General features: G+C 42.0%; 6 protein-coding genes across 10 annotated transcripts; 4 read left to right on the forward strand and 2 right to left on the reverse strand.

Annotated features, from left to right (window-relative positions):
- The first annotated feature begins 10,839 nt into the window (after positions 1-10,839).
- Positions 10,840-42,184, forward strand: gas2l3 (growth arrest-specific 2 like 3). Of its 2 annotated transcripts, none has more exons than XM_085769036.1 (9): positions 10,840-10,973; positions 26,390-26,442; positions 33,517-33,703; positions 34,621-34,739; positions 35,111-35,252; positions 36,778-36,841; positions 36,922-37,063; positions 39,210-39,314; positions 39,709-42,184. In XM_085769036.1, exons 2-9 carry the CDS (start codon positions 26,419-26,421, stop codon positions 41,068-41,070), a joined length of 2,145 nt encoding a protein of 714 aa, XP_085625162.1. In that variant the 5' UTR covers positions 10,840-10,973; positions 26,390-26,418; the 3' UTR covers positions 41,071-42,184. The 2 variants fall into 2 exon arrangements, with proteins under 2 accessions (XP_085625162.1, XP_085625161.1); XM_085769035.1 differs by lacking the exon at positions 10,840-10,973 and adding an exon at positions 24,064-24,261.
- Positions 42,185-50,418: 8,234 nt separating this feature from the next.
- Positions 50,419-72,595, reverse strand: tm7sf3 (transmembrane 7 superfamily member 3). The gene is made up of 12 exons (XM_085768925.1): positions 72,324-72,595; positions 68,228-68,382; positions 64,708-64,858; positions 64,372-64,492; positions 61,461-61,632; positions 54,462-54,639; positions 54,276-54,362; positions 52,469-52,549; positions 52,221-52,373; positions 52,026-52,126; positions 51,055-51,217; positions 50,419-50,950 (listed from the first exon to the last, which is right to left on the reverse strand). The coding sequence occupies exons 1-12, from the start codon at positions 72,403-72,405 to the stop codon at positions 50,697-50,699; spliced, it is 1,698 nt and encodes a 565-aa protein (XP_085625051.1). The 5' UTR covers positions 72,406-72,595; the 3' UTR covers positions 50,419-50,696.
- A 1,268-nt stretch (positions 72,596-73,863) lies between these two features.
- Positions 73,864-78,450, reverse strand: fgfr1op2 (FGFR1 oncogene partner 2). Its single transcript, XM_085769818.1, has 6 exons — positions 78,192-78,450; positions 77,186-77,322; positions 76,834-76,951; positions 75,790-75,932; positions 75,499-75,612; positions 73,864-74,368 (listed from the first exon to the last, which is right to left on the reverse strand). The coding sequence occupies exons 1-6, from the start codon at positions 78,214-78,216 to the stop codon at positions 74,231-74,233; spliced, it is 675 nt and encodes a 224-aa protein (XP_085625944.1). The 5' UTR covers positions 78,217-78,450; the 3' UTR covers positions 73,864-74,230.
- med21 (mediator complex subunit 21) lies at positions 78,399-83,195 on the forward strand. Its single transcript, XM_085769819.1, has 4 exons — positions 78,399-78,592; positions 78,913-79,027; positions 79,594-79,694; positions 82,501-83,195. Exons 1-4 carry the CDS (start codon positions 78,551-78,553, stop codon positions 82,678-82,680), a joined length of 438 nt encoding a protein of 145 aa, XP_085625945.1. The 5' UTR covers positions 78,399-78,550; the 3' UTR covers positions 82,681-83,195.
- Positions 83,196-85,107: 1,912 nt separating this feature from the next.
- On the forward strand, positions 85,108-100,303 carry LOC146962823 (serine/threonine-protein kinase 38-like). The gene is made up of 14 exons (XM_085769268.1): positions 85,108-85,384; positions 93,205-93,344; positions 94,511-94,562; positions 94,672-94,794; positions 95,460-95,543; positions 95,645-95,768; positions 96,075-96,229; positions 96,373-96,475; positions 96,879-96,940; positions 97,170-97,287; positions 97,459-97,582; positions 97,687-97,782; positions 99,849-99,940; positions 100,162-100,303. The coding sequence occupies exons 2-14, from the start codon at positions 93,211-93,213 to the stop codon at positions 100,284-100,286; spliced, it is 1,392 nt and encodes a 463-aa protein (XP_085625394.1). The 5' UTR covers positions 85,108-85,384; positions 93,205-93,210; the 3' UTR covers positions 100,287-100,303.
- A 12,189-nt stretch (positions 100,304-112,492) lies between these two features.
- On the forward strand, positions 112,493-138,272 carry LOC146962824 (basic helix-loop-helix ARNT-like protein 2). Of its 4 annotated transcripts, none has more exons than XM_085769086.1 (17): positions 112,493-112,738; positions 121,506-121,611; positions 121,732-121,770; positions 122,612-122,653; positions 122,738-122,895; positions 122,998-123,080; positions 123,177-123,269; positions 125,449-125,566; positions 125,657-125,806; positions 128,542-128,776; positions 129,279-129,385; positions 130,317-130,467; positions 130,646-130,704; positions 130,801-130,912; positions 132,081-132,174; positions 132,802-132,913; positions 134,297-138,272. In XM_085769086.1, exons 1-17 carry the CDS (start codon positions 112,534-112,536, stop codon positions 134,452-134,454), a joined length of 2,022 nt encoding a protein of 673 aa, XP_085625212.1. In that variant the 5' UTR covers positions 112,493-112,533; the 3' UTR covers positions 134,455-138,272. The 4 variants fall into 4 exon arrangements, with proteins under 4 accessions (XP_085625212.1, XP_085625215.1, XP_085625214.1 ...); XM_085769089.1 differs by having other exon boundaries at positions 132,081-132,168; XM_085769088.1 differs by having other exon boundaries at positions 130,649-130,704.
- The last annotated feature ends 3,231 nt before the right edge of the window (positions 138,273-141,503 follow it).

Raw genomic sequence — 141,503 nt, forward strand, 5'->3', positions numbered from 1 at the left:
GCCATGCAGTTTACTGATATGACAAGATTTTTTTTTTAAATCCAAGATCAATAGTTATATGACTTCAATTAATTATTGTTTAGCAGTAGGTTATGTCTTAACACTAATGTACCACAGGGTGCATCACTCTATCAAGTACTAAATTTGTCATTCTTGCATATTTCTGGAATTTATTTCTCCCATTAATGGTCATACACTATGTATATTTAATGTGATTTACAACTATTTTTATATATCTGTGTCTCTTTATTACTCCCATTCGAGTGCAACTATAATTTAATAAATTACCTATTGGTGTGTTTGATTTGGTTTTATTTACATATAATGTCACTTGTAGAGTGATTGTAGTTTTTTTTTTCTTTGTGGAATTTCAAAAATGCAACATGATTTCATTTCAATGCATAATTTCACACAGTTGCAACTTTGTATTTGTTTATGTTGCTAGTTGTCATATTGTCACCACTGTGTTGAATGATTTTTTGTCACAGAGCGGTTTGTTTGTGGAGACTTGCTGCGTCTATCCTCCCCTGACCACTTCAAAACCACTTTTATCTCAGTGGATGGTTGAAAATTACTCCTGATCCCTTTTCCCTCTAACTGCCAAGCGGATATCTTCTTGATGGGGTTACATTCAACCATTACACGTACCCCTTTGCTCAATGAAAAACCTGTCACAAAATGGCGGAGACGTACGTTAGCAGACCCCATTTTGAGGAATTGACACTAGACAGCGGGAAAGTGCGTGTCCTTGCTCGTGGTTTTTCAAAAATAGTGTTGTTTGTGCAAACAGACTGCAGCACAGTGGAGCTCACCTCTCGCCTGTTTGGACTCCCCACCCGTCAACCCAATTCTGGGCTAACGAGTCGAGTCGTGCGCTAGCTAGCTTATTAGCGTAGCTAACGTTAGCTAACTTATTTTAGCCTAAATTAACACGAGCCTGTTCGATGCAGTTAGTTAATCCAATTACCCGACGGCATATCACGTTAACGGGAAACTTATCTTGTGTTTTTTGTCGTTATCTACATTATCAGTCGGTCCATATCAAACAAGTAAATGGACCTGGGTTCATGAGTTTGGGCGCTAGCTGTATCGGCGACATACATTAGCGTGTCAGATTTCAATCCCTTATTAACGCGGCTAATATGGCTAACTAGGTTACCTCTGGATACCAGCAGCTCATCCAGAAGCTCCCCGATTAAACAAAATGTATCGGTTGTCATCGTTTAACTGTACACTGCATTACACACGCAGTTAATAACCGCAGGAGACCAAACTAATTTAGACAGCTTTACTCAGTTATGAGGAACTGGCGTTGTAGCTAACGGGCTAGTTAGCCTCCCTATGAGCATGGCTTCGCTCTGTTTTCCCCAGACATCTGAGTTATTCAGTATCAATAGTCCACATTATTGATAATTATACGAATTATAGCTTGTCGAAACCAATTACTTGCGGTCATCGCCTTGTTTAGTACAGGATAAAAAGAGATGTGCTGCTCTGAGAAACGGAGAGTCCAACGTTATCATTGTCAGAAGAATAAAGCTCAATTTTATAAATGATTTATATGTAGCCTCTCAGTTTGTTTTTAGTGAAAGTTGTAGATTCTTACTAACAGTTGAGCTATATTATTGTGGATAAACCACCTCTGACATTTACTATTCACACTTTATTATAGGTAGAGTGTATTTATTTAGAGGTAGAGCTACATTTTAGATTGATTAAAATAGTAGAATAATAAAAGGTTCAACATTTAATAGGCAGTCGAGAAAAATACAGCATCATGCATGCCTTTCCGGTTAAGTGGCCTCCTTATGCTTTGTAAGGACATTTCCTATAGCATAACAACAGGCATTTGGATGGTATCACATTGTTTATGCAATATTTCAGTTTTGCATCAAAAATGTAGTTTAGTGGACTATGATAGCTACATTTTGATAATTTGATAAGTATAGGCTACTACAATAATATGCATGCAAAAGCATGCAAAAAGTCATGAGGTCTCCAGCAATGAGTTGAATAGTATTATATCATTTAATGAGTCACTACACGTGGAATTGACTGCGCGATTGCCTGGAGTGCCCTGAAATCAATCATTTTAATATGTATGAAATTGTAAATGAAAAGGTGAATCAGCTGACCTTCAGTGGATTATCATAACTAGTAGCCTACCAACATACCAAATAGGCATCCACATTGATTTTAGAGACAGACATTTAGGCTATGCATTTATCCATAAGAGATGAAATGCATCATGACCTGTCTATTAGCCTATTTTATGAATCAAGGCCATAAAGATACATGTGAGGTTGAAATCTATAAGTAAAAAGCAGGATGCATTTCTTTATCCTCTGTGTCTTTGCTGCCTCTCAGATAAACTGCATTTAAAGAGTGGTGAATGGGGTGCAGGGGCTGTGAACATGCATATAAACACTACATGGTCAGTTATGCCATCACATAGGGGTCCTCATCTGATGTGACAGCAAGGCCTCTGGTGGCATATGGCGTAAATGAGGCCAGTGAGCCCAAGCTGCCTCCAAGCACCCAGACAAAAGATCCCAGTGGGACACTAACTGCATGTAACGTCCTTACACCTCCCTGCAGCTTCCTCGCTGGAGGTTTGACTTCCCTCAAGTAACAGGGGTTGTGTGTTATTTGGTGGAAAATGGCTCCACCCTGTGGCAGTCGGGTGTCAGGTCTAAATGATGGGATGGAGTCACCTCATTTCATTAGGAACATATTGTACTTAGAGGATCAGTTGAGAGATTTTCAACTGTATTCAGTCACAGTTGGACTAAGATCCATGTTAGAGATTAGGGGAGGGAGCAGTGGGTGGTGGAGAGTGATCCTAATACAGCCGGAAGTTATGCAGTACAGTCACACTCAGCACTGTGCTTCCAAAAGGGTTTTAACCTTCTTGGTATTTTACAGTCAGCATAGTATTAATTGTGCCAAGAGGGTCACAGATTATGTAGTAGGCCTACCACATATGGTGAATTAAATGCATTTTGCACTATTTAATGTTAACATTAGACACATATGACCATTAACCAATGATAATGCAACAGCGTTTACAGCCTTAGCTTTTTGTATTTTACACTTAGAATCCACTCAATAAGAAAAAAAAATTACGAATCAGTTGAAACACACACTAATTCAAAGCTTAAAAAATGAGTAGCTATAGCCACCAGTGATTCTGAATATTTTTTTATTTCATCACATGAAAAGACAAAGATAAAACATGCAAGAAACATAAAATGGGGTGGATTCCATAAACATCTTCAATGAATATAAAAGGTTTCAACATATTGCATAGAAAGCATAAATGAGAACAATGCGTTAAATCCCATTTAAAAGAAGAGAGAAGGGAAGACTTGCAGAGGTAACTCAAGACTGCGGTGAAAAGACAGTTTCTTTTAAAACACTTAGTTGTGTCTTTTTTTCCTGATATCTAGTGGTGTGTTCCACAGCTCTGGACTGTAGTTGACAATGGCTGCATTTGCATGTTTTGGTCAGGTAAATGCTCTGTTATGTTGTAGGTCAGATTTACCTAAAGGATCATGTATTAACTCAAGAGGCAGACACAGAGCCTTTAATAGTCTGTGAAATGTTTACCAGGTTTGCTGTTAGGTCACTGAAATGAATCATGAAGTGGTTTAAAAACTTGTTGGTCTTCCACAGCCTTTTAGCTGTTCATCCAGCTAATATTACCAGTCTGGTGTCAGTGTGACTGAGAGGCTCCTGTCTGTCAGGATGAACCATCCAAGTTAAACAGATTGAGGGATTTCCACATAAACATAATAATAATAGTAAAAAACACCACTCTAACACATAATGTAGGCTACATTTTAGGGCGAACATATGGGAGTTCTTCAAGGATTTAGATTTGATGACACGAGTGACTGATTTCTGCTGACACTGCTGGTATTTTATATATCTGTAAAAAGGTGGAGTCTTCTTTTTTTCTTTCTTTTTTGTCAATGCATAGGCCTATACAATTATACAGCGAGTGTAAAAGGTCATAACTCCATGGTGTTAAAACTTTAAACAGATGAGTATGGGGAAATTGATTTAGAATTTTAAAAAACAAACAAAAAAACATTCACATTAATGGTGTGTATTTATTGTATGTAATTTTGTTTCATTTGCTATTTTGAGGCTTAATATTGGTGTATGCTAACAGTGTTAGAGACCCACATCCACTTCACATAAAATGTATTTGTAATGTCTTATGTTTGCAGATGCATATGAATGTGTGTGAATGTTTGGTGTAGGTTGGAGGGGCCGTTTGGCGCACAGTCTGCCCCAGGGCAACTGTGGCCACAGGCATAGATTACCACCACCAGTGTGAATGTGGTGAATGAATAATGGTTTGTGTCTATCTACTGTATCTATCTATCTATCTATCTATCTATCTATCTATCTATCTATCTATCTATCTATCTATCTATCTATCTATCTATCTATCTATATCTATCTATCTATCTATCTATCTATCTATCTATCTATCTATCTATCTATATCTATCTATCTATCTATCTATCTATCTATCTATCTATCTATCTATCTATCTATCTATCTATCTATCGCTATCAGAATTAAGGCACAAAAAAAACAACAATTTAAAAACAAAATAGTGATGAACCGCGTCTATGAGTCACATCTGGAAACACCTGTTGTGTCAATTTGTAGATAATGTGTTGACAAATTGATGAGGATTTTTTCTGAATGAGCAGAATCTTGTCAGCCTTGGGAACATAATGATTACAGCGGCCTGTCCTGGCTCTGCTGTGGTGATGGTGCTCTGTAATCTGATATCCTTTGGGGAAACTGTAGTCTTCCCATTTATTGTCAAGGAGGTCGTGGTCCTATTCAGAGGACAACTCCCAATCTGGATCATTAGCCACTTTGACATCTGCATCTGAATGTGTCTCTGTCTCTGTTTCAGCATCCAGTGCTGTCAAAAAGGAGCCAGAGTGTTTCAGGTGCACCACTCCATCACTGGGTGGCACTTGTGTGTAAAGAATGGGTGCTAGTCTGGAGTAGGGCTGTGAATTCCCCATTCACGCTATAGAAAGTACTGTGTTATTAGCCTACTTTTTATTACAGTAACGCTTAGTTGTTGTACTGTGATAAAGGCCACTGCATCCTGCTGATGTGAGGATGTTTCTTTCAGATGTTCAGTTTATTTGCACAGGAGACACAATAAAATCTTACACAGTAAAAAGTAATGTTAATTGTCAAATAAAAAAAATGTTTTGCTTGTGATGGGTGGATTTTAACTTACGCAAATGTTAGAAGCATATTTACTGAGATGAATGAGAAGTGTTCATCTCAGTGATTTCTAAAGGTATAACAGTTTCATCCAGCAGGGGTCTAACCAGGCACACTTGACTAATGGAATTCAGCATTCGTTAATGTTTGTGATTACAGTAATTCTACAATATGTCAGGAGCAGCCATGAAAAAGACTGACCATATTCACTCAACCCAACCTGCAAGAAAAGAGGGCCACCTAGTCGTCAGAGACAAATGCATCATGAAAATAAAAGAAGCCACAGAGCCGAGACAGCATAGTTTGATGAACATGTAACCTCTGCAAAGACAGAGCAGGTTCCTCCTGATCCCTGCAGGAGAAAAACAGGCTTTTAGACTTTATAGTGAAGAAAATTAAACTACATTGAAAAGACGACAGCCATTAATGATGGGCTGCAGCTGACAGGAGTTGTCCTTGTGTGGTGTTTCTGTCTCATCAAAAACATCTAGCAACATCAGAACTTTCAGAAACAAGAACCAGAGTCATAATCACAACATGGATGCTGTTTTCAATCACAAATTCATAGTTAATAGTTCTGTGTTCTGTCATGACGTGACCAAGGATGACACATGTTATGATAGGCTCCTGACCATGCAGTGATAATACTTTGGAAATAGGTGATGCTAAATGTCTAAATCCATCCATCCAATCCCAGCTAACACAGGGGCACCCTGGACAGGTCACCAGAATATAGAGACGAACAACATCATTCACGCACTACTGGCAATTTAGAGTGGCCAATCAACACTCTGCATGTCTTTGGTCTGTGGAAGAAGCTGGAGAACCTGAGAGAGCCCACACAGACAGGAGGAGAACATGCAAACTCCACCCCCAATAAAGGCCCCTGGCCCGCAGGGGATTGAACCCCAAACCTTCTTGGTGGGAGCTCGATGGAGAGTGCTAGCATTTTTTTTACTCATCCTGTTTTGTGTATTCCTCCATTTTAAATGAAGAAATGTATGTCTGTATTATCAGTTATCAGTATTGTCTCCTGTACAACTCGTGTGTGTACTGCCTCTATATGCTGTTGTCCATGTGTTCACCTGTGTCGTCCTATGTTCCAAGCTCCTCCTGTATTTTATTGTGATCTGTATTTGTGAATTTTATGTTGGGACTACAGATGGAAATTAGCTGCTGAAGCTAAATCTGGTACAACCATCTTTTCGTTGCTCTATACAATTGATCAATGGTACTGCACACTGTCCTGTATTAAACTAAATAAAATAAACTAAACTAAGCACCTACACCACCGTGCAGCCAGGTAAATGTCTAAATTCTAAATAAATAAAGATGTACATAAACTTCACCTGCTATTCAATGAATGTGTAATTCAAATTTTTGGTTTTCTGTTCACAGTTGTAACATTTTTACTTTTAAACTCTGTTAGATAAGAACCCTGACCTTATAGCCTACAGTATGTGTTCTCTACAAGCGAAAATCATGGTAAACCTGCAATCACTGCAGCGAAGGGAACTAACTTCTTGTTTACCTCTGGAGAAAATATCTTAGACTCTTAAGGACAGAGAGGAGGTATTCCAATTATAAATGAATTTTCCTTTAGGGAATAATAAAGTAATTCCTATCATATTCATATTTTCAGAAAATATGGCGTCGATTCATCAGTTATACTGTATGAAGGGCAATGATCAGTTGCGCCTGATGGACGGGCCTGGAAGTTTCTTCTTCCCCTGGTCTCTGGACTGTATGATGATATTTTTGTTTCATTTTGTTGGTACTGTTATGGACCAAGTGTGTATTGTATGGAAATGATTTGGCCCTGATGCTGTATGTTTTTACATATTTGTGTTATTTTGAGCACTTTTTTGTTGTTATCCATTCTTGTATGTCTTTTTATTTTATTAAAAATGTAATAATATTATTTAAAAAAAGAACCCAAAACCTGTCACTTCTACTCCACTCCTTCAACATTAGCTACAGTTTTCGTCCTTTTGCATGCACACTTATCTCTAACCTGCTTTGTAGCATCAGAGTCAGCTGCTCAGTGGAGCTCATGTTGTTGAGTTTCACTACAACAGAGTTTATCATCAGCTGACTGCTCCTGCTGACAAAACCTTACAAGGTCTAACGAGTTAATGAAGTTGTGAGACTTTAAACTTTCAAATCTTTTGCACATGACATTTCGTTTTTTTAAGCTCACAACGTAAGAAGAGAAACAAAACATTAACATTTGAAGAAAGGCTCCTTTTAGTGTCTGTTTGCCGCAAGGGGGTTGTTTTTTCTTCTTCTTTTCACTAATCAGCAAAATCTGTAATTAGTCTTAAAACTCCCAAACCTTTGAACACAATCAAACCTTAATAGAAGACACAGTGAGTTTCATTTTATTCCAGTGTTGCCTGACCTTATCTGCACAGTGCAGAGACTGAAAAGACTGAGGGACAATGGAAGGAAGATGAATCCCTGCAAAGCTGCTCTAGTAAATTCTGTCCATTTAATTGGAGATATATTTGAATTTAGAACAACTTCCAAAGCCCTTTTCTACATGGGAAAACTGTTCTTTCTACCATTGCACTAAATATCAAACACTGTACTGTATTTAATGTATTTATGGTATTTAATTTATTGGTTTTTATTGTTGTTGTTCTTTTAAAAAAAAAAATTGATTTCATGTGCCCACGTGTCCCTTAATGTTTGCTTTACTGATTGTTGTCCGTGGGAAGCTGCAAATGAATTGTCCATGTGGGATGGATAAAAATGAAAATAAACGAGCCTGAACCTGAACATGAAATAATCAATTTATTGTTCAAATTCAAAAACGTCTTTGTGCAGACAAATAGAAAACAAAGAAAGAGAGACAATAGCTCTTGGAATCAAAAGAAGTGACATTTAGCAAATATTAATATCATTAAATCACAATGTGATGTACTATGAAAATTATCAACTGGATATATCTGGAAGGAGAGTTAGAAAAATTGAATGTCACCCCAGTTATAGTTTTTTGCTGACATCAATCTGAGCTAAAATGAAATAATCTCTCTCAGTAGCTTACTGGTTGTTTGTAACAATTCATAACATCTTTTTGTTGCACTGTCTGCCCCATTTAATGAGCTGTTCAGACAGTGTCATGGGGTCTGGCAGCTGCTTGGGGCAACTCAAACTGTTTTCATGTGTTGTCAATATTCAATCTGTTATTTTGTTTCTTACAAAATCAGTTCTATTTATCCACCGTGTTACTGATTAGCAGCTCATTAGGTCAGTGAGGACGTGACTGCTGTACCCTGTATTTGGCTCACAGGGCAAATGTTTATTATGCATTCCAACACAGTCTAATCCGACATATAAAAAAAAAAAACTAAAATATGTTGCATTTATCAGTCAACTGTCATCTCCTGTGTGCGCTTTCTTGTGTTTTCTAGTCAACAACAGAACAATATCCAGTTTCAGGGTCAGCTGGCAGGGAGGCCAGGTCGGCAGCTGGAGGACTGGCTGTTTCCTCTAGTATTTATAAGGAAACAAGGTTGCAGCCACGGATGCCATGGTTTCACTCCACAATGACAAGGGTGTGGTTGAAACTCAACACAAACCTGACCCCCCCACCACCTCCTTTATGAGGTAAAGCTGCCCTGAAAAGCCCCTGAGGAAAGCTGTGTAGAGTGTGGAGGGACTCATCCTCCTGTTTGGTGACCATGAAGTAGGCCACTGTTGTTTTTGCGCATTTGATGGGTCAGTGATGTTTGTGGGGGTCATCTGTGGCAGACATTTTCACTATCCACTGCATAATTGCTGTCATGATATCCACCAGTAATTACCTGAGACCTGAAAAGGATAATAATATGCTTTAACAACCAATGCTGCACCTTTCCTCTGAGTATGTGTTGCACATGCACATTAAACCTGTTCTTTTGTTGACATTGGCTCTACTTTCTCTGTGTCTGGTTCTACTGCATTGTGCACAAATAATAACAATCAATGTTTTTCATTGAGTTATGTTTCTTTTCTTTTGTTATTAAAATGCCACATGTAGCCTAGTACTAGAGTGGTTTTATGCCTTGTTTCTGCTAAATGTTTGTATTGTTGTGTATATTTGCTATTGTCTTTTAACCTATCTTTTCTCCCTCACAGCCCCCCCCCCCCCATCAAGAAGCTTATGCCTCTTGTCAGGCCATCATTGTAAATAAGAACATGTTCTTAATTGATTTCGCCTGGTTAAATAAAGGTTAAAAAAAAAAAAAAGTAACTCTTCCTTTTACCATAATCTCAGCTTTCACATTTGATAAGCATGACACAATATTTGTTATATTCATTCAATTCAGAGCTCCCTCTTAGAGCGAACATTATCTGGAGCATATAAAAACCAAATGTGTTCAACCATGGTTTACAGCTGAGGCCTCTGTGTCATTTTGTGAGGTGAATTTCTGTATACATAAAAAAAGAAGAAAAAAAAGTAAGATGTTTATTGAACTGTTCACTGAGTGCTCACATCTACATTCATCTACTTAATTGCAACTTTTAGATAGTTCTAATTTTGGCACATCTACTTTCACTTGATATTTTTTCTCCACCATGTCATGTTCCTGCAGAAAAAAAAAAATTTCTTTATTTTTCAAATTAAGATTTCATATCCAAAACAGGTGGAAGTGGAAACACATGATGACTTGTTCAAGGTCAAACTCTCCAATGAAAATACTTTGAAGTTATTCTTTCAACAACAGTAGAGTTGCACTTGAAAAGATGTGCAGCAAAAATGCACTGTCATTTGAGAACACAGAATAACACAGGCAGTAAAACACATTCCTCTGCACTGAGTAGGTTTTGGTAGCATTTTCAAAGCATTACTTTTTTTTTTTTTTTTTACCTGTAATGGAGGCTAATTACTAATTTCATGCTTCCACCACAACTGGATAATGGATGTACAGAGGACACAATACTAGGCCACTACTATTACTACTACTACAACTAATTATAATGAGAGAAATGTATTTGACCTTTCATGCACAAAGTGTGGGTCAAAGTGCTTTACACTTGAAGCAATAAGACAGATACATAGAAACAAATGTAGTAGAACCAGTTGTGAAGATAGAATTTGATAAAGGTTTAAGGGACAAAGAACAATGTTGAAAGCTGGTCAACTAAAAGCCTCCTGGGAAAAGTATGGTCTAAGCTCTTTATCCAACACTTTATCAAAACGTCTGTGTTTAATATACACGGCAGGTCATTGTACTGTCCCCATGCATAGTTCATAAAAGCAGCTTCCCTGCTTTGTTTGTGGAGACTTGAGCTTAAAATGACTTTAAAATCTCTTCTCAGAGAGCAAAAGAAGCAACAATATCACATATACAATGCAAGGAAGCAGAACGTATGAACAAACAGAATCGGCAATGACTTCAACAACACTACAATAGCTTTACGGCTTTATTTAGCCACGTGTATCTTGTTACTGTGAATGGATTTTCATCATTCAGTAAAATGACACTCAGGTGAGGCTGTGACTCCGCCCCCCGCAGGACGGAGCGCTCTGATTGGCCGGTTCGAACAGCGCTGCCCACAAACACACAGCAGCGGAGAACATGAGTAAGAGAGTCCTCTCCTGTCCCAACTGAAGAACCAGGCTGAAAATTTCCTCAAGGAAAAAAGAAAAGAAAACCCCAGTGTGGACCAGCACAAAGTGTTTCTGTGTGAAGACCCTCAGCCTTCCTGCGCCTCTGGTGAGTTGGAAGCTTTTATCACAGCGCTGCTCACTCTTTATCTCAGCAGGGGAAATGGACGGGGGAAAGTTTGTCCGAAACTTTTTTAGCTTTGCTCCGTTTCTCCCCAAAACACATGAGGGGGCCGCGTGGACGCTGCTCCACGGGAACTCCGTGAAGGAACCGTTAATTCTGCATAACCGAGGTCCCGACTGTTAACGTAACGTCACGAGTCATTGTAAACGCAGCGAGCTGTCCAGACAAGCACAGAAAGACCGATATCTGTAGCCTATGTGAAGGTCCGTCTGATGTTTAGTTTAGTTTTTTTTTTTTTTTTGCTGCGTACGTTAGTGTAAAGCCTTTCATCTTTACCGCCGTGCACGTTCCCTGTATTCATGTCTACTGTCGGAGACTCACTTTCCCTCTCACACGAGCCACAGCCCAGTTTACATTAAAGGTGCAGTTTAAAGCCGTTTTCCATCCCTGAAAGCTCCCACTGTTACATAACGACAGGTTAGGCTAATTGACTTTGACAGGTCTGTGCGTGTTTCGTGTCGAGTGTGAAACAACATTTAGCCCTGAGTGACAGGTGGGAATCAACAGGTGAGAGGATGAGGAGTTAGATGCTGATGCTGCTGCTGATGGTGTCTGGGTGATATGTTGTTTTTAGATGACTGGGAATGGGATTGGTTGGCACAGGCACACACACATCAAGTGACATATTTCCTGCACCAACTGTGTCAGGACAACCAGGAGGGATGCATTCATGTGAAGTCTTGTACATAGGACGTTCCTGGTTTCCTGCAGAAGGAAAAGAGATGAAGTAAAGCAGGTGCTTCCTGTTAACAACACACCACAGTGTAGATGCTGCTGGGGAGATTGTTTTGATGTTTCATTGTTATCGCCCTCACAACAACATCTGTGAGATTCAGCCTAATGATCGGGGATAATGTTTACCTACTTTCATTCATCTATCTGTGTAAATAGTGACTCAGTGGTCTTCCACTTGCGATTTCTTGTTGTGTTTGATGTCACCATTCCTGTGCTGTAACTATAACTCAGAATAAGCAAGGACATGAATGGGAGCAGGGATGTCATTATTAACCCTCACACTGAAGTGTCTAATCAGAGTCATATCAGGTCATTTAACATCTCGTGTGTGTGTCAGTATTCAGGTTATCATGCTGCCATGTGTACATTTTAAATGACCTGAATGCAGTTTGAAAGTGTGCCAAAATACACTGTCTTTGCTGATTTTCTTATTTATTCAAAATAACATCCTGTTGTCAGCCTGGACTTTATTCTCAGGAAGACATAGGCTAACAACTCTATTTCTGACATTTGATTCTTTTCATTGATCAGTCCATGCAGTCGATGCAGCTCAGAACCAACAGATAAGTAAATATGAGAATTGAAAGTTGCACTAATCAATATTTACACATGAGCAGTTCTGACTCCACATCACCTGAAAAGTGATGAGTTGTCATCATGACCTCATAAGGTGATTGTGTTGTGTGTGTCTGGGATAGAATTAGCTTTGGATAATGTGGACTAGATTTTTTAATTATAATTAACTTCTGGTTATTTTTTGACAGATAATGTGACTAAAACTGAACTAAAATCTAACGTGACTTCCAAAATAGTTCTAGTTCAGTTTTGATGTGTTCTTCAGATCCAGACTAGCCACCAAAGCTACAGTGAAAGACACCAGTTCTATGTCAATATGGCATCAGGTCTGTTCCCTGTACTGATGGGACCCTTTTGCATAACAAAAACAGGAGACGCTATCGTACACACAAAGCAGCCAGTGTGTTCCCCACCTTTTTGTACTGTTTCCAGCTTGTTGTGCTGCCCCCAAGTGGACAAAAAACAGTATTCATCCCCAATCTGTGGGCCTTAAAGGTATTTCTATCTGGTCACAAATCATTGATACAATTAGGGATGTCACGATTACTTGTTTTCACAATTAATCGTGGTATTAAACGCCACAATCAATTAATCGTAAAGATTCCTAAATACCGTCACTTTCCAAAAAAGATTATGTTGGAAACACGGAGGCAGATGTATTTAATAAATAAAGGTAATTGTAACTGTGCGTTCACACCAAAAGCTTCCAAAGTGTCAAAAACGCTCGAGGGTGGGCTTCAGACAAGACAGCTCCCAAAACGGCAAATATTTTCAGCCGCTTTGGTCGCTCGTCACGTGACTGACGTCAAAGTTCGATCGTGCTGGTCATTGGGGAGCCAAAATACAAAAAAAAAGGCAGCCGAAGGACATCTCGCCGCCGAACCGCGTCATAGCTAATTCCCTTAAAGTTAACCATGGCTCAACTTCTCGTCTGTTGACGCTTTGGTCGCTCAGTGTCGCTGGGCTCTCATTGAAAATGAATTGACTTCCGGCGTTTTGACGCTTTGGAAGCTTTTGGTGTGAACGCACAGTTAGCATGTCTTTTGTGGTAAAAAGCAAACAATTAAAATAAACTTAAACATTTGATATAGGCTAGATGACAATTAATGATTTTAATATTTAAAACACTTCCCCTGGAGGATTAATAATTGGTTATTAATAATAGACACTTAAATACTTAGTGTAAATAATTATGTAATTATATTTTGACTGTATTTGATTTTACACATTCATATGTTGTGAAATTAATTAATGCATAATAATCGTAATACCGTGATTATTTCTCTGACAATAATCGTACAAAGAAAATCTATAATTGTGACATCCCTGATTTAAATTAATAAGCAGCGTTAAGTGATAACGTTTATGTAGTTGCAGCTGGGCCACGTCATCAAATAGCCTACTTGTTGTCACAGGGTAATGGTGTGGTAGAATTGAACATCATGACTAAAATAAGTAGCTGGTTAGCAGCAGGGAGAATTAAAAGGAAAGAGTTGAGAGGCAGATGGTGAATCAACAAGTGACTGTTAAGGAAGTTTTCCTCAGCGTCAGAGCGTAGAACACAACCTGAAGGTTCGTCAGCCTCCGTCTCCATGACGCTGACAGGATGTCACCGTGTGTTTCTGACAAACACTGTCACCGCTCAGCTCTTAATGAAGTGCACACACGAGTGGCAACTATCTTCATAACCACCATCTGCTTGATCTTTGGCATCAGGCCGCACATTCTGGGCCTGGAAAGAAGTTACGGGACACACACACACACACACACACACACACACACACACACACACACACACACCAGATGAGACAAAGAGGGCTTAATGAGTTAAAAATGCTCATGGGGACATATGGGCTGCAGCGCTGCGTGTGTGGACACAAAGGCGATGATAATGAAATCTTGGATTACCCCTCATTTATTTAGGGTACAGCTTACAGGAGGGGAGGGAGGGTCGGGGGTAAGTGTGTGTGTGTGTGTGTGTGTATGTGAGAGGGGCTGTTATTTTGTAGGTGGATGCATGTGTTATTCAGACATGGTGGTTTAGTTGTTGTTTTTTTCAGACTCTGTACAATAGAAAATTGATGACAAGCTTTTCCATATCCATTGATATTTTGTCTTCAGTTTTAAATTCTTCCCCTCCTTCTCCATCTTTCCTTCATAGTTGATTGATCAAGTTATTTCCAATCAGTGGCTCCCTTGATGGTTTTCATGGTGTAACGGGCTCAGGTCAGGCTGCTGCACTCACTGAACCAGCTGAACTCAACTTATCTCAGTCATGTGGACTGTTGTGTCAGTGTCTACAGACCAGTTCACGTCACTGCTTTTTATGAATAAAGGTCGACATACTCTGAGGACACAGTACAAGCTTTAGGTTAATTCTTCAGAATGATGAGAATGGTGATTAAAAAAAAACAGAATACATTGTGCACAAACATTATTGAAATGTTGTAGAGCAAACATCTCAATTGAGGCAGATTTTATTTCCCATTAGTCGTTCTAATGATGAACACATTCCCACTGTCCCGTCCTGCTCTCCTTTGTTTCCATATTAGTGTCACTTAGTGGAAACACACTCTGCTCTCTGAGGATCTAAGTAGCCCACGTTTCTCCCACCAGGTCTTAGCACTGCTGAGGCTGATTAAGGTGAAAGGTACCCCCCTCCCACCCACCCCACCCATCGCACACATTTACCAGCCAGGGTTATTATGTGACAGGGAAACATGACTAATTAGGCTGAGCTGGATGACCCCCCGACCTTCTCCCAGCCCCTCACCCTCTGTGAGGAGCTGGGGAGGGCCAGAGTGGCTGTTTGGGCTACACAGGCTTATCTGAGCTGACCTGTACAGAGCTGCATGTTCACAGGCTGTGGATGAAAAGCTTGATTGTTTGATTATTATTGTATTTATATATTTGAATTGATATTGGTTTCTAAACTAAGGCATGTGATGTGGCTGAATCCTGAGAGATGCCATGTTTGAAATCAAAAGGTTTCTGCAGCTGTGGTGTCCTCTTGGTTTCTGCCGTTAGTTTTCCCTTCATTAACTTAACGAAGCACATGATGTGAGGCTGCTTTGTTCATTATGGGCTGTCCATCAGTTATAAGTTGTTTTAAATAACAGCAGAGGAAACATCAACGGTCAAGTTCAGGTATTTAAAAACGGCCTGCCTGTGCTGCGCCTGAACCAGTGATGTCATTGCAGTCAGTTGGCGTGTGTGTGTGTGTGTGTGTGTGTGTGTGAGGTCAGCAGAAACAGCTCTGCGGGCATCCTGCCAGGCCTGCTGCAGCTTAGAGGATGCCTGTGTGCTGGTCACCGCCGACTGACTCAGCTGAGCGAGTGCTGACATCATGCAGAGACATCAAACAGGAGGAAGACGACTGAAGAAGGGGAATATGAGTCTAAAGTGGCGGCTCAGGCTCGGTGGTTGAGACTGGTGCCATGATGGATCATTATTAGAGAGGAGGGTTTCAGTTTGGCTGCAGCTCCATGTCGAGGCACTCTGGGTCAAAGTCAGTGGTCTGAGGAGGAGAAATGTCTCAATGTGGGTCACTGGGATGGAGAAGGCTCCACTTTTTTCAAACACAACGGTTCATGTGATGAGTCACATGACTACATCCCACAGCCCCTTAATCCATATCTTTGTGAAATGGCTAAATTTGGAGGTGAGGGAGAAGGAGTGAGAGTGTGATGAGAATGACTTTGACAAGTCTGTTCATTGAGGCTCATGTGACACAGCAGTGTGAGAAACCCTCACGTCTTCAATCCTATTTCTTTAACATCTATTGAGGTTTCATTCACACAATGTTTTAGTTTTGATTTACTGCTGGTGTCCTCAGTTGTCTGAGGTTTTGGGCCCTAAAACTGACTGTTACCGTAGTGACTTCCGCCTCCTTCCTCCCATCACGCTCTCCCCACACACTGTAAACAAACATGTCTGCGTTTGCTGAGGCCAGCCAGGATTTTGTTGCTAAAAAGACCAAAGTCCACTAGACAGTTACTGACTCAGTTTAGGTCTTTTTCCATTACAGCTGAGTTCTTCGGGCGGGGGTGGGGTTGTCATATTGCTGCGGCTACGGCGGCCGTGTCGCCTCGCTCTCTTTTTTCGATCCTCACTCGTCTGCACCTCGGTCACGGAGCACAGCGTGGTTTTCCACACAGCAGTCATTTAACTCAGGTGACTGGAAGTTGTTTTCATTAGGCTACAGGATAGTACCAGAGACGTTCTAATATGAGATAGTACCACCTTTTGAGTAGCTTTTCGTCATAGCGACAACAAGCAAAACACAGACAACGTCATCTTCAATGCAACACACCAACGAAGGAAACATCTGCACCTCCTCCTTGATGGACCACAGCCTGGTTATTTGGGCCTTACACTTTCTGAGATGAACTGAACTGACTGCTGTGAATGATACTGTAGCTCGTCATGGGTTTGAGCCGTGGAGGGCATTCTGTGCAGTGATGATTCTCTCCAATCCGACCAATCAGCGGTCTGCATTGTTTTCACGTCACTTTTTGGAAACGCAGCAATAGACACCCACGGTCACTTGATTGGGTTTTATTGGTCAGGACAACCAGCGGTTACTGCAATATGACCAATGAAAGACAAGTGTTACCTGAGCCCACTCTTGCAACTGTTGAGCAGATGAATGGGCTCTATGCACAGCTCCACTTACTTCCTGAACTTAAGGCTGTTCCTTTATTTCCTGTCTTACATTATTGGACAAACTGATTAATCCAGGTGTGTCTGGCCATTGTGACTACTCAGACACACCTGGATTAATCAGTTTGTCCAATAATGTAACACAGGAAATAAAGGAGCTGCCTTACGTTCAGGAAGTAAGTGGAGCTGTGCATAGAGCCCATTCTGCAGTTTAGGTAGCTGGAGACAGTAGAACAAGAAGCACTGTTATAAGCTGAAGACCCAGGTGGAGGACATGTACCAGACCAGAGACATGTAGACAGGGAGGCAGAAAGACAGGAGGTGGGGCTTCTGGTCAATTGTTCTAATTAAAACATGTGCATATAGCATCTCATCAACCAGCACCGTGCAAACAAATACACTAAGAAAAACTGTCATTTGTTGTGAATGGAAGAGAGCATTGTGGGTAAAGAAGAGTACTGGCAAGCAGCTTCTGTAAGACTTTGGCAATATAATCAGAGCAGAGACAGGTGTGTGACTGGTCTGCTTTATGCTTAACGAGTTACCCTAGTGTTCCATCTTCATTTTAATTTAGTTTGGTGTAGTTTGGTCTCACGGTTCAGTGTGTTGGCATAGTGATGCTCCACTTTCACAGACCTGGAACCAGCTTGCATTAGTTGTTGTGGTTGTAAAGGTTATGGACAGAGCCTGAATCTGAGTCGGCAGCAGTGAGGGGGTTTTAAGATGCTGGAGGCGACCTGGTGGCGCGGTGTGAGCGGCGGATTAGCATCAACAAATCAAAATGGGATTGGCAGGTGGCTCCCACTCATTCAAGCCTTTAAGATGGGCTTTAGTCACACTGTCACACCTCTGAGGGAAGAACCCTACAACAAGGATGAAGCCAAGAAATGTTTAATCCTGCCTGAAACGGCCTTTTACTACGGAAAACCATGGCGATCTTGTACAAGACCACATGACTGACTGCTTTAAAGAGTAAAGTTGTGTTGAAGACGTGGGGTTCGCAGACTGTTTACTTTTTTATTCTCTGCCACTGAATGATTTCCCCTCTCGGCACAGTGCAGCCGGGCCCCATCTGTAATGAAAAGGGGGAGGCCAGGCTCCAAATGAAACGCTCCTCCGACAGGGTAATTAAGTCCAGACACAAAGGGCTCAGCAGGAAGAAGTTTAATAGAGGAGGGGTTAGTATTCCCAGGGGGGAGGCCGGGTCCAGCAGAACCCTTTTGGACTGGAAGTGCGCAGGAGGTTCACTGGCCCTGTGAGCAGGCCCACAGCCTCTTCACACAGCAGATATCACTCATCTGTTTAACGTCTGCTGCTCATTTTATCACATTAAACACCTAAAAATAGAACCTTGTTCTTGTTCACGTTGAAAACTTTATTGAGATTTGTCCAGCAGAGTCATGAGTGAGACATACTAGTTCTTCATTTTCTTTCTTTTACCTTTATTTATTCAGGGAAGGCCAATTGAGAGCAAGCTCTCTTTTCCAATGAATGATGCCCTGATTACAAACAATTCATCAATACAATGCAATGAATATACAAGGTGTAAACATAAGCAAGCAAGGCATAGCATCATAACAACACCCTCTGTCCTTAGACCCTCACATCGACTGAGGAAAAACAGGAGAAACCTAAGGAGCAACAGAGGAGGGATCCCTCACCCAGGACATAGATACATACAAGAAAACAGTTTGCAACATGGAATATGAGAAAGCAGTAATACAAAAACAACAATTTCAAAAAGTAGGCTACATGTCATGTACACTCAGAATGCATGGAATCCATAAGCTTGAAGTCATTAAAGGGAATCAAGGCATCCAGCCGGAGTTGTGACAAAAGATTATTCCGTTTGAATGGTGCAAAATACTCAAAGGCAATTTTTCCTCAATCTCACTCGTAACATTTGGGATATTAAGAGCCAAGAGATTATGAACATGAGTGAAGTAACTGAATAACTTAGTAAGTAAGTAAAGTAAGTAAGTTAGGTATGTGCTGTAATCCTGGAAAATGCATGGAAAATTGAAATAAGAGTGAAATGTCCCAGAAAAATATTTCACCATTCTCTATTTTCTGGCAAAGTTATGCTCAGGGGTCATGCTGATGTTCAAATGGTTGACTAGTTTATGGATGACAGTATTTTGAAGAGGCTAATACTGGTTTTGTTTAGGGATACACCGATCCAATATTAAGATCAGATATCAGCCCAGATATTAAAGTAATGTTAAAGTCAAGCCTGATGCCTTCACTGTCTACCACATGGCAAGGTACAGTTTATTAATTCAGTGGTATTGGGTTGGAATCGGGTATCAATATGCTATGCCCAGGTTGGTATCGGTGATTGGGACTGAAAAAGCCGGATCGGTGCATCTCTAGTTCTGTTGAGCAATGCTGTGAATGCACCTGAAGTCACATGACGTTCTGCAGTGGCTGAAACTGTTCAAAGTAATCTGTGCTTGCTAACTCAACTTTCTTTTAGCTTTAAAGTTTATTGTGATTTGTCAGACAGCTGTTTTTGTTATTGTATTGTGCTCTGTTGGATAGGAGGTGACAAAAAAACAGGATCATGGCAAGTTTTTCGACATTTAATCCTTTCACAGTCTGTACAGGAGATAGTTGTGTTAAGTGAGAGAGAGGTTCACATTTGTTCAGAGCTGGAACTACTCAGTAAAAGCTTTCAGGACAAATTGGATAAAAGCAGAGAACTATGCGTAGTTGTTGTTTTTCCCTCCAAAAGCACATGTCATCTTACATGTGCTGCAGCTGTGCTATTTTCAGGGAATTAAATAAACAATGAATCAAATGATACACGGACAGAGGCCTCGGAAGCTTTAAATGACTAACTTAGATTTTTTTTTCACTGATGTTGACTGTGTTTATTCCCCCAGCACATACAGTGCCATATAGTGGAAAATCAAAAGGACATTACATCCTGAACCTTCTACTTTTAACTCATTACATAATGCGTTCTCATTTCTCGTTTGCACTCATGCACGAGTGCCTGCATGCGTCTGCCGGAGCGCCGCGGGCTACATGCGTGCACCACGTGCGCTTGTGTTGTGATGACGGCGTATTGTGGAGGTGGATGTGCTCTGCTGTCTGGAATAGCCCTGATCCTCTTAAATGATTAGTGGTTGCCACTAGAGAGAGAGAGAGGGAGGGAGGGTGAGGGAGAGAGAGAAGACCTGTATGGGGAACATGCGGACAGATGTCTCACCCCCACTACACACAAACAGCATCTATGTTAAGTCCATCCAGGCTAAGGGAAGTTGGGACTAGATCCCTTTCCTTTAATAGAGTTGAAGTCTATTATAGGTCCCATTTGTACTGGCACAAAGGCAGTTCCACTAATTTATACAGCACCTCTTCCTGGCAGGAAGTGGATTGTGTGTTGAGCACTATAAAGAGAGAAAGGAGGCCTTAATGAGCTAAACAAGTATTCAGTTTGTTTATATAAAGCTACCCTTTAAATTAGGTTAGTAGATGTGTTTCTAAAGATAAATCTTTGTGGGTGCACTTGGACAAATTAACAGTCATCATCTGCCCACATGTGGAATAAAATAATGAGTGAGCAAACACAGTCACTATCAGTTAAAATAAAATACACATTATACCTGTTGCGCATGGAGGACTTTGAAAAAACTCAAGTCTGACGCCTGGGATCCACTGGTGGTCGTTGTGTCCACCAAGATGCGTATCCCTGTTGATTTCCCGTGGAACACATCAAACTGTTGCTGATGCCCCCGCAAAGCATTTTGGGTAGGCAGCGCGGCTGTTTGAGCTGCCGTTGGGCGTCGAAAAGTTGAGTCCATTTTGCTAGTCTCTCCTCCTCGTACTGTCCACACATTCAGTTTACCATCATAACAAAAAGCAGCAGGACAAGATGCTGAACTATGATGTAACTCATAGCAGCTACTAATATACTAATACCCATCACTACATCAATGGGGAAAATGGGTCAAATGTCATTGTCTATCAGCACAACCCCAGTTGTATAGTGAGCAGAATTCAATGAGCACAAAGGAACCACAATGCTGAATCTCGGTATTAGCTGGACCATGAAGGATCCACCTGTTAGAGACTTTGTCCTCCAGGAAAAGAAGGAAATGCAGGCTCTGATGGATACAGTCTCCGAGTTGGGACAGAGCTACTGTATCTTACAGTACTGTGCAAAAGCTTTAGGCAGGTGGAGAAAATGCTGTAAACCAAGAATCATTTCAAATAACAAAATGTAGTGAATGAACAGAGGAGAAATCAAAATCAAATCAATATTTGGTCTGACCACCCTTTGCCTTTTAAACAACATCAGTTCTTCTAGGTACATTTTCACCCAGGTTTTGATGGAACTGGTCTGATAGGCTGCTTCAGACATCTTGGAGAGTAACCACAGATCGTGTGTGGATGGAGGCCTCGGCCTTCTCAGATCCGGCCTGTCTCCATAATCCCAGACAGACTCCATGACGCTGAATATAGTTCTTAGTGACATTGGCTGTATGTATTGCTGAGAAACATTATGGCCAATCATACGCCTCCCTGATGGTATTGCATGATGGATAAGCATTCTTACGTAACAGCATTTGCCAAAAGCTTTTGTAGTTCAAAAGTCTCAGATGTTACAGTAGTTTCAGACTTTAAGGTTCTGTAACAGGATTTTACAGGGTTGTTATTTGCAAAACTAGATTCCTACATCATGAGATTATTACCTTGTCTGATCTTGGTGGAAGTTTACTGGAAGATAAACTCTTCCTTATATGTCACGGTGATTTAAAGTTATTAACTCAGCACAACAGTTGTCAGGATTTGCCCACTATTTGTCTTGTTTCTCTTTAAATCTGCCCTGCCAGATACTGCATACATGCAGCACTGTGGTGCTTAAAAACTGGAAACGGTGCCTGAGAAGTGGTTGGGTCTGTTCAGCCTGGAATCAGCAGATCTCCTGAGGGGATTAAACCCAAAACAAAGCTTGTGTGTCACTCACAACAAGAAATACAGGTTTGTCAGGCCAAACGTGACCAGGGTCTTTTATGCACCAGCTTTCTCTGCCTCATTTACTCATTTAATCCTGATGTGGCTTTGGGAATAGGGGCTCAGATGTGCACCTGGACAAAAGCTGCAGTTTGAATAATCTGAATGAGGGATTCTCTTTGGAAGTTGTGAACTCCCACGCTGCTCTGTGAACGAGACGGTCTCACAAATGCCAGAAATAACATTGAATATGAAGTACAGTGTGTTCGCTCATGATCAGCGTTGTAAATTAATCCACAAAGAGGCTCAGCTGCGTATTTGGCCACAAAGAAAATCTAAGAACATGATCTCAGACTGGATGGAAATCCTGTTTACTGCCAGTGGCAGGGAGGTGATGGAGGAACAGGCGTGGTGCAGCTGGATGGCACAAGAGTGATGGCATTGTTGAAGTTTTTTATTATTTAATTTTTTTGACCGGTTGGGAATTTGCGTGGTGCTCAGTGTCACAGTGTCGAGCCATGCTCTACAAAACCCGTTTTGTCTTGGCCTCCCCGCTCTTGGCTTGGATTCTCTGGCCTGACATTTGACTGTGTGTGGGAGCCTTTGGTCTCTGCGGGGAGTCGTACTCTCAGGCTCGGCTCAGGGCCCCCAGATGCACACAACTGGAGTCCGGGGCCAGAGATTTGCCCTTTGTCCTGTGTTGCAGAGAGCCGACCCCTCCCTGCGCCTGAACGCCTGCGCGCTGAAAAGAAGCCAAGGCGCTGGGGATTGTTCCTCTCCTAAATGTCGTCTTTCTGTTTGTTACTGCTCATTCAGCTCCACAGCCTCCAGGACATTTCCATCCAACACTTTGAAAGACTCCACTGACCCGGGGATTTTCTCTCAGGCCTGGTCCAGATGCCAGAGATCAAGCTTGTAAATGCTGGTGTTTAACATTTCTCAATCAAAGAAAGAGCCATTATCTCTCTCTTTCTTCACATCTTACCGTATTTTTCCTAATCATGAATCATTTGAATCATTTCAGGCATAAAAAGTCACTTGAACTTGGCTGTGGTTTGGTCCAGTGTTTGACGGTAGAGCTGCAACAAATAAAAGATTAATCGAACTATTCGATTATTAAATTAATCGTCAACTATTTTGATAATCTAATCAAAGGTTTGAGTAGTTTTTTCAGAAGAAAAGTCAAAATTCTCTTATTTCAGCTTCTTAAATGTGAATATTTCTGGTTTCTTTGTTCCTTTATGACAGTAAACTGAGTATGTCTTTGGTTTGTGAACAAAACAAGACATTTGAGGACGTCATCTTGTGGTTTGGGAAACACTGAATTAACGTTTTTCAACATTTTATTGACCAACTAATCGATTAATTGTTTAAAATATCGACAGATAAATCGATAATGAAAATAAAGGTGAGTTGCAGCCCTAGTTGAAGGTAATCCTTGATGGAGGAATTTGCTGGCACTGTGATTGGATGGAGGCTGGAGATCTGCTGGCCTTGTTTGATTGACTGAGGCATCTCAGTGGAGCAGGGCTGGTTGAAACAGCTGTGGAGAGCCAACATCTGGCCATCTGGTTGGACAGTGTGATGTCATGTGTTGTGTGTGTGTTTGTCACCTGGACTTCAGCTCTTTGCACATGGACGTCAGGGTCAAGTCCTGTTCTCCTGCCTCCTACACGAAACTCTCTTCCTCTGGGAGCTCCAGGGAGACCAGGCTCTGGTGTGGGAGGCTGGGAGGTGGGGGATGAAGGGGAAGTGGAGGTACCCCCCCCCCCCCCCCTCCACTTACACACAAACACACCACCTACTTCATCTCCTCTGTCCCATCTCATTCCATTTCACTGCATCCTGGTTGGGGAGTTCCTGGTTTGGAGATGAGAAGGGTGTGTGTGTGTGTGTGTGTGTGTGGCAAGCTAACAAAACAATGGAGGCTTTGTGAGAGGGTCCCGCCGTGACAGGATTGTTTGGTGAGGAGAGGGAGCGGGGGGGGTTGGAGCTTAGCGAAGCGTAGCCACTTCATTAGTCAGGGCTCTCCTCTTGCACCTCCTCCTCCTCCCTCCCATCCATCCTCCTTCCCTCCCTCCCCCCCTCCCTCCCCTGTCATTCTCTGGCTGCCTTTCCCTCCTCCCCGCTCACTCGTGAACACACACAGTCAGGAGCTGCTCTGGCTGTACAGTGCGGAGGCAGAGCGTGGCGTGGACTTTACCGTTGGATGAGGATGTGCGTTTGAGGCTGACCGGAGTTGTTTCTTCACTCTGTACCTCTCTGTTCTGCTTCTGAGGTGAGTCGTCCTGTGGTGTCACCCCTCCCCTCCCCTCCCATCCCGTCCTGTCCCGTCCCGTCCTTGGGTTGCTGGACCCTTCTCTCCTCTGGGCTGCGGACTTGTCAGATGACTGGACAGAGCGCCGTGATGTGGTTTTCAGTGTCAGTGTTTATGGAGGCGATGTCTGGATTAGTTTTATCACTGAGCATGATGACATCAGTGGAAATCACCAGAACATAGAAATACTGCAGTGAACAAGTTTTTGGCAGAGAACTCCAGGTTATGTGATGTAGTGTTTGTGTGTCCGAAGAGGACGGGGTAGGATGGAGAGGGGGTGGGGGGTGGGATGGGGGGGGCAGGACGCCTCAGCTGTGTTGAGCAAATGATCAGTGTTTCTAGGATCTCGGTGGCTGTGATTGCTTTCCCCAGCTCCCTTTGTGAAACACACACCCTGGGGACAGTGCAGCGTTGGAGTAATCCTTCACTTCCTGTGTGGGGAGCAGGGAGCGGGGAGCTCCCAGAACATCCCATCACTTCCTGATCCACTGAACCTCAGTGTGTCCAGTAACAACAACAGCCTTGCTGTGTTTTTTTTTTTTTTTAGTTTGAACCCAGAGGGCCTTTCTCAGCATCCTGCAGCCCATATCCTGTTTAACAGTCACTGTTATGTTCCTCTCACTGTTTCACCATGGTGTTCAACTTAATGAGCAGAACACGAGTGTTAATGTGAATTTATGTCCTGTAAACGTGATGACACACTCATGACACAGTTGTTCCTGACTAGAGCCACAGTGTCTGAGCCTGTGTTGTGGAGGCCGTGACAGTACGGAGAAGGAGTAGAGTGATTTTAAATAGAAAAGCCAGTGTCTGAAATTAGTCTAAAAGACTGAATGGACCTGATGAGATAATCAGGGAGTGTTCTGAATGAAGCTTAATGTCACCGCGTGGAGCCACTTAAGCTCCCAGGTCATTGACAGGGTTTTCTCAGGAGTCAGGAAGCGTCGGTGTGAAGGACCAGGTAGTTGTATGTATTTGAGCTGTAACTTAACGAGGACTAGGCAGGTCACAGGAAGAGTCATGAAGCTTCTCATTCTTTCATATTTTGTGCACTTTTTTCAAAGGCATTAAAATGGCAATTTTAACAAATGCAATGATGATTTAATTCAGCAATAAATTCTTGAGATTTAAGAAAGGATCAGAGGACATCCTCAAACACTCATTAAATAAACCATTTATAAATACATTTATACACTGATTAGTTAAAGCTCTGGTTGGTTGGAGAACTAGCCAGTGGGTTTTACCAACTGAAGACCCAGTGTCACAGATCGGCTCCAAGGAGAAGCTAAATAATTCATGTAATTGATTAGCTGCTAGGGAAAGAAGACGCAACTGGGAAAAAAAAACAGGACAAAAGAAACCAGACATTTTCATTGGTTAATTTTACAATTGCTTAAATTTTATTGATCCAGTTCACTGATCAATAAAGGATTTTAACTGCAGCTGAATTACAGTAATTATGTGTGGCTTGTGTTACTAACATGAATTCACTTTCATTACAGTTGAGTTTTCAATCATCTATCATCACTGAGTTATATTTCCTATAATGGTCCAGCCCGGTCTGGCCCCCAGCATCTCTGATTGGTCACAAGCCACTATACAGTCCACATTATGAAACCCGCAGGGGGGATGCAGGTTATTAAGTAGCAAGACTTAAACTTTACCTGACCTACAAAACGAAGAAAACTGATTGGATAACAACAAATGGGTGGGTGTCGCACTCGGAGGATATTGTGTTTTATAAATGATGATGTTGTCTGCCATCTCCAAGGTGACCACCAGACTCCAGGTCCCAGCTGTCATTTCTTCTCCTGTTTCCTCCCCTGTTTCCTCCCTGCTTCACCTCATTATACCAAGTGCCTTCCAAAAGACCCATAAGCCAACCACAAAGTGAATTAGCTTCTTTTTTTTCCCCCAAATTTTTTTTGATGTACTGATTTAAACCTGCCCAAACAACCTGGTGCATAATCAGATAGCATGTACATCTTGATAAGTAGGTTTTCAGAAAGACTGGACTTCCTGGTTCAGCCTCTGTTTGAGCTGCAACCCTGGTTCTAATGTCTCCCATCTCTGTGTCGTGTCTCCTCAGAATGAAGAAGTGAGTCTGTCATCGCTGTCATGGCTGTCCAGACCGGCATCCAGGTAAGACCATCACCATCTAGACTGAGACCTGCTCTGATTGGTGACAGGGAGCTCTACCCCTTCAGCCCGTCGTTGCAGGAGTTGGTATCTCATGTTGTTAAATGATGTTTCTGATCCATCTGCCTCACTTGTTAAAATCACATTTTGGGTTTATAACATGTGCACAGAGGCCTGATCCTGGTTTGAGTCCTCAGTGTACCGTCCTCTTTATCTCCAGTCGGCACCATTCTCAGTGCAAACACAGTAAGAGACCCAATGGATTTGTCTCTATGAAACAAAGAGCTGCAGAGACATCTGTCTCCCCGTCAACAGCTGTGGCAGCCCCACCTGTGTTACAGCATGCCATCTTGTTGTTTTGCATGTCTGACGTTCCAGCGCTCAGACCCTGAGGAGTTCCTCCACACATTTTTTAGGGGGAGCGGGTGGAATGCACCGCTCTTTTTTTCCCCTCCTCGTCCCCTCCCAGCAACAAAGTGTCGGCCATCCCAAAATCCAACACAACAAACGTATCGTATTACAGATATGTCACATGGCAGCGCCTCAGTGAGTCGGGCTTCTCTCTGGAAAGTCCTGGCGCTCTCTCTCTCTCCGCCCGTCTTGGACCGACGATATGCAAAATATGTATTTGGGAGCTGCGCGCATAACATGTGGCAGGAAACCTGTCAGACTGATGGTGATGTGTGGACAAGGCTGTGAACCGTCTCCATGGAGCTGTGGATGGATGCTGTAGCTATAAACACACACTGATTAAAGGAAAAGATGGTGTTAATGAGAAGGTTTGTCTGTGTAAAGACGTTTTTTTTCACTACACCAGAATGCAGCTTTGTCTACAACATGATCAACCCTATAAGAAGTTTGTTTTAATTGCAGCTCCCCACCCAGTAGTAAAAATGCTGATTTCTAAAATAAGCACATCCATAAAATAGCCTCACATTTCATTGTGACAATGCATGTTTTGTTATTTGATGAATATTTTTAGAACTCTTTTATATTGGTGCTGTATTTGCACAGCTCCCTGGGAGGTTATTGATCCACATGGGGCTGTAGTGATGCTGCAGAGACGGTCCCACTGCAGCTCAGAGCTTCACTGCTCATGTAGAGCACAGTCACATTTGATCAGTGCTCAGACTCTGACTGCTCTGTTCAGCCATGGTGAAAATATATTCACTCATGGAAGTATAAGTAGCTTATGTGCACTTTCATAAAAGGGCCCATATAGTACGGTAGTAGATATATGACAATGTGTTCTTTGGTTATAAAGCAGCTCTAGGTTCTATATTTATAACCCTGTGGCTGTGTTTTTATCTGTGGGAGGGGTGGAAGGTTGTTATTTGTACTACACAGAAGAAGAACTGTGTTGTTAGCGTGGGCCACTGCGGCTAAACGGACATCAAACAGCACATCCTCAAGAGAAACCCACAGGAAGACATAACTAATCGTACAACATGACAACATCCCTCATTTATACCAACACACAGTACAGCGTTAAGAGCATCTGAGATGAAAATGAGCCAATAAAAAGCCCAAGAAGCTCTTTGAGCTTTTGAAAAGAGCAGCATGACCTCGTTGGTTCAGCCGGGCCAAACTAAACAGCTCTGTGTTTAGTTGGGATCCTAAAGGGTCAACGGTCAGCGGCCGGACCATGGGAACGGCTGAACTGATTTCAGAGATGGGAAATATGACTTAACTTATAGTTTGTAGCCTAACTTTGACCAAGCTGAGAGGTTGGTGTTGTTGTTTACAGGCTCCATGTACATGAATCATTGATGTTTGTTGGAAAAACAAAGCTCTGTAATGTGAACAAATGACAGTCATGAGGGAAGCTTGTACAATGAGTCTTAACCTACTGTCAACATGAGTCATGAGGACAGATTTTGGTTGATTACCAGGAAAATATAGCGATTAATATATCTGATAATGTCTGGAACATACTGGTGAGTGAGTGTGTGTGTGTGTGTGTGTGTGTGTGTGTGTGTGAGAGACTTTCCTGGTGACCGTTGTTTCCCGTAGCTCGGGTTTAGAAAAATGCAGTTGCTCGGGCTCAAAGTGCTTTAACAGTAGATTGAATTCCTCTGCTGGATTACCAGAGTCCTGCAGCCAATAAGGACAGAGGTGGTGTAAGAAAAGAGTGATTAACTCAGGAGGCCCATATACAGATTTTAGTTTACAACATTAGTCTGGTTTAAAAGCTGAATGCTCCCAGTGAAGCTGTTTTCTGTTGTCAGGTGACGGAGCGAGGTGGGATTATCCCCTCTGTCTAATCGCTGCACTTTCCTTTACGTAACCTGTGAACGTTACCCTCTCTGCCTTATTGTCTAATTAGCGGGATGTGGAGAAACGCACACATATGTTGTTGTGGAGCATCAGAGTGCTGGAGGCCGTCTGCCCTTCTGAACCGCGTTATGTAACTCGTGTGTGATGTGATCGGTCCATCTCTTTTGATGTGAGGTAACCTTTTCAGTTTCAGAGTGTCTATGCATGCGTGTGTGCATGTGTTCATCCGGGTCGGGTGTTAGACAAGAAAAGGTTCCCAAAGTGATGGAATCTGACTTGACGTCCGTTCTTACGATGTGTCTCTCACTTTGAATTGACTGCACGCTCTTCAGTTTAGTTGAATAATGAAAATGTGTTAAAGTTGCCGGAGGCAGAACCTTTAAGAGACATTCCACCAAATTCCCACATGACACAAGAGAACTCGGTCAATGGGCTTAAATTGAGTTTGAGTTGAAGCTTAATTTGTGTCGTAAAGGAGGAAATGAGTTGTTGTAGCAGGCTGTAAACATGTTGTTCTGCTGTTGAGTTGGACATTGAAACATGAAGACTGACTCACAGTCTGGTGGTCAATGGAGGAACTGCACTGCAGTTGGTGCCTCTTTTATGCTGGCTTCATTTCTTTAGCCCTAGAAGTTTTGGCTTGAATGAAAGCCACTAAGGTTTGATTTATGGGAAATGTAGGCCTGAGTGTTTTTTGGATCCTGACTCATACCAGGGCTGAACACTTCCAGAGGCTGCTGCTGTGATTCCATCACTATGTCTGTTTTGTGAGTCATCATATTTTTTTTGGAAGTGCTGTTACTGACTTGTTCCACTGGAAACACTTGTGTTTCAAAGACATGTGAAAGTTGTTTATTTTGTTTTGTGTCACATAAAAATAAACCCTCTTTAGTCTTGGAGGTTTAAGACTCAGGGTACATACAGTATGTGCTGAATGTCACTTTATAATCACTGATAAACTCCTCTTAAAGGGATACTTCACCCAAAATCGATAATTCACCAATCATCTACTCCCTGTCATGCCAAGGAAAGGTTCAGAGAACTTTTGGAGTTCCAGGGGGGCAACAGATTTTCATATAATGGCGGCGGATAGAGCTCAGTTTTGAATCATCCAAAACACACACTATGAAACATCCAAATTACCTCCATACTGTTCGTCTGTACTGATCCAAGTGTCCTAAAGCGCAACATGACAAAGTTGTTTGTCAAAAGTTTGGTTGTTGTTGTAAATCATTGGATGTCTGATGTAAACACGGAAGAACATCTCGCATAAAATCTTGCGCAACCCGCGCAGCCACTGGGAGCTACTACTACAAAAAGGCTAAAAACAGAGATCAAATACATTTTTTCCGAACAACTTTGTCATGTTACGCTTCAGTGAGTGGACCAGTGAGTAGATGATTGGTGAATTATTGATTTTGGGTGAACTATCCCTTTAACTCCTGAACCCACAACAATGTTCCACATATTATCTGCTTCCAGGGGTGGAAAGTAACTAGTTACATTTACTCAAGTTACTGTAATTAAGTAGCTTTTTTGTGTACTTGTACTTTTTTGAGTAATTTTTAAAATCAGTACTTTTACTTTTACTTGAGTACATATTGTTGGAAGAAATTTACTTAGTTACATTTTAAATAGCTTAAGTTACAAAGTAAAAAATATATAGCTAACTCTGTGTGGGTTGTCAAAAGTAGCTACGCTGCTGCCGCCTCGATTTCTCCCCCTTCACAGACGCACACAGCAGCAGGCAGGTCATCTATGCAGGCAGGTACACACCTCTTTCCCCCTCACCGCTACGTGAGTTTGTGCATAACAGGGCTCGTCGCTATGTTGTCGTCTTATATTAGCCATTAGCCACAGCTAGCGGTTAAAAGCTGACGTTAATGATTAAAGACAACGTTATCAGGCATGTCCATCTATTCGGCTACGTTTATGGTGACCGTGCCAGACACACCGGGGCTGAAGGCCGGACCGGCAGTCCGTTGAGTTAAATGTAGGAGCCCAGTCAGATCCATGGCCATGCTCAAAAGAACAGACAAGCAGCCCACTGCTTCAGAGCAGTTACAGTAAAGAGGCAAGAGAGAGAGAACCTACAGTAAAACCCCCCCCTCCTCCTCCTCCTCCTCCTCCTCCTCCTCCTTGAGAGCAGACAGGAAAGACAGTAAAAAAACAGGTGTGTGTGAGTGAAAGAGGGAGAGAGAGATTTTTCTTTTCTTTTTTTATCCGTATTGAAAATGGTATTGAGTATCGAATATTTTCCTTAATATTGATATTGAGTTGAAAATGTTAGTATCATGATCATGGTCGTGACAACCTTAGTGCCAGTAACTGTAACTGTCCATCTGATTAGCTCTGGACAACTGCAGTGTCAGAAGGTCAGAATCAAGTTGGTGCCACAGGAGCTAAAAGATGATGGAGACCAGTGTATCGATGGAGAAGGGACAAATTTGAAACACAGAGACATGCACGGAGAATGTAAGGCCAATCTCTGGCCATTATACCCCCCCCCCAAAAAAAATAAAAAAGTAACGAAGTAACTTTTACTCTGAGTAAATTTTAAATGAACTACTTTTTACTTTTACTTGAGTAGATTTTTACACCAGTACTTTTACTTTTACTTGAGTAAAATTTCATCAAGGTAACTGTACTTTTACTTGAGTAGATTTTTTTGGTACTCTTTCCACCCCTGTCTGCTTCATGCAAGTTACATCACACCAGCTAAGTACACACACGCATACATACGTGTTCTGACCACTGTTCCTGGGTCAGCTCCCAGCAGCAGCAGTGGTATGTTGCTGTGTAACGTCCCGTCTGTTGACCTGCCACAGTGCCACATGTTTCCCAGTTCATCTGCAGAACTAACATGATGAAGGCGGCCTGAACAACACTCAGCCTTGTTTCACCTTGACCCGCTCCACAGCGTCCTGTTATTGCTGGACGACATGTGATGGACACAAAGATTAAAGTCTGCATCTTCACCGGATGTTAACAAACTAGACTGTGGCGGAGGGTCATGCAGCAGCGAGTTATGCAATGTCTGGACAAGTTGTCCGGGAGCACATCTGCTGCTGGTTTCAGGATCGCCCCTCTTAAAAATGAAAAACATTCTGTGGATGAGTTCTGTGCTTTCTGCCTCCTTTGTGTGTGTGGGTGTGTGTCAACAGCTGTGGTTCCTCTTTAAAACTCAGATTAAAATGCCTGACATAAGTAGATTGCTCCATTATTCTGTGCCTGTTTCCTGAAAGTATGTAGGTTAAATCAAGGACTGGACTTGAACTGTGAGTACTGTGAGTGCCGTGAGAGCGAGGGCGAGGGGAGAGAGCATGACAGAGATGGATATGATGGGACATTGGTGTCGAGGGCCGGGATCAGCGGCTCCCTCCAGGCACCGAGCCTCGGACCGTAACACCCATTTAATCAGTCATGTGCAACAGTGTCCGACTGACTCGGTTTCCTTTGGGATTTTCAGATAAATAAATCACAACAGAGGCTTTTGATTGAAAAATTAGATCAAGATGAGAGTTTCTGAAACACAAACACACCACAGTCTACAGTACACCTGGCAGAGCTGCTGCTGCAGTGATGAGGTGTTGAGTGTGTGTGTTGTGAGCTCAGAGAAGTGTCCTCTGCATGGAAGCGCTCACACAGCTTCCTGTCTTGTTCCCGCTCAGGGAGGAAGGCTCACTAGAGTATGATGATGATGATGCTGCTGCTGCAGCGGCTGTGGAGAAAGTGCTAACCTATATTCAGTAGTTCACAGTTCAGTGCTTTAACATTTGTAACAATTTGGTTTTTCACAGATGTGCTCTGGCTTCTCTCTGTACACCTGACCGAAGTCAGAACATAGCCTTCTTTAAAGCAAACCAAGCTGTCTAATGGCGCTTTTCCACTAGCACGGCACGGCACGGCTCTACTTAGTTTTTTGCTTTTCCACCAGCCCCTAGTACCTGGTACCTGGTATCAACCGACTGCCTTCCACTGATTGGCCAGAGCGTCGTCACTAGAAGAGTCACGAGCGCGACGTCCCACACGAGAATCAAACCCCCTAATTTTAAAAACACAGTGACAGCAGCGCCCACTGATCTGTACTGAGACTGCTGTTGTTCTGTCACCTGAGTTAAATGATGCTGTGTAGAAGACCACACTGTGGTCTGTAATCGAGGTGCAGATGAGTGAGTTTGGAGCTGACGAGAGGATTGAAAAAAGAGAGCAAGACGACGCAGCCGTAGCCGTCGTGGTATGACGACCCCGCCCACGATGAAGAACTCAGCTGGAATGGAAAAAGACCTAAACCAAGTTGAGCCGAGCCATGACTGTGTAGTAGAAAAGCACCATAAAAACAAGTCAGTGTGTGCTCCAGGCTCTGACCAGTCCAGTCCGTCCAGACTCATTCACCTGCTCCAACTGTTACTAAGTGTCTGAACTCTGAACACACTATCAGCCTCCTTCTTTATCTCTGACAATAAAGCTAATGATGACTTATTCCTTTAAAGATGTCCCTGATAAAGCTGTGACTTAGTGAGAGAGCAGGTCTCAGATCAGATTAAGCAGATGTCTCAATAAGTGGGCAGCCACAGTAATCTGTTGCAGCAGTCTGCTGTGTTTCTAATCCATCATCACACACAGAGATGATGAAGATCGTATCAACTCTACCATCCTCATCCCCCATACTTTACTGCTTTTCTCTCTGGATCTCCACCTCGGTTGAGTTTTATATTTATTGAATGTGTTTGTCAAGCAGAGTTTGGCTATTTAACCTCTCCTCTCCTCTCCTCTCCTCTCCTCTCCTCTCCTCCTCAGGCATGGTTTGGGGAGAAGTTTGATGCCCCCTTGCTGAGCCCCAGGAGCCCCCGCAGCCCGTTAGCGCAGCGCCACGGCCCCGGCCTGGCGGACGTCTTCCAGTATGACCAGTGGCTGGCAGTGCGTCACGAGGCCACCCTGGTGCCCATGCAGGAGGATCTGGCCATCTGGCTCACAGGCATGCTGGGTAAGCATCAGCAGAAATTGATGAGTCTTGTTTTGGATTTGTTGTTTTGACACACTGTGGCCTAAAACATGGCTTCACTTTGTCGTGCAGCTGTAGAGAAACAGACAGGGCTAAAAAGTATCCAGACCTGTGCACATGTGAGTAGATCAACACAGGACAGTTGCACGACAACAGTTTCCCCCTTGAGGCGAGGAAAATACCAAAGCACAATTGACACGGGTGTCCCATGTAATTGGATTTGGATGCTGCCATTTTCAAGCGGGCCTGAGTGAAGCACATAAACAGGAGTGGAACAAAACCCCTCACTCCATCCGCTTCTGCCATTCTGCTGACAGCTATTGTCCCTGCCATACAATGGAGCAGTGAGGAAACCGAAGCCGACTGGAAACTGACTCTGGAACTGTTTTTCACAAGCAGACGTTCAGTTGTCCTGGTCAGGAATGTGGGCAGGTACCGAACGCTCCACATGAGTTACTGGCACCGCGACCGTGACGACCTGCATCCTTCATTTTTCTGCTTTTTTTTTTAAGTGTGTGAGCGACGCGGTCGTCGGGCCTGAAACAGGTGGCGTGCAGTGGATAAAGTTTCAGGCCCTGGGGCCCGGCCATTGTCGTGTGGAAAATAAACTTTTGTCAAGTGATCTTAGTCACTTAGTGTTATGGCCGTGGTGGAGCTGGTTCCCAGTGTGAACTAAAGCAGACTCAGTGGCCTTTGTTGAGCTTCCTGGGGCGGTGATTTACAATATGGGGTCGTGGGAGCGCCACCAGAGACTTTTTGTTAAGTCCTGCAACAAAAGACACAGTGGAATAATAAAAACAGCTTAGAGTATTAAATCTGTGCTTTAATAGTATTTATTTTCTACTAGAGACATGGTTTTGATCCAGTGTGTGATTCTCTGTCTTGTCTTATCTTTGCAGGAGAGGAGGTGAGAGCAGAGCTGTTCATGGAGGAGCTGAACAACGGTGTGAAGCTGTGCCAGCTGATTGGCGTGTTGCAGACCAAGATCGCAGAGAGCTGCCCCTCTGCACTCCGCAAGGTGAGTCACAGGCGCAGATGAGAATAGCTTGGACACCGGACAAAGGGCGGTGTTCATGCAGCTCTGCAGCTCACACAACACACAAATGAGTCGAAGGAGATTTTTTAATGCGCTGTGTGTTTATGATCAGATTTCTCCAGAACATGTTTGTAAGTCTGGATCTCTTCTCAGACTTTTCAGATTTATAGAATTCAGAAACAAAGCTGACCCGTGTGAAAGCAGAGAGATGATTAAAATGTTTAGAGATGAGCTCAGGCTAACACGATGCATGGGACTCCAGGGAGAGATGACAGCCAGAAGCAGCCAGAACCTTGAATGTACTGTGTCCAAACATTATCAGAGGCTCATCCTGACTTTATCTCTCCTGACAGCTGTTCCCCATGAAGAAAGTGGCGTGTAAGCTGGGCGCCTCCCCGGGTTCCTTCTTCGCCCGCGACAACACGGCCAACTTCCTGTCCTGGTGTCGGCTCATCGGCGTGGAGGAGACGTACCTGTTTGAGTCGGAGGGCCTCGGTACGACCTGCAGCAACGCAACCACTCACTGTTACACACACGCTGCACTGCTGTACATGAAGTGTAGAGCGATTGAATCTGTTGCTGTTGGCTGAAACTCTACTCTGGTTAAACACTCATGAGTCTTTGTTGCTTCAGTGCAAGAACCCACAGTAGGAAGTTAGTCTCCATCAAACCTTGTTGATAATTAGTGAAAATCTCTGAAATGCAGGTTCTAGTATGGCAGCCAAAAACCATAATGATTCACAAGTATTTTGAACAATATTATTTATTTCATTAGATTTAAAAACAAAACAAAAAAAGAGAAAATAAACAGATTTCAAAACAGAAATCTAACTTAATATATTAAGAACAGAATCAACATGGCTTTATTTGCTCATTTATACTTAGTTAACATCTTTGCTTAACAAATCTCAACAGCACTCAACACACCGCTGGTCCAGCCTGATTTTGGAATGATGGTAATGTAAAATGAACATGATGCACAGCTGGACTTGTGTGGCGGTACCCGTCTTGTCGTTGGAAGCCAGAATCATGATCAGAAATTAAATTAATTGAATCACTCGGCCTCAGGCTGCAGCTGCTGCAGAGCTGAAGAATTCAGAACTGGAGGCAAACAGAAACGTCATCAAAGTCACATCAGGCGTCTGTTAGATAGTTTATTCAGGAAAAGTATGGAAATGGCATCATGATGAGTTTACTCTGTCACACAATAGAACCCTCACTGTGCACCTACTGGAAACAGCCCTCTGAAGATTTAACGACTGACTGATTCTCCAGAAAGTACAAGTCAGAGCCAAAAAGAGGTGAAGGAAAGCAGCAGCTCAGAGTCAGTGGAGACGCAGAGAGGATGCATCCAGCTCCCAACATGTTGAATTCTTTAACATTGACTCCACCATACTGGTGATCATTGAGCAGAGCAGACTGTGAGCTCCTGATAACAGCTGAATCTGGTGTTTAAGCCTGACATCTTAATGGTTTAATAGGATCTGTTGAGCTTTGAGTATCTGTACACATCACTTCATTACAGCTAATGGAGCTCCAGAAAAACGGATTGGAGCGATTTGGGAAGAAAACCACACGTCTGCTCATCCTGACACACTGGGAACAGAATGTACACACACACACACACACAGACATAGTGCACCAGTGACAGTCAGAGCCAGAGGCACATTGTGTTCAGGGCGCCGTCCGTCATATTCTTGTCAACATGATGTCTCAGCAGCACCTGGATGGGTTCTGTTCAGACTTGGAACAAACACTCACTCAGACCCCTGGATGAGCTGATGTCAAAGATCACTGTGACCTCACAAAAACACAGTTACACAAAAAGTGTTGTGGTGGAGGCAGTGTAGCGCTCTCTGCTGCGAGCCTCTGCTGCGTTCTGCATGAATCAGCCAACATCCCCACGGGGAACAATCAGCTTCATCTCATGTGCTCATAACGTCACGTTTTCACGGTTTGAACTCTGCAGCTGCTCCCTCACATTGTTTCATCTAACTGTCGGTCTGTTTCTGTGTGTCAGTGCTGCACAAGGAGCCACGGCAGGTTTGTCTGTGCCTGCTGGAGATCGGCCGCATCGTCTCCAAGTAAGTCCTCAAAACACAGCAGCTGGTTTTAACGCCGCCGCCGCCGCCCAGAGGTGCTGACATGACGCTCTGTCCCTCAGGTACGGAGTGGAGCCCCCCGTGCTCGTCAAGCTGGAGAAGGAGATCGAACTGGAGGAGACGCTGCTGATGACGGAGGAGCCCCGTCCGGCCGTCAAGACCTTCAGCGTGTGCTGCCAGCACGGCGGCCTCTACCAGCCCGGGGTGAGTTCTGACTGACAGCAGCGACATGTCAACCTCCCACCTGCAGGCAGCAAGTGTGGCGCTCGTCTCCTTGAGCTGCTCAAATTACTGCCCCAGACACTTAATGTATGGATGAGCTGTCTAACTATAGTCTCCACACACACACTCCACACAAAAAGTTACTGTTTCCCCATTATGACACCGTTACTGCCAATAAAATGCGCCGTTACTTGACTCAAGAAGTCTCATCACAAATAATACACTAGTTAAAGTGTACGACATTATAGACACATTTTTTTTCAGTCAATCAGCTAGTCGGAAAAAAGACATGTATTCCTCTGCTGCATCACGGAGCTTACCTGTGCGGAGGAATACTGAGTGAGTTGGTTAGTTCCAGATAAACAGGAGGTTATAGGGTTATGGTTAGAGGGTTAGGGAGGTAAGTCCATGTAATTTGACATATTTGAGCATTTTATTCAAAAAAATAAGGCAATGGTTACTGTTCCTGGTAATTAGTTACTTGAATGATGTAGTAATCCAGTTACTAATTTAGTTACTTTTGGGCGGAATGTAACTATAACAAATTACTTTTTAAAGGGATATTTCAACATTTTGACAAATTTGCCTATCGCCATAATCCCTATAGTTTTAGGAGTAGGTTCATTACCTTTAATTGTCGGTGCAAGCTGTTTTTAGATTGACGGGGCAGCGATACGAGCTGCTCAGCTAACGCTATGGAGGCATATGGTATTTCCGCCTTTCCCTCATCAAACTCATCAAATACACAATCCAACAACTCCAAAATGCTCTTGTGGACAAGTTGTGACCTGCACATTCACCACACTATGAAATAATCATGTAACATTACGAGACAAAGTTGTTTTCGAAGGCAAATGTGTAGCCGGAACTACATTCCAGACACGGCCCCTGGGTGGAGTGATTTCAAAAGCGAAAGTAGTTCTGAGTATTTGCTTCGTGTCGTAATGTTACATAATTATACGTTATTATTTCATAGTGTGGCGAATGTGCAGGTCACAACTTGTCCACCATTGTTGGATTGTGTATTTAGTTTGATGAGGGAAATGTGGAAATACCGCGCAGCTCATGTCTCTGCCCCGCCGATCTAAAAACAGCTTGCACCGACAATTAAAGGTGAACGAATTTGCTAAAATGTCCCTTTTAAAGTCACGTGGCCAACACTGCTCATGGTCAGTAGATTCATCCTCGTCCTCGTGCTCCTCCCTGTGATGTAAAGGCAGCAGCTGATCACATAGGTGCTACATGTGTGACCCAGTTGAAGCCCAGCCAAGATGGCGGCAGGCAGCAGTTCTTGCCGCTTCACCGGCGTCCGTCCCCCCGCAGGGTACGTGACACACCAGAGCCCATCATGTGACGCTGACTCGCCGTTCCATGTGACCTCAGGGATACGGATAACATAGAGAGGGTGCTGAACTTTGTGTTCATGTGTATCAGTGGAAATGCATTTCTGAACCATCAGGGTGGGGGGTTTGTTGCCTCACCCAGTGCAGTGGTAAAGGGAGCGTCTCACTCCGTCAGGAGTTTTATTCCCAGAGGAGACAGCAGCGCTAAAAATAACTCCAGTCATTCAAGTGGAAGCAGTTTGGATAAAAGCATCCACCAACCTCTGTAGTTATTATTCTGCCCTTTATTCTGTGGACTGAGGACACAACACATGAGCGGCTGAATGCAGGACTCAGGTGTCTCATTCTGTCTGATCAGTGTCATCACTTCATCAGAGTGTGTCTGTCTCTCCGTCCACTTTCTTGTCATCAGGACTGGTAGTTGTTGTAGCTGCAGTCTGTGTCAGCTGCAGTCAGGCTGATGTGAAGGCTGCAGGACCAGGGGCGGGTCCAGAGTATTTTCTAGTGGGGGGCACAGGGGGTTTTATTGCAGCATTAATGCCTATGATGCCTAGGACCTTTTCATTTTCCACTGTCAGCATCAACATTAAGATTATAATCAATCAATAATCAACCCTAACCCCCCACAAGAAGCAGAATAAGCAACATAATACATTCTCACAATGAGACCTGCCCCTGTGCAGGACAACAACATGTCAATGAACAGTGACTGAATGAAGTGCTGCTGCCACAGACTGAAGGGCGTCCAGCAGGGTGGACTCATGCTTCTCTATTGTCCTCTGTAGGAGCACGGCCTGGACGACCCGCCCTGCAACTGCTCCAACAGAGTCTCCATTGAGTACCTGTCTGAGGGCCGCTACAGGCTGGGAGACAAGACCATCTTTATACGGGTGAGACACACACACACACACACACACACACAAATAATGAGTGAATGGATGAAGAGCCTTGAGCAGCATGGAGATACAGTCAGCAGTCTGTGGTTTACTGTGACCTTTGACCTCTGCTGACGGTGCGGAAGAGGAATGTCCCTGTGGGTGTGGGAGAAGGAGGACGGGTCTGAGTGTTTGTTAACGGAGAGACGAGTGATACTGAAGCTGAGTTTTATTCATACTGATGTGGAATCAGTGATGGGAATAACGGCGCTACTTTTTTCAGTAACGAGTAATCCAAAAAGTTACTGGTTCCCTGTTATGCATTTTATTGTCAGTAACGGTAACAGTGTTATGAGGAGAGTGAGTGTGTATTTGTGTGTTGATCCTCTGTGTGTGTCCCCCCCCTCAGATGCTGCATGGGAAACATGTCATGGTGCGCGTAGGAGGGGGCTGGGACACGCTGCGCGGCTTCCTGATGAAGTACGACCCCCTGCGAGTCCTGCAGTTCACCACCCTGGAGCAGAAGATCCTGGCCTTCCAGAAGGGCCCCTCCTCTGGCCAGGGAGGTCACCATGGCAACGCAGCTCCACCCCCTCCTCCTGACATGGACCCACTCGCCGCCGTCAATGACCTCATCTCCTCCTCCTCCTCGTCCTCGTCCTCTTCCTCCTCCTCCACCTCCTCCTCCTCCTCCCTCTCCAGCTCAGCCAGTAAGCAGACGGCGGTGGCGGTGGCGGTGGCGGCGAGTCCGATGGTCCGGCCCTACACCCCCTCCCCAGCCTGCACCCCCACGCTGCCCAGGAAGGGGGCGGCCGCAGCGCCCAAGAAGAACCTCCAGATGACCCCCTCCTCCCCCAGGAAGCCCACCCAGCTGCCCCTGCCCGTCACCACCAAAGGCTCCTGCTCCCTGCCCGCCACGCCGGTGGGAAGCTCCAGGCAGTCCCCCAGCCCGGGGGCTCAGGGGGCTCAGGGGGCTCAGGTCCACCGCAGAGCCCTGACTCCGTCAGATCCAAACCCCGCCTCCAAACTCAAGATCAGACCGTCCCCCCGCACCGCCGCCTCCCAGCCCAGGAGCCCCGTCTGCCCCGAGCCGTCCTCCAAATGCGCCAAACCCTCCAGCCCCTGCACCTCCCCCACCGCCGCCGTGCCTCGCCCCGTCACCGCCCCAGCGCGGGGCCCCGCCCCTAAAGACGCCCGCCCCCCGACAGGCGCCGGCCAGCGCTCCCGTCTTGCACAGCGCCGCCCCGGCTCACCGGCCTCACGCCTCCGTCTGGAGGCGGCCCGGCGAGCGCGGACGGCCCCGCGAGTCGCAGCGGCCCCGATGCCGCAGTCCAGAGCCCCCACCCCCACCTCCAGGACGGCCTCCCCCGTGCTGCCCAAACCCGCCTGCCCCCTGCTCAGGGGCAAAGAGGCCACAGCCAAAGCCAAGGGGCCGGCCCCGACCAAGGCCGCCGCCCCGCCACCAGGTACCGCCGCTGCCCCCGGGCGGGTCCCAGGGGGTAACGCGGGCCCCGCCCCTGCCAGCAAAGCCAATCAGAAAACACCAGTGCCAGTCCAGACAACGGGGCGGAAACAAGCAGCGGCCACCAACCCCGGCAACGGGAAGTCCAGTGTAAAACCTGACCCTGGTCCAGGACCAGCCCCCGCCCCACAGAGGTCCGGCCCCAGCGTCAGACCGGCTAAAGCCCAGTCCACCGTCAGCAAGAAGCCACAGAGCAAGAGCCAGGACGCTTACTTTGAAATGAACAGTAGGAGGAGGCAGAAGACGTAACTGGCTGGTCTGGGACCAGCAGCTTCTCGTCGCAGCAAACCAGCACTTGTTGGACTTGAGACTCTTCAAACCAACATCACTAATTAATCCTGATGAAAAAGCTTCTCACTTTTGACCGTTAATTGTTCTGCAAATTAATTTGTCTGTTGTTTTTTTTATGTTATTTAATAGTCTTTTATTTTTTATTTTTAAATCCAAAAGGGTCAAAGATGTTACGACTTGTGTAGCCTTTGTGATGAATTAACAGTCAAGCTCCATGTGTCTGACTAACACTCAACCTTGCACCATGTTTACACACATCTCCACCACTGTCCACACGCATAGAGCCGTTTACAGAACAGATCATGTTGACGTCGACCTCGGAGCTTTCCGGCTCAGCCACAGGTCACATGACAGAGCCATGACTCGGTCTGATGCACTTAGTCCGCCATCGTTACTAAACACACACAACTGGAACACAAATCATGGTTTCTGAGTGTCCACAGTGAGAACAGATATTCCACTGTGGGACAGTCAGATAATAAAACAACTGTGGACTGATTTACAGATTTTTTTTTTTTTTTTTCATTTTTGTTATGATCAATATCTGGGTGGCGCCACACACGGCGTCACCAGGAGCGGTCCTTCCTGTCGTGTGCCTTCGTCAGAAACCCCTGGTTTCTGATCGGCAGTAGAATGTATTAGATGATCGGGGGTGGAGGGAGGGGGGGGGGAGTGGGGTGTAACGGTTTTTACTGATAATTGCACAGTGTGTACGAGCACTCGTTACTTTGGTTTGTCAGAAAGCCAGAGATGAACTACTGATCAAACGCCTCTTTTTCTTTTCAGCAGGAAACAGAATCATTTTAGAGCAGGATCTGGTGTAGACTGGTTTTATATGGTTTCTAAGTTGTGTTGTGTGTGTTACAAATCTAGTTTTCTATGTGGTGTTTGTGTGTGTATGTATATGTGCGTGTGTGTGTGTGTGTGTGTATATATAGAGTATATTACCAGTGAGGCTTTTTTCTTGTTTGGCACTTTACAGAAACCTCTGTGTTTGTCACAGTTTGAATGTTGATTCTGTTGATTGTGTCTCCTGTTTGTCATTTTGATTAATAAATGGACAAGTGTTTGGAAAAAAAAGAAAAAAAATCTTGTGTCCGTTTGTCATTTACAGCGTTCATCTGATGCTGCTGCCCTCTGCTCCACATTCTGAGGATTTGTTTCCTCTAAAACCATAAAACTCTGTGTCAAAGGAACAGTGGAACATCTGTCAAGACCAGAAAATAAAGATAAATGGAATAAAGATTGTGTGTTTCAGTGTAAAATTTTGAGAAATATTCAGTAGATTTGTTAAATAGATATTTTATAAAACCATAGACACCATGACATCATCATCCATGGGTTCTGAAGAGGCTCAAGTAGGGCTTTCAAACTGGCAGGGCTCTGTGCTGGTTCTGGTTCCTGAACCCAATTTTGATCTGGCATGTTCAGACCGAAAAAATAAGTCAGTTTTCAAGGGAACCAAGAAATAGTTGGTTCTTTCCCGGGAACTGTGAAGACGAGCAGGGAGGAGGAGAAGGCAGTGACTACAACGTTGAGAACATTTTGCAGTGATCTGGTGGTGAAGAAACAAAATGTATGGTGCTGGAGATTTGGTGCATATGGGTTTGTGGCAGACATAAGTCTGCCACCTGTCACTCAAAGAGGCCACACCCCCACCATACATCACTTTAAGCCTTCATAAACTGCCAACAGGTGAGTTATATCGTCCTGAGACCCAGTAATACATTTTTGTACACTGTAGCACACATTGAGCATAGCGTTAGTTCTGGCAGGCCACGACGTTAAGCTCTAACTGCATAGCTGTCATTGCCGCCGGGGCAGATCAGCTGATGGCTCAGCTGACTCTGTGTCCGCTCCCTATTGGGAAATTGCATTCAGAGCGAGGTATTTAAACTGCTCTCGCCCGACTCTCCTTCCTGCTTCCTCTGCTGCTGGCACTTTCGCAACCCACCTCCACCCCAGCTCCTCCTGTATTCATGTTGGTTGCTCTGCTCTGTCTGGGTTTTCTTGGCTGCTGCGCTCCCTGCTTATGCCGTTCATGATGGCTCGTGAAGGGCAGGAAGGTGCTCTTCCTGCCTCAGGCTTTCCACGCAAGCGCGTGGAAGAGCAGGGGGCCCCAGAACAGTATCATACCACCAAATAAAACTGTGCAAGTAAAATAAAGATTATTTTGACAAAAGTGGTCCTGACTGAAATTCAAGTTTTGTTAAAACTCTCATGGTATAGATACACTTTATATACCAAGTCCTGATGTTTATTAGAGATGACAACTGTAGCTTTAATTTGACCCCCATGTGCGGGGGTGTGGCCTTGCCAACTTCCCTTTGCCTGTCTTTTCAAAATGGCTGACATCAGCACAAGCACATTTTATGGAAGACAGAAAGGTGAGCTTTACATTTTTTTTTTTTTTTTTATCTAACATGACTTTTCTTTCAGTGTTATATTTTGGTTGCTTTTCATAAGTAAACATCTAAGGAGTAATTTGAGTGAGTTTTCAGAACTGATCTTAATTGGTTTCATAGTAATAAAAATAAATCACTGATTAATTAATGTACACTGTAGTGCACATCGGGACTTTGTACTCATAATTATTTCTCTTTGACAGAGAGAAAACACTTTACAGAACCATTGAGGGAGATTCAGACATAGATTTCTCAGAAGATGAGAGTCAAATGAGCAAGACAGGAGAGGGGGAGAACCCAGATAAGGAATCAGATGAAGATGACCAAATCACATGGCCAGCTGGTGTGCTGCCGTGCTCTATGGGCCAAAACTATCATGTAGATATTTAGGGTTTTTAATCAGAGCAAAAAAAAAAGCTAAGATAACCTACAGAGATGTTTCAGGAAATTGATTTGATAGTATAGACTAAATGTGTTGTAAGTGAGCCATCCCGGTTCATGCCTTTGTTGAAGAACACAGAATTGCAGAGGATGGTTCCCCTATAACCCATAGTAATTGGAGCCCACAGCAGTATTACCAGCAGTGCATTGACAAGGAACTGATTCAGGACCTGTCCTTCTTCACCAACCAACGTATGGTACAAGATTCAGGCTTTAGCTTTAGCACAACACCAGAAGAAATCAAGACCTTTTGAGGAATCTCAGTGTGCATGGCATGGATATCTGAGAATCAAACTGTATTGGGCTGCCAAAACAAGAGTTCAGATTATACTGTAGCTGACTCCATGACACGTGATGGTTTCTACAAGATCAGATCTTTGCTGAAAGTGGTCAATGACCTGAAAGTGCCAGAAGACGAAAATGAAAAAGGATCCCCTTTGGAAAGTCGGACCATTTCTGAAGAGAGTCCTCCAAGGGTCTGGCCTCAACCTGCCTAGGCCAGCACAGGTCTGTATTGATGAACAGATAGTTCCATTCACCAGCCGGTGTCCCGTTCGTCAGTTTGTGCCATGAAGGGAAGACAAATCCAACAGGATTTAAGGTGTTTGTTCTTGCAAGTCCAGGTGGCTTAGTGCAGGACTTTGAAAGAACACCTTCAATCAAGTCCTACAGATGGAGACAGGTGGAAATGCGGTCCTGAGTTTGACTGAGACAGTTCCCAGAGGAACACTGGTCTACTTTGACCGCCCGGTATTTTACCACCATCAGTCTCTTGGACGCTCTTCAGGAAAGAGGCTGGCCTGCTACAGGAACAATTCAAAAGAATCAAATCCCACTTCACTGCTGACAACATCCTGAGCAAAAAACCAAGAGGGGCATGAGAAACGATCGTAGTCACCAAGTAGGTAGACAACAAGCCTGTTATGGCATCAATTACCACCCATGGCACTGCACCAGATGGGCAAAGCAAGAAAAGAGGCAAGTCCAAGTCCCAAAACCTGCAGTGGTTGCAGAATGTAACAGCCACATGGGAAGGGTTGACATGTGCGATGTCCACTTGGACCAAGAAGTGGACTGTCCGCACCATGCTCCACTTCACCAATTGGGCCATTACTAACTTGTACCCGACAAGACACCCGGGCCTTGCAAAGACCTGCAAAGGACACTGCCCAGTATCTGGAGGTCAAACTCCTCTTGGCTGACGAACTGATGACCCAGGGACGAGCATGTCCACAAGACCGGAGTGACTCAAGGGATGAAGACTTCTCTCCGACAATCAAGAAAAGGAAGCCAGAGGAGAGAATCGAAGATATGGTGCGATCCACATCCACTTGCCTGAAATGGTCAACAGTCCAAGTTGTTTATGTGCAGTGCATGCCTACATATGCGTATGTATGCATGCAGGTATAAAGAATGGGACTTATATACCCGCTGCTACGTCTCCAATGTCTTTGTCGAGGGCCATCACATTTGGATCCATCCATTTATCCATGCACTTTAAAAACTGGCACTTTATAGAATTCACGCTGACAGTACTGCACTTTATGTCTACGTATGAGTGTGTATATGATTACTGTTTAACTCTGTGTGTATTTTTTTTTCTTTTTAACTCTACCTCTTATTCCTCTGTCTGTTTGTCTATTACCTGCCAAGGGAATGCGGATGTAAATTAGCAGGCTTGCTAACTCCGACACATTTACATTTGTATACTCATACTGATGTTCATTAATGTGTATTGTCCCTTTCAAATAAATAAATAATGCCTGGGTGCAGTAGTAGAACTGAAGTGAGATGTGTAAAGTGTGACATGCTTCCTCAGATATCATAAATCAATTGGTATTTGTGAACTGGCAAACCAAATGTTCTTTCTTATCCTTGGCCTATCGCCAGTGAAAAGTTAATGAGATGTAAGTTTTCCCACAAACTATGGGTTGTATTGATATCCTGCTAGCTTTTAAATTATGTTAATGTTTCAAGGTCGAGATGAATGAAGTCTTGTTGTGCACGACAGAGCACATGTTATAAAACGGTAGCTAATTCAATTGGGTAAAAAAAACAAAAAACAATTTAAAGCAGAAGTAAGCGATCCGGTCGTTTTGGCTAATGCTGCGTTCCAGGCAGGCTTTTGAAACCGTAAGTTACAGCTTCAAGTCACGACTTACGACTTTGTAGCGTTCCAGGCAACCCACAACTCGCGTTTCTCCGACCTGTTGTCTGTGAAAGTGCACTATAACGGCCACTCGTAACTTCCGACCCGTGAACTCGTACCAGATCGAACTGGTACGACTTCACAGGTCGGAAAAACACGAGTTACGGGCTGCCCTGAACACACCATAACTTTTTGTCAGCCGACGGAGTTAGCAGCCCCCGCCCTCGTCATGGATCTATTGGTCCTCGTCCCTACGTCACCACATTCAGGCGCATCCCTTGGCTGCACAGACAGCCCTTCATGCCGTTCTCTCTCCTCATTGGATAAAAATTGTAGGATACAAGAAAAGTTTTCTCCTCGGCTCAGAGCAGAGCAGAGGGACTGGGAGACCCGTGTTTCGGTCCAAACACTCTATATAAGTGATTGCTGTCGGAAGATATAACTATTTAAGACTTATATTAACACAAAAATATTGCTTACTTCTGCTTTAACCACCCCAACACTTTTAATTTACATTAAAAAAATCAAAATCAAAACACTTTTTACTCCAAGTCTCAGAAGAATAGAAACAGTCGTTATGAAAGGAGTAGACACTGTAGACACTAATAAAGTTATTGTACCAAGATGTAAACATGTCAGAATATTTTAACATGGGAGGCTCTAAAGACTGAGCACAATTTGATTGACACCTTCCGCACTCACAGATACACAGAGATAATTTGATAAATATTTTTAAATCACAAAGGTGCAGCGCAGACATTTTTCACAAACACACAATTTATTCCTCTTTCATTTTGTGTTGGATTTCCTGTTGCTGTGCTCCTCCCCCCACCTGACAGGTGTGTCCTATCAGGATGCTGATGAGTCTCCATGGTTACTGCACAGGTGAGCTGATGATCTTGGCAGAAGAGCAGTGTCGCGTGCGCATGTGTGTGTGTGTGTGTGTGTTTTCACACTGGGGAGAAAGCAGCTACTTTTCTTAGGTGTATATTTAATTTAACAAGTTTGGTGTGATGTTGATAAGTTCACATTTAAATTATAATCACAATCATTTCTGTCATCATCTGTGACTCCTTTATCTCAGTGTAAAACACCATAGGCCATATCTAATTCAATAAAACATCTTTCCTTCTACAATGATGGTTTAATAATTAATATTCTACTGTGATTAGAGACGGTGCAGTGTTAAAATAACAGCATCATCTCTAGGAGTGATATCATTATAATAGTCAGACAGACCATAATAACTCAGATGCATCATTACAGTTGAGTGCAGTGACTTACAGTTTTTCTCAGTTGGTTTGGCTCATTTCTTGAAACAGAAATTACATTCTCAAAACCCTAAGATTATTTGGTAAAACAGTGTTGACATCACACATTGTCCATTGTTATTCACACAATAACTTCTATTCATCAGAGTAAAAAGAACATATATACGGCATCACATACTGTAATATGAACACATAAAAACAAGGACAACCCTATGTAGCCTACAGTGCTGTAAATAAATATATGGTATTCATGGTATTATGTTCTTGACTAATTTTGACAATTGAACAGACTATTGTGCATCTGATGACTTATAGAATGAAATGATGCTGACATGTTTTAGAGAGAACCATCAGACTGAGAATGAATCGATCAGTTTAGATCAACAAGATCTATTCTCTTGGAAATTGTGCTAACTGCAGCTATCTGTACTACTATCTGTACTGCAAAGATGTAGGCTACTGAGACATTTGCAATTTGACAAATTGAATGAGAAATTCAATTATGTTGTGAACAATAGCCAAGTGGTTTGGAGGTTTGTCCATGTTGTTTTGAGAATGTAATTTCTGTTTCAAGAAATGAGCCAAACCAATGGAGAACAACGGTAAGACAGTGTTCAGGCCTGTACAGCTGCTTCTTGCACTGTGCTTCCCTCTAGTGGTTCTAATGAACCGCTGCAGCAGTGGGACTTTCTGTCCTGGGACCTTGACAAGGAAATGGATCAAATAAGTTGTGTTGTTATACTCGACACCACTTCCTGCCTGTGATCTGTAGAGTTTGAAACTTCCTCACATGTTTTGTTGTCATGTTGTTGTTTTATAACTTTGCTTTTTTTCATTGTAGATTTCAGAGTGTGTGTCAGTGTGTGTCAGTGTGTGTCAGAGGCTCCTCAGCCTGACTGCAGGCTGCTCTGGTTAACTCATTTGTTTAAAATGTTTCACTCTGGGATGGTGCATTCAGGTTCATGACGCTGCCACCACGTTTCACACTGGGATGGTGCGTTCAGGTTCATGACGCTGCCACCACCATGTTTCACACTGGGATGGTGCGGTCAGGTTCATGTGGAGTGCCACACATAGAGTTTTGCATGTCGGCCAAAAAGTTCAATTTTGGTCTTTGATTTGTAATAAATCTTCAACACCATGTATCATTTTCCTTCCACTTGACAATTATGCTCTAGTTTGTGTTGGTCTATCACATAAAATCTCAATAAAATACATTTAAGTTAGTGGTTCTAAAGTCCAAGGGATATGAATACTATGAATAAGGCACTGTATGAGTATATTCAGAAAATAAAACCAAGATTGATGAGTTTTTCCCTGTAGGCATTTATTAAATATCAAAACATGTTAAATTACAAATGATGATCGACTTCTTTTTGCAAAAGACACGTCTGCAAATAGTTTTGGATGTTGGCTTTTTTTTCTCTCTACAGTCAGGAGAGCAGAGAGTGGAGCTGTGCAGCTGAAGAAAACACTGAGTGCTTCACTCACTGTGTGTGTGCATGGTGGGCTAAAAGCTGAGCGTGAAACCCTGAGATCTGTCTTGGCACACAGGTGAGAGTCACACATCAACACATCGATACATCAATCAGCATCTTACACCGAGGAGGAAAAATTAAATATTAAAATCCAGTGTGCAAAGTACAAGAGGACTGAGGGGGGCAGCAGAGGAGTTAAACACAGAGACAAAAGCAGTTCTTTTCTTCTGTTGTGTGAAGATAACAAAAGTGTAAAAAAGTGCGTCACTCTTTTCATTCACTGTCAGTTTGTGATCTGCATGACCTTGTTTCAACCACCTGCTGATCCTCGCACGTCAAAGTGACAGCTGAGGTTGTCTGACGTGAGGTTGTGTGAGGGACTGATCTGTGGTCAGTGTGTGAGAAGCTCAGCAGCCATGTCAAAAAGGAGCTACATTAATTATCAATTAATTAATAAGTATTTGACTTATTTTTAATTTTTTTTTACCACTTGTTCAGTCATCACACAGATCTTTGCTGTGGAACTAAATGTGTTAACCACTGATACTTTGTATCCTACACAAAAGTGTTGAGCTTGTCTACTGAAGTTGAAGTGGATGTCTTATTTTGAAAGCTGAAAAACAGTTTGCAAATTATAGTTCTTGTGATGCTGGCTTCTCTCTGTGGACAGTTTTAAACTGCTTTGAACTGATTTTTGGGGATGAACTCCCTTTGCTGCTGCTCCTGCTGTTTCCTGGTCATAACTCACGCAACCATCACTTTATGAGACAAACGGACATTCAGAGCTCAATCATGAGATACCCACAAACCTCATCTTCATCATCTACATGATCTCAAACAGGTTTATTAAAAGTGTGTAGTTTAAAAACTCTGGTGTGGTTTCCTGTTGTGTTGACTTCCAATATTTAGTTTCAGTCCTTAAAGGGATAGTTCAACATTTTGGCAAATTGGCCTATTGCCATAATCCCTATAGTCGTAGGAGTGGGTTCATTACCTTTAACTGTCGGTGCAAGCTGTTTTTAGATCAGCGGGGCAGAGACGCAAGCTGCTCAGCTAACGCTACGGAGGCGCACGGTATTTCCACGTTTCCCTCATCAAACTAAATACACAATCCAACAACTCCAAAACGCTCTGGTGGACAAGTTGTGACCTGCACATTCACCACGCTATGAAATAATAACGTATAAATATGTAACATTACGTCACATGAATTACTTTTGCTTTTGAAATCACTCCACCCAGAAACTGTTTCTGAAATGTAGTTCCTGCTGCATTTGTCTCGAAAACAACTCTGTCTCGTAATGTTACGTTATTATTTCATAATGTGGTGAATGTGCAGGTCACAACTTGTACACCAGTGTTTTGGAGTTGTTGGATTGTGTATTTGATGAGTTTGATGAGGGAAAGGTGAGAGTACCATGCGTCTCCGTTGCATTAGCTAAGCAGCTCACATCTCTGCCCCGCCGATCTAAAAACTGCTTGCACCGACAATTAAAGGTAATGAACCTACTCCTAAAGCTATAGGGATTATGGAAATAGGCAAATTTGCAAAAATGTTGAACTATCCCTTTAAAAACTGATGTTGTAGCATGAATCCAACTCGCTGTGTGAATCTTTAGTAGGTTGTGACTTTAGTGCAAACACACAGACACAAAGCATCGACGGCTGCGGCAACATGAGGACAAGTGTTTGTTCCTGTGGTCCAGATAAAAAGCCTCAGTGAAGTGTTGATCCCTGTGTGGTCAGAACGAGCTCCCTCTGCACTGAGCCTCCTCAGCTCACACAGCATCACTGTCAGTGTGAGGCTCCTGTGGACGGAGGCCACGAGGCCGCTGGAGGCTCACAGCAGCAGAGGCGTGTGTTCTCCTGCCGGCTCCATGCGCTTGGTGAGCTGCCGCGCTCGGGCCAGCAGGCGGTTGGGCAGCGGGGGGAAGTGGTGGCTCGGGTCCAGGACGTTGGTGGTCCGTCGCTCGCGCTCCTGCAGCCACATGAGGTACGGACTGGGAGGGAAGAACGGCCGCTCGCGCTCGCGGTACAGCTGCAGGACGATGCCGCAGACGCCCAGCACCACCCACACCGTGATCATGACGTAGTCTGGGGGGAAAAGGGGGGAGAGAGAGAGAGAGAGAGGGACGAGACATGTTGGTTGGCGTCGCAGAGTTCAATATTAAGACGTGTGAGCGGAGCGAGGGACTCACCGATGGTTTGGAACGGTACGTCGGTGAAGGCAGCGCTGAAGTTGTTGTTGAGGAAGCGCTTGAGGATGTTGAGGGTGATGTAGGACAGGCTGGTGTAGATGTAGGCGTTGACGGCCAGGATCACGGCGTACGCTCCCACCACACCACATGTGGTGATGTTACCCTGGAAACACAAACATCTGCACATCACCACACAACACACTGCTGCACTTTCAAAATGACACAATATCTTCTATTACAGGGGTTCCCAAACACCGGGCCGTGGACCAGGACCTGGCCGTGGATCATTTGGTACTGGGCCGCAGAGAGAGAATGAAAAAATATTGAATCGTCTGTTTGTCTAATTTACACTTCCGGTCGTTTTATTTTGGAAATTTGCCACAGCGTAGCTCTGAGCAGCTCGCGGCTCTGCTTCGCCGTTCTAAAAACAGCTTGCACCGACAAATAAAGGTAACAAACCTACTCCTAAAACTATAGGGATTATGGCAATGGGCCAATTTGCCAAAATGTTGAACTATCCCTTTAAAGCTCTGCTTCACCGTTCTAAAAATAGCTTGCACCGACAACGGGCTTTATGCACAGCTCCACTACTTCCTGAACCAGCCAGCTCCTTTATTTCCTGTCTTACATTATTGGACAAACTGATTAATCCAAGTGTCTGACCATTGTTCTGAGGTCAGACACCTGGATTAATCAGTTTGTCCAATAATGTAAGACAGGAAATAAAGGAGCTGGCTAAAGTTCAGGAAGTAGTGAAGCTGTGCATAAAGCCAATTAAAGGTAACAAACCTACTGCTAAGACTATAGGAATTATGGCAATGGGCCAGTTTGCCAAATGTTGAATTATCCCTTTAACTTGCTTAATGTGTGATTACTTTAACCTCCTCTTTAAAACACACAAACTCCTCTGCTTCTTTTTTATTCCTTTATCTGTAGAGATGAGGCTTGGTGTCAGTGTGTGTGTGTGTTACCTCTCTGGGCCAGCGCACAAAGAAGAGCGGGACGATGATCATGATGGAGCAGAACGTCACCCAGAAAACCACGTCCGAGCGCCTGAACACGTCCAGGTCGCCTGGAGGAGGATCAGCACCACACAGGGTCACAAACAACAACAACAACAACAACAGCAACAACTAACAGACAAACTGTGACGTGTGTGTTCGTACCGAGGGGGGTGAAGAGGACGGTGGAGGCGATGAGGAAGCCCAGCATGAGGCCGACCACCACCACACAGGCCATGACCGACCCGAAGCGCCACCAGCTCATCACCAGGATGACTCCGCCCACCACGCCGATCACCGCCGACACGGCCAGGCGAACTGTGGAGGGACAGAGACGGACAGAGTCAGGGGGGGACGTCGGGTCTGGAGGCAAAGCTGCAGCGTATTACTGACACAGAGAGGAGGGGACTCACTGTCGTAGCTCAGCTCCGTCGTCCTGGTGATCAGCACAAAGAAGAAGAACGCTGCGAAGCTGAATCCCATGCAGAACAACTCTGTGACAGAGGAGGAGAAGGAGAGAGGAGACAGAGGGAGGGACAGAGGATGAGAAGGGGAGTGGAGACAGCGAGAAGGACAGAGGAGACAGAGAAGGACACAGAGAGAGGGACAGAGGAAGAGGAGGAGAGAGGAGACAGAGAGAGGGACAGAGGAGGAGACAGAGGGAGGGACAGAGGAGGAGAAGGAGAGAGGAGACAGAGGAAGAGGAGGAGAGAGGAGACAGAGGGAGGGACAGAGGAAGAGGAGGAGAAGGAGAGAGGAGACAGCGAGAGGGACAGAGGAGGAGAAGGAGAGAGGAGACAGTAAGAAGGACAGAGGAGACAGAGAAGGACACAGAGAGCGGGACAGAGGAAGAGGAGGAGAAGGAGGAGAGAGGAGACAGAGAGAGGGACGGAGGAGGAGAAGGAGAGAGGAGGAGACAGAGACACAGGACGTCAGCACCAGCGTGGCCTCCTCAGACCATCAGGACCCTCAGAGCTGCCGGCTCATCACAGTCATGGGTTTGAGTTTGGAACAAATACATTTGTGCATCACATGCAGAGAGCACATGAGAGCAGAGGCTGCTGCAGCTCAAGGACACAGACCGGAGCTGTCTGTTGACCCGTCAGTGAATGAGAGTCCTACTTCTGTTGGACTCATGTCATTAAGCCTCTGCTGATCATGGAGGGAACCATGACTGGAAACCCCACCATTAAAGGGGAATTGCCCTTTTTTTACAATCTGGACCTTATTTCTAGCATAAAATACGATCATTTACTCACCCAGACAACTTTGGTGTCATTACAAGTCATTTCGACGAAATTAGCTCCAGCTGAGAGCCACTTACATATATCCGTATAATGCGAGTACACAGGGCAGTGGAATGCAGCCTGTAAATAACACATTATCTGCTGCGAAACTCGTTCATTTCACCAATATTTTGTTATGATACACTAGTGCTATTCCCCTCTGAGTCCGGGGTTAGCTGTTATCAACATCCGGGGTCTGTAGGTTGACCTACTAACCTCTGACCTGGATGATAATCATCTATGGACCCGAATGCCGAAGTGGAATCATTATTATCAGAATGAGCCGCGCAGCGCTCAGAGTTGATATCATCCTGGTCAGAGGTCAGTAGGTCAACCTACAGACCCCAGATGTTGATAACAGGTAACCCCGGACTCAGAGGGGAATAGCACTAGCATATCATAACAAAATATTGGTGAAATGAATGAGTTTCGCGGCAGATAATCGCAATATACGGATATACGCGGCTCTCAGCTGGATCTAATTTCGTCGGAATGAGTAAATGTAAATGATTGTATTTTATGCTAGAAATAAGGTCCAGATTGTAAAAAACAGCAATTCCCCTTCACCGCCTAAGCACCAGCTCCTGGCTCTCAAATCCTTACCAGTGGAAAAGCAAACTGGTTCTTTGGAGGCACCAGAATTGAACCAGTTACACCAGAACTAGAATCAGGTTCTTTTTGGTGGCACAGGGGTAACAGGTGTTAGAATTGGAACAGACTTTATCTCATATAAGTACATCAAATAAAAAACATAATATTTAGTGAATCCCACTGACACAGGTCTCATGTTCACCTTTCCCACCTCCAGGTTCAGTGGACATGATGGAACCAGAAAAACTACACAGAGGAAGAAAAAGGAACAACACAAACAACTACCTGGAACTCAAACCACAAAGATTTCAGTAATAACACAACATGAGGTCAAACTACTCACCACATTTGAAGAATCGATGCCCAAAGAAGCAGACAAACAGTCCAGCCAAACCAGTGATGGTGAAAAACACCTTTGTAGAAGCTTTTCCTGGAATTGAACAAATAAGAACAAATGTAAAATGTGTTTGCATGCAGAGAATTCATCCAACACCATCAAAGATGAGATGAGGAGGATGTGGGAGCTCACCCAGTGTTCGACAGCCGTCCAGAGTGGAGGCGAAGCTGCAGGCGTAGGTGTGGACGGGGACGTAGGAGGCCGAGGTGTTCAACAGCGGGTCTCTGACGATGACCGAGTAGACGACGCCCTGGCCGGGGATGGAGTTGAACACGGCCATGCTCATGTCTGATGACAGCAGTGTCATGACCTGCAGGGGGGAGGTGAGTGGGCTGCTGTCAGCTTTAAAGTGGACATATTATGGAAATATCATTTTCTGAAGGCTCTTTAACATATATCTGGGTATTTGTCTTGCCCTCTGGTCCCCAAAATGTGAGAATTGACAAAAAAGAAGCTGTGATCTGCTCCTGTAACTTTCTTGAAAAGATTAGTAAATTTGACCCACACAACCAAGGGGAAGTATCTTACTTTTATCAAACCATACAAGAATACACAGATGTTACTACAGGTGTTTTTTAAGAAAAATTGGGAGGCTGAACTGGGTGAGGTGATGGATGAGGAGATCTGGGAGGAATGTCTTTAAAGTGTACATAAATGTTAAATTAAGTCCAGATACAATCTGATACAGTTCAAAACAATACATTGATTGTACTATTCCAAAAACAGATTACACAGGATATTCCCCGAGGTGTCCCCCCCTTGTAGCAGGTTTAGAGACAGAAAGGTTGTTGCTGCACTCTCTTTGGACATGTTGGAAATTGTTTACCTATTGGGAAAGTATATTCACATGTTTCTCTAAAGCCTTTAATAAAAACTGGGAACCAAACCCCGGAAGTTGCTGTTTTGGGAGCCATGAGTGTGTAACCTTTGATAAATAAGTATGGAAGTCAGGCTATTGCATATGGTATGGTTGTAGCGAGAAAACTCATTCTACTTATGTGGAAGTCAGATAACGTGCCAACATATGTTATGTGGAAAAGAGAGCTGATTCATGTGTTGCACTTAGAAAGGATACAGTTCTCTAGCAAGAACAAAACACAAATGTTTAACAGAATTTGGAGTCCTGTACTTAAATACCTTGAGATGGATGAACTGAAGGAATAACTGTGTATTCTCTATCCCTGTGTACTTTATTTTATTTCATTGAAATGACACTATCCTAATATGTTTTTTCTCTTTTGAATCTGTGAAGACTGATGATTCGTGGCTGAGCTGTTTATGAAATACTGTATGTTTGTTTAAATTGAAAATAAAAAATAAATGTTAAAAAAAAAATCTGTGTGAGTTCCGGTGACGTCACCATCCTGAATGGCAGCCTAAAGTAACAGCTCCCTCGCGAAAATAGTTATTTTGCCCCTTTAGACCGTCAAATACCAGATCTTCAGACATTACTTGAACAGACAAGAGGGGCAAGAATGGGGAAGACGCGTGCAAACAAAGAAATCACCGCCGCAGAAACTGCAAATGCAGAAAATTCGGAGAACAGCTCTCCTACGAAGGAACAAGATGGCGAAGCTAATGCTAACCCAGCTCTTTCAAGTGCCGCCGCAAGTCTGGCAAAAGTTTTGGAGGAGATTCGGGACTTCCGAAAAGACACAAAAGAACAACTGAACGATATTAAATCAGAGATTACCAGCGTTAACCAAAAAATAGCGGAGGCAGAGGTGCGAATTGAAAAAGTGGAAGACCGCGTTCAAAACCTGGAGCAGGTGCTGAATAAGGTGATAAAAGTCATACACCAGCAAGAAAACAAGCTACTCGACCATGAAGGAAGATCCCGACGGGAGAATCTAAGGATATATAATGTTCCTGAAGGAGCCGAGGGATCGTCTATGATGGACTTTGTGGAAAAACTACTGCGGGACACGCTGGGGATAAACCCTACCGCGGAGCTCGACATCGAGAGGGCGCATCGGGCGCTGGCACCAAGACCCACCGGAGACAGGCAAGACAAACCGCGGTCAATAATAGTCAAATTCCTCCGCTATAAGGTTAAGGAAGAGATTCTACGCAGAGCTTGGGAAAAGAAGAAGGTTTTCCTGAACGGGAGGCTAATATACTTTGACCAGGATTACCCTCCAGCAGTCCTGCAGAAGAGGAAGGAATACGCAGAGGCGAAGCGGGTGTTAAAGCAGAAAAATATCCGCTTCCACACTCCGTTCCCGGCTAAACTACGAGTGTTTTATGAGGATGGAACACGTCTATATCAGACAGCGGAGGAGGCGACCACAGACATGAAGGACAGAGGGCTACCAGTCAGTGTGATTACACCGAAGGAGAGTCTGGCTGAGCAGCTGTCCCGCACCGCCTGGGAAACAGCGGGAGGACCGATCCGGCGAGGGACAGGTGAGGAGCGAGAGAAAAACATCAGAGAGAGACTGCGAGCCTTCAGAAGACAGGTCACACCCTCTTCAGAGGAGTCATAAGTACTGACTGACTTCTAAAGTGAGGTAAAACTAAACAGAACTTAAAATATGCGGTGTTACGCCCACCTCAAAATATTTGCATATACTTTTACCCCAGTTGGGTGAGAATATATATATATAAGCGAGGGATGCATAAGGACACACTTTCTGTGTAATGAACAGAGACCTTTCTCCTCCTTTCTCCAAGTGCCATGGTGGGGGCCCTCAGCCCACAGGTGGGAGAGGCTTTCCCTCACAGCTAGACGTTCTTTCTAGCTCAGCCCAGGGTCATCTATTAGAGACCCCAGCCTTGGAATCACAGTTCTATTTCTTTACCTGTTACCTATGTTCAATGTTATTGTTTGTTCAGGGAGTAGATCTACTAAGTCCTACTTTGTTTATTTTGTTGACACAGTGAATACGCATGGCTAGTGACAAAGTAAAATTTATTTCTTTTAATGTCAATGGGCTGTTAAACCCAATTAAACGTAGCAAAATCCTATCTAAAGTGAGAGCAGAACAAGCCCATATAGTCTACTTACAGGAGACCCACCTGACAGATAAGGAGCACGTAAAATTAAAGAGAATGGGCTTCACTAATTTGTTCTTTTCTTCATATAAATCAGGACATAGGAGAGGAGTTGCAATCCTCATTTCAAGCAAACTAAATTTTGAAAAAGTATCCGAAATGGGTGACAAAGAGGGCAGATTTATTTTAGTAAAAGGAAAGATAGATGGGAATCCAATCACCCTTTTGAACGTTTATGCCCCCCCAGGAAGTGATATTAGTTTCTTCCAAAGAATCACTAATATTATGGTAACAGAAACAGAAGGCCTTTTGATTTGCGGAGGGGATTTAAATATACATTTACAGCCCAAGTTAGACTCGTCTAGTAGGAAAACTCACGATATGAAATCCCTATATAAGAAAGTAAATACACTTCTTGAGGAGGTAGGCTTAATTGACATATGGCGAGACCTTTTCCCTAACAGAAGGGATTACACTCACTACTCTGCTCCTCACTCTCTCTATACAAGGATAGATTATTTTATAACATTTGGCAAGGATAAAGATAAAATACATACTTGTGGAATTGGGACGATAGATCTAAGTGACCATGCACCAATATACTTATCCATTGATTTTAACCTACGGTTAAAAAATAATACATGGAAATTGAACTCAAGCCTGTTAAATGATCCATCCTTTAAGGCACAAATTAAATCAGAAATTAGTCTCTTCTTAGAGTTCAATGATACTGGAGAGGTCTCACCTCCCATATTATGGGATACTTTGAAGGCTGTACTAAGAGGAAAAATTATAGCAATATCCTCATTCAAGAAAAGAAATAGGAATAGAAAATTAGAGGACTTAAAAAACAAACTAAAGGAACTAGAAAGAAAACATAAAATGGATTCGGCACAGGATACACTAGGAGAAATTAAAAACATTAGGAATGAAATTAATAATCTAGCCACACAAGAAATCAAGAAAAATGTAATGTTTCTGAAACAGAGACACTATGAAAGTGGCTCTAAATCTACAAAAATACTGGCGTGGAAACTGAAAAAAAAGATAGCGGAAAATACAATTCATAAAATTAGGGACCCAAGAACAAAAGTGATAAAAAATAAATTAAATGAAATTCAGGAAGCTTTTGAAGTATTTTATAAAACCCTATATTCCGAAGTCCCTGGTGGGACTGTAACTCAGATTGACAGCTTCCTGAATTCCCTAGACCTACCCACTCTAGATGAAGAACAAAATCAAACAATGATAGCAGACATAACTGAAGAAGAATTAAAAGCTGCAATTAGTAGGCTTAAATTAAGCAAGTCACCAGGATCTGATGGTTACACGGCAGAGTGGTATAAAGAATTTAAAAAAGAACTAATACCCGTTCTACTTCCCACATTGAATTGGGCTTTGAAAAAGGCACAAACGCCACCCAGCTGGAAGGAGGCAATAATTTCAGCCATACCAAAAGAAGGCAAGGATAAAATGGAGTGTGGATCTTTTAGGCCAATTTCTGTTCTTAATGTGGACTATAAACTTTTTACGTCTATTATGGCCAAACGATTGGAAGAGTTTCTACCAACATTGATACATAACGACCAGACAGGTTTCATACATCAACGCCAAACACAAGACAATATACGAAAGACACTACATATTATGGACCATATACAAAAAAATAAAATTAAAGCAATTGTGATAAGCGTAGACGCTGAAAAAGCCTTTGATTCCGTCAATTGGAACTTTCTCTACAGGGTATTATATAAATTCGGCTTCCATGATACGACTATTAAAACTATACAGGCACTATATAACAATCCTACTGCTAGGATTAAAATCAATGGATATTTATCTAACAGTTTTACCCTAGAAAGGGGCACCAGACAGGGTTGTGCATGGTCACCATTACTTTTCGCATTATATTTGGAACCACTAGCTCAATTCATTAGACAAAATGAAGACATCAAGGGAATCACTATTAAAGGGACGGAATATAAATTGGCCTGTTATGCGGATGACATTTTGGTCTACCTTGGACACCCAACATACTCTTTACCTAAATTGATGCAATCATTTGAACAGTACGGCCAATTATCAGGGTATAAAATCAATATAGGTAAAACCCAGCTACTTACATATAATTATAGCCCACCAGAAGAAATAAAAGGTAGTTACCCCCTGGCATGGCAAACAGAGTCTTTTAAATACCTAGGCATCAACCTACCAAAAGATCTTACAAAATTATTTGAACAGAATTATCTACCCATACATAAAAAAATAAAGGACGACATAGCAAGATGGAATTTAATTCCCTTCTTTAGCCTTAGCTCCAGAATTGACTCTATCAAAATGAATATATTGCCAAGATTTTTATATTTATTTCAAACCCTGCCAATAGAGATTAACCAAAATCAATTTAACGAGTGGGACAAGATGTTATCTAGGTATATATGGCAAGGTAAAAGACCAAGGGTTCGTCTCAAAACTTTACAGCTGGCTAAGCAAAAGGGAGGATGGGGCTTGCCTTATTTCAGATATTATTATTTTGCAGCACAGATGAGAGCAGTGATATGCTGGTGTAACCCGTCATACACTGCCCAATGGAAAAACCTTGAGGAAACAATGTTGTCCATTCCCATTCAGGCAACTTTAGCTGATAACAATTTACAAACCCATATAAACAACATTGATAACCCATGGGTGAAATGGACCCTTAAAACATGGAAAACTATCATAAAGGAATATAAACTCGAGACCAATATTACAGCTCTTAAATGGTGTGCTTACGAGTCAGAGTTTACACCTAATAAATTTGATTCTAGATTCAAGGACTGGATAGCTAAGGGTATAACAGTCCTATGTAGTATAATGAAAGATGGAAAATTGGTCAGTTTTGAAACGCTTAAAAGGACACATTTATTAGAAAAACAAGACTTCTATCGATATCTGCAGTTACGGCATTATGTTGATACGAAGATGAAAAATGTAACAAAGACAAGCACACGTTTGATTGAATTGTTTATAAAAAGCTATAATTCAGAAACTATTGATAGAATTGTTTCATGTCTGTATAAGGGTCTATTGGATTTGAAATCACATTCAACTTCATATATTAAAATAAAATGGGAGAAGGAAGGAGGGATAAATATATCTGAGGAAGAATGGACGGCAATATGGAGGTATCAATGGATATGTACCAGCTCGCAAAAGTGGAGGGAATTCGGCTGGAAGAGCCTAATTAGGTACTTTATAACACCCTCCCAGAAGTCTCACTATGATAATAACTCTCCTATCTGCTGGAGGAACTGTGGAAATCAAAGTGCAAACCACTACCATATTTTTTGGGACTGCTCTGTCTTGAGGGACTACTGGAGAGAAATACACAACGCTCTACAGGATATCTTCAAATGTGAAATACCCCTTGAGAGTAAGACTATGTTTTTTGGACACATACCTCAGGAATGGCCGAAAAGAGATAAACATTTAGTAAATATTTTGCTGGTGGCCTGTAAAAAGAGTATCACCAGGAAATGGTTATCACCGGAGAGCCCAACCATAAATCTATGGATGGATATCACAATGGACATTTATAAAATGGAAAAGATAACAGCTTTTGTTAATCACAAATTGGAGAAATTTACATCATACTGGGAAAACTGGGTCAAATATGTCATGCCTTATAGGCCGGATTTTATTTTCACAAACCAATAGCTATGATGTATGAGAAAGATCACTCCCTACCAGTACATAGTTTTTTTGTTTGTTTGTTTCAATTGTTGTTATGGTTGTAAGTTTTTCTTCTCATAACTTGGATATAAACTAAAATACTATTTCGGCATTTAGGGCAGACAACATATGTAAGAAGTATGCTCACATGATGTATATGCTGTGAATGTCTGTTTCTGAATGTCAATAAAAAATAAATTAAAAAAAAAAAAAAAAAAAAAAAAAAAAAAAAATCTGTAATATTCAGGCTCCCTAGGTTAAAATCCATGTGGTTGTACCAGCTGTTCCCTTAGTTGCCTGACAATAATGTTTGACCAAAGCATGTCATAGACATGTCTTTAAGACACCTGGGAACTATTTTAATTTGTGGAAAAAAGATTGTGAATGATTTCCCTGCTCAGTGATCATCTCTGTGGTGCCTACATGTTTGCCGTTGTCCATCATGCCCTGGATGTCGGCCACGGCCTGGAAGCCGGTGAACAGGCTGCGCTCTGACAGGTCGTTCTCGGGCAGGAAGTACTGGTAGACGTCGTACTGCAGCCGCCAGCGGGTGTTGGTGCCTGTAGATTCATCACAGGCCGGAGGAGCTTCCCCCCTGAAGGAGACAGAGCACAGGGTCACCGATGTTATCTGAACAGAGAATATTTTGACAGCAGCTGATGGTGGGGCAGAGGCAGAGGCTGCCTGGCTTTGGTCAAATGTTTATCATGTCAGTGACACATGGAAGAGACAAAGACAAAGACTGAGAGAGTGGCTGAGTGTGAGAAGCAGCACCAGAACTGAAACCGGACGACATTTAGCTCTATTGTAAGTCAGTGGTTTAACCAACGCCTCGAATCAACAGGCGCCTGCACTACTGAATACACGAGTGAGGTGTGATCATCACAACACCACCGCGCAGGCACAAGTTAAACTGGCTTTGTGAGACAGTTGACTTTTGTCACAGTACCGAGGTAAACAACCTCATGAAGTCACACTTTCATTACCACTGTTCTGCATGGTACTGTAACTGTACAGAAGAGTTGTTTAGAATTTGTCTCAACTCAGGAAGCATCAAACTGACACACAGAAACCAAATCCCCTTATTGTTGTTGTTGTCTACAACAACCACATCCAGTGTGTTTTAAATCCTGGATTTCCTTTGTGCAGTGTGTTGTAGGAAAAACTGAATGTCAAATGTAAACGTTAAAAAATGAATGAGTGTTTGAAAAAAAAAAGAAAGTACATTTAGATCACTAATTAAAATCAAAAAGTCTGAATTAAATCTGAATTACACAAAGACACTCCTTCCTTAAACCCCCCACTGAAGCTTCTCTGGTTAAATGAACTGACATGTTATGTATAATGTCTCATGTTGGAGTCATGGGTTTGTAAACGGACTCGGAGCTCGTGAGTTAGCTGTTAGCTCAGAGCTAAATTAGCTGTTAGCTGCAGCGAGGTGGTCCGAGCTCCAGTAGAAAAGTAAAACAACAGGAATGAAGTTTTGAAGCATGACAGACACAGTTACTGTCTGTTTTAAACCTGTTTAACCTGATATGTTGCTGTGGCTGTTTCTTGGCTTTGTGTAGAAAAACATAGCATGGAAACAAGTGCAGAGTCTGTGTTTATGGTCCTGTGTGGCTGATCAAACTGATTAAAGTGACACAGCAGCTTATCAGACACTCAGCTGCATGTTTGATAGAGACATTCCAACTCAAACTAAACTTGTAATAAATCCTACCAACTGTATCGGGCCACATTACTGTAGCTTACAAACTGAGAGTACACTCAGGGTCTGCTATATGAGGACAGACTTTTCATACATACCACTGTCATGAATATTATAACCACACCAACTATGCAGCAGGTTTAGAGCATGACAGCAGTTTTCTCTGCATTCACAGATCTGTGTGATGAGATTAATTCTATCTATCTATCATTTTCTATTTTTAAGACGTTCCCAAAAAGTTGGAAAATCTATTTCACAGCCACACATCAAACCAGTGTGAAGCTTCTGAACTGGTCATGCCCAGAAACACTAATGATGAGCATGTAAAACAAGTCCACTCTGAACCTAGAAAGCTTTTCTGTGAGGAGGAGTCAGTTAAAAGACTATCACTGCATGTGTGTATGTAACTGTAAGTTATAGTGTTGGAATGTCATATAAAATCAGGATAGAGCAAAAGTCCTATTTAGTATCCACCACACACACCCACGTCTGATATCTAGATATCTGATATCTAAAGCACAGTGTGAGGTCATGAAGTGGACTCCTCACCTGAGCCAGTCAGACACGTCAAACAAGAAGCCTCACACACACAGTCAGGTAACAGCAGATAAAGACATTAGTATTGATCTAAGCATGCAGTCAAAAAGTCAATCTGACACAAGGTACAGTACAGTAAGTCTGCTATCCAAAAATCACAACAGAGCCCTGACCTCACAAGACAAGTCATTGAAATCCCTGGATCAGTCCTGGGGCCTGTTATTTGAAACCTATAGCTAAGGGATAGATAAGGGATAAGCCGATTCATCCTGGTCAAGTTACTATGGTGATTTATTCTCTGCAGCTAGCCTGCTCCAGACCTTCTGCTGTCTTTATCTGTGAAGTCAGCAGTCACTCTGATCAGAAATCAATCCATGTTCTTATGTACATATTGGCCTGATTTCTAAACAAACAAAACCTACAATAATCAAAAAACATGAAACATTAACAATATTAGGCTTTTTTTTTTTTCATAATTAGGCCTATTCATGTGCTTCTCACAGCGCAGTCCTTCCTCTTCATATCTCATCATGGATGACTGACGGTCTTCAAAGACATTGTTCACTTGTTAAGATTCCAAAGAAACACAAAAGAGTCAGACAGCTGATACGTCATGCGTCCATCCCCTCCCCTGGGCTCCAAAAGATAATCTCTGATCCAAAACAACAACAACAACAACAACAGCTACTATGATGGAGAAGTGAGAGCTACAAGCAGCCATGCTGAAAGCTTCTCTTCCCCAAAAGCAGATTCAAATAAACAAAACCTGACAACAGTGTGTGCAGGTCTCAGACTATCTGCCCTCTGAGAGCTCTGACTGTGACACACACATTCTTGAGAAAACTGAAGCGAGTATTATCAGCCACAGTGGGGGTGGAGGAGAGGAGGGGAGGAGAGGAGGAGGGGGGCTGTGTGTGACAGGGAGCACGAGATCATTTCAAGGCAAATAAAGCGAGTGGTGGTTTGACAGCAGCAGCTAGGAGACGTGAGATGTGCACAGAGTTGCTGCTGCTGCCGCTGCCTACTGCAGACAGGCTTCAACAGGAAGCCGATCAGATAATGCCAGTCGCTCTCTTTGCGTTGCGTTACCTTGCATAACCCAGGTTTGCTGGTGCAAAGCGGATGGTGGTCTCATAGAGGTTGTAGTGAATATAGACGTTTGGGTCGATGTCCAGGTTGAACTCTGTGTTGCAGGCTCCAGGGACTGGATCTAAAACAGAGAACACACGCACACGTTTCATCAGAAACCTTGTGTCAAGTCAACAGAAGAAAAATCCCTGCGGTTTTAGTCAAGGTGACTGCTAGTAAGAACAACCGCACACAATCAGTGCTCACAGAGTCTGTATGAGTCAAGTCATGCAGCATCAGCAGTGTGCAACTTCCTCCTTTGACTTCCCACGCCAGACGGTTTGTATGTAGACGTACCGCTGCTGCTGAAGGACAGGATGACCCCGGTGCCCGCCACAGTGTCGCCGTCAGGAGAGGACAGGAACAGGGAGAGTGTGGTCTGGCCCAGCTGCAGAGCTGACAGGAGGCCGGAGTCCACTGCTGTGATGGACAGACCTAGACCTGGCAACTGGAGCACACAGACACAGCAGCCTGTCAGCAGATGCACCAATAATATGTACAAAAAAAAGATGCAGGACAGAGTCTCTGTGATATGTTGTCGTATGTTGCAGATTTTTTTACATACAGTGACAGAAATAAGAAATAAAAACCTAAAAAGTCTGGGTCTGAGGTCATCATTCTCACTTCCTGACTGACGGTGGATCAGGCCATGAGTCGATCCACCGCTGAGCAAATCAAGGACTCAGGAGGAGTCTGTTGAGGCCAGAACCAGAGACTAGCAGATGGATCACAACACTTAGCATAGTTTAATTTGTTTATGTTGTTTGTTAAGCTGGAACTGAGAGTGGCTGACAGTGTGTCATGGTGATCACTGATTATTTCCCTCATCATATGTCTTGTATTATATAAAAACATCACACGACTTGTATTATATAAAAACATCACGGTTTAAAAAAAAAAATATTATTGTGTTGTTATATAAAAATGATATAATAGAAAAACAACTGTATTCATGTTAACAAGCAAAAAAAAAAACTTGATTGTAAACACCGGCTTTAAAACTTACATCTTCAATAGGATTCCTTGGCTTGGTCTTTTCATAGGATAATAATGTAAAACACTAATAACTTTTTCTCTTCAGGTTAAAAGTTTCTTTGTATGAAAAAGGTGCAAATGTTGCATTAAATTCAAACACAAACTTTACACACATTGACCACATCCTGATGTGGTTCATTCTCAGAAAACAAGTTGGCAAACGAGAACAAGACCGAGGGTTGACACTACACTGTGTGATTTTGTCATGGTTTTGTTGTTTTCTCACCAGCTGTGTTTCAATCTTTTTATTTTTATTTATTTTTTATTTTTTTTACAAAGATGGTGACCTCATTTGACACACAGATACAAGCTCTTGTATGCTTTGTATGAAATGGGGGCATTTTTCCACAGTTCAGTCTTCAGAGAGGTTTGACAGACAGAGGCTGATTTCCTTGACAAGATCTCAATACAGGGAGTTGTTAAAAATCTGTGCCAGTAAACTTGGATGTGGTGTGAAGGTCAGACAGTGATGTTCTGACAGAGATGTCTTCCTCCTCACTGCTGCGTTTTGTTGGTGAACAAAACGCTGACTTGCTGTTGTGTAACGAGCTGGCCAGTGGTGAAGCTCTGTGCCCAGTGACTCTCAGCCCTCCTTCTCATACAATAACTCCATTGTATAGGTCTAATCTTGTTCAGAGTGCTGAAGTGGGTAGTGACACACTATTCAATGTGGTGTTCACTGAATTTAACTAGTATACCACAGAAGTAGAGCTGCTTCAGACTGTTACAGTCAAAGATAGAAAGGGTTTACAGCTTAGTTCTGCTCATTAGTCACCAACAGGAAACAGGAACAACAGTGATTCAACATGCTCATTATTATAAACATACTGTAGAGTGTTTCATATGGTCTAATGCTAGATGTCTATGTGTAGTGTGATTAGAAAGCAGCTCTAGGTTCTAATTAATACAGTCAACACACAGAAACTCAGCCTTAAAACCAGCCGCCAGGATTTCCTGTGACGTTGTGATGTCACAAGGCAGTCACCACTATCAGCCAACAGCAAGCTCCGCCCACCTGGACCCACCATCCAACCTTGAAGAATTTGGTTTGTAAGAAGGTTTAAACTGAAATCTACTACTACTTTTTTTCAGAAATTCCTCAGCCTATCAGAAGACAGGCTATTACTAGAGCTCCAGAGAGAAACCTGAGAGAGGACGTCACGTGGTTTTTGATTCTTAAAACCACAAATATACGTATCTTTTCATAGGTGTATTTTAGAATAAATAACATGAAAAAGGATCTAATGCTTGAGTGAGAGTGAGCAAAATAGAATAGAAAAAGGAAACCTGTAAATTTAAGATAACATCATAAAGGAAACTAAAGTCAGCAGTGTGTGTGTCCTCTCTCACCATGAATTTCCTTTTTTAGATTTGGGTGTTTTGCTATCAGATCTGTTCCATGTCAGAATCTGACACTTGTTTGCGTCACGGCCTCTTCTCTGTCATGGTGAGACAAGTCTTCAATCACATGGATTTGTTTTCGTTTCTCTTGTTTTCTTCTGTTTTCATCAAAAGGAAAAACAGAGCTAAACTAAATTAAGCCCAAATGCCACCGTGCCGGTCTGACCCCACACTGAGCCGTCCCCCTGAGACTTCTGGGACCGAGTCCAGAAAGGTTTTCCCTCAGGGCCGCCCCGTCTGCGGCTCATGACCGGGGGACTGTACATCAGCTGACTGCCCCTTCTCTCCGTGGGTCAGACGACCCTGCTCACAAAGCCTCATTCATTAATCAGTAGTAGAACTAACTCCCTGCTCATAAACTTTCAATTTCACACTTTAGTTTGTATTTTTTCTGTTTCACTCTGCCACACCACAAACAAAAAACACTCATTAAAGTAATGTGTCATTTCATTTTACCAATTAACAGGAAATTATACATACAACCCATCCCATATCCCAGAGCTTCATCTCAAATCTTCATATCTACCCTCCCTGCTTTCACTCACTTACATTGTAATTTCATGCTCAGTGCAATCCTGAAAGCATGGAGAACATCTCAGCTGGTAAAAAGCGGCTGATATCTGTGTCATCACAGCTCAAGAGAAGTTTATCTACAGACTCTCAGTTCACCACAGCAACCTACCAAGCCACTGGAAAAACAAACTGCCCATAAAAATTAGTTCTTCATTAGAAGAGGAACTATGACCAGGATGCCACACTATCTCATTTTATTATGGGGCCCATGTGTGTGTATAAAAGTGTGTGGAAGTCTTTTACTCATCATGTTTGTATTAAAGCTCCATACAGTATAAAGGCAGATGTCCATGTGTAGTGTGATTATAAAGCAGCTCTGGGTTCTGTATTAATACTGTGAATACTGTGGAGCCTCATTCCACAGAGAAATGCACACAGCCTGTATTCAGAAACTGAGCCTTAAAACCAGCCGTTAGGACTTCCTGTGACTCTGTGATGTCACAACAAAGCAGTTAGTCAACAGCAATGCCCAAGTCCCGTCCACCGGTACCCTTCATCCAACCCTCCAGGATTTGGTATCTTGGAGTGTTTTACCTGAAATCTACTACATTTTTATTGGATCACTCAGAAAATAGTCAGCCAATCAGAAGAGAGGATGACAGCCTCCTCTCTTCTAAAACCAGCAGCTGGTTAGATTCACTTTATCCATGTTTTCTGTTTATAGAAGCTACTTCATAGTGTGTGTTTATACAGTATCTCTTCCAGATCTGCCAGGTGTGTATTCATGATTCGTGTGTTTGGCTTCACCACATCCAGCCTGATACTGGCTGGTTAAAGCTCTGAAACCAGTAACACAACACTTTCTCACCTTGGTATAAGAGAGGGTGGCGTTGCGGTGCTGCGTGTGAAACTGCAGAGTGATGAAGGTGATCTCTGGGGCGATCCTGGACACCACGGCCTGCACGGTCTCGTTCTGGGAGACACTCACGTTCTGGAAAGTTCCCGGCAGGAAAACCACCCGGTCTGTGGCAGAGGGAAAAATCAGATTTATTTTGAGAAATCACATTACTGCTGGAGATTGATCACCATGTGTGGCACACCAACCACGCCACTGCGCTGTCCCCAGACAACCTGGCCTACATCATGTCTGTTAATTTACCAGAATTATCATAAGACAGAAATAAATTGCAGATGTTTATACACCAGGACATGGTAGATTCAATTATTTTATTTTTCCTATGCAAACATTCGCTGCCCTCTGTTACCAATGAAAAAAGCTCATCTCTAATATTTACAACCTCAGCCAGACTTCAGTTCATTCAGAAATGTACTGTTGGGAGAGAGATCATATTCCCCTGCTGCTTGTAGCTTCACTCCACTTGCTGCCTGTAGCTTTTAGAATAAAGCTGAAATCCTTTCAATTGTTTTTACAGCTCTTAATGTTTTTTTTTTTAATACAAACAATTTTATTGTTTATTTTAAGTGCGCAGCTTTTATAAAATATGCTCTTAAACTAGGGAACAACCTACTGAGAGCTATGAGAGATTCTATCATTTAATCATCTGTCTTTCTTTTGAACTACATCCCTTGAATTAAAAAAAAAACATTTTATTTCATATTATACTTTATAAAGACTAACCCCAAAACAGGGCGGTAGAGGATCAAGGGAAATGTGAAAGATTATTTTTTCAGTTATCATTTCTCTCTCTCACATGAGCATTATCCGACCATCATTCAGCCTGTGGAGGCTCATAAATATTGAATTAAAGGAATTAAGTTTGTTTTGGTGACAGCAGGCGGGCGTGGAGTGAATTCAGCAGAGTCACAAACAGCAGCTTGCACTGCTGGTGCTGGGCCAAGTAGGCGACCTCAGACCAGGTCAGCAGTGCCACAGATGTGTCTTACACAAAAAGGATGAATGAAGAAGTACGAACACAGTCTGTGTCGACTAATGAAGCTGTATTTAGAAATACTAATATTGCTCCATAAACAAACACATATTTTTAAAGATTAATATGTATTGTCATAATATTTATTATGGCCTAAAGCACTTTAGAATCAGTGTACAGTATTGAAGATAATGTATTGTATTGTATAGGGGTGTGCCAAAAAATCAATTCACATAAGAATTGCAATTCTCATTTACGATTCAGAATCGATATAAAATGTCCCAAAATCGATTTAAAAAAATAATAAAATGAAACAAATCTGCTGGCTGTCGGTCTCCATTTCCTTAGAATTTAAAAGGCAGCATGTTTAACTGCACTATTTGTTTTAATAAAGAGGCACTTTTAATTTTGTTACTTAAGCAATTGTCATATTGCTTTAATGCAACAGTTTCAACAACTCCATCTAAGCATGGATAAATGTTTAAAACTCAATAAAATAAATGTGAAAAAGACACTTTAGTTATTCTGTCTTGCAAAGCAGGCTGGAGTAGATCATGAGGATCCTTTGCACACCGATAGACTGAAGCAGAAATCATTATCAATCAAATAGTTTTAAATCGAAAATCGATTTTGAATCGAATCGTAGCCCCAAAAATCAGAATCGAATCGAATCGTGAGATAGTAAAAGATTCCCACCCCTAGTATTGTAATATTCAATCAGTAACGGTAACGTGAATCTTTCTGCTTACGTCAATGCTGATTTTTTTTCATACATTCTTCTTTATTTCAAATAATACTGAAATAATCATTTAACTACAGATGAACTGCCTCTTGTCTATCTGCGGTGCTGATCAGCTGCGTAACACCATGACCACTTCACTGATCCAACATGTAGATGTGACGAGCCAGTGCAGCTCTTGATACTGGGAATAATGATAATTCAATCATCAGCGTCATTCTGTCTGTCTGTCAGGGGAATACCGCGCATTTCATGGAGGCAAGACTTGAACAATGTCAATGCAATTTTAACAGCATACTGGGCAATCACACTGTTATGCAGCATACATCATCTAGTTCCCACCCCCATCACTGTGGAGTCCCACAGCCCAGCTGTTATCACTGAGACTGAACTTTCCTCGCTGTTTATCAGTCAGTGATCACTGATTGATGCGGCTGTTTGTTGATGCGGCTGTTTGTTGTCTTCATCAGTAAAGAATGCAGCCCACAACTTGCGCAACATGACCTATAACCATTTTTACTTCAGCAACTTCCTGTAACTTTTCTAACAGTGTCACAGAACTGTGGTTTAGAACTCATTTTAAGATTATTCACAGACCTACATATTAATGCTGTTCTGCTTGGATCATGTGTATGGTCTTATTGCATTTGAGACGCATCTTTGTCCCCCCGACCCAAGCAAGAATGTCAAGTATTACAGCTAATGCACTAATACACTAGATTTGTTTGTGGGGACACGTGCAACTTTACTCAAGACTGTGTTTGCCGGTCAGAGTCCAGCCCAGGTCTGAGTCTGACCTGCTGCCTTCATTTCTCTCACACACCTAAACCAGTGGGCAACACATCAACCAGAGGGCGGCATATTTAAGAACTACCAGCAAGTCAGTTTTTCTCTGTGTGACCAGTTTTATTCCTGCAGTAAATCCCACATGTCAGAGTGCAGGTTTTTGAGAATTTCTTTTGTTCCAGTCCATTGTAGCATGGTGCTATTTCAAAGGCTTTTCTACCCTGACAAAAAAGAAGTTTGAGTAAGAGCAGAAACGGATGACTTACTGAATACTTATTTCAGTACTTTCAGCATTGCAATTATTTAAACATTTTTAATGATATGAGAATATGAGTAATTTCTTCTTCTTTTTTGGGGGGGTCTGTACTACTTTTTCTGATATACAAAAAACATTATTGTGAAGATATGGGCAGATACTGTGATTTCAGAGTGAATAGTCATTTTTTTGTTTTTAATTTTCACTTAAAAAATATACAAAATTGATGGTGTCATTTTTGTTGGGTCTTGCACCAGACAAAAATGTCCCCTCTGAGAATCATTTATATGTCAGTCAAGACACCTGTGGTGCTAACAGTGCACAACAATGTTGTGACAAATTTAAACTTTTTTTTCTTGCAATTTGGACATTGTATTTGACTATTTTGTCATTTCAGTCACACTGTGATTAATTGTACAGCCCTAGTCTGTACCAAACAAGAATGTTCCTTCACATCTGAAGAATATTATTTTTTATTTCCCCCCACAAATATTGTTTTTTAATTGCTTACAAAGAAACATCACATCTTATCTTATATTGCAAAACATTGGAACATTTCTACAATACTGATGAATACTGATGACTGGCATAAATGTTTAATTATTTGTACCTTACACTGTCCATCTGTTGTGAAACTATACAGCAGAGACCTGCCTGTTTCATCATCTAAACTAGACGTTGTTGATATTCAGTTGTCTTTATCTACCTCTATTGATTTCCATTTTAACTACCAGAGCCAACTCTTCTTTCTCTCACAATCACACTTGCTTACATCACACACCATTTGCTTAGCTCCACATGACTCAAACATGTGGGTGTTTTTTTGTTTTTTGTTTGTTTCTATTTAACTTCTACGAGATTAATCGCATTTTCAATGAAAACCCTGTCTTGTGATACTGTATCATATGTGACAGAACTACATAGCCTATGAATTCAAATGATGTATTTCACACCTCAGGTTGTAAATGATGACGACTGTCACACATCTTCTAACACTACATCTACACTATCACTGTTTGTGACTACAGAAGGGTGATAGATGTTGACATGTATAAAGTCATATTTAAGCTAGCTGCTGCTGCTGCTGCTGCTGCTGCTGTGATAACAAGTCGACTGACTCCTGAGATTTACAGAAACAGGTCTCTACTCTCCAACAGTGACATTTACCCTTCCTTTCCTACACAATTATCTCATGTGGAGCCCTCGTTGAGCAACTTTAAAGTCTGAAAAAGATAAATAAAGTTGCGGCTGTGAAAGCAGACAGTGTATTAAAAAGCTAGCTCCAGCGACTCACTTTCCTCCTGAGCTTGAACTTCACTCAGCGAGCGGAGAAGCAGCAGAAGCGGCAGCAGCGGAGACCAGATCCACCGAGACATTTTCCTCCGCTTCGTTGTGTTTGTCGACAGAGCCGGGTCAGTCTGCCGCTCACTGGAACCATTGGGAACCGCTCGGTCTCCGGTGCTCGGAAAGAAGTTGCTGCGGACGCTGAAGCGACATGCTTGACTGGACTGAGCAGACCCACGGCCGCAGCGCTGCCCTCCTCCTTCTCTGCCGCTCTCACTGGACTGGATGGATGCTGCTGCTGCGAGAATCTCGCCGCAAGTCCCGCGATAGCTTCCGCTCCCGCTCCACCCTCCAAGATTGTTTGAGTTTTCTTTCGTTTTGTTTTGTTTTTTTCTTAGGCTATTGCACAAATAGTACAGTATAAACATTCATGGCATACGTTTCTTAACAACTCAATAAAGGAGCAGGTGCATATGAGAAGAAAAAAAAAACATACACATATGTGTATACAATTAATAAGATAAATAAACAAAGGCTAGGGCTTCTTTTGTAAATCATATTTATCAATAGTAAACAGTTTAATGGTATTTTTAACTTTCCATTAGATTGAGGGCTTTTATGAAATGAAGAAATTCGTTATAAAACATGTAAAACCTAGGAGTTGATTTTAGAAGTGTATTTAAAATTTACCTAGGATGAGAAGGTCATCTTCCAAATTGTCTGTGACAACATCCTTATGACATCATGCCTCACTGAAGGGCAACGACTGAATGTGATTGGACAATGGATCTATTATAAGATGTGATAATATAATACATCCATGGACTGGACGAAGCACAGATTTCCCAGCAGCCTCTTGCTTTGTTTTTATGTTTGGTATAACTGGGAGGTTGTCTTTGTAATGACATGCTACATTGGCAAACTGCATTATAAACTCCCCACAGCCTCTCAAATGATCCCTGTGGATCATGGAAATATTGTCAGAGTGAGATGTATATATATAACCAATCACAACACCAAGGTCATTTATTTAAAGCAGTGAGAATGCTGCCAGAGTATTAGTCACATTTGGATTAAATGTTGATTTTATTTTAAGTCCCATACATTATATTTTATATTTCTGGTGGTAGGGTTATGGTTAAGTTTCAGAATACAGACTGTGTGCAGTGTGCACTTCTCAGTGGACTGGGCATAAAAATTAATTAGTTAATTATTTCTATAGGACCTTGACCTGCTTTATGATTACAAAAGACATGGTAATCCACCTTTATAATGAAATGGACCTGTAAACTAAACACCATCGAGTGGAATGAAAGAATTCTAATTTGACTCTTCTGGTTTTCCACAGCTCTGCAGCAGAAGAGGTAGTTACAGAATATCCTGTGTGCTGGACACTGTTTCTATTCCTGCTTTTAAGCTGCAGTTGACAATATTATGTAACAATAACATGAGCGATGAAAGTGAGAAGTTGAGTACTTATGCAATCTACCAAAACAGAACCAGAAAAATGGGAAGCTGCGATTTCAAAGCAAAGTCATGAGAAGAGACGCTTTCATGTTTACAGATTTATTTTGACTCAAGCCCTTCTTTTACTCATTCACACTTTAAATCCTTGCAGGCACCACAGGTTCATGCATGCTGGCAAATACACAACATAACAGAAGTACCACAAAAAAAAACCACACACACACACATAAGAAAGATGAGCACACTCTGCTTGTGTCTGAATCACCAGAAGGGGATTCAACTCCGTAGCATCATGCTGTAAATATGCACCCAGGAGGAGAGGGGGGGTCTCTGGGAGAGTCTTTGGGGTGAAAGTTGAAGTGGTATGTGGCAACAGACTGTACATACTGTACACAGTAGTGGCAGCAGTTGGGCGTGAGGTTGAGGGGGGGTTGGCCAGTGGCCTGGGCTCTAACTTTTTCGTAAGCTGACATCAGCGCTGGTCAGCAGCGGCGACAGCGACGTGCTCTCTGATGCGTCTTCTCTCTTTAGGACAAGGAACGCCTCGCGACTGATTCCCAGCAGCTCTCGAAGTCCGCTGTTCTCCAGCTGGAAGACACACACACAAATATACAGCCATACATTTAGATGAAGCACCACCAGTTATGCCCAATTCAGACATGGTATTCAGGTGTGAAAGCATCCACGATCCAACACACACGCACGCACGCACGCACGCACGCACGCACGCACGCACGCACGCACGCACGCACGCACGCACACACACACACACACTAACACTGTGACATGCGTGACCCATCTGTCAGTTGGCTAAAAACATTGCATACCTGATTATGTGCAAAAAGCAGAGAAGTGAAATCTGATCATAAGTGGTCGGTGGAGACAGGTTTTAAAGCAGGTGTGTGGCAGGGCTGTGCATTTAATCAAATTTTAATGGTGATTTTGGTTTTGGCACCAAACGATCTCAAAACTAATTTAATCGGGCATGTTGAGGCTACAGTCCTCACTGTAGGAGGCCCCGGTTCGAATCCCGCATCGGGCAGCCCTTTCCTGCATGTCACCCCCCCCATTTCCTGTCTCTCTCTCCACTGTGCTATCAATTAAAGGCAATAAAAAGCCCCCAAAATATACTTTAAAAAAAAAAAAATATATATATATATATATATGTATAATTGGGGAAAATCAATTATTTTGTCATCTCCGTTGTGCAAGTAAACCTAGAATGGAACAGGCTGCCTGAAAGGCAGAATAAACTTTTAGAAATGGGTACTGGATAACAAAAGTTGCCTGCACTCTTAAAAGCAGGATACTTGTAACTGAGTTAGTTTCTTAAAAATGTATCCTATCTTTTAATACATTAAATGTAAGAAATTATTCTAAGATCTTTTGTAATAGGAACTTGGGCATTTTTAAATGTTTTATCATATTTATTTCTCAAATGCATTGCACTTGACTTGGTCTTTTTAAAATGTGGAAACTGGGTTTCTGTATTGTCTCTGTGCTGTCCATTGTCTATTTGTGTCATTTCCATATCCTATTATTGACCAAAACAATTGTGATTATGATTTTTCACAAAATGGCCTGGTGTACTTAGAGTGGACCACTTATAATGGTGTGATACTTATGTTTTAACAGCTTGTTCTATTGCCTGAACAATGACTAAGCTGTTGTACATTTGGAAAAGTTCTAAGTGCATTAAGATAGAACATTGCTTTTACCTCCAGCTGTTTAATCCTCTCTTCATCTTCACATACTCTCCCCTCGTCCACCTCTATGGCCTTCCGCATCACAGAGGCCATCTCATTGATCTTGTCTATATGCGCCTGCATTTCCTGTAATTGAACAAATAAATAAATAAATACGTCAATTAAACACCACGTGTGCTTCTAAACAGAAAGAACATGTTGGTAAGGATATTTTATTCAGTTCATCATCAAAAGAGAAATCTTATAGAAAAACTCCAGACATCCAAAGTTACTAGACAAGAGCAACAGCTGTTCCCGACTAACCGTGGTGTGCTGCTCCTTCAGCTGGGTCACGATGGCAGGGTCGTCCCTCTTACTGGCCATGAGGAGCCTGAACACCTGCTCCCTGTATTTGGTCATGATGAGCTCTAGTGCAGACTGGTGCTCCTCCAGCGATGTCCGCAACTCTGCAGGAAAAATAAAAATGTTTGGTTTGTGTAGCAGACGGCACTGCAAGAGGCTTCTCATCTTTTTGCTGTGGTTAACACCTACATCTCTTATTTAGCAATACAGTATTGTGAATGACTCTGATCAGTATGATCATCCCGCACAGAGATTAAAGGGATAGTTCAACATTTTGGCAAACTGGCCCATTGCCATAATGCCTATAGTCATAGCAGTAGGTTCGTTACCCTTAATTGTCGGTGCAAGCTATTTTTAGAACAGCGGGGCAGAGATGTGAGCTGCTCAGAGCTACGCTACGGAGGCTAATGGAATTTCTTGGTTTCCCTCATCAAACTCATCAAATACACAATCCAACAACTCCAAAACGCTCTGGTTGACAAGTTGTGACTTGCACATTCACCACACTATGAGAACGTTACGAGACTAAGTTGTTTTCGAGGCAAATGCAGAGACTGCTTGCTGAAACACTGCCCCTTACAGGAACACCATCAGCTGATTTGCAAGAATTTACCTCGAAAACAACTCTGTCTTGTAACGTTCTGTTATTATCTCATAGCGTGGTGAATGTGCAGGTCACAACTTGTCCACCAGAGCGTTTTGGAGTTGTTGGATTGTGTATTTGATGAGTTTGATGAGGGAAACCCAAGAAATTCCATGAGCCTCCATAGCGTAGCTCTGAGCAGCTTGCGGCTCTGCTCCGCCGTTCTAAAATAGCTTGCACCGACAATTAAAGGTAACGAACCTACTGCTATGACTATAGGGATTATGGCAAGGGGCCAATTTGCCAAAATGTTGAACTATCCCTTTAAATTAATGAGTTCTTCCTGTAAAAACTTTCTATGTCTTAGCAAATATCTGAATTTCCAGGGAAAACATTCATCCATATGAACAAAGAAGTCCAACCTTTGTTTTCCTGCTGGAGCTCTCTGATCTGACGGTTTTCCTGCTGAATTCCAAGGACCAGACTGGAGCGAGGCCGATGTCGCGCAACCTGGTTCAGCACATCAATCTCCTCCTGGTACTGCCAACAAGAAATTACCAAAATCAAAACCCAATTATTGACAAAACGGTTTCTTAAATGTTGAAAACAGTGCTGAACCAGAACCTTTGACAATTTCTCTAAGTAGTTTTATAGTTGCTGGCTTCTCAAATGAAAAGGATATTTTTTAAAAAGACTCAGTCATATACTTATTCTCATCAATAGTCTTCAATAGGCAAATTAACATTGACATGTGATCTTCTCATGACATCCTACCTGTTTCATCGCATCCACTCGCTTGTTGAGGGATGTTGTCTGTTCGATCAACATTTCAGCAGCGTTGTCATGGTTGCGAAGCCTTTCCACTAATGACTTGGCATCTGCCAAGACTTTCTCTAAGGTGCAGTTCATGCCTGAGAAAACACAAGTCATCATTAAGACAAATTCGAGGGAGAACAGCTGCCTGGTTTTTAATGAGCGGAATGGGCTTCGTTCTCACATACTATTATTAACACAGGGTAGAGTTACCATTTAGAAAGGGAGAAATGTTCTCTGTTATTCTGTTTCTCTACACCTCTCTGATTATATATTCACAATCCTTCTGTACTTCTTGTGATGAAAAACACCTGCACTCACTGTTACTATTTATAAGCCAGCACTTTGAATTTTAAAGAAGCTTTCACTCCTGCTGAGATGAGGCATGCTGTGACTCACTCCATCTATTCCTAACAGCACTTAGTACTGCTGACCTCAAGTGGCATAAACAAACTGAAGATCCCAATGTGTACACCTCTAGTGCACTGTTCAAACTAACACTACACTCAAAAACAGCCATCAAAATTAAGTAAAGTAAATGATTTACCAGCCTACAAACCACAAACGTATTGTATGCTACCACACTCTGTTCCAACCGGCTTCGTGACCATGAATGACAGCTGCTGTGTCAGCTAATTTGCTCAAGCTAACGTTACCGTGTTCAAAGTGATATATCGAGTTACTGGTACGTCATATTTGTATTACTACTACAAGAGACATGAAGACAATTACTCACTTAACGTTAGTGTTTCTAATTCAATTAAGTGTCCGCGACTAACATAATATTACCAGCCGCACAAACACAAGTCTTTGCTAACTTATTAGCTGACTTACTAACCACGTTAAAACTGTCGTCCACTCAACACCTGCATGAGAACCAGACACCAAAATAAGATCTTCGACTGCCAGTTAAAACACTGCTCAACACTGTTATCTGGTTATTAAAGAATAAATGGTTGTAAGTTACCTGGGGAGCTCAAAGTGCAAGACATCGGAATTTCGCTAGTCCGTTGCTTCCTGTTGATGTTTGGTAGCTAACGTTAGCTACAGGCTAACATCAGTCCCCATCAAGGGGCAACAGGTAGAAGCAGAAGCTCCAGTGCTGCTCGGCTGTCCTTGAGAAACACAGTGAGATTATAGAAGATGTCACTCCCGTGGGTCTAATACTTGTCCGGTCAGAGAGTCTGGAGGTGAGCTGTCTACAGCTGCTCAGAACGATGATAAGCCAGCATAAGCTTCCAAATATCGTCAAATTCTGCGATATTTTACGCCACCAAGACGTTCTCGCGATACTGACAGCGATGTTTTTGTTGAATCACAGAAAACATGGCGGACAGGCTAACACAGCTTCAAGACGCTGTTAATTCGGTAAGGCAAATTTTTAAAGTTTTGAAAACGAATTGCGCACTTCAACACACAGGGACGTTAAAACCAGACTAGACTGGTTGTGTTACTTGTAGAGAGTCAGTCCTGTGACGCAGTTTCCACATTGTTTCAGTAGTAACGTTAACCTGTTAACAGTGCTACACCACTGGGTAGCTAACGGCACGGGGCCTGTGTCACAAAACCAGGTCAGCCTCAGACTGTATGGGACACTCTCGAAAAGAACTTTTAAACATTAAACATGTCGGAATCAACAACTACGGTTCTGGAATCTGTGATCCACTGTTGGTGTTCTTTGTGTCCAGCTTGCAGATCAGTTCTGTAATGCCATCGGCGTCCTGCAGCAGTGTGCGCCTCCTGCCTCCTTCAGTAACATCCAGACGGCCATCAACAAGGATCAGCCCGCAAACCCAACCGAAGGTGCTTTACTTTCATTCTTTTAGAGCTATGATGCCTTTTTTTCTCTTTCTTCGGTGTCCTGTCTGTGTCACTTTCTACAGATTAATAATAATGTCCATTTGAAGTCAAAGGTTTATATACACTTCAGCTGAAGTCATGTTACCACTACACAAATTTCAAGATGCCACATTGCAGCTTTGACAGGTCCATATGACTTAATTTCTTGAATGACACAATCCACCAATTGTTGAGAGACACATTGTTTTCCCTTTAATTCACTGTATGGCTTGACTGTAGCTTTTAAACAGCTTTGAAAAAAAAAAATGATGGTATGGTGGCTTTAAAAGCTTCTCGTTCGCTGACCGGCAGAATTAACATCAGTATCAGTATTTTCCATTAGCTTGTTGGATTTCCCTTAACTTTGCAAAAATCGTATGGGAATATGAGAGAAATATTGATTTATCATTATATGCATTTAGTTTATATTATTAAACTGAATTAGAAGTAAATGCTCTTTTGCTGTTGATGTCTGGTGCCGCGTGACAAGAAAGTGAACCTCCTTCTTTGTGTCTGTGTTTTCTGTCCAGAGTATGCCCAGCTGTTTGCAGCCCTGATAGCCAGAACAGCCAAAGATGTGGATGTGCTAATAGACTCTCTGCCTAGTGAGGAGTCCACAGCTGCTCTGCAGGTCAGCACACAAACGCGCACACACACACACACACACACACACACACACACACAATTGCCACAATTATTACTTAAGATCATCTGGTCATATTTTGTCTTCAAGGAAACATTTCTACTGTGGAGAACCCACAAGAATTACTTAAGCAGATGAACACACCAAAGCCCAGGTAGCATGTCTGACTTTGAGCCAGTAGAGGGAGCCAGGTGCAGGCAGGTACAGCTGGCCTCCACATCAACAGCTCCTCACTATGAAAAGCAGAGTGACGTCTGATCTCAGGCATCAAATAAACAACCAAATAAATGTAGTGTGTTTTCAGGCTGAGGTTCTAGTTTTGTATCGGAGGTAGTCTGGATGCTGCCAGTATACACACAACTATAATCATTTTGATGATCCCTGAAATTTGCACATGAACTTATTAAACATGCAGTATGTTTATTTATTTTACTTTTTTATTCTCACAAAAATGGTTCATACAAAAAAAGTGATGTGAGTTAGTGTCTAATAAGTATCCGGAATAATTTTATGTAGAGATAAATTAAAGTGTTTATTTTTATTTGCCTCAAGTCTGTTATGACTGACTTACTACTGTTGATAATTAAAAGATGGTTTTAGACACTAGCCATAAACCTGCAGCCTCAGGAAATGTAACCAAACACAATCACAACATTTACAGTTGTATGCAGATGTTTTAGCATGGCTGGGAAATTGACATTCATGGTTGATTTTTGAAGCAGTCAGACATTAAAACGTCCATTTGTTGAAATGTTAATTCAACTGCTTTATTTCTTGAGCTTTAAAAAATAGAAAGACAACTAATTGCATCATGTGCAAACAGTTTGTGCAGCCTCCTACTTTCAAAGTCTGACAACTTCATTAAGTCATTTGGCCATGTAAGGTCAAGGCTTGCCACCAGAACAGTCAGCTGATGATCAGCTCTGACTCCTAAGACCTTGACTAGATCTGAACATGAGGCTAATTGATGCTACAAAGCAGGGTAGGTGATGAAAATATACCAAACAGTCAGTACGAGTCATCATCAGAGGGAAACTTCCTCTAGCTTCATTACAAAAGTCAGGCTTCTGTAATATCATTGAGAATCTGTAGTTGCAAGATGGCGAAAGCATATTTTACAACTTGATGTGATGTGCAAGAGTAAACATAGTATCGCACTATTTTGCATCCAATATATTGTATTGATATATGGACGCCAAGTATTGATCTTTTATTATATAAATTGCAAATGTGAATTGAAGGTTTTGGTACTGTAGTAGTAGTAATTGCTTGTTAAGTCCACTAGATAGTGCTGTTGGAGGCATCAGGGAAATATATACGGAAAACAGCATCCACATTTAAATCTAACATTTGTTTATACATTTTTTCTTGTCGTAGTGCAGCAGTCCACATGTTGGCATTTAAATAAGTTGGGCTAGTATGTAATATGAACAGTTCAGTTTGTCACATGCATACGTGTTTGCTTCACAATCCCATTTTGCATCAATAAAAATGACTGGAGAGAAGAACTAAGCAGACTAAGAAGTTGATCTTATTAGAAAAAAACAGATGTTACTAAAATTATCAAAATGGAGCGTTCACAAGCTGTGATGTCTGCCAGAGGAGAGGATGTCCAAATTAGGCAGGTGCCTAAACTTGTGCAAAAATGTGTTAAATTTTCTCCTATCTATCAATTAAATATGTTTCCTGCAGGTATACTTTAAAAATCAACAATTAATGTAAGATTTTTGTGTATGAGAAAAGTTTTCTGTTATCGAGGTAAACTCTTCCTTAAATCAGGGATTTTTTGTTTGAACAACTAGACTCAAGCTACTCGTAGTGTGTGTTATCATTGCTGAGGGATGCAGTTAGTGTCATATCATCATCAAGATAGGTTAGTAGCGGGGCGGTGCGTGGCGCAGTGGGTAGAGCGGCCGCCCCATGTAGAGGCTACAGTCCTTGCCGCAGGCGTCCCCGGTTCGAATCCCGCGTCGGGCAGACCTTTCCTGCGTGTCATTCCCCCTCTCTCTGTCTCCCCATTTCCTGTCTATCTCTACTGTCATCACTATCAAATAAAGGCAAAAAAGCCGAAAAATATACTTTAGAAAAAAAAAAAAAAGATAGGTTAGTAGCATTAGAGGTGGGCGTCTCTGTGGAGTCAATGTGATTATAAATCAGGTTCTATATAAATACTGTGTATTATTAAGTATCAAAGCCTCAGTCCACACGGCGGCACGGTGGCACAGTGGTTAGCACTGTTGCCTCACAGCAAGAAGGTCCTGGGTTCGAATCCCGGGCCGCCCAGGGCCTTTCTGTGTGGAGTTTGCATGTTCTCCCCGTGTCTGCGTGGGTTTCCTCCGGGTGCTCCGGTTTCCCCCACCACTAAAAACATGTCGGCTAGGTTAATCCTCCAGTCAGTGCCCCTGACCAAAGGCACTGGCTCATAATCTGGAGTTGGTCCCCGGGCGCTGCTGCCCACTGCTCCTCAGGGATGGGTTAAATGCAGAGAAAGAATTTCACTGTACTAGCTGTATATGTGACTAATAAAGTACCTTTACACAGAGAAATATGTTGCTGATGGATGATATCAGGGACCAACAATTGCTGATCACACTCTGAAGCTGATATTTAATCAGTTTTCCCATTTGGGACATTCAATTACATTCATTTTAGGCTTTAGGACAGAGGCTGCAACAGAGGCTGCAACAGAGGCTGTTAGTGTAAGGGCTGAAGCTCAGGGATTGTTTGCACCACATTTTGATATGCATAAATGTGTAAAAAGCAGTGAATGTGACCTGCTGTGGCCTCTCACCAGGCGGCCAGTCTGCGGCAGCTGGAAGAGGAGAACCACGACGCGGCGGCTCGTCTGGAGGACGTGGTTTACCGTGGAGATTTGCTGCTGGAGAAGATCCAGAGCGCCCTGGCCGACATAGCCCAGTCCCAGCTCCGTACCCGCAACGGAGCACCGACCCAGGCTTCACCAGCCGAGTCCTGACCCCACAGCATGCAGTATACAATTCAGGACAATTTCACACATTTGTTTTTACACTCAGACACCAAGTGCAACCCTCAGAACATGCAAACACAGGCTGGATGTGTCAGAGTATGTGTCTGTGTGTGGAGGACACTAGGTGCTGACCAGATTTGTGTGTATGCGACACAGGATTCTGTCACAGGTCTGGGTGTTTTGTGAAACGTGAGGAGATTTCTGAATGTGATTTGGCCTAAAATCCACCTAGAGAGCAGTAAAAGACGTCTTCACACCCACACTGATTGTGTTCTCCTCCAGATACACAACGCTTGGAACAACACGTCCTTGTCTGAAAGAGTCTGTCAGGTTTTGTATGTTATTTTGTACAGTATATGTTGTATATTGAGTCCTATCTCAGTTTGATTTTGTAGATATTTATGAATGACATGATCATAATTCTCATATTGGGTGCTCAGTTTTTCTGTAATTGTGCCTGAGTCAGTTTTTTTCTTTTTAAATAAAGCTTCATCCAAGTCTCACTCTGATTTTGTCCATTGAAACTCAAGGATACCAGTGTGACATCTATTTTCAGCTTATTATTAGTTCAGTGCATTTGAGCTCTTTTCCCTGTACAGTTGTTGAATTTCATTGAAATGACCTCACTTCTGCTTTTTGTGGAAGGAATGACACTGTATACACAGACCTCTGTTAACTTTAACTAAACATGTGAGCTTACACTGTATGACAATGTAACTGCTATAAGAAACGTTTAGGACTGTAGACGCCCGATGGAAACAAAATGTCAAGTTATTAAGCAACAGAATTCTGATTTTAGAATAAAGTCACAACACATAGTACGATTTCATAAGACAGATAAAAATAAATGAGAAGCTGCTGAGAGAAACGGAAGAGAGCTGCTGACTTCATATGTACTTAATGGGAACAATAAGTTATTCATGGTATTAGAAAACACAAAATTCCCAGCTGGCAAAAAGTTAGAGGTAAAAGTTATGAGAAATTATTTCTGTATATTATGTATATTTTCTATGGCCCAAGTGACATGAGACAGTCCATGTGATAATTTTTATTATTAGAAAATATCTAGTGAAATATCCTCTTCAAGTTTGAATTGATCAAATTATTATATTATCTGAAAGTCTCCATAACTGTCCAGTCATGTGGTCCAGTTTTGATTGAATTAAAACAGTGTCTCAGTGGTCTGGTGCTGTTTCGGACTGAACTTTACAAAGCGTAGGCTGTGGGCCAGAGAGTTTATAGCCCAAATCTAAATATAGGTGCTGTGTCACAGCTTAGTGGGCCCCATTGATGTGAGAAATGTGAGGAATATAAAAACAGCCTTGTCCGCTAGACACCACACCCAGATGTGTTAGCAGGGTACACCCACCTCTGCATGTTGACATCATGGTTCTAACAGTAAAAGCACTCAGCCTGTCCAAATAAGGAGATTTATGGCAGACAAGTTCACCTACCAACCTGTGCAGCAGTAATAGCAGTAATCAGGTTAATGTGTTGCTGTGTCCAGCTACTCTTTGTCTCATTGACACCAGCCTACAAGGAAACGCCAGATAATAGCTACATTTCTAAGAACCCTTGGGACTGGATAATCCGGGGAATGAAGTCACCATCCTTTACAATTTCTACACTGAAATAGTGTTGAAATCTTAAAAATATAACCTTCTATGTCTCATTTTATTTTTTAAATCTTTCATTAATAAAATCGATGTCATTGTGTTCTGTTTGTTGCACTCTGTCACTATTTTTGTTGTTATCTTATCACATTTTATGGCGTTTTATCTCTGATATTGCCACTAGGTTAAAGAAACTCAATAACATGCCCGTATTTGTCCTTTCACTTTTACATAATGGCGGGATATTGAAATAAAATTATTCATGTCATGGTCGGTTTTATCAATCAATTTGTATTTTGATCACAATGTGACCTTTTATTGACCTTTGATACCCTCTTTAGTTTCTTGTGGCATTTTCTATTTATGAATGATGTGACTGATAATCTTACGATTCTGTGTGATTTGAATAATATTTCTTGTTTTACATCAAAGGTTCACAATGAGCATAATCATTATTATGAACATATGCATAAAGACTTAACACTGATATTGCTGGTGTACTCTTTAATAGCTACATGTGCTTGCTAACCAAATGAACCTGTGCCCTGAAACCCAACGCTTGCGTTTCAGACCTTGTCATTGGCTACTACACCTGTCATTCATACGTATATCCCACATACGACTGGCCAGCGGAAACCACGGGTCCTTTTCCTTATCGATGATTGGTTCGCGTCAACGTCACTCACGCGCTACAACGTTGCGTTGCCCAGGCCAGAACGTCTGATGAGCCCAACGGTCCCAGGAAGCAACGCTGCTTATTCCTTATTCTCTTATTGGGATAAAGACGAGGAAACCAGTGAATGTGGAGGTCGGGAGTTGCAATTAATGACGTTAGGAAAATTTTAAGTCATGTCGGGTTAGCTTGTTGGCAACGTCAGAGGACTGGTGTTATGATTTGGCGTTGATATCGGCGATGTTGACTGTGCAGCCTGGTAGGTCTCTGAAGGGTAGTCGGTAACTGGACCGTGTAGACTTGAGCTGCCTAAATATTAGGCAGGAAAACACCGAATCACACATTTCTTCACCTGGGTTGTGGCTGGCGGGAAGCCAAAAAATTTACTCTGGAGCAGGACACGGAGGTAGGTCAACAATATTCCTTTAAAAAAAAAAAAAATCTGTCGTCGTTTTTTTGTTTGTTATTTATTGCTGTAATGGAACCTGCCAGGCGGACGCAAAGGGAATCCAGCAGGCAGAGAGCTAGCTAACACAACACAGCTGCAGGCTGACCCAGGATCTGTGTATAAAATGGTAAATATAATGTGTTTGAGCAGTAGGTAGTATAAGCTAATGTTAATCATCATGTCCTAGGCAGCAGTGGCAGCTCAGAGGGCTGACAGGCACTAGGCAGGTTGCATACAGTTTATCGACTAAGCATTAATGTGTGGATATAGTTCAACTATGCAGGTAACGTTACACAGCATCTCAAGTAGCCTCATTCTAAACCACGACAACTGGTTAACAGGAGAAAAAACATACGTGCACATACATGTTACACGTTTATTTAGCTTTGTTCCCTCGTAATTTCATATGACATAATGTCATATGGTATTGATCTGGACAGAATGCAAAAAACAACAACAAAAAACATTATTTTTCGTACTTGGTGAACGTATGTAAAGTGTAAAGCAGAGATTACAACTGTATAACTATGAATAAAGATACATTCTGAATATATTGCCATTGGAATTCTGGTATGAGAATAGCAATATTATTGAATTATTATTGATATTGTATTACTAACACTATTACCAGTTTCCATTAGTGACTTTTCAATCCAGAAGTGCTTTAACTATGCAGGTGTAGCCATGTGTTTGTGAAGGCAAGTGTGTGTATGTGTGTGTGCGTGTGTGTGCGCGCGCCCATGCCTCTCTCTGTGTCATGACTGAGCCCTTTCATTCAGGACGGAGCGGGTTTCCTGTCCAGTTACTTACAGTAGGCTACTTGAAGGGTGGAGTTCATGTGTTTCCACACACAAACACACACAGAAGCTAAAGAATTTAACACCAAACTGAGAATCCCACCATGGGGGAAACAATGACAGTCCTCTGTGTTGATTTTATTTCATTTCAGTTTTTTATTCATACTTAATTGATAATAGTTTTCCCTACATATACAGTGGTATTAAAAGTCTGACTCAACACTCACTATCTCTCTGGCCTTATAATGAATTTTAATGTGGCCACTACATTTTTTCTATTACGATGTCAGGGATGTTGTATCGTCCATGCAGGTGAGCGCAGGTTGAGGGCTCCACTCCACACGTCAAAGTGTTCTTTGGTGAGATACTGAACCTGGAGTTGCTCCTGATGATCACTGCTGTATTTAGAAAAGCGCTATATGTTTATGGAAGTGTGCCTGTGAATGGGTTAATGTGACAAGTGGTGTAAAGATCTTTGAGGGGGCATTAAGACTGGAAAGGTGCTCTATAGGCTAAATATAAGACATGTGCCATCATCCACATCCACGCTTACTGCTGTTGATTACACAGTAACTGACTCATAGTTTTGGGGAGACATCAGCAGATAAACCCAAAACTATCTGCACTGCTGTTTATTTTGTGTAATTAAAATAGATGAAACATCTGACAGTTTCAGTTAAACAAGGAGATGTCACAACAAGTTCTTCTCTTTATGACCATTTGTAGTATACAGCTGTAATGGTCAGTTTTGGCCCCTGGCCCCTGTTTTTCTAGGCTGCATGAGTTACTCTGCAGATGCCTACCTTATAAGTGCCTGCGGCGTCCCCTTGTTTGTTCAGCTCTGGGTGGATCTGGTTAACTTCAAGCCAAACCGAATACGTTCATTCTGAGCTAAAGGCCGTCTGTGTCTCTCAGCTGTGATGCAACACTTTCTGTGTGAGTGATGCCTCATTTTCCACTTTGGTGGAAAAACAAGCTCAAGACCCATTCAGGCTGATGTCACAAGTGTGGATGGACATCCGTGTGTCTTTTACACTGAAGATATTTTGACACATCAGAAAAGTCAAAGAACAGATCAAAGTAATATTGGCTGAATTCCATTTCAGCAGCCTCAGGCTACGTCCACAATACTTTTTGTTTTAAAGCACATGTTGTTGTTTTTACCCTCTGGTCCACTCTGGAAACACTACTGGTACCAGAAGACTTAAAGGTTGTGTTGCAGTCTGGAGGAGCAAAAACAGAGACCGCTTTGGAAACAATGATGTAGACAGCAACACAGATGATAAATCACAAACGTTACTGACCTTGTTGTCTTTGCCAGCATCTGTTGCTTGGTTGATTAACACTGCTATTGATCCATACTTAGTTTTTTTTAACTAATCCACTGCAGAAAAAATCTGCTTCCTTTTACAGCAGTTCACACATGTCCAGTGTATGTGATTGCTTTGTCCACATATTTATGTGTAACAGTGTGGATGGAGATTGTTTCAGACATGAAGCTAAAACAGTCGTCTGGACAGAGGTGGTGTGAAAACACAGCAGTGTGGATGTAGACTCAGATTTGTGTTGTGTCTTGGTTCACGTCCATTCTCACACCTGTAAGTGCATCCACACTGAAGCATGACAACATGCAGTGGACTGAGAACCTCTGTAGTCGCCTCACTATGGTTAAAAAGTCAATGAGTGGACACTTCCCAGTAGTCGCCATCTTGGCTTAAGTAGAGGAAGGAGCATGACGATTAGAGTGTTTTTAAATGTGATAAGAGCAGCTGAGGAAGTAGACATGTTGGTGATGATGGCAGCCTCATTTCCATGCCACATCACTCAGGGAACTACAACACAAGTCAAGGCAGAGTGGTCAACAGTCACAGTTACTTGTTGTTGCTGTTGTTTCTGCAGTCAGTATTTGATTTGGTTTGATTAGAGCAACTTTATTAATCCCAGAGGCAATTCTGTTCATCAGTCCACCAAGAACCATACAAACTCCCACACATACGTACAAGTGCATATGTTTACAATGTCGGTGGAAGCAAGAAGGCGTACACCTGTGTCCCCCACTCAGCCTCCAAAGTTAAGGGGTGGCGCCGGCGGCAACCCCCCTCCCACTCCCCGCGCGATTGCAACATTATTGGAGTATGACATGTTAAACTTATGGGCTACAATAATAATCATCAGTGTTGTTTATTTATAAGCCCAGCGGACAGACACACTTTTTTTTGCTTTTCCACTAGCACTGGAGCGTGACATCCGACACGAGAATCGAACCCGCTAATTTTAAAAACACACTGGCAACAGCGACCACTGATCTGTACTGAGACTGTTATTCTGTCACCTGAGTTAAATGATGCTGTGTGGAAAAGCACGCTGTGGTCCGTCATCGAGGTGCAAAGAATAGATACTGAGCAAGATAGTTCTCTGTAGTTTACCTTAGCACTCACGAGTACCCGACCCAGTGCAGGACTCTGGGAAACATGCGGTGGTGGTGTATTTGCGACAATATATATATATTTTTTTTAAATTGAAGGAGCGGCGGCTAGGATTTAGGAATGGCGGACCGCCACTGCTAAATGAATGTAGAGGAAACACTGCTTTTGAAATCCACACTACACCAGAGAATATACACTATGCCCACTGTGCTGTACTCCAAGTGAGTGTAGCTAAGTGACTGAAGTGTCCGATTGGAGACACAGCATCAGTGTTCTCTGACGGACGAGGTTGTCCTGTCAGCAGGAAGAGCTGCTGCTGTCTCATTTCTGGATCAGAGACATCGAACGGACCCAAGTCATTGTCACTAAATTCATTTCAACAGCGCTCATTATGATGAGTGAAATGTCAGCTTTGCCTGTTATTGCCCTGTTATTAGTGTTATTAGCAGCACCGGTCCTTCCTCTGCTGTGGCAAGTCAGAATGAATGTTGGCTCACCTCTCCTCTTCACTGAGAAAGAGAGGCTTGGGCCATATCACAGAAAGGATGACTTTATACATGAAGCTTTGATTAAATGAATCACATCATTTCTAATCAGAGTGATACTTGCTTTTCATCAGTCACTCTGTCCTGTTGCTGCTCCACGTATGAACCATCACTGACTTTATCAAAATGTGCGACTATTGTACAATCGTTGGAGGTGATACTGTCTCCCTGCCTGACCTGTGTGAGCGGCCTCTGTGGGTACAGTACGTAGAGGGTTCCCATCAGATCTGGAATCAGTCTGCCTGACCGGCTTTGTGATTGTTCAAGATCACATTTCACCGGCGATGATCAGCTGTTGTTTCCCTTTTAAACGGAGCTTCCTCGGCGTGTTTGTGCTCAGGTGAACCCGTCTAGATCTCAGTAACTCAACACCAGCGTCCCTGTTTTCCTCCTGAACCCAGCGGCCTGCGGCAGTGATTCAGAGATTTTCCTCAGAAGTCAGGAAGTGACTGGTTGTTGTGAGATTGTTGGAGCCGGGATGGGAACAAGGGCCCGTGACTAGACCAAACACGGCTCCTATCTGCAGGCTGCAGGGCTGTTTTATCTCCATGTGAACTAATCAAGTCCATTCATAGCTTACTAATGCTGAAATGTTTTGATAATATACATATCCATGCTCTTCCTCTTCCCTCTGTTACATACCATGATCACAATCTTATCACATTGCTTTCCTATTCATTTAAGAATAAAATTTGTTTTTTCACTTTATAGTTTTACATCATCATTCATGCTTTTTTTTTCTTTTGGTAATAAGCCTACTACTGCTAGTGGCTACTTATGTATCTATCTTCTCCTCTCTGTGAGTTACTTTCCACCCACACGAACACTACACATCAAATCCAAGATGTCGTCCCTATAGAGAAATAGTTTTTCTCAGGGAGAGCACAATCGTTAAAGTGTGAGCTGAGAGAAACTGTTCATCTGAATCTCTACCTGTTAAAGACTGAAGTGATGCATTGTTCTTGTATGTGAACCATGGGCTTTGGTTTCCCCACATTTGTCTCCACCTCCACCTTCATGTTTTTAGTTTTAGAGATGTTCTTTGACAGTTTGATTTTATCCAAGAGTGTAAAACCTCACAGGAATGCATACTGAGAAAGATCAGTGATTAGTTCCTGGAATGAAACCCTGCAGACCGTGAGCCATATCCACAGCACATGATTCCCTGTCCCTGTTACGGGGTCACAGGAATATTTTTCTAACTTGGGCACCTCATCCTAGTCTGTGGTTAAGGGATCTGTTCCAGGACTGTGCTCACTGAAATGTAAAAACGGATACCTCCTGATCATTGACCTCTACCCCGCTTGGCCTCAGCAGTCAGAATCACAATTTAAAGGCACGCTTTCACATCATTCAGCTACACTCGGTTATATTGAAGCAGCAGAGGCATTAAGTGAAATGTCAGATAATGTTTTCAGTTTGGAGATCCACCCTGCAACATGAATTAAGACATGCTCAACAAATCTCACACACAACGGTCAAGTCAAGGCAGCTAGAGTGCTGGTTGATTTGAATGCATCACTTGATGAATTCATCAACACTGAAAAGTATACAGTATCTCAGACCAAAGACCGATGTTGCCATGGTAACAATTTATGACAGCTGAGCTGAGAAAACAACAAAAATGGAAAAAAACAACATTGCTGACATTGTTATGCAGAGAGTGATGAGAAGGGAAAGAATTTTGAAGGACCATAGAACTTTCCCTTGAAATTATAAAACCTTTTAAATTTAAATATAATACCTCTTTAAAAATACCTTATAAATCCTTTTATTGAAATGAACACCTAACTGTTGATTTTTTCAAAAAGCCCTCAGCCCTGCTCCAAGCCCCGCCCATCTGGACCAACCATCCAACATTACATCTTTGTGTACCTGAAACCTGCTGTATGTTTATTGGATCACTTAGAAGTTAGCCAATGAGAAAAGAGGCTCATCCACCAGTTGTTACTAGAGCTCTAGAGAGAGATGTAAAGCTGCACTGAGAAGGGCTTTGGTTCCACAAAGAGATCATATGGATCAGTATTTCACATTTTAAGGGAGTGTCAATTGGGAAGAGTTAGATATGGGACATTTTACACCTTTTCTAGCTCAGACCCGAAAAGAAGAGTTTGATTTAACCTGTAGTAAAGTTAGGATGCTCTAGTATAGTGTTTTTCAACCTTGGGGTCGGGACCCCACGTGGAGTCGCCTGAAATTCAAATGGAGTTGCCTGAAATGTCTAGTCATTGATAAAAAAAATAAAAAAAAATAGTGATAAAACTTTTTTTAACTAATTATTATTCTTTTTAAAATTTATATTAAAAACACCACACACAATCTTAAACAACTGTATTCTATACTTTCACTTCCTCTAATATAAATCGAGTTCAAATAAAATGGCAATGGCAAAGGCAGTTTTCCACCATGATGGACAATAAAGATTTATTGTATTGTATTGTATTGTAAAATGCAGTATATAAAAATATCTGAGCTGGCACTTCTTGTTTGACGGTGGGGTCGCCAGAAATTCGTGATGTCACAATGGGGTTACGAGCCAAAAAAGGTTGGAGCCACTGCTCTAGTAATAGGTAATGTGTTGGCTCTGTTAAGTGCCATTATATTTAAAGGATTTAAAGGAGCTGGATTTTCTTAAAAATTGGTTTAGTCATTTTACAGTTGATTAATAATGTTCCTAGAAGACACTTTCTGAAGGTAAATAACCAGCTTTTGAATTATACTCAACAAGTAGGCCAGTGTAGATACAGGAGAGCACAGACAGACAGGTGGTGCAGGGATAAACTTGTCAGCCACACATTAGGCCCTCAGCTGTGGGTCGGTGGGTGGGAAGCCAGTGAGGGCTCTGGTGTGTGTCGCTGCAGCACTGACTCTACTACTACTAGGCTACTACTCTGACCAGCAGGCTCAGTGAGCACCTCCCTGGTGGTCACGGCAAATTTATATAACTTTTATGTAACAGCAGTCAGTGGCTGCTCAGCAGAAGTGACAATGACAGGATGAAGGACCAGTCCCTCCAGAAAGTGGCATAGTGATGGTTATCAGCAGAGTCTCATGCTAGATAGTGTCTGCACTGAGTGTTACTGCCTCGTCACTCTGTTCTCAGGGGTCATATTCTATTATTATGTATTATTTCATTCAGAAAACAAGTGGGAAAGGATGAGCAAACCAGTGTGCTAGCTTAAATGAATGGAAATGTGTTGTTTGAAATGCTGCAGTACCCAGCCTTTAAAACCTTCCTGTTTAAAAAAGCCTACCCCTGATGTCCAGGTCTTTTAGAATGTCTGCGTGCTTTGATTTTGTTGCTTTATTATTTTTAGGGTTTTTAGAGTGACAAGGTTTCCTGATAGTTTCTTGTATGTTTTAAAATTTGAATTGTAAGCGCTGCAAGACTTGTTCATCAGGTGAGAAGCGCTCTACAAATAAAATGTATTATTTTTATTAGAGCCACAACAATTAATCGATTAATCAAACAATAATAATTTATTATATTAATTGATTTATTTAAGTCCAGATTCTCTGATTTCAGCTTCTTAAATCTGAATATTGCCTTAATAGTGCCTTTATGACAATAAACTGAGTATCTCTTTGGTTTGTGGACAAAACAAGACATTTGAGGACTTCATCTTGTGGTTTGGGAAACACTGATTGATATTTTTCAAAATTTTTTTACATTTTATTGACCAAACAACTAATCAATTAATAGTTTTAAAAAAGTCGACAGATTAATTGATAAGGAAAATATTGCAGCCGTAATTATTATTACTAAAAAATGTAGCACTACAATAGCAAAAGTAAAATGGTGAAAGTTAAAGAACCAAGAATGTCCCACTATCTAAAAGGGAATAGCCAAACTTGTGATGCACTGAGGATGTGTTGAAGTGGTAACAGATTGAAGTAATGATACTTCTGTTTAAAACAATGCTGTGTGAGGTAAAATGATTCAATCTTTCAGAATGTTTCTGGTGCACAACCTGCCATTACCTTGTTGTTGTCTTTTTCATTTCTCTCAGGATAGTATGGCCATGACGGGAGGGACTGCAGCTGCCCTTCCCATGAGCAACCACACCCGAGAGAGGGTGACTGTGGCCAAGCTGACACTGGAAAACTTCTACAGCACTCTGCTCACCCAGCATGAGGAGCGGGAGATGAGGTAACGCAGCCGGAGGAGACGTCACACACATGGACACACCTGACCCACAGCATCTGACTGACGCTCTTTATCAAGAACATTCCAGACTGTGTCGATATCAATTTGACAACACATGCTTTTCTTTCTTTCTTTCTTTCTTTCTTTCTTTCTTTCTTTCTTTCTTTCTTTCTTTCTTTCTTTCTTTCTTTCACACTTAAGGCAAAAAAAACTTGTAGAAAAAATGATAAATGTGCTGGAACCCATTAGTTAGTCAATGCTTTTAGCTGCAAATGACACAATTGGGCATTTACAACAAGCCCCTTCATGTTGTTGTTTGCGCATCAAAGTTGAGTCCTCAGGGCCACTGTAGTTTCTTTCTGGTTGGTTTTTATGCCTTTTTATATGTTTGCAAAGGAGACAGACAGGAAATAAAGGAGAGAGAGACATGCAGGAGCATGGCCAGGAGTCAAACTGTTGGTGCTCAGTGCTCAGTATGTCCATATGGTATGCAGCCTAACCATTTGGCCATCACTGCCTAATGCAGAATTAAAGGCTGATTCATTTTGAGCCAAAACCATTACACTGATCTATAAGCAACTCTCTCTTTCTTTCTTTCTTTGACTCTTAATAGTCACTTCACATGCATGTAGAGATGCATTCTTCTGCTAGGTGGTAACTGACGTACCCAGATCTGTTGACTTGTTATCAGATCACCTGAGCAGGCTGTTAGTGCCAGGTCTGAATGCAGCCAGTGACCTCGCTTACCCTGCATGTAAATGTAGCTGTTGTTTAAGGCATCAGATGTCCCACCGCTGGAGAGGGTAACAAAGCTGAGGCGCTGCTAATCATGTGTGAACACAACGCCTGTCCTCTAATCCAGCCTCTATACCTGTAGAGCTCTCACCTTACCTGAGAGTTGATCCCTAGTTCAGGTGACACCGTTTGTCACCTCAGCTGACTCACTGTTTACTTCCTTCAAGAAAGATCCTACACACTCTGGGTCAGCTGATCCCAGGTCATACACAGGTGCATTTCTGTGTGTAATGAATCTATATAATATATGAGTTTCACCATTTGAACTGAATGACTGAATTAAATAAACTTTTCCATGACATTCATGATATTTATTGATGCACCTGTACTTTTGCAGATATTATTCAGAGTTTTATTCCCTATGCTTTAATTAGGCAGAAAAAGCTGGAGAAGGCGATGGAAGAGGAGGGTTTACCGGATGAAGAGGTACAGTATGCTTTGTTTTCTCTCTAAATGTTATAAATAATTAATTATAAACTCCTTTTACTTTTATTCACCTTCTTCAAATCCCTGATCTTCTCTCTGTGTTTTGCAGAAAGTGATGCGGCGCTCCCAGCATGCCCGCAAGGAGACGGAGTTCTTGCGCCTGAAGAGGACGCGGCTGGGCTTGGATGACTTTGAGTCACTAAAAGTTATAGGACGGGGCGCTTTCGGAGAGGTGAGCGCAAGGTTTGATTCGCCAAGGTGTTGAGAAGGCACCACCAGGAGTGTGTGTGTGGTCAGTGTGCACTTTCAACACAGCGTGAACTGAAATTTCCTGTTATATCTGCAGCAAGGTTATTATAGATTTAAAATGTTCATTAGTTTTTTAATTTGCTTTTTTATTTCAGTTTAGTTTTAGTTAGTTCAACAAGTGATGAATCAGTTTTAGTTTAGTATTTTTGAGGAATTGACTAGTTTTTATTTAGTTTTTCAGGTTTTAGGAGAAAGCCTGTCAGACCTCCACATTTATGGGATTTTTCCCTTTTAGTTGCATCCCATCATGTTCCCATCAGTCCTCATCAGGTCCCATTCACTCTTCTCTCACTGTGGCCTTTTCTTCCTGCAGCTTTAGACATCTCTAAGAAAACTACAACTAAGCTGATGTTATCTGACTCTACTTTAGTTTACCGTAGTTTATAATTGTTCATTGTAGTTTTTATTTAGTTCTCGTTTTTGGAAAAATTGTCATTTTTATTTTTATTTCAGTTTTCTAGATTATTTTTTCACTGCTAGTTTTAGTTTTAGTGAACTATAATAAGCCTGATCTGCAACACTGCTGTCTCCGACTGAAACAAACAGCTGTTTACACATTCCTTGTGACTCTGGTGTTTTGTCCTTCAGGTGCGTTTGGTGCAGAAAAAAGACACAGGACATATCTACGCCATGAAGATTTTAAGAAAAGCAGACATGCTGGAAAAGGAGCAGGTGAGGCTTTCATCAGTACCGTTTTTAACGAGGATGTAAAAGCACAAAGGAGTTTGTGTTCAAGTATCTGAGATTCCCCCCCACTCCCCTACCCCCCACAGGTCGCTCACATTCGGGCAGAGAGAGATATTTTGGTGGAGGCTGACGGAGCCTGGGTGGTCAAAATGTTCTACAGCTTCCAAGACAAGAGGAACCTCTACCTTATCATGGAGTTCCTGCCTGGAGGTCTGTACTGGTGACTACAGACACATCAGTGTCAGTACACTTTGTGCTGCCTTGTGTTTTCATTGCCTAGTCTGTTAGCTTAGCCTGGCCTCTACCTGCACTGTGGCTCCTCCTCTGATTGGATGTCAATAAAACACAAACTACCTGTCTTCATTCACCTGGTCTGCTCTGATGTTACTGATGTGTGTTGAGCTGGAGACAGGGTTCATTTAGTTCAGTGTCCCAACATGAACAAGACGTGTAAAGGAATACAAATCCAGAGGTTATCGCTTTTTCCAAAGTTCTTACCTGTGAACTTGTTGCCAGGCGACATGATGACGTTGCTGATGAAGAAGGACACTCTGTCTGAAGAGGCCACGCAGTTCTACATCGCAGAGACGGTTCTGGCCATCGACTCCATCCACCAGCTGGGCTTCATCCACAGAGACATCAAACCTGACAACCTGCTGCTGGACTCCAGGGTGAGAACACACACACACACACACACACACACACACACACACACACACACACACACACACACACACACACACACATACACACACACACAAAGATGTTAGGCAGACACCTAGTGCAGATTTACCTGACATGTCTTTTTTCACAGGGACACGTGAAGCTGTCAGATTTCGGTCTGTGTACAGGACTGAAGAAAGCTCATCGCACAGAGTTTTACAGGAACCTGACACACAACCCACCCAGTGACTTCTGTGAGTGAAAAATCCACAATAAAAATTCTGCAACAATGCATTCATGTAAAAATGACACTGATTTTTTTCTCCCACTTTATGCATAACCAACATTAGCATCAGCTGTTTATTTATCAGTGTAGAAGAAACATTGTGAGATCAGCATCAAATTCCATCTCTTTCCTCAGCAGCAGCTGCTGTGTCCAGAGGTGGAAACAAAACCATACTTTTGTCTCTATCACATCTTCTCTTCTGCTGTAGTTAGCACACTACCGGCTGGCCCTGGCCCACCTTGTCACTTTACTGTAGCCTACACTCTGCTCTGAAGACATAGCTGCAGAGAAAACTTGCAAATACATCCTCTGAAAATCTGAACAGTAACGGTTCATATGTTTATCCTGTTTATCTTTTCTCCATCCTGCAGCTTTTCAAAATATGAACTCAAAGAGGAAAGCAGAAACCTGGAAGAAGAACCGGAGGCAGCTGGTAAGAAACTGTAAACCAGATGAGTCTATATTTATCATAAACCCAGTTCTGTTATAATCCCCTAAAAGAAGGTTGAAGTGGTGTAATGATACACGTGGAAAATGAGTATTGCTGATGGAAATTAGCTCTTGAGCTAAATCTGGCATATTTACAACAAATAAATGAATAAATGAAAAATATTAAATGCTGGTAACAATAAGGCTAAGGAGATCATCTGTGTGACTTTCAGGCTTATTCCACTGTGGGAACTCCTGACTACATCGCCCCTGAAGTCTTCATGCAGACAGGATACAACAAGCTGTGTGACTGGTGGTCTCTGGGCGTCATCATGTATGAGATGCTCATCGGTAAGAATGAATGAGTCTGGGAGCCAGAGTGAGTCAGACCAACATGGAGAAACTGGCATCATAATTTGAATAATTTGAAAGTTAATACAAACAAAAAATCCAACCGAGATACCGCTGCGTCAGAGTAGCAGCAGCCTTCATCAGCTCCTCCTCCTCCTCGCCTGTGTTCAGGTTATCCTCCGTTCTGCTCGGAGACGCCACAGGAAACATACAGGAAGGTGATGAACTGGAAAGAAACGCTGGTCTTCCCACCTGAAGTGCCCATCTCAGAGAGGGCCAAAGACTTGATACTGAAGTATGTACACATTTTATTCTATCTACTGTAAGTACTGATTATATAAAGGTTTGTTGAGCAGCTCTGTCATCAGCCTGCTGTGTGTGTGTGTGTGTGTGTTTCAGGTATTGTACTGATGCTGAGAACAGGGTTGGAGCCGTGAGTGTGGAGGAGATCAAAAGTCATGCGTTCTTTGAGTCAGTGGACTGGGAGCACATCAGGTATTACACATCAGGTTTTACACATTCATTTATTTATTTATCTTTGAAACAAAACCACAACCCTCAGGCCCAGTTCCCCTCAGTGACTGACAAACCTCTATCCATCAGGTCCTAGTTCTGTTGAGGGCATGAGGACACTCTCCGTTAGTCCATACTTCTGCAGACTTTACCTCAGGGAAATACACACATTTCTTTCTTTTTACATTTTTTTTTAAATTTGATTCCACATATCAAAATTCCATCAACATTTTACATATACAATTTTCCAACAGTATAAAACATTCCTATACTTCTCCACTGGGGTGCAGAGACATAGATAGACATAAATTCTCAAGTAAAGTTATAGTAGAGTAAAAGTGAAGTAAAATGAAACACTTTTTCACCCCTGTCCTTTTTTCACACCTCTCTTGCATTGTCCCTTTTCTCCTGTTGGAGGGTAAACACATTGAACAAAGTCAAATGCAGAGACTGCTTGCCGAAAAACTGCCCCTGACAGGAACAGCGGTTTTGCATTAAAGGACAATTCCAGGCGAATTCAACTCGGGGGTGTATTTTCATATCATTTTAGGTCTAAAAGAATGAATCTGAAGATTTTCTGTTTAATTGCTCCTGTTTTGCGGTAGCTGCGTCTGTCCCCGCATCGCCACGGCAGCAATGAATGGGAGTGGATGTAAGTTCCGCTGTTTAGGCTGTTTACAGCCCTCAAAGCCGCAATTTTTTTCCACAGACAGCGTCAGATGGCTACTCAAACATGCACCGAGAAGTTTATTTACTTCAAGCAAGCCGACATGTTTGTAAAACTAGATCTAATTCAAAGTCTCCCGGAGTCTCGCGCGAGACCCAGTTGCTGTGCGCGGTGTGTTCACATGCAGTGGGAAAAGCTATCGTTTGTGTCATAAACACAGGAATATCAACTCTTTACTTGCTTCAAGTAAAAAAAACTTCTCGGCGCATGTTTGAGTCGCCACCTGACGCTGTCTGTGGAAAAAAATGTACACTTCAAGCAAGTAAAGAGTTGATATTCCTGTGTTTATGACACAAGCGGTAGCTCCTACTGAGCCTGAATACACCAGCACTGCAACTTCGGGCTCGCGCGAGACTCCGGGAGACTTTGAATTAGATCTAGTTTTACAAACATGTCGACTTGCTTGAAGTAAATAAACTTCTCGGTGCATGTTTGAGTCGCCATCTGACGCTGTCTGTGGAAAAAAATTGCGGCTTTGAGGGCTGTAAACAGCCTAAACAGCGGAACTTACATCCATTCCCATTCATTGCTGCCGTGGCGATGCTGGGACAGACGCAGCTACCGCAAAACAGGAGCAATTAAATTGAAAATCTTCAGATTCATTCTTTTAGACCTAAAATGATAGGAAAATACACCCCCGAGTTGAATTCGCCTGGAACTGTCCTTTAATTTACCTTGAAAACAACTTCGTCTCGTAATGTTCCGTACGTTATCAGCTTCAGAGTGTGATCAGCAACACACACTACGAGTAGCTTGAGTCTAGTTGTTCAAACAAAAACATCCCTGATCTTAAAGGGATAGTTCAACATTTTGGCAAATTGACACATTTTCATAATCCCTATAGTTTTAGGAGTAGGTAAATTCATGCAAAACCGCTGATGCGTGCCCATCGGGGGAAGTTTTTCGGCAAGCAGTTTCCACATTTGTCTCGAAAACAACTCTGTCTCGTAACGTTCTGTTATTATCTCATAGCGTGGTGAATGTGCTTGTCCACCAGAGCGTTTTGGAGTTGTTGGATTGTGTATTTGATGAGTTTGATGAGGGAAACCAAGAAATCCTATTAGCCTCCATAGCGTAGCTCTGAGCAGCTCTGCTCCGCTGTTCTAAAAATAGCTTGCACCGACAATTAAAGGTAACGAACCTACTCCTAAAACTATAGGGATTATGGCAATGGGCCAATTTGCCAAAATGTTGAACTATCCCTTTAACCCTTTACTGTGTACTTCTGCGCTGTCTGTGAGGGTTCAGGGACCTTAGCGGGGGTCATTGGGATTCTCTGAGTCAGTCCTCCCTCCTCATTCGGTGTGTGTTTCCTCCACAGGGAGCGGCCTGCAGCCATCTCCATTGAGATCAAGAGCATTGACGACACCTCCAACTTCGATGACTTCCCTGAGTCAGACATCCTTCAGCCAGGTCGGTCCCATCAAACACTCTGCAGCCACAGACAAACTCATGTTAACATCCGCTCCTTTATGTAACTTATGAGAAACAACACCGCCTTTGTCGCCTCAGCTTTTATAAGTCTTTAAATACTTGTAGGGGCTTCTCATTTCCGTTGCATGTCTCGTCAGACCTCCCACAGGCGATTAGAAAACAACCTCTCTTTTCTCTGCTCTCCTTGTGTCTGTGAACAGCCAACGCGACGGAGCCAGACTTCAAGTCCAAGGACTGGGTGTTCCTCAACTACACGTACAAACGCTTCGAGGGCCTGACTCAGCGAGGCACCATCCCCACATACATGAAGGCGGGGAAGGCCTGACGGCGCCGCGCAGAGGAGATAAAAGAGACGTTTCACGGACACAGGGTCGGGCCCAGGAGCCCCCGCTGGCGCTGAGGGGCCGAGCCGACGGCCCCTCAGTCTAAATTTATCCCTCATCACAGTTTATTTAGGTCTGCTCAGCCGCCGCAAGAACGCCAAGAGCTCGGAAATGAAGGAGCATTACCGCATTACCTCGGTTGTTTATATGGTATACATGTGCTGTCTTTAGCCATAGCTCTCAGGCCAGCTCACTAACTAGGACACTAAATCAGCATATCTGCATGTTCAGCGGCACATCGCTTCCGGAGAGGAATTTTTTTTCTTTACGACCCTAAGGTGACGGTGGGAGTGAGGTTGAGTACAAATCACTGTGGTCTCAACACTGGTGGCTAAATTAACTCTGATGCAAAGAATTGTCGACACTGAAGATGTGCTTGAAATACACTGTTGTCAAACAGGCAGGTCACAGATTTAAAGGAAAGCTCCAGCACGATTTCAGCACCAGGAATTAATCTCAAAAGTTATGATTGGCAGGAGGACGAGGCCGATGCAGCCGCAGCATCAGCTTTTATGTCAGAAGAGACGATATCAGTCACACCGCCTCTTCCTCATGTTAGGAAAACGCTGGTTCGGCCGGCAACAGAATGATCTGAGACGGCCCAGGGTGTGTAGGATGACAGAGCTGCTGGGGTGTGTGACTCACACTCTCAGACATGTTAGTGTGAGCAGCGACTCAAACATCTCAATAACGACTGGAGTTGTCACGAGATCTGACGCCAACATTGACGTCCCCTCTCGGGACGAATTGTTCTCACTTCATAACTCTTTAACTTTTCTTTTGGCACCATGTGCACCATTCAGCCTCAGAATAACACGGTCACATGTGGTCCAGATCGGGTCAGAGCGGTCAGATCTCAAATGTGCCCTCAATCCATCTGGGGTACGTTCACAAATCTATTCTAGACAGTAGAGTCAGGCCAGTCTTAAAGGGATAGTTCAACATTTTGGCAAATTGGCCCATTGCCATAATCCCTATAGGAGTAGGTTTGTTACCTTTAATTGTCGGTGCAAGCTATTTTTATAATGGTGGAGCAGAGCCGTGAGCTGCTCAGAGCTACGCTACGGGGGCTAATGGGATTTCTTGATTTCCCTCATCAAACTCATCAAATACACAATCCAACAACTCCAAAGCGCTCTGGTGGACAAGTTGTGACCTGCACATTCACCACCACCTCTCTTGCATTGTCCCTTTTCTCCTGTTGGAGGGTAAACACATCGAACAAAGTCAAATGCAGAGACTGCTTGCCGAAAAACTGCCCCTGACAGGAACAGCGGTTTTGCATTAATTTACCTCTAAAACAACTCTGTCTTTAACGTTCTGTTATTATCTCATGGTGTGGTGAATGTGCAGGTCACAACTTGTCCACCAGAGCATTTTGGAGTTGTTGGATTGTGTATTTGATGAGTTTGATGAGGGAAACCAAGAAATTCCACTAGCCTCCGTAGCGTAGCTCTGAGCAGCTCGCGGCTCTGCTCCGCCGTTCTAAAAATAGCTTGCACTGACAATTAAAGGTAACAAACCTACTGCTATGACTATAGGGATTATGGCAATGGGCCAATTTGCCAAAATGTTAATGGGATGGCTCAGGTGGTTGTGTGAGGTAGTCATATATAGACATGGTAATGTAATGTCCACATGTGTGGCTGCTGACTTAGATTTACATAGAACATTTTATCCAGATATCTAACAGTGTCATTCATAATGATGATGAGGGATTCTAAGGTCTGAACTAAAGAAAACGTCAGTGAAATGATTTGAAATCTAAAGCAAAGGTGTGAAGAGTGAAATCCTGCTGGACTCCTCCTTTAAACCTCATGCTGGTGACTTTGACTTTTCTCACACAGAGGAACAACTTGTTGCCAAGACACATGTGAATGCAGTTTACCCTGAGCCGGGCATCCGGCAGCCAGACAGACTGCACAGCGTGTCACTTCCCTTTAGAGCCCGTTGCTGCACTAGTTGACGTTTTTCCCCCCTGATTTTAATTCTGATCAGTCCGACAGGCCAACCGCTTCCTGCTTAGATGGACAAAACATGCAAAGTGCCTTTTAAACAGCTGATAAATGATAAATAAATTACAATTAGAAGTAAGAATAGTACAGGTTTTCTTTGAGGAAAATATCAACAAGAAGATAGAGAACGAAAGGGAAACATGATTCTAGTCTGGCTTTTTAAGTCCAACCATCAATAGACCCTGTGAATGGTCTGATGTGTTCGTTATGTTTATTGTCTGCAAACTGATAAAGCAGAGTGATAAAGCTAAGGCACTTAAACAAGCAGGTTTTATAGGCTGGATAATAAAACTAGAAGCTCATTAAAATCTACTGCGTCAATGTAAACGGTGAAAACAGTGTCTTTGGTGATTGGAATAGAAAAGAATCAGTTCAATATGATGGATATCTGAGACATGTTTTACATCCTAAATCTTTCTGTTCATATTGTTCCATTGGATTATTAATATGACATGGACTTTTTATGTTATGAACATGAGGTGGGAAGCCTCTCTTTCTCCTAAAACATCATTTAATCAACATGTCTTCAGAGTTGTCACCAGAAGCAGTGCTAAAAAAAAATAAACGAACCAAAGACCTCTGATCGTCACACGTCGTGATCTGAACTCAGATTCAGATGTAGCCGTCGCTTACTGCACTTAACGAATAACTACCTTCAGAAAAAAACTTTTCAGACAGAGCTAACTTTGGTTATGGAATCATTTTTGCCATTTCAGTTTCCACACTTATAATATATCATAATGTGAGTGTTCGGAGGTTTTCAGTTAAGAGTTAAAATGGGGAAAAAAAAGAAGAAGCTGTAAACGTTGAAACAGGGACAGAAACACAGAGAAGTTGAGCTGCAGCCATCACAGGAACCCCATGATAAACTGTCTCTGGTGCTATTCAAAAGGAACTGATGGAGTTTGTCCAGTTAGTCTTGTAGTATAATACACCTACACCTGTCTCTGTCTTCTTACACTTCATCTCTTCATCTTTTATTTAATCTGTTCAGTCCTGCTGAGAAAAGAACACACCAACAAATTAACATCACGGTTTACTGATCCGGGAGTTTGAAGGCAGATACATGTATATATTTTTTTGCATTATTTATTTTTTTCCATGTTTTTCTTGAAGGTGTTGATGCTCATATTCAGTTTATTTAAATGGGATGTTGTTTGGCTTCACTACAATTAAAGGGGTACTCCAAGAATTTACTACTCCTTCGAAATTGATGCAGCAGGGGTCAGTATATCCCGGTGAAGGCAATGTCCAATAAACAATTAATATTACTTTACACACAAGGAAATCTGATACTTTTACATTTGACCTTCTCTCTCTTAGAAATGCTTTCTAGTTCCACAGATGTATGGTCTGTGAAAATATGCTTGATGACATCATTTGAGGTATTCTTCAGACTCTGCAGAAAACATCCTCCAGCTGGATGAGGAGGGTGAAACAGGTGGAGTGGCCCTTTAAATAAAACCAGGAAGTGTTTATTTTTCAAACAGATTTGCCATCATAAAAATAATTTTGTGTTTAACCTAAATACTAATTAACATAGAACTAAAGTAGCAGCCAGGGCCGTTGCTAGGAATTCTGGGCCCCCTGAAAGAATACTAAAGTGGGCCCCGGCCCCCTGACTTTTCCAATTTTTTTTCTTAGACTACGTACAGTACGTATTATCATTTTTTATTTAGCCTACTTTGTTTTGATGCTAATGCAGCATTACTATGAGTATTAGTCAGGGTCTTATGCAGAATAATTCAGTCATACAAAGATTAGATTACTCTGGTTTTTTGTGGGCCCTACTGGGAGCTGGGCCCCTAGAATTATCATCACCTTTCTCCCCTATACAACGGCCCTGGTAGCAGCACAGATGCATGATGTGAGAGATTTTGCTGATGGTGCTGCTGCAGATTCCCGGTTGCGTCTAATCACTGGATCACACTGACACAAGCTGCTGTATGCAGAGCGGAGCGCCTTGTCTCACAGCCAAACAGCTCATGTTGTCTATGAATAATACAGTATGTATGCGTTTTGACAGGAGTGATATTTTCATTTAGTAGATACTCTATGGTTTCTGTTGTGAGGTGAGGTCTCGCCTCGTTTAGTGTCAAACTCATTTTCTGTGTCGTAATAGAGATATTATCAGTCTTTTATTTCTCTGCTCTGGATCCGTACAATTCTATTTATGTGTGTATGCTAGATGACTTGAAATCCATGACTGTGCCACTTTATCAAAAAGGAGCGAAATTATCAACGTCATTTTTTTCCCCCACAAGGTTGAGAAGAGTTCAGGATCTACATCAACACTGAGTTTAGCCAGACAATTCATTTCTCAAGGACCAAAACCAGCTTTTTTACTCCCCCGTGTGTTGTAGTTGTGTTAGTATACATATATCATCATCTGAATGTTTATAGACACGTTCCCCCAACTCAAAAAAATGATTGAAGGAAACGGTGACGTAAACTAAACCCCCAGAAGTCGATTAGAGGCTCCTTCACATCTAGAAGCTAGTTTTATCTGCCTCAAAAGCCTCGTGATTCAGCTAATAATATGTAATTTCCCCCCTCTTAAGGCTTGAACTCGGTCTTCCCATGAACTTGTTCAAGGATTTAAAAACCCCTCCACCGGCCAGGACTATGTTGTGAGGTGTTTTGTGTAACAATGTGTACATATTGTTGTAGACACTTGAAGGAAACCGTGGAATGACGGAGAAACTGCTCATTAATATATTCATTCATTCACTGATGAGTTTTTATGTTGATAAAATGCTTCAAAATAATAAAATTAAACACTTAAAGTTTTAAGGGTTCTTTCTTCTTTTTTTTATTGCTGTGGGAGAAGTGGTTCTCTAAATTAAGACCACATTTCCCATAAACCCTCAAGTCCTGAAGAGGAAAGTTTTTCAAGGTCCCATACAGTTTAAAGTAGACGTTTGTATAAGCAGAAAACCAGCGTTCCATTCCCCGACGGGGAGCCACTTGCAATTTTCCAGATTGCTCCATGTTCTCAGTGAATCTTGCCTCCTCTCTTGACATTTCCACTTTGTCCTCAGCATCCTTTTCATTGTGGTCATTCTCATACTGCTTCTCTGAGAACATTCATTCACACAAAAGTTACTATCCAAACCTCATGATCTTTTTCTCACAACTTTCACAACTTGTTATGAACGTCCTTTGCATCATTAATCAACACCTGACACACTGAATTTTTAGTCGATTTCATTTCCATAACCAGGCTCATCCATCAACCTCTGTATTGTAGCCTTTACGTTTGCAGCCTTCTTTTGGTTAAGATTTTCTCAGTGTCTCAAAGTCACTTTTTATAGCTAGATTCGCTTTTTCTGTACAGTAAGCTTTGCTGTTCTCCATCAATTCCATAATCAGTAGGCACATCCTCCAAATTATCATTTGCGGCTGCTTCACCAAACTCGATCTCATCATCTTGTTTTTCATCCATTTTACCATTGTTTTGAATCACACACAAAACCCAAAACATTCTCCAAAAACACCACATAGCTAGTCTACTTTGTCTTGTTTTGAACACCAAAGCTCTGGGATTAACCCGCTCAGTTTATTTTCTGTGTGGACACTTTTTTTTTTCCCCACAATTGTTAAAACACATTTTTCGAATCCTCCTATCCTTTTCTCAGAATTCTAAACACAAAACTCTTTTCTCAAACTACATTCACAAAACCTCTGATTCTTTTTGCAAAACCAAACCATCGCCTCAAAATAGTTTTACCAAAACCGAAACATGTTGCCAGATCTTGCTTTACAGTAATCGGTCCAAATAGAAAAACTGCTGAGCAGTCTACACTACACCTGCTGATCACATTACATTATAGCACATGCATTTTCTGTCTCCAAAACTATAGAAAAAAAAAGATTTCACAATTCTGTGGATTTAGCATTTACTCTGCATTCATAAAACATAATACTGTGGGAAAAAAAGTAATTTTCATCATTTCATCAATGTAATTTCTGGAATGTATATATACACATACACACAGTAACTTTCATTGATAAAACAGTACAGTAAAGTACATTCTACCTGCTGTCTTGTCTAAAATCTCCGGATTACTGTAGTATGGACATAGAGAATGTTTGGTTGGACCCTTTGTCCTCCCTCATTGTCATGCACAAAGACAGACTGAATGTCATCATAAATGATCACTCTTTGTCTCCTTGCATTCTAACGTGGTTTATATTGGTTTTCACATCATGAGAAACAAGATACATTTTCAGTCGTTGTGTTTGACGGATGACACGTGTTTTAGTAACAAAGTTACTGTAGCTGACATCAAACACTTGAACTGAATGGATCATTTTTGCATGTGATGCTCAAACAATGAGGGGATGTTTATGATTGAGTTTGATGATTTATATAAGAATGAACTAATAAGTTCTGTGCAGTTTTGTGATCTTTGTGCAGATTAGTGGACTGATGAATTAGAAATCATGCACTGATGTGAACAACAAAATACCCGTTCAGAGATTTGAACTCAGTGTTTCAACAAATGTTTTTCTCACTTGAGCCAAAGAGAATGAGACACAAGGTGTAGAGCAGGCCTGGTGGTTGCAGCGCTCGGCCGCTAGAGGGCGCTCTTTGCACACAGCAGTCTACAGCAGTCCTCAGCCGCTCTTATGAATGAACATTGTTTATAACTTTATAGTCTTCATGGGGGGAAAAAAACAAAAAAACATTTGGTTTTATTGACCTTTGTTCTTCTAAAAGATCAAACTCTCGTGTTTAACAGGCGGGAATCTTTTCAAATCGCGTTAGTATGGTGAACAGGTGGAGACCATAGACAGCCAGCAGCCTGGGTCACTGCCATTAAGGCGAAAATCACGTGTTGCACTTGTTTGTGTCCCCACGCACACTTCAGTCATAAAGCTGCAGAATTGCTTCCATTGATGAGTCAGTAAGACGTGATTGCATGGCCGTTAAAAAATGCATAGTGACGTATGAGGAAACTTTGATGTGGTAATTGAAAGCCGCTATGTCATGTCCTCCTTCACTATTACAATAATGACATTTTAATGACATTAGAGTCATTAGGCTACAGACTCGGGGCCGGTTCATTCACCTCTCCGGTGTATGTGAACATGATTAGTTCTCAGTCAGGTTTGATTGGATCACTCGGACAAGGACTCACGGCCGCACGTGGACACCTCCTCGTGCACCCGGTAACGTGCGGGCCAGTGACCATGAATGGAACCAGGTTTCTAGTCTACACCGAGAAACCAGGTTACTACAATACTGTAGGAAACAACATCAACAACAGAGTCACACAAATGAGTTTAAAGGCACGTGACGCCTTGGTGGCCCCTCCGTGGCCCCGTTATTATCAAACATACATAACTACAAGGTCAATGAATATCATACTATACAAATATCAAATAGGCCATGCACCTGTGTTGAACTACATGAACATATAAAAGTAAAACACACGTGTTGAACTACATTAACATATAGCCTAATAGTAAAACACACGTAATTATTCTAAATAAATGTAGGCTATTGGAAATGGAGACAGTCTCATATTGAAGACTGCAATACAAATACATGTTTATGTTTATGAATATAAATGTCCCATAGCCTGTCAATATGTTGATTCAGAGTCCAATATGACAACATTAATATAAGCCCACTTAAAAATACATATAGGCTATGTTATAAACCTAACATAGGCCATATCTATCTTCATATCTTCATCCTCTTGTATGTGGCAGCAACACTCATAATGTCACATACTATCACATTCATAGGTGTCTCGTATACACATTTAATTATCAGCACATAATGTTGACTTTTCTGACTTTATATGCACCATCTGACATCTAGTGTCAGCCTGATGTAGAATAAACACATGGTCATTTTAAAAAGGCTTTAAATAGGTACAGTAGTAGTCCAAACTGCAGAGTGCTGACCCTACTGGACTGGAATATTTTAATCAATATCATTGTATTATTTTAGTTTTCTCCAGTTTTAGAGTGGAAATGGGAAACAAAGCAGCAGCATGCAAAAGAACAGGAAACCCAGGAGACTGGAGCTCTCAGATAACTTTGACCAAGGTATCAGACAAGATATTTACTATTTACACGCTGTGATAGTTTCCAAAGGGGGGGCTACTAGCTACTAACTATGCAGGGTGGTCAAACCTTTGCTGTGGGCCCTTTTCCTTTCTGTCAGTTTGAAAATGTAAAAGATAAAAATGAAAAAAAAAGAAGAAAAAAAAAGATATTGTTTAAAGGGACAACGAGGAGTTTTGGAAAGTGAAGTGTTTTCACACTACATTTCCCATGAGCCTCCACACGCACGGTGACATTCTTGGACCGGCGCAAGACGGAAGAAAGCAAAAATATTTGCCAAGAATGTTTTCATTCATCAAGAATGAAAGTCGGAGGTTGGAAGACGATCAGATACCGTTCCGACCATAAACGGCGATGGATGGCTCGCTCAGCATTTCCTCCACTAATAATAATAACAAAATAACGATAAAGACAAAACAATATATATTGATACAAGTGTTAACAAGTGTAGGTAATGTAGATTCATCAACATTAATATAAGACTTTTTTATAACCAAATACAAACTTCCCATTGTCCCTTTAAAATGTAAAGGGAATGTGTCATTTGTAACTTTATGCCATTTGGAGATCATTTCATCTTGCTGAACAGACATTTTGACAAACGTTTCCTGTAGTTTACAGGTGATGTCGATTGCTGATCTCAAGGATAAGGGTCATACATGTATTCAGTCTTCAATCGGTTGTTTTTGGCTTCACCTATGTTTTGAAATTCCTGGCCGCATCGGTGACTGAATGAAAACATCTCAGATATTCGCTGGCTGCGCAGAACCAGGCCCCACCAGGAACACGGCGTCCTGGAGAGAGAGACAAGGACATTCCTCTGTGAGGAGTAAAAGAAAGCAGGGTGTTTCCCTCAGGGGACCAGGGTGGAGCTGCCGACACACAGAGGTCACCAACGGGACGACCTGCCCGCCTCCAAACCTCCACCAGCTGAGTGGGGAGACTACACATCTTAAACTTTCTGACCCCTGAAGCCAGCTGACCTATAGGGAACAAACCTCTATTTATCCCTCATATGTTTACAGTGATAAAACGCCTGCAGGCTAAAGGAGAGAAAAATACAGAGTGTTTGTCAATCACTCCACAAAAATGAACACAACAAAGTTATATAGCTATGAATAAATTAAAATATTCAAGATTTTATTGGTTATTAATACCCAAGGGTAAAATTCTTGTGCAGACAGGAAATGTGGCAGTCCAAACCAACACATTAAAATAAATAAAAATACACTACAGTCAGAAATAAATAAAGATACACTAAAGATAAAACACAAAACATTACAATATTAAATATAAAATATAAGTGTAGTAGTTTTTATTCTATAGCCTACATCTGAAACCTGCTGACACATCTATGACTCAACATAAAAACATACACATTCCCATTCATATGTAGGCTGAAGCCGTTTTCAATTTCACATCACTGCTAAAACTTCCAATATCTCACATCCTCCTAAAATCTCCATGACTGCGTCACTATCTGTGTTTCCCGGTCACTTACGATGTTTCCGAGGAGGACACTGTACTTTCTCCACAGACAGCCTATAAATGGGTTAACGAGCCAACACGTGACACGTGACCGGCGCGTTATATAATATATAGGTCAACACGTTTCTGGCTGGCACGTGCAGTCTTCTCTCTTACATAAAGTCTCGTGCAAAGGTCTCGAATTACACTATGTAGGTGAGAGCCAAAGATCGTCAACTTTAGAGGTGATGTATCACGTCGATTTTTTTTTTTCAAAACCAAGAAAATAGGATCATAGAGTATATTTGATAAAGTTTCACAGGGATTTTGTTGTTGTAGTTTTTGTTAAGACATTTGTTAAGCTAATGGAACAGAAGCAGGGCCATGTGTCAAACTGTTGGAAAGCCATTCATGCTCTCTGTCTCTGCCCAGCTTACTGGCCTCCTGCCCTAAGTCCAGATGTCCACCGACTTTCTCCGTATCTCCTTCCACCTGCTGCTCACCTGTTTTCTAGTTCCAAACACTGAAACAGAAACTCATCTACGTATCATATTCCCAATTCTTTAATTTGTCAGATATTTTGCCAGTGAATTCATATGTTTCCCCTGCTGTGGACTCTCCTGTCTTCTGCCTGTGTCCATATAGCTACCTGTTGTCTGGCTGCCTGTCCATCTGTCTAAGTCTGGTCCTCATCCCTTCTTTCCCTCCACCAGCCTGTGTGTTTTCCCACCACCAGCCATGTGTCCTTCACTGGGACACAAATAGAAATAATGTATTTAGTTAAGGTTCTTAATACGGTGCAGCAATAACTCTAAGTCCTATTAGGCTGCTTTCACCACATCTGTCGAGGGGAAGCTTCTCTTTTACCCAGCACAGGAATGTTTCTATTTATCCACTAATTACTATAATGAAAAGCGTACAGGCTAATGTTCAAACAGGCTAAACCTTTAAATGAGTGACACCTTATAAGCCACTTCATAAAAAACACTTTTACAGAGTTGTCTTTTATGTGATGCCATGTCTTATTGTCTTTCTGTCAACTTTTACTGCATTAACTGCTTTTTTAATTTGATTTAATCACCTCTAATCCTGAATCTCTTAGTATTGTTTCAAATCCTTTTTGTTATTGCACTGTTTTATTAGCTGTTCCTATGTGTGTCGTAATACTTTTACTTTTTATGCCTTTTGTTGTTTTGATTCTTTCCATCGGTGCGTTATGTTGTTTTAGTGCTTATTCCCTTTTTTTATTCTTTCCATCTTGTTTCATTGCTTACACCTTCTGTCCTTCTGGTGTCAGTTTATGTCCTCAGCTCTCTATTGCCTGTGTTGCTCATTGTTCTCGGGTGTTCCTGCTTGTCAAACCATTTTGTAAACCCTTCTTTCTAATGGTAAAACATAATTAAGGGAGTTATTAATATTATTAACTGTGTGGGATCTTTAAAACTCAATCTAATAGTAAATTATACGATTATTAATTTCCATACGATCCCTTTTACTTCCTCGTTTATCGGAGTGCGATTGTTCTGATTTTGTACCATGAAACAGCAACAGAGTGAGACGTCATTTTTTTCTCCCAACAGAGTAGCAGAGTCAGATCGGTGGCGCGCGCGCTGCACTTTTTCAGGTTAGTAAAACGTGCGTGACCTCGGAGGAACCAAGCCATCACCGCTCCCGTCAAGGCCGGGGCTGTAGTCTTTGATATGAATCATAAATTATTTTATTATCACTGACGCAATCATCGTTTGTTTCCCGACAGCCCATTCTCTCTCTCTCTCTCTCTCTCTCTCTCTCACACTTAAATTCAATTCAAATAGCTTTATTGGCATGACATACCTACATTATATTGCCAAAGCAAGCGCTTGGAATTAAAAAATAATAATCATAACAATTAAAAAAAACATCTATGTATGTTGCTCTCTCTCTCTCTCTCTCTCGCGCGCACACACACACACACACACACACACACACACACACACACACAGAGGCTACACAACCACCGCGGTCATCAGCCGTATAGTGCTCTACTACAGGCTGTGAGGGGAGATACCCCCCCCCCCCCCCCCCCCCCGCAGAACATTATGTTCACTTCGGGTTAAATGCGACACACATCTCACACGTTGCTTGAAATCAGCTGATATCACACGAAACACAAACAGAGCACACGCACATGTTTGTTTTATTCTTTTCCCTTTTTTCCCCTTAACATTTTATGTTGCGTTAAGCAGAATGAAGCACACTGCATGTAGAGAAATGTGTGTGACTCGGCAGGACCAAAATTTCCACGACACTCTGTTGGTCTTTATGATCAGATGCTGATTCATGACTGTGTGGATCTGACATGAATGGACACCGCTGCTGCTGCTGCTGTCCTCCTCACTAACACTGATCTGCTGCTGCTCACACTCAACCACATGAATGAGCCTGCGAGGCGATGGAGGAGGAAAGTGTGAACTCTTTTTTTTTTTTTTTCCTCCCGTGATTCCTAAGGACATGCCGCCACCCCCAACCCCCCCCCCTCTCCTCACTCCCTCTCTTTCCTCACCCCCCCCTCCTCCCCCTTTACCAGCCACTCCGCCTCCTTTGCAAAAAAAAAAAAAAGATACAGGAGGAGGGTGAGGGGAAAAAAATGAAGTCAATTATACAACAGCCCGGCTCTCCGCAGCTCCCTCCTCTCCTCTCCCTCTCCCTCTCCTCTCCTACTGTAGCTATTACTACTACAGCTGGTGGCTCCACATGCGCCTCGGCGCTCCGCAGCCTTCAGCGGCCACACCGGCTCCAGTCTGTAGGCATGTCGACCGGCGGCGGTGAGGGGACGGCGGACCGGCAGGCAGGTGGGTGCTCTCTCTCATTGTCACACTGTTTATTGTGCTGCTGCTGCTGCTTCTCATTATTAGGCTATCCATCTTTTCTGGTCTGTCATCATCTGGCTGGAGGATGGACTGAGAGAGAACTCCTCCACAAAGTAGAGGAGAAGTTGTTCAGTGCGTGTTCCTGCTCATTTCTGTGTTCATTCAACTTTACGGGTGATGTTAGCGAGTGTAACGGAAGAAGGTAGTTTTAGCCTACCAGGTAACGCGTTACTCGGTGAGTGGCCCAGCAGCGGCACCTGCCAGCTGCAGCCTACTGTACCTGAAATACCGACAGGCAGCCGGTGAACAGTTGTGGCTGCGCGCCGTCGCTACGGAGGAAACCTGTCCATTCATTATTCTGTCGTACGTGCTCGTCTCCGGCGCGACGCCGCGGAGGGAGGGAGGGGGAAGGGAGCGGAGGGAGAGGGGCTTTGTTCCGGTACGAACCGCTGAATCACGTGACTGTAGCCATGACGACAACTTTTCCAAACTTGTAACAAAACATTGTTTTTTGTGTTAACCTTCGCCACACTGCCAGTTTACCTAGTCGGTTTATCCAGCCAGCCTTCACCGGGACCGGCAGCTTAGGTCGTCACGTGACTCGCGGGGTTTGTCCGTGTGGTCTTTCCTCGTTCTCGCTGGGCTTCTTTCAAAACTGGGTCAGTAGATCAGTGGAGCAGCGCTGCCTCCAGCGGGCGGCAGGGGGAGGCAGTGGCTCCTCAGCCCGGGCAGCAGGCTCTGCTCCGCGGCCTCATGTCGGAGCCTAGAAAGCGCTCACCGCCGGTGCTCCGCACTGAAGTAAAGACCGAAGGAGAACTCAAAATGCCACCAGGAAGTCAATTGTTAATGAAAGATTGTTATTAAAATAATTAGTTGCCGCAAAACATAAAAAAAAAACATGTTTGCAAAACATGATAGAACTTAAAATTAAATGGCTTTTAGGCACACACCCTCACAAGTATTTACGACAACTTCTACATGAAAGGCCTATGTTTTGTTTTGATTTTATTTCTGCACAGTAGGCTATCATGATACGTCAAAACAAATAATAGAAATTTTATTTTAAAAGAGCATGATGTGTTTAAATAATTTTGTGTGTAAAATCTTATAAAATGTATCTCTGAATTAAAGATAAAAATTTGTTCTCAGTTGAAATTGTAACATTATTGATATGTCCTACATGGTATGTTGTTGGTAGTTAAAACTTGCATTTTTAATAAGCATGATGAATATTCTGCATGTAAAATTTTTCAAATTAATTATTATCACACGCATTTTCTGTTAATTAATTTCACACTCACACAATTCTTTTTTTTTGTTATTAAAAATAAGATTAAAATCATAATCATCATAGAATAATTATATACCAGCATATTGGTTGTGTAGCCTAATGCCTTAGTGATTTAATGTATAATGTAAAAGTTATAAACACTAATCTCATTTGGCTATTAAATGTATGTCAATGTACAACTGTTTTTTTATTGTGGAAAAATGATAGAATTATAAAAACTTCTACAACAAATAATAACCCTACTGGAACATCTTTTTTATACAATGCAGATGAAATATATATATATATATATATATATATATATATATATATTTTAAAACAGATAGGCTAGTCCAAATGTTTGAAACACACTCAGACAGATTTATTTTCATACATTTTAAAAATTTTGCTGTACTGATCTGAAGCTTTTATTTAAAATTTAATTGGCATTGCTTCAGAATTTCAGAAATTAACCCTGCATCTCCATGAAAGCAGTAACATTATAGTCTCTCACAAAGTTTGGCTGTGGTCGACCATTCCCAAGCATTTCACCAGTTAAGCATTTAAACAAACCTGGTTAGCTGTAGGGTTTTGGGTAGAAGAAATGCTGTGTGACAGAATGCAGTATGTGTTGTGCCACATGTGAAAAATAGTCTCATATTGCAAAACATCCTGAGAGCGTGCACATACTGGTTTGAGGTGTAGCGGGAACTGTAGGTCAGTCAACCAGAAATAACCTAGAACACACTGTACTAGAACTGTAGGATTTGAGGCCGCCTTCTCTGTAAGACGCAGGTAAAGACACTGAGCTCTGGCATGCAGGAACCGTGTAAATGCCTCACGTTGACTCAAATAAAACTGAAACAGTCAGGGTCCATAATGAGGCCACATGTAGAAACACTGACGTGGATTATGTTCCATATGGCAGCACTGTCTCTGTGGAGAACATTTGTACAATACATAAACACCTGTTATTCTTTGCCTTGTGTATTTATTTATTGTAAAAACTGAGCAACAAACTAGTTGGAGTAATATCAATATAGCTAGCTGCTGTTAATAGCTCCAAATAATGTGCAGCCGCGGACAGATTATGAGACGACAGGAGCCTGAAGACAGACATTTGAACGTCTCCTCACCCCGGAGGTGCTGCTGTATGAGAGAACGCAGCCATGCTCGCCTCACTGTGCCTCTTTATTATTAGTATTAGGCCTAGCTGTTATTTTATCTTTTTGTGGTTGTTTTCTTGCATTGTTGCTTGTTTCTTGTTTTTTGCAATAGTTCCGTGTGTCTTTATACAAGTTCTTTGTGGTTGATTAGTAGTTAGTTTTGTCTCTCACATGTCTCTTGAAGCTCGTTTTGGTCTCTTTAAGTTTGTTATTTGTTTCTTATATCAGCCTCTGAAATGTGATGGGCATTAAAATTATCATAAATTATTAAGATTTATTAATTAATCAAACTTTGTTAGTTAAATCCCCAATTACGCCAGTGATAACGAAAAACAGGAAAACAAAAAATATCGAATCGCTACTGTGTGATATTGTGATACATTTTGTAAGGTGCAGTGAGAGCAGAGTCACTCTTTACACATATAGGTAGGCCTACTTGGTCTGATCATGAATGGATTAATGAAATTGTAAAGGGGACTGAACTCAGATGGAGCCTGTAACTGTGGCCTTGAAATCAACACGTGTGTTCAGTATGGACAAAAAGATGAGATCCACACTGCTGTGCTGCAACACTGTGTGAATGCAAACGGTCCAGTCTTTCATCCGCATTGTGTGGAAAACGGCTGTTTAATGCCCATGTGATGAATGCTGTATATTGAAAGAAGGTGAGGAGGATGGCATTTTACACCTACACCTGCCTCTCTATATGAGAGAGTTTGAAGCACTGATGTAAACATCTGTGTTTAGCTCAGTTGGTAGAGCACCCGTCCCATGTGTTGAGGCTATAGTCCTCACTGCAGGCGGCCCCGGGATTCGAACCCGCCTCCCATTTCCTGTCTCTCTCTCAACTCTCCTGTCCATTAAAGGCGGAAAAAGCCCCAAAAAATATACATAAAAAAAAAAGATTAACTCTTTAATCTACTAATCTAATCTGTGATCTGACAATTTTAACATTGCATAGGCAGGAGTCAATCCACATGGTTAGCAATGCTAACAAAGGAGCTAGAAGAGATGCAAAGTTAAATGCGGCGTACAGAGGGTGTGTACATTGTGTAGATAAATGTTGGTCAGTTTCAGATTAGACACTGTCGAGTTCAAACATAGAAGATTACAGTGTAGAGTGCAATGACATACAAGTTAAAACAAACTAGCTAAAACACTTTAGGCTACCATATACACGCACACGCCACGCACACACACACACACACACACACACACACACACACACACACACACACACACACACACACACACACACACACACACTGTATACACATATATTATAGACATATAAGGTAGGCTATAGGCTATGCACACACATTCTTGTTTTGTTTTGTTTTTACTAATGTTAATTTATGAATGTACATTTTGGTAGGTTTACCTTTTATGAATGATTTAGTTGTTACATTATCTCAGTTCAGGATTTTCTCATTGTTATGACTGCAGCTCTGTAAAGGTGTAGGACATGATGCTCTTGTGTTTGGTTGCAGAATAAAAGAACTACACCTGCAACCTTCAAACCAGCTCTTCTGTCTCACAGACAATCAACAGTCAAATCTTGAGCCCAATTTATGTCCAGATCTTTGCTCTGGCTGCTTTAATCCAGACTGTCAATCTAATTAACGCTGTTTAGATGCTCTTCTTACCTTTCACGAGCTGTGTGTGTGTGTGTGTGTGTGTGTGAGTGCGTGCGTGTGTGTGTGTGTGTGTGTGTGTGTGTGTGTGTGTGTGTAGTAGTAGCTGTACCTGCTTTGGTTTTGTGTCATTTTACACCAGGACACATTCATTTTGAGTCCTACAGGATTAAAACTGTGTCAGCTGCTCACACATGTCCACCACTTTGAACTCTTTGTTGCCTTCAGTTGTGGAGTTTGTGGCTCATTTGTGTCTCTGTTGATTGGCCCTGTGTTTTACTGTGGGACTGGCTTTCTGCTCTTTTATTTTTTTATTTTTTATTTTTTATTAATGCACATTTAAACACACATTACAAGACAGTTACATAGACAGTTAGACAGAACAGTTGGGACAGAACAAACCAGAGATTGGAGGGTGGAATTACGAGAGGGGGTGTTGAGCAGGCATATTGGGTATATTGTAAATAAAACAGAGAATAAGGACGTTGATAAAGTAAAGAAGAAGGGATAGTCTAGTTCATTTTTTAAATGGCGCCACATTGTAATTACTGGTGAACTAATAGATTTTTTCCTGCCTATATCTGTCCCATCTACCAAATCTTATACAGCACTTTCCATGACCAAATACCATGAAGTAATTCAAGTGGGATTAAGCGTCTGCTTATAAAAGGCTGCTGCCATGAAGAAGTGCATGTAGGTCATATTGTACGTGCCGAGTTTGTCACACCCCTGTGCGTTTCCTCTGCGGGTGGTGGTCTTGGTTTCTGCCTTTCAGTGATGGTGCTACGTCATCTACCGCCCTGCAGGCCCAGCCCCCCCCCCCATCAGCACTCATCGTCTCACGACCGGTGCTTTAAACAGTCGCGTGACTCACAGTGTTGCCACACAAAGCAGGCCCCTGTTGCTCCAGGGATGGCACATTTCAACCAGTCAGCTGGCACAGGTACCCAAACACAACGGTTCCTGAGTAACTTGGTGGGGAGGGGGAGGGGGAGGGGGGAGCGTATGACCTTGGAGGCGGAGTGTTGTGCAGCATCAGAGCTGCTGTGGGTGGATGGGAGAGCGCTCACTCCCACATTCCACTTTTGCGTCAGTGATGACCCACTAAACTCCTCTGGAGGGATTAAAGAAAACTGTGTCGATAACGTTTAAGTCCAGTGCGCTGCCAAATGAACATTAAAAGTGGAAAGAGTCACTTCACTCCAATTCTAAAATAGTCTTATTGATATTGATTGATTTGTCAGCTTATTGTACAAAAACATTAAAATGAGGCTTAAAGTTAAGAAAAGTTTTGGTAACACTTTTATAATAAGGGTCCCTTTATTAACGTTATAGTACATTATTAAGCATTAATGTTTACAGATATATTAACAATTATTATTATGTATTACTTAGGATTCGGCAACACATTAATTAATGTAGCCTATCAGTAAGCAGTTAATTAAAGCAGAAGTAAGCGGAATGTTTGTGTTAATATAAGTCTTAAATAGTTATATCTTCAGACAGCAATCACTTATATAGAGTGTTTGATCCGAAACACGGGTCTGTCAGTCACTCTGCTCTGCTGTAAACTGAGGAGAAAACTTTCCTTGTATCCTACAACCTTTATCCAATGAGGAGAGAGAACGGCATAAAGGGGCAGTCCTCTCTGTGTGTGCAGCCAAGGGATGCGCGTGCATGTGGTGACGTAGGGACGAGGGCGGGGACTGCTAACTCCATCGGCTGATGCTTCTCCCGCTTTTCCCTTTCGGCCATGTATTGTATTATTTGATGATGAAGTGTGATGATGATGATTTAAATTGACATGCCCGAAATAAACAAATTGATCTGACAAGAAGTTAGCCAAAATGACCGGATCGCTTACTTCTGCTTTAATGTTTACTACTCAAAGATAGTTAATAGTAATAATAAACGTTGAATATTGTAATGAGTTATCATTATGTATGCATTACTCAGCATTGATTAACACATTAGTTATATTAATACTTACTAACATTAATTAAGGGACCCTTATTGTAAAGTGTTACCAAAGTTTTTTTTAAAGTGTCCGAGCTAATGTTGTTAGAATTATTCAAAAGTTGTGAACAATAACTTTCCCTCCCGTGGAGAAAAATGAGTAGAAAATGGGTCAGTCGTGGTCAACAGTCACGTTCACTTCTATCAACACTTTTTTATTTATTCTCCACAGAAATGAAATGACACAATTTAAAGTACGGCGGTCCTGACAGAGAAGTAGGTCAATGTTACAGCATTATATAAGCCTTAGGTAAGATGATAGCCAGAACCCCATTTACTCTCACGTGCCTTTTAAACTGACAAAGGGCAGGACGGAGCTGGAGGTTTGGCGCCGTTCGCTGGCCGCCTGCAGACAGTGCAACGAGAGTTTGCCTGGAAACAGATGACTAGAGAGCAGAGCCCAGCCAAGGCATTTCAGGAGCGTGTGAGGGGAGGGAGGAGGGGAGGGGGAGGAATCCAGGCGGCCCTGCTCTCTGAATTTGTTTGGCTTTTTACTCTGGCACATGAGGAACATTCCTGTGTGAGATATCAGCCTTTTCAAAATAATCACCACCCACTGCAAACACATCTGTGAGTCATTCTCTCTGTTGGCACACACACGCTGGAGAAATCAGGCTTTTTCTGATGAAACCTGTTCCATGTTTTTTCCTGTTGTACCAGACATGGCGAGAGTTCACACAGAATGAAAGGTTGTGAAATTAAAACAATGAAACATACCTCATACACTTTGTCCATCAAGCACAGACACTTACAAACATGATGAAGAATCCAGATCTGGGCCTGTGGGTTCCAGCTCGTCCCCCTGAACCACCACCTCTGGGTGTCTTGTGATTCTTCTTGTTTGATCAATGATCCATTTTGATACTGGAGGTAACTGCAAACAAGCCCTGTACATGATAGTAACAACATGAACCTTCCAATAACTGATTTATCACAATGGTGGGCCTTGACCTGTTTGGCCTGCTGACGGGTAAAAAAGTTCCTAGAATGCTCTGGGGGTATTCTCTTTCTAATGTTTTAAAAATAAGAATCCCTAAGGCCATGACAACACTTCAAGTGGATTTTGTCAAAACAGTAGTTGTTCCAGGTGGCTAAATGGAAAAACTGTGTAAACGAGAGGATGAAAATGTATTTTTCTTTTGGTTAATCAGCGTTTGCTCAGGCACAGGAATAGTCAGTGGAGTTATGTTCTCTGAGGTCTTAGGACTATCCATTGAGACCAAGATGATGCATATTGACCTGATAATTATGGAGCTATTCTTGGTTTATTTTGGGAAAGTTTGTTTAGGAACCTAACCTCCAAAACCATATAGGGCTTAACCATAAGGAAACTGGAAACCTGCTGTAGATGACCTATTCTGGATAAGCTGCTCATGTGAAATCATCCTCATCAGCTCATGTCTCCAACAGTAAAACTGTCTGTAAACCAGCGTCACCTATATAGGAATACAACTCTGACTGTAAATGAACTTCTGCAGCTGGCAACATTACATATGCACATACTGTACTGCATGGGTTCACACTAAGATGTGTCTCTCTCCGCTCTATTTTAAATTCATGTGCCCCAGATTTTTGTTGCATCTCCAACACTTAGAATCTTTCCAAAGGTCGAACCTTGACATGTTTGATTTGTGATGGTGTCCAGTCATTTCTATTCACTGTTCTAAAACAGATGTGTCTGCACGGAGAACCAAAGGTTTTACCACAAAAGAAGTCTGCAGCTTTTTGTGGATGTAAATGGTCTGAAATATGAATGGATTCTTTTCAGGTTGCATTGGGCTGTGCCAAAAGAAAAAATAGTTTTGAGATAAAAGAGTGACATTTCATAGGTATGACCTAAAAACTGACAGCCGCCACAATCTGGCCTTTTTTTGCGATTTGCAAAAACAGATCTGTGTGCATGGAAGAGCAGAAAGTTCATGATGATTTGTAGTAGCTTAACACTGAATGAGGAGAATAAATTATTCTAATCAGAATTAGAGTCAGGTTTATAGATTTATATTATATGAGAAAAATATGCAAACAGTGTAAAATAGGTCATTTCTATATAAATTAATGAATAAAAAATTCAGGTCACCATATTTAATATGAAATATTCAAACTTTATTAGATTTAAAAATGATTCAAGTGACAACGCTACTCTATGATCAGTTGAATTCAAGTCTACAAGACCTCTGTCTTTGAGTTTATGTTCTTGCATTTCAGGAAAGTGAACTGATCCTGTAAAACTCTCACAGGAAATTTCATAGAGGAAAATTCAGATCCAATCACATAAATGTAAAATAGGTCTGCGCTCTCTATTCAGTGCTAAAAAATATCATTTTGTGATTCTATTGAGAATATTTTTTGTGCTTTCTTGGCCACTTATGTTATTTCAGATACTTCAACACAGTTATACTTTTTACAATCATCCCTGTCCTTTTGAGTCCCAATAAGAAGCAGTCTCATCATCAGCATCAAGCTTCTTGATGAATTTGTTTTGTTTGCTGCTCAATATGTGCAACAAACCTGTCAAACCCTGGTGCCAGAGCGACTCATTAATTCATTCATGCTGAATTATTAATAGAAGAATCTGACAAGCTGGCAATATGAAGATCTGGAGGCCGAGGCATTTTTTCTTGTCAGTGTCTCACATCTCTGTGACGGTTGTTTTCATGTATCAGATCCTGCTGCAGAGGAGCCAGGCCAAGCGGGGCCCTCGCTGCCAGCTGTCGAGCTGCCAAGGAAACGAAAGGGAGCCGTGGAGGAGAAGTCGGACGCCCATGTGCAGTAAGTGGAGTGCTCTGTTGTTGTTCTGTGAGGCCAGACAAACTGTGTCATTTTTTCCCTGGGGCAAAAACAGCTTGATTTCTAATGTATACACTCCTCTTGTTCTATATTAAATTACAGGCAAAGACTGGACCTCCAGATGGAAGATGACCTCAGCAGGTACACCCATCTCTCATCTCTGGTCACACACTGGCAGAGATGGGAATAATGGCATTATAAAATAACGGTGTTACAAATGGTGCCACTTTTTTCAGTAATGAGTAATCAAAAAAGTTACTGTTTCCCCGTTATAACATCGTCACCGTTACCAACAATAAAATGCGCCATTGCTTGACTTGACTTTTTTTTCAGTCCGTCAGCTAGTCAGAAAAAATGAACCAACGTTCCAGATAAACGGGATGTTAGTGGTTCCCAACCTTTTCTGGCTCGTGACCCCATTAGGCATCACAAATTTCTGGCGACCCCGTGATCACGTGACAGCCGTCAATCAAGATGCGCCAACTCAGATATTTTTATATGCTACATTTTATTCAAACTCAATTTATATTCAAGAATGTGAAAGTATAGAATTATACAGTTGTGTATGGTATTTTTAATCATAATTTTAAAAAGAATAATAATTAGTTAAAAAAAATACATTTCTATCACTATTTTTTAAAATCAATTACTGGACATTTCAGGCGACCCCATTTGAATTCCAGGCGACCCCACGTGGGGTCCCGACCCCAAGGTTGAAAAATACTGGGTTAGAGGGTTAGGGGGGTGAGTCCAAGTAATTTGACATATTTGAGCATTTTATAAAAGAAAGTAATGTAATAGTTACTTTTCCTGGTAATCAGTTACTTTTACAATGTAGTAATTCAGTTACTAACTCAGTTACTTTTTGGGGAAAGTAACTAGTAACTATAACCAATTACTTCTTAAAAGTAACATTCCCAATACACACTACACCCTGAAGGAATGCTGGGAAATGATTCCTTTTTGATCTTTTCATTTGCAGATCTGAAGAAGAGGATCAGCAGGTCAAAATGAAATGCTTCAGGTGAACCTGCTGTATTTGTCTGGATCAAATGGATCTGATCAACAGCACAACAGCTCTGAACCGACCTGCTCTCTCTCTCCACAGGGAGCCTCACCGTCAGATCGAGAAGAGGCGACGGGATAAAATGAACAGCCTCATCGACGAGCTGTCGGCCATGATCCCCTCCTGTCAGCCCATGGCCCGGAAGCTCGACAAGCTAACTGTGCTGAGGAAGGCGGTCCAACACCTGAAAGGCCTCAAAGGTAACCCTCACCCAGCCACCCAGCCACTCACCCAGCCCCGCTCATTTACACCGTCAGTAACGTCTCCGCCGCTCAGGCTCAAAGTGTCTTCTGTGATTCCAGCTGGGACAAGCGGCGCCTTTGCTGACACCACCTACAAGCCTTCCATCCTGCCTCATGACGACCTCAGGCACCTTCTCCTCAGGGTAGGTGCTTATGTGCGAACACACGTAGGCTACTGTTTGATTATACATTTATCTATTTATCTATTCATATGTACATTTGTCTGTCTTGTCTCCCAGGCTGCAGACAGTTTCCTGTTAGTTGTAAGTTGTGACCGGGCGAAAATCCTCTTCATCTCTGAGTCGGTCTCCAAGATCCTCAACTTCAGTCGGGTATGTTGCACTACATCACACTCACTTTGCTGTCATCACTTTTAAGGCAAAGTTCAACATTGGCAAATTGGCCCAGTGCCATAATCCCTAGAGTCTTAGGAGTAGATTTGTTACCTTTAATTGTTGGTGCAAGCTGTTTTTAGAACGGCGGAGCAGAGCTGTGAGCAGCTCGCTACGGAGGCTAATGGGATTTCTTGGTTTCCTTCATCAAACTCATCAAATACACAATCCAACAACTCCAAAACGCTCTGGTGGACAAGTTGTGATCTGCACATTCACCACGCTATGAGATAATAACAGAACGTTACGAGATGGAGTTGTTTTCAAGGCAAATGCAGAGACCGCTTCCCAAAAAACTGCCCCCCAACGGGAATGTGCATCAGCGGTTTTGCATGAATTTACCTTGAAAACAACTCTGTCTCGTAACGTTCCGTTATTATCTCATAGCGCGGTGAATATGCAGGTCACAACTTGTCAACGAGAGCAGTTTAGAGTTGTTGGATTGTGTATTTGATGAGTTTGATGAGGGAAACCAAGAAATCCCATTAGCCTCCGTAGCGTAGCTCTGAGCAGCTCACGGCTCTGCTCCGCTGCTCTAAAAACATCTTGCACCGACAATTAAAGGTAAAGAACCTACTGCTATGACTATAGGGATTATGGCAATGGGCCAATTTGCCAAAAATGTTTAACTATCCCTTTAAAGACAATTGCAGCTTTAATTCCATTAGGTGTCCATGTAGTTTAAAGGTAAATGTCCATGTGTAGTGTGATTATAAATCAGTCTCACCTTTGCTCTACATTTGTTTGTGCTGTTGCCTCTTCATCCTGCTGTGGTTGACAAACCACATCTTAACAACTCAGTCTGAACATTAATTGTGGTGGAGTTGGGTGCTTGAGTGGTAGAGTGGTCTGAGCATATCCCTTATGGGTGTACAGTTGATCGCCGGTTTGACTCCCGACCCACACAATCTTCACTGCATGTCTCTCCCTGCCTTCCTGTCTCTATGCATCTGATAAAGGCTTTTTGGCCTTTATCAGATAGGAGGAGTCTGTGGATTCAATGAGAAACCAAACAGCCTTAATGAAGCTCTCTTATCATCTGATCACTGCAGCTACAACCTAATATTCAATAGCCTTTCATATCCCTGCAGGGCTGCCCTTTGATAAGCTTGTATAGGTTTTCTGAAAGTCAAGTTCAAAGCACTTGGCAGCTGGACAGATAACCACACCTGCTCCATATCCCTGACCACATTTTCCAGCTTTGCGGACCAGAGATTAGGAGGGATACAAGACGGAAAGCTCCTCAAGAAATCTGTGTCTGCAGGGCAGAATGTGTTAGTGGGAGCTTTACGGACAATGACTACTGCAGCAGTTCTCTATCAGGGTGTTTTCACAGTACTCAGTAACAGTCCACAGCCGTCTAATGTGTGAAGATGTCTCCATGTTGTTTAAACAACACATTATACAAGCCCATATATGACTGTCATGTATTATAAATGTCTCAATCAAGGATGTTACCTGTATTATTAGCACATAAATACATTGAGTATATACATATAATCATGTTTTTCCTATTTGCTTTCATTTTATGAACATATCAAATACGGTATATTACTTTTGCGTACAGTGTCATGCAAATGTTTGAACACCCCTGGTCAAAATGTCTGTTAATGTGAACAGTTCAGCAAGTGGAAGATGAAATGATCCCCAGAAAACATAAAGTCACAGATGACACATTCACATTACATTTTAAACAATATTTATTTTATTTTCATCTTTTACATTTTCAAAATGACAGAAAAGGAAAAGGGCCCTCAGCAAAGGTTTGGGCCCCCTGCATAGTTAGTAGCTATAGCCCCCCCTTTGGAAACTATCACAGTGTGTCTAAGTCTCCTGGGTTTCCCATTCTTTTGCAGGCTGCTGCTTTGTTTCCCATTTCCACTCAAAAACTGGAGAAAACTAAAATAATACACTGATATTGATTAAAATGTTGCAAAAGAGTGTTTCATGTTTAACTTTATGTCTTTTGGAGATCATTTTTGACCAGGGGTGGCCAAACCTTTGCATGCCACTGTATGTGACAAAGGTGGCATGTAGTTACCAAAGTAAATCTGACAGTATGACATGTACAAAGACAGTTAAAACAAATGTATTAATTAGGTGTGATTGGGTTTCACAGCTGGAGCTGACGGGGCAGAGCCTGTTCGACTTCATCCACCCCAAAGACATCAACAAGGTGAAGGAGCAGCTGTCGTCCTCGGAGCTGTACCCCCGCCAGCGCCTCATCGATGCAGCAAGTGCGTTTCCTCTCCATTGTTTCCTCCACAGGCTGGACACAGAATGCTCTGAGTCACACCGTCTCTCCCTCTCTGTCTCTCCATGTGCAGCCGGAGCTCCTATCCAGGCGGACGCCCCCACCCGGGTCTCCCACCTCTCAACCGGGGCTCGACGATCCTTCTTCTGCCGCATGAAGCACAGTCGGGTGGCGGGGAAGCACGAGGACAAACGCACGCTGCCCACTACTTCCAAAAAGAAAGGTCTGTGATGCTTTAGTTTTCACTCAGCACAAAGACCAATGAGCAGCAGCACAAATATAGCAAAAAAAGGGAGGATGAATATGATTGGACGTGACCAGTAAACAAGGCAGAAACTGATGCTAATTAACTGTCCTGTCTTGTGTTTTTAACTGGACTCAGAGTCTGTACTAATAAATTATCTATCTATCTAAAACGACGAGGTTTGTGATACTCTTGATAATCTTCTTAAGATACTTGATTATTCTACATGAATATGCACGGTTCACATGACCTGCAGTCACACTGATCTGGTTCTGCTGCTCCACGTCGTGCCCTATTTTCAAGTAAACATTTCCAAATGACTTTACTCCACTGGAAGCAGCAGATGGGAGGGATGTGCTGCTGAAGCCAAGACAGCAAGTGCCAGGAAATTGTGCTAATTTTGGACCATTTTGTTTCTGTTCTCTTAACTTGATTGAGACCAAACAGCCTGAATGAGTTTTATCTTGAAAGGACTGGAACTATTTAGATTTGCGTATGTAGTCATGTTAAATTGTAAGTTGTGGTCCTACAGGTTTATAGCAGGTAAGGAGGAAGAGGAGGACTGTGGGTATTGATGAAAGATGATTGATAGAAAGATTAATAAGATATGTAAATGTGTATCTAAGCAACAAGGTCAATGTTCAGGCAGCTGGTGGAAAACAAACAACTATAGAGGAAGATTTGCATCCTGTCCAGAAGGGAAAAAAAAGAAATGATCAGATTAGGATCTGGTGCAGAGGTAGATGGGGATGTGGAGGGTTCATCACCGCCTCTTCCCCTCTCTCCATCTGTTGGCAGTAGTTTGCTGGGGTTGGATGTAAGCAGGTAAGACAAGATGTGACCTCAATATCCAGCAAAAACACAAACTGCACTTATCTCTGCAGCTGCTAATTTAAGCCTTAAACTAGAGAGAGGACTGATTGAATGAGTTATAATGGAATAAATGATTGAAATGTGTTTAGTTGTTAAGATGTTGTACAGAAACAAACATCCATAGTTGTCTTTTTCTAACTTTTTCAATGTGGGTCAGTTTCAATGAGTGACGACTTCACAGGAAGAATTCAGGATTTGATCAGGACCTTTTTTTTCTCCACTCAAAGAGATGCCACAATTTAAAACATGCTCTTTGCTACAGGAAGTGGGTCAGTGTTACAGCGTTGTATAACTGCAAAGTAAGAGGATGGTGCGAGCCCCACTGTACTCTGATCTGTGGAGGCAGAAACAGGAGGTCTGGGACCACTCAGTGGTTCAACTGAGCTACTGCAGCGCAGCCTGGAAACACTTACACGTCCCATAATAATCACTTATTTCTGTCATCATACATATGATTAAAATCTTATTATTCACTTTATTGTTTGCTTGTTATGTTCTGTCAGTGCTATAAAACCAACCTCCTATTTCAGTTCTTAGGAATTAAAGGAAAGGTCTTTCACTCAATCAATCAGACTTTATTTATAGAGCACTTTTCATACAAATGAAATGTAGCACAAAGTGTTTTACACCATAAAAGCAGACAAAACAAAACAAAGCAAAAATAAAACCCAAAGTCACGCAACTACACATACACACACACACACATTCATTTATAGAGCTTGAAAGAAGGCAACTGAAGCGCTTTATTACTGTCAACAATTTGCCATGAGGAAACACCAGAGACTGGATAAAACCAAATAACTAAAAATAGGAACTAAAAGTTAGCATAAGCGCAATACTAAAATTATACAATAATGATAAAATATACTAAAATTATACAATAAATAGGCTGATACTAAAAAATAAACGATAAAAAATATATAAAAGAAATATAAATATATACAGTATATATAAGATAAAGAAAGATAAATAAAAGAATAGGGACAATAGTAAAAAGTAAAATCTAATCTCAAAGACACTTTACACTTTAGAAATCATAAAATAGAGCAGAGACAAAATGAAAAAATAATAATAAAAAACAGCAATAAAACAGTATAAAACACACAAAATTATACATTAAAAGCTAATTTAAAAGGGTGAGTTTTATGCAGACGGTGGCTGGATAACTGTTGAATGTTGAGATTAGTGGAGAGACCAAGTCCAGAATGTGACCACAGCTGTGTGTTGGGAAGTTGAGACATCGTAGCAGTTCCAGAAATTCTGTAATTCTGTACTGACAATGTGTAGATTAAAATCGCCCAGAGGGAGAACAGATGGTGAGATGGCAGATAACTGGGTCAAAAAGTCAGCAAAATCAGGGATCTGCTAGTTAGAGAGAGGACTGATTTAATGAGTTATAATTAAATAAATGATTTAAATTTCACATGTTAAGTTGTTAAGATGTTGTAGAGAAACAAACATCCATAGTTGTCTGTAATTTTTTCAATGTGGGTCAGTTTCAATGAGTGACGACTTCACAGGAAGAATTTAGGTTTGATCAGGACCTTTTTTTTCTCCACTAGACAACATGTCCCATAATATTCACTTATTTCTCTCTTGATCTCTTATTATGTACTTTAATATATTTTGTAAATGCCATAAAAACACTCTCCCGTTTCAGTTGGTAAAAGTTAAAAGATCTATCTATCTATCTATCTATCTATCTATCTATCTATCTATCTATCTATCTATCTATCTATCTATCTATCTATCTATCTATCTATCTATCTATCTATCTATCTATCTATCTATCTATCTATCTATCTATCTATCTATCTATCTATCTATCTATCTATCCACAGACAGCTACAGATACTGCACCCTCCACTGCACAGGCTACATGAGGAGTTGGCCGAGCAGCCAGCTGGACTCGGAGGGCGACATGGAGAAGGAACCCTCCCACCTCACCTGTCTGGTGATGGTGTGCCGCCTCCACCCCCACGCGTCCCACCACCCCCCCAAAGACGTCCACGTCAAGCCCACCGAGTTCGTCACACGCTGCGCCATCGACGGCAAATTCACTTTTGTAGACCAACAGTGAGTGTCCCGATTCTAACTTCCCAACATCTGCACCATGTATCTGTCTGTGTGGAGAGGCAGCCACTGGTCCTATAGAGAGGGGGTGGCTGAGGGGGGGTGTGTGTGGCGGCGGCGGCGGCATGGAGGCCTCTGAGTGTTCAGCATGAGTCTGGGCGATGGAGATAATGCCTTCTGTCTTCTTTGCCGTTGTTTCTCAGAAGGAGGTGTGCATCTTGATGACATCACATGAAAATCTCTTCTCATTGTTGGGAAGTAATTTCACACCACAAGTATAGTGAATCATTTTATCCCATCTCCCATTTGTGTGACTGACTGCTGAGTACTATTTCCATGTGGTGAGGCTCGTGTCCACTTTCATTCCATGTTCACTGTTTTCTGAGTGGCACAAACCTGAGATACTGCAAAGGAGGGAGAGAGGGAGAAAGAAGGGAGGCGGGGGGAGAAACAAGGAGGACGCACAAATAACGTAACTACCTTTGTCAACCACTGTTTTTCCAAGAGCCACGACAGTCATCGGTTATTTGCCACAGGAAGTTCTTGGCACGTCGTGTTATGAGTACTTCCACCAGGACGACCTGCAGCACCTCTCAGAGAAACACAGGCAAGGTGATGGAGCTGATGTATTTATTCCCATATGTGTTTCTGAGCTCAGATGATTGGGTAACACTTTACAATAAGGGTCCCTTAATTAACGTTAGATAGTAGGCTACATTATTAAGCATTATAAACTAATTTGTTAATTAATGCTGAGTAATGCATACATAATGATAGCTAATTACATTATTGAACTTTTGGTAACACTTTATTTGACGCCTATAATGCATTATAACCATACTTATAATGAGTTATAATGTAGTTATAGCACTATAAAACTATAGTTATAAACACTCATAAATGATCATAATGTTTAATGACAATAACCATAACATGCTTATTGTTTTTAAAGCCTTATGATAATTTATGGGTGTTTATAATGATGTTATACACGTTTATAAACCAATTATAACACATAACTATATTTATAATGCATTATCGATGTGGGCATTGTCAGCGAGTTACTAACAATTATAACGTATTATAATACCTGACCTTATAAGTCATGATAAAATGCTGTTTAGTGTATTATGATTATTGTTATAAAGCATTATGATCATTTATGAGTGTTTATAACTATAGTTTTATAGTGCTATAACTGCATTATAACTCATTATAAGTATGGTTATAATGCGTTATAGAGATAGGCGTCAAATAAAGTGTTACCCAACTTTTATTATTACTTAATAATTTATTAACTAACTTTGTAAACATTAATTAACTGCTTACTAATAGGGTACATTAATTAATGTGTTTCCTAATCCTAAGTAATACATAATAATGATTGTTAATATATCTGTAAACAGTTAATTAATGCTTAATAATGTACTAACTAACGTTAATTAAGGGACCCTTATTGTAAAGTGTTACCGATGATTAAAACAAAACATCCTCAAAGTGAAAATGCTTTGTGGTGACACCCCCATGTTCGATCTTTTGGCAGTTCTTCGGAGCAAAGAGAAGATCGAGACGCAGTGCTACAAGTTCAAAACGAAATACGGCTCATACGTTGCACTGCAGAGTCAGTGGTTTACTTTCACAAACCCATGGACCAAAGAAGTTGAGTTTATCGTGTCTTTAAACAGGGTTATCTCGTAAGTATGAATTCATTCATCAGGATTTAACCAGCTAGCGTCTGTTTATCTCTTATCACCTCACATACAGGTTCATTATCACAGGAAGGCTGGCTCATAATAAAATGATTGTTCATCATATTGCCCTAAAATGAAGTTTATTGATGTGTAAAGCAGCCTGTGTTCTGCTTTGCACCAGCAGGGGGCCTAGTAACACAAAAGATGAGGAGGAGGCCGGCAGCTCAAAAGCACTTCAGGGTAACAAATGCAGACTACAGTTGTATTTTGTATTAATTCAGACATTTCTTCTGTTGTTAATGTAAATAATGGCTCTGCTGTTTCCTCCTTCCACAGACGACACTAAGCAGACTCTAGTGATTCCTGGCCTTTCCAGTGGTTTAGGCCCAATGATCTACGCAGGCAGTATAGGGACCCAAATCGCAAATGAGCTCATCGACTCCTACAGGTGCTCTGTGTGTGTGTGTGTGTGTGTGTGTGTGTGTGTGTGTGTCTATGTGTGTCTATGTGTGTGTATGTGTGTGATTAGACACTTAAAGCAGATATCAGTGGAATGTTTTTGTTAATATAAGTCCTAAGTAGTCCTATTTTCCGTCAGCAATCACTTACATGAAGTATTTCAGCCTAAACACGAGTCTCTCCGTCACTCTGCTCTGCTGTAACCCGAGGAGAAAATTTTCCTTGTGGGATACAAGTGTTATCCAATGAGGGGAGAGAACGGCATGAAGGGCTGTGTGTGCAGCCAAGGGATGCGCGTGAATGTGGTGACGTAGCACGAGGACCAATTGATGCCTGACAAGGGCGGGGGCTGCTAACTCATGGTGCGTTCAAGGAAACTCGTACTTTGTGTTTTTCCTTCCTGTGAAGTCATACCAGTTCGATCTGGTACGAGTTCACGGGTCGGAAGTTACGAGTGGCCGTTATAGGGAACTTTCACAGACAACAGGTCGGTAAAAACACGAGTGGGTTGCCTGGAACGCTACAAAGTCGTAGTTGTGACTTGAAGCTGTAACTTACGGTTTCAAAAGCCTGCCTTGAACACAGCATTACGCCGAAACGGCCGTGCCGATGATATCTGCTTTAAGATAGCCGCGAGCAATCGCGTCAATCTTGGCAGGAAATCACACAATCATTTTCAAAATAAAGAACTTTTCAAAATAAAATACAGCAATTGACACACGGTGTTATTTACTTATCCATGATGTAAAAAACACCGGATCGCTTACTTCTGCTTTAACTAATGCTTAAAGCAACATCAGCACCATTCATCCTATTAACCATTTTTCTACCATTGCAATGAGTCTGGAAACATTATTTTAAGGCCGAAAAACTCCGCAATGCTACTATCACAAAGTGTATTTATAAACTACATACTAATGAGTATTCATGCAGAATGAATGAAGAATTCAGTATTTATTACAGTAATGCTTAACTAATGCTTAATAGTGTGTATTTATCATAAAGTGTTACCGTTAAGATAAGTTAAGATAAGATAAGATAAGATACGATACTAAGATAAAATTTACAGCAGAAGTGGATAGTGAAAAAATTGTAAACAAAAGCAATACAACAAATATATTTATATTTAAATGACTCTATACTGTGTTTATGGGCAGGATGAACTCGTCTCCATCCAGCGGAGCTTCCAGTCCGTTTGGCACCATCCAGGAGAAAAGTCTACTGGTGTCCCCAAAAACCAGCAGTGTGAGTGTGAGTGAAATTGCATTTAACACATTTAACTAGTGAAATATTTCATTAGTATGTGTTTTTTATGTGTTCATTTATGTTATCATTATGAATATTTCTAGTACAGGAAGTACTAGTTCTGTCTTTACAGAACATTTACATTGTAACCAGGATATAGCCAAGACAAGGCTACTTCATTTGCACTGCACACTGGAAAACGTACTGCATGTGTCATGAATCTTTCTGCTGACTCAGCTACATCTCCGCAAAAAAAAACCTCCAGAACCTTCTCTTTTAAGTGTGATATTTCATATAGATATACAGTATATAGATACATTGCACATTTAGAAACTAATGATAAGCAACATGATAAGTTGTAATGATGCTGAAGCAGCTCATACAAGCCATTGTCAGACCATTAATTGAGTCCACAACCTCATGTAACATAAATTACTGTCACTACTAATAGGTGTATAAATAGTATGCCCAACACTACGTGCTATATTCAAATCTTGGGAAAGGTGTGTAGAAGTAATTAAGTCAGTGTCTATTTATACAACGTGTTCTCTTGGGTGTAATTACACACTTCAGTGGAGGAAGGTGAAACATGGGGTCCTGTGCAGCGTTTCAGTAGAAAATGTCTTTTTCCAGGCGTCCAGCAGAGAGGACACAGCGGGCGGCTCATCACAGTCCCAGTCCGAATCGGGGACGGCGGCGGGTGTTAGCAGTGCAGCTTCTGAGAGTGCAGCTTCTGAAAGTGCAGGTACTGTGATCAACCCAGTCCACTCTCAGCTACATCTCCGCAAAAAAACCCTCCAGAACCTTCTCTTCATCTCTCTACAAGGGATCAGTGAAATTCAACATACGTACAGAAAACACAAAAATAATGCAAACAATAAGACTATAGTGTGGCCAGATCTGCCTATATTTTCTGAGAGACAGAGCATTGGAGCAGAGGGGCAGACGTCTGGTGTAGTGATTATTTTGGCCAATAGAGGGAGCTGTCTGCTCAATCAAGCAGTAACATGTCACTTCTTCCATCACCAACCACTTGCTTGCATAGTTGCTGTAAAAAAAAACGTGACCAGAATCAAACATGTGTCCAGTAAATCTGCACAGATCAGTCTTTTAAAGCCAGGAGAAACTGCCCCTCACTTTAATCTATAGATAGAGATTAAACACTGGATCTGTTGAGCACTGAACTGGAAATATGCCCAGTCATCTCAAGGGGTCATCTTAAATAATCATTCATAAGTTAAACAACACACACTCCTGCAACATTGTCTTTTAGTCCATGGGCTTAATCTAATGCTTGATGTTGGGTTAGATGCAGATGAAGCTAAAATTCTATAGTCCAGTCCAGCATGATAAAACATATGTGTGTAATTTATAACATTCTCTGGAAAACAACACTTTATATCTAGATTATCTAGATCATTTGCAAAAGCAGATAAATGCCATTTTGAAAAAAATGAGCTGATGCTTTTTAATTATTCTTTGCATAGTGTTGTTTTCAATAAAGCTTTATTTTTTTTGAGATACGCCTCATCTCCTTGGTCAAAGCCACTCAACTTTGGTTTGACTGATATCACCAGGTGTAAATAATAATAATAATGCTTATAAAACCTTCACATTAAATTAATAAAAAATATAAATATTCTCCAGTATTTATTAATAAACTACTTTATGTTTGGGGTTAGCAAGCAACTGAAACACATTAACTCTTGATGCTACGAGCTAATCTTTAACAGGGATGAACCTATTGCTTACTGCTCCCTATGGTCCACTGGATACAGGGTTTACCATTTTGCAGTGATATCTGAATTTATAGAGAGAAATTATCATATTTAGTGCATTCAAAGGGGCATTGTGAAAAGTACTGTACTTCTGATGGTCACTTAGTAAGCAATATAAGCAATTTAAAGCTACCATCATGCATTGCATTTTCTTAAAACACATAAAACCAGAGCAGACAAAACAGTGTCAGACAGTGTCATTTTCATTTTACTCACTAGATAATATTCTACTTCCTGAATAGTGAGGAGGGAGGAGTGATGGTCCCAGACAGCTGTGATGCAACAGTGTCTTTAAAAACAAAACAAAAAAAGACACGACATGTTGTTTTTCTTTGGTGTGTCCCATCCAGGTGAGTCATCCCAGCTCGACCTGGACAGCATGGTGGTGCCCGGCTTGAGCAGCTTCAGCAGTGACGAGGCAGCCATGGCAGTCATCATGAGCTTGTTGGAGACTGATGTGAACATGGGTCATTCAGGGGACTTAGAGGATTTACACTGGCCTTTTTAGGGGGAAGGGGGTGCACAGACTTTCAGCCCCTCTTTGCTTTCTTGTGCCGTTTTCTTGCCATTTGCCGAGAACTTGGGGCGTTCAGATGTTCGTGCGGTGTCTGAGGGATCTGGCTTTGCACAGCTGAACCCACTGGACCCGAGAGATGGTTGCTGCAGACACAATGGTGGCAGACCTCAATCATAGAGGAATACTTTGGAGGTAATGGCAACTCCAGTAAATCACACAAAAATCCACCAACCCAAATGTTCAAACAGAAAACAAGGTGAGAACCTTAACTTAGTGGGAAAACGTACAGTAGCACACTATGACATTAGCTATTTAGCTGTGCTGACTAAAACAAACGTAGCCTACTAGTTGTAACATTATGGACAGGTCCTTATTCTGTGGTTCAACATTGAAGTCAGTGGATGTGAGTGTTTGTAAAGAGCCAGTCTGGTAAAGGAGAACAATGACAGATCTAAACAACTACTTTAACAATAACAGTGAGTCCTTAGGGGTGTAAGGACACATCGATCACATGATCAAAGACTCAATAGCATTGATGCTAAATTGGAAACATCAATCAGAAATTTATATTATCATTTGTAGGATGCGCCATACCCCGGCACGTAATGAGTATCACTGCAGCAATTTCATATTTAATTTGTAAAGACATGTGTAGCTAAGTCCTAAGTTCTAAAGATATTTCAGCGAATCATTAGGTGGCACTTTATAGTGAACACATGGATTATTTTTTATTTAAAAAAAGATTGTTTTTCATTTAAATGTCTGGTTGAGCTCAGGAATAAAACTGTAAATATTTTAGTTACTTTTTGTGATATGATATGAATTGAAGTGTGTTAAATCAGCTGATGATAACATCTCATATCCATTATTTATCCCTTAACTCAGGGGTGTCAAACTCATTTTAGTTCAGGGGCCACATAGAGAGCAATTTGATCTCAAGTGGGCCGGACCAGTGAAATAATCGCATAATAACCTATAAATAATGAGAATGCAAAATTTTCCCTTTGTTTTAGTGCAAATGAACCCTCTGTTTTGTAAAACATGTTGTGAACAACCTGAAATTTATTGAGAACAATACATAAATTTCAACAATATTATGTCTCTTCCGGCTTCTATGTGATTTTCACACTTATCCGACGGGCCGGACTGGACCATGTGGCGGGCCAGTTTTGGCCCACGGGCCATATGTTTGAAATCCCTGCCTTAACTGAATCCAATTTAAATTGGCACTTTGTGATAAAGATCAAACGTTTTCCACCGAATCAATAAAATATTGTATCATGATGAGACTTGTGACTTACACCCCTGTGGAATGCATCCATAACCATCTTTGAAAATGACCAAGATTTAACTAAAGTTTACATCCCTGAATTTCTCTAATATTAAATTTAGGAGACAAAAATGTATTTATTGTTAAAAATACCAGTTTATTGGTGAAGTATTTTATACATAAGTTATACATTATTTAAATATGCTCTTCTTGTTCACTATTTTACACTAATAAATTATTTAGTTTGAGATTCTGTTCAGTTTGTTCCAGCAACAAAAACATTGAAACAGTAAGTTAAAACAGGAAGTAGGCCTACCTCTTCATCAAACTGAATACACCTGGGTGAAGGTCAGATATCCCCCATGGTTGAGGTCTGCCATCTTGCCCCTGCAGTCTGCCCCCCCACCCCCATGTCACTGGAACCTGTACCAAAGGCCGCAACACATCGTACATGAGGAAGCCTGATAACGAGATCGAGGTTGAAGTCATGAGGAATACAGAGACTGTTATGGCCCCTGAGGTTCAGTGACTTCATGTCGTCCTCAGTCACACTTCAGCATCCTTAAAGGGGCTTAAACCTGCCCCCCCTCCCCTCCCACCGGAGACCACTCTATGTCTGCTGCCCCCAATGAGTTACCACCGTGTAGAGGAGACTCAGACTCCGCCCACGTGCAGCGCTGCTAGAGGAATTCCTCAACTCTTTGGCATTTGCAAAAGAATTGGTACCCAGTGATAACTTACATGTTTTTAATAACATCTGGTCTGATTGTTCCATATTTTTTTTTACTGTTTTTTAAAGATCCCACTTTTTAAGTCATGTAAAAATACTCTGCTGAGGTGTATCGTGTCTGATGTTGTTTGACAGGAACGTCATCTCCCCCTCAAAGACAATTCCAGACTATTATTGAGTATGCAATTACGGAGCCGTCTGTAATTCCTTGTTGCCCACGTATGAACACAACTAATCCAGTTACACTCCGTTTGGAAGACTGAACGTTACAAACCAATTAGTCCTGAGTAAAGCTGATTCTCAACATGTTTTTGTATGTAGAAATGATTTAAAACGGCATATCTCATTTAGCCATAATGCTGCCACATAGCTCCGGAGCACTTTGACCAGCACAGAATAAGCTCTGTCGTAACATGAGCTGAGAGTATGCAGAGATCATACGTTTTTATCTAGTGTCACCAGCGCACACTGTGTGGTTTGACCAGCCAGTGCTATCTAAAGCCACTAAGGAAATGCTTCTGTGGAGCGAGCTTTATGTTGAGGTTGTTTGAAATACTTGAAGAGTGACTTGTCTTTATGTTTTTGGTCCCAAGATATTTGATCCTCATATTTAGCAAAAGTAGAAATCCTCCCTTTCCTTGAAATGTCCTCGTCCACGAGGTGAACGCCGCCACGTCCGTCACAAATCCAAGATCAGGATCCGAGAGTCCACAGAGAAATACATTCTTAAGAAGAGGGCTTTGTGTTAGTGTTCTCTCTCTGTCTGCTTTCATATTGAATGTGCACTGAAGGACTGAGCCCTAATATGCCTAAGTGTGTTCGCATATCACATATTTACTGTAGTCCAGACAGTTCTGTGAAGGAAACCTGTTGTACACTGAGCTCCTGGGACAATGTCAAAGGTCCACCTTGGGTGTGAGAATGTTTCCTGGTGGTTAACAAAGGACGAGCCAATACTTTCTGACAGATGTTAATACTGTGGTGTTACCCCCACCCCCCTCCTCTTGCCCCGAAACAGTATCGACTGGCCCACTGGACAGAAATATCCCCAGCATTTTTGTTGCCAGGGAGACAGTAATGATGTAACTTTCTGTCTATTTCTGAATGTCCAATTATCACAACAGCCTCTTGTAAAACACAACTTCACTTTATAGCATTTCTTTTTTCTTTTTGTTTAAGCAGCAGTTCTTGAGCTCATCAGCAAAGAGACAAATTCTAACACTAACCCTGCAGCCTCAGGGAGGGCTATGGGCACAAACATGAATGATGCTATTATCAAACTATTTATTTCCCTGTGATCTTACTTCAAAATCCACTGGTTATTGTCAGATAACGGCCTGACAGACTGAGGAAAGTGTTAAAAAAAAACTAAATAGATAGAATTATATTTTATCACATGACCCCTGAGCTGCGCTGTGGACTGATACGAACAGTGTGAGAGGATGTGAGGGTGGAGTTTATTTTTAAAGCCAGTGACTGGATTTTATACAGCACACATAAACTCTGGTATTATCACTGGTTCCTCTAGTCTTGAAAGCATAATGTGATTGTGTTGCCTTGAACGTGTTTCAGCACAAGGTTCACTTGTAAATCAGCCATTATGCGCTATCTTTGGCTTTATAAGCAAAAAGTGTTGGTACTGGACAATATTTGCTTTTGCCATCAGTGCCATTTGAGATGGACACTAAAGCATATTGAATATGCCATGCTATTAAAAGACAGAATGTCTGATATTTGTGCAAGTTGTCGTCAATGTATCTGCTGTAACGAGTGAGAGATGAAGTCTTTGACAATAAAACAGTTGTTTTTTCATAAATGGTCTGAATTCTATTTTATCATAATTAAGATTGTGTTATTTGTGAGTTACTTTTACAGAAAGCGGCTGGAAATGAATATATCTAAATCTTTTGTCCTTTTCCAGGAGGATGAACACACTGAAATTAACAACACTTCAGTGTTTTAGGAAGCTTCACACAAGTAAGAAGTGTAGGAAATAACGGCACATAAAACATAGAGATACAGCTTTCAATCATCAACTTCTGGCTGCTGTTTTAATTTGTTATTACAAGTCACATCATTACTTTATTTTTGTGTGAATCATGTCAATAGGATGGAGATCTAACTGATGAGACAACAAACAGTTGAGCATTTGACAAACTCACCGATCAACTGAATTCCAGTTAAAGTAATGATTCAAACGTGCAATAACCTTTCAATTTACCTTTCATGATAATTTACAATATGCAGCAATACAACACCATATTTATACATATACCACAATTTTTTTGTATATGTGTTGTATATACATATACATACATAAGCTAAACCCAACCCAAACCAATATTTCACAACATGTGATAGTATAGATATTGTAACATATGCTATGCAGTGGCTATTCCATAGAACTTGTGTGATAAAACCACCATAAATAACATCTAACATCACTCCTGATAATAAGGCATTCTGTCACATTTCTGTATGGGTGGTCTTTCCTGTCCCAGGTAGGCAGCACATTTGTTTTGCCTTGGAGAAATAGAAGAGAGGACCTATGAACACACCCAGTGTGGGGAACAAATGGGACACTTCCAAAATAGCACACATCTCCATGTTCAAAACTAAATGGTGATGGTATGTGTACAAGACCGGAGGAAGCAACACCAGGACTGGTAGGTACGCTATCACTGAAGGCACCACCACAATCAGCACATTAGCCAGCGCCTGTCTCTTCTGGGGTGACTCGGAGCGACGCCTGTTTCCATGTGTGCTGTGGGCGGGGCTTTGCTGCAACAGTGCCTGAACCACACACCCAAGACAGGCCAGCATTATGATGAAGAGGAAGGAGATGGTGATGGTAATGCACATCAGCAAGACCATGACATCATGCGCTAAAACTGTAAAATAAATAAAGAGATAAAGAAGATACAAAAAAATTAATAACAAAACACTGAATTCAACTTTGGATGCAAGCTGCCTAATTGAAATATTCCAATTCTGGTGGCACCCTGCGGGTCAGAGCAGCACCCTTTCCAATATGTGCACACTTCCCTGCTGAGTAGGTCTCTGACCACAGGTCAGGGGAACCTGACACACATCATGGAAGGTGTTGTAATGGTGTAATATTTACTTACTCTGTTTATTTGTGGCATACGGATTTATGTAGCTCATTTGGTTGTCTATGTGTTATATATTCATGCTTATCAAAAGTATTCACCCCACCCACTGAATGCTTTCCAACTTTATTTTACTTTTTAAAATAGAATTTACAAAGGATTCTTGTCAAAAAAAAAAACTTTTGGGGGAAGAATCAGCAGTGTGTAGTGAATGTGTCTCCACTATGATCGTGGCGACTACGGGCTAACAACTTTCTATGCTGAACTCTCACATTTCTTACCCGAGGCTACGCAGAATGCCAGGGTGATGGACCACTGTCGTGTTTACAACACATGAGGTCATCTAAGAAGCTATACTTATCTTATACGTATCTTGAGGCCTTCAGGGCAGCAAGTCGTCACAAACACATTGTCGTATTGTTTTGTTGATGGATGCTCTTACGAGAGAGTTTGCAGTTGGTGATACTTGTCTCTTAACTCGCAAAAGATCTTGATTTAAGTCACAAATACACTGAAATGTATGTAATGTGATATTCTGGTGATGATGTTGGTCCAACTAGGCACGAATGTATCTGGAAAAGCTTTGTGGCCACACATCCTCACCTGAGTGATTTGTTTCCACAGAGAAGAGCTCGTGAATCAGACTGACAGGTGCTATAGACAAGAACATGAAATCCATCACAATGATATTCACACCTAAAACCTGAAAGAAAAAGGGTTTGGAAGAAAATGGTTTGTCATGTGTTCATTTTTTTCCCAGTGCCAATACTGTAAACTGTCTGATGAGTGGACATGTAGGCCTATCTGTAGAGGCTATTACATCTTTGGGTGGGAACCAAGCTAACACTGAGCAGCCACCCATTTCCTTGATGGTGCTGGGTTGAGTTCCAAATTTGGACACTCAGGTCCTACAGGTGTCCTTCATTATATCCTTCAGTTGTCTTTGGTAACTTAGTAAAAATAAAGGGTTTTCTGTATGAGACACACATCATTGCAGAATAAAATTTGATCAATCAAGGGGCATCTAATTTGAGATGTGTAAACTAACCAAATGAAATCCCTCAGAGCTGGATGGAAGCACGGTACCTACCTTGGCGACAGAGAGTGAGTTCCTCTCTTTCACAAAGAGCCAGACAAGGGCAGCGTTAGCCACCACCCCTGTGACCAGGAAGACAAGGTCAGCAATATCCCAGATTTCATTCCACTCGTATTCCTTACAGAGCTCAGCGACCACTTTATTGATGTTTTGGCCCAGAGCCTGAGGAGGTGATGCTGACATGTTGCGCTGGTGTCAATCCTGCCAATCAGACCATCATCGTAAACAAGAACTCGTTCTTAATGATTCTGCCTGGTTAAATAAAGGTTAAATAAAATAAATATATAAAGTCAGAGAGAGTTAATATTAATATCCTGTAGCAGATACATGTATGAGACAGATTTCCTGTCTCAGGTACATTAGTAATGAGCCCTGTAACTGTATCTAAATACACACAGTGTGGTGTGTCCAGCAAAGGATTGCTCCAGTTTTACACGGCAGCTGTTGAGAGTGTTCTCACGTTTGGTATCACTGTTTGGTTTGGGAATGTGTCTGCGGAGGAAAAGAGGCAGCTAAACAAGGTGGTACGCACTGCATCTAAAATCATTGGATGTGAGGTTCCATCCACATTTGAGATCTATGAGGCCAGACTGCAGAAGAAAGGCGTTAAGATTTTAAAAGACCCCTCCCACCCAGCTAACTGCCTTTTTAACTTCCTGCCCTCACAAAAAAGACTGAGGAGCATAAAATCCAGAACAACCCGACTCCAGAACAGCACATACCCACAAACTGTCAGACTCCTCAACACCTCAGAAATATTATTTTAAAATACCATAGTCCATTTAGAGGGACAGGGTATTGTTTTAATGTGCCATATTTATATTTATCTATTGA

This window comes from Trachurus japonicus, chromosome 23 (genome assembly GCF_045865225.1).
Source record: "Trachurus japonicus isolate A0001 chromosome 23, Traja_1.0".
Lineage (NCBI taxonomy): Eukaryota > Metazoa > Chordata > Actinopteri > Carangiformes > Carangidae > Trachurus > Trachurus japonicus.

Bases quoted from the DNA above. Each gene is read 5' to 3' on its own strand.
- gas2l3 (XM_085769036.1), top strand. From the start codon at position 26,419: ATGGCTGTCCAGACCGGCATCCAG. The intron at 34,740-35,110 runs GTGAGTCACAGG...CTCTCCTGACAG, and splicing joins GCCCCTCTGCACTCCGCAAG to CTGTTCCCCATGAAGAAAGT. The intron at 39,315-39,708 runs GTGAGACACACA...CCCCCCCCTCAG, and splicing joins ACAAGACCATCTTTATACGG to ATGCTGCATGGGAAACATGT.
- tm7sf3 (XM_085768925.1), bottom strand. From the start codon at position 72,405: ATGTCTCGGTGGATCTGGTCTCCGCTGCTGCCGCTTCTGCTGCTTCTC. The intron at 54,363-54,461 runs GTGAGCTCCCAC...GTTCAATTCCAG, and splicing joins GGACGGCTGTCGAACACTGG to GAAAAGCTTCTACAAAGGTG. The intron at 52,374-52,468 runs GTGAGTCCCCTC...GTCCCTCCACAG, and splicing joins GACGGAGCTGAGCTACGACA to TTCGCCTGGCCGTGTCGGCG.
- fgfr1op2 (XM_085769818.1), bottom strand. From the start codon at position 78,216: ATGTCTTGCACTTTGAGCTCCCCAG. The intron at 75,933-76,833 runs GTTGGACTTCTT...TTTTTCCTGCAG, and splicing joins GCTCCAGCAGGAAAACAAAG to AGTTGCGGACATCGCTGGAG. The intron at 74,369-75,498 runs GTAAAAGCAATG...TGTGTCTTCCAG, and splicing joins AGAGGATTAAACAGCTGGAG to CTGGAGAACAGCGGACTTCG.
- med21 (XM_085769819.1), top strand. From the start codon at position 78,551: ATGGCGGACAGGCTAACACAGCTTCAAGACGCTGTTAATTCG. The intron at 79,028-79,593 runs GTGCTTTACTTT...TTTTCTGTCCAG, and splicing joins GCCCGCAAACCCAACCGAAG to AGTATGCCCAGCTGTTTGCA. The intron at 79,695-82,500 runs GTCAGCACACAA...GCCTCTCACCAG, and splicing joins AGTCCACAGCTGCTCTGCAG to GCGGCCAGTCTGCGGCAGCT.
- LOC146962823 (XM_085769268.1), top strand. From the start codon at position 93,211: ATGGCCATGACGGGAGGGACTGCAGCTGCCCTTCCCATGAGCAACCAC. The intron at 93,345-94,510 runs GTAACGCAGCCG...TGCTTTAATTAG, and splicing joins CATGAGGAGCGGGAGATGAG to GCAGAAAAAGCTGGAGAAGG. The intron at 94,795-95,459 runs GTGAGCGCAAGG...TTTGTCCTTCAG, and splicing joins GACGGGGCGCTTTCGGAGAG to GTGCGTTTGGTGCAGAAAAA.
- LOC146962824 (XM_085769086.1), top strand. From the start codon at position 112,534: ATGAAGTCAATTATACAACAGCCCGGCTCTCCGCAGCTCCCTCCTCTC. The intron at 125,567-125,656 runs GTGCGTTTCCTC...CTCCATGTGCAG, and splicing joins GCGCCTCATCGATGCAGCAA to CCGGAGCTCCTATCCAGGCG. The intron at 130,705-130,800 runs GTAACAAATGCA...CTCCTTCCACAG, and splicing joins CAGCTCAAAAGCACTTCAGG to ACGACACTAAGCAGACTCTA.